Source organism: Musa acuminata, chromosome BXJ3-9, assembly GCF_036884655.1.
Source record: "Musa acuminata AAA Group cultivar baxijiao chromosome BXJ3-9, Cavendish_Baxijiao_AAA, whole genome shotgun sequence".
NCBI lineage: Eukaryota > Viridiplantae > Streptophyta > Magnoliopsida > Zingiberales > Musaceae > Musa > Musa acuminata.
The window spans coordinates 10967433-11108969 of record NC_088357.1 but is presented as its reverse complement, the minus strand read 5'-3'; the positions used below and the strand labels follow the sequence as shown (position 1 = coordinate 11108969).

The 141537-nt window shown below is 37.6% G+C and overlaps 14 protein-coding genes and 1 long non-coding RNA gene across 25 annotated transcripts in view; 9 read left to right on the top strand and 6 right to left on the bottom strand.

Annotated features, from left to right (window-relative positions):
* Positions 1-5547: 5547 nt before the first annotated feature.
* On the bottom strand, positions 5548-9788 carry LOC135649307 (beta-glucosidase 22-like). The gene is made up of 13 exons (XM_065167542.1): positions 9552-9788; positions 9114-9177; positions 8805-8863; positions 8378-8453; positions 8226-8297; positions 7414-7501; positions 7056-7314; positions 6852-6967; positions 6565-6785; positions 6451-6479; positions 6256-6358; positions 6071-6161; positions 5548-5991 (listed from the first exon to the last, which is right to left on the bottom strand). Exons 1-13 carry the CDS (start codon positions 9684-9686, stop codon positions 5760-5762), a joined length of 1545 nt encoding a protein of 514 aa, XP_065023614.1. The 5' UTR covers positions 9687-9788; the 3' UTR covers positions 5548-5759.
* Positions 9789-15560: 5772 nt separating this feature from the next.
* Positions 15561-19223, top strand: LOC103998073 (uncharacterized). Of its 2 annotated transcripts, none has more exons than XM_009419453.3 (3): positions 15561-16645; positions 18382-18493; positions 18837-19223. In XM_009419453.3, exons 1-3 carry the CDS (start codon positions 15931-15933, stop codon positions 18847-18849), a joined length of 840 nt encoding a protein of 279 aa, XP_009417728.1. In that variant the 5' UTR covers positions 15561-15930; the 3' UTR covers positions 18850-19223. The 2 variants fall into 2 exon arrangements, with proteins under 2 accessions (XP_009417728.1, XP_009417730.1); XM_009419455.3 differs by having other exon boundaries at positions 15562-16645; positions 18388-18493.
* A 4303-nt stretch (positions 19224-23526) lies between these two features.
* On the top strand, positions 23527-25747 carry LOC135649493 (UDP-glucuronic acid decarboxylase 2-like). Its single transcript, XM_065167894.1, has 6 exons — positions 23527-24222; positions 24408-24554; positions 24647-24726; positions 24873-24956; positions 25039-25113; positions 25202-25747. The coding sequence occupies exons 1-6, from the start codon at positions 23616-23618 to the stop codon at positions 25526-25528; spliced, it is 1320 nt and encodes a 439-aa protein (XP_065023966.1). The 5' UTR covers positions 23527-23615; the 3' UTR covers positions 25529-25747.
* A 270-nt stretch (positions 25748-26017) lies between these two features.
* Positions 26018-33586, bottom strand: LOC135649492 (uncharacterized protein C57A7.06-like). 3 transcript variants are annotated; one of them, XM_065167891.1, is made up of 12 exons: positions 33236-33586; positions 32614-33086; positions 32411-32534; positions 31876-32321; positions 31011-31232; positions 30551-30883; positions 29875-30222; positions 29705-29785; positions 29551-29622; positions 29104-29484; positions 27748-27879; positions 26018-26514 (listed from the first exon to the last, which is right to left on the bottom strand). In XM_065167891.1, exons 2-12 carry the CDS (start codon positions 32950-32952, stop codon positions 26335-26337), a joined length of 2658 nt encoding a protein of 885 aa, XP_065023963.1. In that variant the 5' UTR covers positions 32953-33086; positions 33236-33586; the 3' UTR covers positions 26018-26334. The 3 variants fall into 3 exon arrangements, with proteins under 3 accessions (XP_065023963.1, XP_065023964.1, XP_065023965.1); XM_065167892.1 differs by having other exon boundaries at positions 33245-33586; XM_065167893.1 differs by lacking the exon at positions 33236-33586 and having other exon boundaries at positions 32411-32515; positions 32614-32752.
* A 434-nt stretch (positions 33587-34020) lies between these two features.
* Positions 34021-34915, top strand: LOC135648753 (late embryogenesis abundant protein Lea5-like). The gene is made up of 2 exons (XM_065166681.1): positions 34021-34372; positions 34451-34915. Exons 1-2 carry the CDS (start codon positions 34302-34304, stop codon positions 34692-34694), a joined length of 315 nt encoding a protein of 104 aa, XP_065022753.1. The 5' UTR covers positions 34021-34301; the 3' UTR covers positions 34695-34915.
* A 9019-nt stretch (positions 34916-43934) lies between these two features.
* Positions 43935-44688, bottom strand: LOC103998070 (uncharacterized). The gene has a single exon (XM_009419450.3). It carries the CDS (start codon positions 44635-44637, stop codon positions 44101-44103), a length of 537 nt encoding a protein of 178 aa, XP_009417725.2. The 5' UTR covers positions 44638-44688; the 3' UTR covers positions 43935-44100.
* Positions 44689-63330: 18642 nt separating this feature from the next.
* Positions 63331-69614, top strand: LOC135649608 (uncharacterized). Its single transcript, XM_065168145.1, has 13 exons — positions 63331-64359; positions 64456-64537; positions 64637-64828; positions 65096-65160; positions 65256-65415; positions 65495-65740; positions 65836-65952; positions 66163-66354; positions 66434-66515; positions 66603-67549; positions 68151-68661; positions 68745-68935; positions 69048-69614. Exons 1-13 carry the CDS (start codon positions 63410-63412, stop codon positions 69486-69488), a joined length of 4176 nt encoding a protein of 1391 aa, XP_065024217.1. The 5' UTR covers positions 63331-63409; the 3' UTR covers positions 69489-69614.
* A 1597-nt stretch (positions 69615-71211) lies between these two features.
* On the top strand, positions 71212-73657 carry LOC135649208 (large ribosomal subunit protein eL18y). The gene is made up of 5 exons (XM_065167391.1): positions 71212-71278; positions 71380-71469; positions 71579-71707; positions 71801-71983; positions 73337-73657. Exons 1-5 carry the CDS (start codon positions 71276-71278, stop codon positions 73493-73495), a joined length of 564 nt encoding a protein of 187 aa, XP_065023463.1. The 5' UTR covers positions 71212-71275; the 3' UTR covers positions 73496-73657.
* Positions 73658-74574: 917 nt separating this feature from the next.
* LOC103998068 (E3 ubiquitin-protein ligase KEG) lies at positions 74575-98299 on the bottom strand. The gene is made up of 16 exons (XM_009419448.3): positions 97041-98299; positions 95770-96138; positions 95461-95691; positions 94589-94714; positions 94160-94493; positions 93917-94074; positions 92103-92260; positions 85859-85980; positions 85569-85703; positions 84341-84465; positions 83871-83975; positions 83481-83714; positions 76997-77330; positions 76686-76874; positions 76289-76594; positions 74575-76189 (listed from the first exon to the last, which is right to left on the bottom strand). The coding sequence occupies exons 1-16, from the start codon at positions 97838-97840 to the stop codon at positions 74969-74971; spliced, it is 4947 nt and encodes a 1648-aa protein (XP_009417723.2). The 5' UTR covers positions 97841-98299; the 3' UTR covers positions 74575-74968.
* Positions 98300-101086: 2787 nt separating this feature from the next.
* On the top strand, positions 101087-112805 carry LOC135649949 (nuclear poly(A) polymerase 4-like). 6 transcript variants are annotated; one of them, XM_065168943.1, is made up of 14 exons: positions 101087-101353; positions 101744-102032; positions 102145-102222; positions 105560-105667; positions 107984-108046; positions 108143-108304; positions 109877-109990; positions 110075-110137; positions 110217-110546; positions 110634-110798; positions 110949-111576; positions 111666-112021; positions 112131-112207; positions 112308-112805. In XM_065168943.1, exons 2-14 carry the CDS (start codon positions 101907-101909, stop codon positions 112330-112332), a joined length of 2295 nt encoding a protein of 764 aa, XP_065025015.1. In that variant the 5' UTR covers positions 101087-101353; positions 101744-101906; the 3' UTR covers positions 112333-112805. The 6 variants fall into 6 exon arrangements, 4 of the variants coding, with proteins under 4 accessions (XP_065025015.1, XP_065025011.1, XP_065025016.1 ...); XR_010501435.1 differs by having other exon boundaries at positions 101088-102032; positions 112308-112420; positions 112543-112805; XR_010501434.1 differs by having other exon boundaries at positions 101087-102032; positions 112131-112420; positions 112543-112805.
* Positions 112806-114952: 2147 nt separating this feature from the next.
* LOC103998169 (pseudo histidine-containing phosphotransfer protein 2-like) lies at positions 114953-118615 on the top strand. Of its 2 annotated transcripts, XM_009419562.3 has the most exons (6): positions 114953-115686; positions 117701-117831; positions 117906-117974; positions 118055-118126; positions 118219-118291; positions 118381-118615. In XM_009419562.3, the coding sequence occupies exons 1-6, from the start codon at positions 115540-115542 to the stop codon at positions 118429-118431; spliced, it is 543 nt and encodes a 180-aa protein (XP_009417837.3). In that variant the 5' UTR covers positions 114953-115539; the 3' UTR covers positions 118432-118615. The 2 variants fall into 2 exon arrangements, with proteins under 2 accessions (XP_009417837.3, XP_065025017.1); XM_065168945.1 differs by having other exon boundaries at positions 118219-118615.
* Positions 118616-121085: 2470 nt separating this feature from the next.
* Positions 121086-128758, top strand: LOC103998064 (ABC transporter G family member 42). Its single transcript, XM_009419440.3, has 22 exons — positions 121086-121615; positions 122163-122372; positions 122450-122534; positions 122607-122766; positions 122935-123065; positions 123532-123622; positions 123720-124021; positions 124106-124387; positions 124477-124793; positions 124873-125033; positions 125122-125231; positions 125425-125575; positions 125656-125811; positions 125882-126051; positions 126133-126465; positions 126544-126834; positions 126923-127006; positions 127092-127225; positions 127319-127546; positions 127627-127798; positions 127887-128141; positions 128227-128758. The coding sequence occupies exons 1-22, from the start codon at positions 121209-121211 to the stop codon at positions 128497-128499; spliced, it is 4503 nt and encodes a 1500-aa protein (XP_009417715.2). The 5' UTR covers positions 121086-121208; the 3' UTR covers positions 128500-128758.
* Positions 128759-128807: 49 nt separating this feature from the next.
* Positions 128808-130610, bottom strand: LOC135649950 (uncharacterized). The gene is made up of 2 exons (XR_010501436.1): positions 130151-130610; positions 128808-130046 (listed from the first exon to the last, which is right to left on the bottom strand). It is a non-coding gene; the product is annotated as an uncharacterized LOC135649950 (long non-coding RNA).
* Positions 130611-133168: 2558 nt separating this feature from the next.
* Positions 133169-138884, top strand: LOC135648318 (SWI/SNF complex subunit SWI3A homolog). 2 transcript variants are annotated; one of them, XM_065165874.1, is made up of 7 exons: positions 133169-133410; positions 133524-134038; positions 136484-136984; positions 137090-137250; positions 137328-137383; positions 137806-137957; positions 138600-138884. In XM_065165874.1, the coding sequence occupies exons 1-7, from the start codon at positions 133344-133346 to the stop codon at positions 138789-138791; spliced, it is 1644 nt and encodes a 547-aa protein (XP_065021946.1). In that variant the 5' UTR covers positions 133169-133343; the 3' UTR covers positions 138792-138884. The 2 variants fall into 2 exon arrangements, with proteins under 2 accessions (XP_065021946.1, XP_065021947.1); XM_065165875.1 differs by having other exon boundaries at positions 133172-133410; positions 137337-137383.
* A 1192-nt stretch (positions 138885-140076) lies between these two features.
* Positions 140077-141537, bottom strand: part of LOC135649641 (fibrillin protein 5 homolog) — a 3134-nt gene continuing 1673 nt past the window's right edge. The window contains exons 4-7 of the mRNA XM_065168217.1: positions 140699-140797; positions 140552-140596; positions 140385-140458; positions 140077-140313 (exon numbers count right to left, since the gene is read on the bottom strand). Of these exons, the coding sequence (XP_065024289.1) occupies positions 140229-140313; positions 140385-140458; positions 140552-140596; positions 140699-140797 (303 nt within the window). The 3' untranslated portion in view covers positions 140077-140228. The remainder of the gene's footprint in view (positions 140314-140384; positions 140459-140551; positions 140597-140698; positions 140798-141537) is intronic.

Sequence of the window (141537 nt, the reverse complement as noted above, 5' to 3'; positions counted from 1 at the left end):
TTTTATTTTTATTTTTTACTATATTTAACTGATTTGAAATTAAATTAATCGAAACTGATTTTTCATAATTAGGAATTGGAACCAAATCATTCAGGGTCGATTGTGATTTTATTTGAAACTAGTGAATGTTGAAAACATATAACAAAGAAGAGGATTAAAATATTATAGAAATAAATAATCAAGAATTTTATAGAAAATATAGTTAGGCTTGAAATGTGTATAAAAACTTTCTTAAAAATGATATTTACATCATCTTCTCAACAAGATTGCTATAGGTTTGATGCAAATAGTTTTAGTGGATATTTAGTGGATATAATAATCCTTTAAAATCTGTATTAAGCAAACAATAATGAATCTTCACATAGCAATTAGAAAATGTCTAGTTCAATTATGAAAGAGATATTTTTTAATTTAATCTCAAATACTTATTTATAGATATTTTCACAAAAGACTGAAAAATAATTACACAAGAAATCACTTATCAAATAAATATTTTGAAAAGAAATCTCTTTTTTTATTTGAATAATTTATAATAATCCCTCACTTATTCAAATTTAAAATTTTTTTCAAGTGATTAAATAATATTTAGAAATAAAATAATATATCTTTTGATTTGAATATTATCGTATCACAAAGTGAAATAGAAATCTCAAATAGTATAAAAGTTTTGAATTTGTTATTCCTAACGATTACACCGGTCATACCAAACACATAAATATAGTATCATTGCATTCTTCATAAATTCTCACTCAATCCTAATATGACCTTAGGTGCATCCAAGTTCATGAACTTTTATGAGAGAAACTTCAACTCTCAATCGAAGCAGCACTACTTCTAAATTCATGTAGGTGAAGTTCTTATAGTATCAGTCACTCTTTGAGATATTGATTGAACTTCATTAAGAGTATAATTAACTTAACATTCATTCGGTGACAACCAGCACTTTAACATCTTTAGATGAGACTCATAAAATATTTCAAAGTACTGAACCATTTCATATGTTAATGACTTGTTCTTACAATTTAAACTCTTCATTACTCATTTCATAATGCTGAGTATGATTGCTATCATTAGTGGATCTTTTATTCAAAGAGTTTTAGCCCCAACCATTTTGATTTTAATCTTACAACTTATCTGGTAAATGGTTTGGTGATCAGATTAGCTAAATTCTCACTTGTTTTCATAAATATGAGTGAAATAATCCTACTCTTGATTAATTTTCTCACATAATCATGCCTAAGAGTTATGTGTCTTGACTTTCCATTATATATTTCACTATACGCACGAGATAAAGAGGCTTGATTATCACGAAGTATAGAAATTGAATTCAGAAGTTAATGGAATTTCTAATAGAAAGTCACTCAAGCATTCAGCCTCATTTCCTACTTTTAACCTAAAGCAAAAAATTCTGATTTTATAATTGAGTGAGTTATATACGTTTGTTTCTTACTATTTTAGGAAACAGCGTCACCTCCCAAGGTGAATACCCAACCAATAGTGGATTTATTATTTTCAAAACTTAATATCCAACTTACGTCAGTATATCCTTCTAAAATAGTAAGAAATTTTGAGTATTATATGTCATAATCTTTAATTTGTTTAAGGTATCCAAGAACTCTTTCAATAACCTTCCAATGCTTTACATTTGGATTGCTAGTAAATCTACTTAATTTACTAAATGCAAATGTTATATGAGGTCTTGTGCATTATATTACATATATAAGATTTCTTAAAGCACTAAATATTCTAATTGAGTAATTGTTCTTTCAATATTCTTGACTAATTTGATACTTTGCGGACATAGTACTGGGCTGCTAGATTTTTATGAACATTGCATTTTTGGAAAGTAGAAAAGAGTCAGCTTCAATTCTCCGACAGTTCACAAAATGAAAGGTACTCTTAACTATATTCATTCAGACCTTTTGGGTCCAACTCATGTTCAGTCTAAGGGTGGTGCCAGGTATATATTGACTTTCATTGACGATTATTTCAGAAAAGTTTGGGTTTATTTTCTTAAGCATAAAAATGATGTTTTTCTAACCTTTAAATAATGGAAGGCTTTGATTGAGAAGCAAACAGGTAAACAGATTAAGTGGCTTCGAACAGATAATGACATAAAATTTTGTGAATGTGACTTTTATGAATTCTGCAAAAATGAAGGAATCGTTCGGCATCGTACTGTTAGGATGACGCCTCAACAAAATGGTGTGTCCGAACATATGAACATAACACTCTTGGAGAGGGCAAGGTGTATGATCTCAAATGCAGGGTTGACAAATGACTTTTGGGCGAGGCAATTAATATGGTCTGTTACATTGTCAACCGCGCTCCGTCTGCAGCACTTAACTTTAAAACTCCAGAGGAAGTTGGGTCAGGTACTCCTGCTAATTACTCTAATTTAAAATTTTTTGGGTGTCCAACATACATACATATAAATGAAGGAAAATTAGAGCCTCGAGCTAAAAAATACATTTTCCTTGGGTATGCTTCTAGGGTGAAAGAATACAGATTATGGTGTTCTGATCTCAAATCCCCAAAATTTGTAATCAGTACATATATTACTTTTGATGAATTATCTATATTATCTTCTAAAGAGGAATCTACTAGTTGTACAAATGATAGTGCGCAGAAGTAGGTGGAGCTTGAAATTGGTAGTTTAGATTCTTTTCAGTCGAACTGTTCCACTCAAAGAATGCCAATAGATGGTCCCAAGTCTACTGACACAGATGATCCAAAGGAAGAGCAATATTTCATAGCCAAGGATAGACCACGGAGAAATATTCGACCACCACAAAGATACGTAAATTTGGTTGCATGTGCTTTGTCTGTTGCAGAAGAAACAAGTGAAGTTGGTGAGCCTACTTCCTACTCAGATACAGTTTCTTGTGATAATTCCACTAAGTGGTTGATTGCGATGAATGAAGAAATAAAATCTCTCCATCAGAATAGAACTTGGGATCTTGTGAAGCCATCTTCGGGTAAGAAAATTGTTGGATGCAAATGAGATACCATTGCTGAGGGAAAGGTCATTATTCAGAAAATTCATACGAAGGACAATCCAACTGATATGCTTACGAAGCCTCTTCTGGTTTACAAGTTTAAGTAGTGCTTGGACTTGGTTGGTGTTCATTATTGGTGATTGCCCGTTGGGGCTTTTATAAAGAAGGTGGAGCAAGTTTTGTTGAGACATGCCAAGGTGGAGATTTGTTAGTTTGGCAAGTCTCATAGTCCCACATCGGGAAAACCAGGCTTGTTATCTCCTATTGGAACTATAAATAAGGGCTTGGGCTTTGAAGTCAGATGCACCACAAGAAAAACCTAAGTGTTTGCTTTGGGTTTAAGTTCATACTCAGTTAAATAGTTTGGGCTTATAGTTTAGGTTTTTTCTTGTTTAGTATTTTCGGGTGTTTTATGGCCTAGGAACATCTTCTTAAGGCATTTGTAATAGTCTCTTTTATAGTAGTGATTTGCTCCTTTTTGTCTGTGGATGTGGATGTAGGTCAAGGTTAATTGATCGAACCACGTAAATCTGGTGTTCTTGTCGCTTTTATCTTTTCTCTTTATTGTCTTTGTTGGGTTGCCAAAATTACCCTTTGGTAAATTTCCTGGGGCTAGCTCTAACAGTATTAACTTGCCCAAGATCTTTTATCTTAAATATTAAAGATAAAAACCTTTTTGATTCTACAATGCCTTTTATGTTGTTACTCACTATTAGTATATTATCAACATAAAGATAAACTATCATCGTATAGTCATCACAAGTTTTGAGATAAACATATTTATCTATAATATTATGAATAAATACATTAGAAAGAATTATTGTATCAAATTTTTCATGTCAGGAGCCTGCTTTAAATCATACAATAACTTAATAAGTTTATACATTTTATGTTCATTTCCCGGTAGAACAAAACCTTTGGGTTGTTCCATATATACCTCGTCATCGAGGTCGTCATTTAGAAATATCATTGTAATATCAATTTGATATACATAAAGATCAAAATTTGATGCTAAAGCAAAAAATAATTATAATAGATGTGATCATAGCCATTAGAGCATATGTGTCAAAATAATTTATTCCTTTCTTTTGTCGAAATCCTTTAGTAACTAACCTTAGTTTAAATGTTTAGAGTGCACTATTTATATGATACTTCATACAAAATATCTATTTACAACTAATAAATTTAGAGGCAAAAGATAAATCGATAAGTTCTCGGTTTAACATAATAGAATCCATCTCATTATTAATAACATCTTTTCAAAAAGTAGCATCATGAAACGCCATAGCTTCTTTAAATATTTTATGATCATCTTCCACTTATAAAATAAGAGAAATTATTTTTAAGACTCTCTCGTTAGTTTCTTCAATAAGGTAAAATGAAACACTTTGAAAATCAATCTCATCCTATCTTAAATATTTTTACTTTTACGAGTGCTTCTCCTTAATTCATGAGATTGCTCTCCAACCTCTTGTGAACTTGATTGATATCCAATCAAATGAATATTAGGTTACTCACCAACCCTTTGAGATATCTTCATTGGTAACTCTTCACTAGTTGGAGAATGAATATTATTACTTGAAGTCATTAAGTGTTCAAATAACTCCACATCTCAAGATTCTATTATGATATTAAACTTCAAATTAAGAAGTTTATAAGCTTTGCTATTTGAGACAAAGCCTATAAATGTATATTTGATTCCTCTAAGTCCCAACTATATCCTTTGAGGATCATTATTTTTACAATATGCAAAACACCCCCACACTTTAAAATAACCAATATTAAGTTATCTTCCTTTCTATAAGAGTTACGGAGAGATCTTATTCTTTTTAGAGGAAATTCTATTTAAAATATGACATATAGCCAATAAAGTTTATCCCCATAAATTATTAGATAATTTAGTATGCAACAATAAAGCATTAATCATCTCTACATAAGTTTTATTTTTTTCTTTTTGCTAATCCATTTACTCAAGGTGTTCTAGGTGTTGAACATTCATGAATTATGTCATGTTGTTCATAAAATAAGTTAAATTCATTAGGAAAATATTCTCATCCTCTATCACTTCTTAAAATTTTAATATTCTTCCCGATTTTCAACTTCTGCTTTTTAATACCTTAAAAATATTAAAAATATCATTTTTATATTTCAATAAGTAAAAATATGTGAACCTAGACATATCATCTATAAAAGTAATGAAATATATATTGTCTCATCTTATTAATATATTATTTAATATATATATATATAAGAATATATTAAATCTAACAAATTAGCATACCTTTCAATACTTTTGAATATTTCTTCATCATATTTGATTTAACATAAATTTCATATTTATTATGATCATCAAAATGATAATATGGTAGTGGGGCGAGCGTGAGGGAAAGGAGGTCACTAAGGCGCCACCCCCACCCCTCTCCGTCCCATCGTCCCCATCATCAACCTCTACAAAGGGGCAACGGTGAAGGTAGGGTCAGAGGTGGACGCACCAACGTTGACGAACCATTGTGATCACATTTATTTGAGCCAATCTTATACATCCACCTAAGCACGATAACGTTGACCCACCCAGGATCAACCTCCTTTATTATAGCATCACATCTTAATGCCATGGATGCAGCTCATCCTAGTAGTAACAGCTCAAATAGCAGAAAACTAGTGAAGACCGAAGGAAACATGATGCATCTTCACTCTCATTGGCTCGACTTAAACGTATGTCTTTGTCTTTATCTAAAGCAACATGATAACAGTCTCGAGTCACTGTTGAGAACGAGATCTTTCATGCAGTCCCATCCTGTTTATATTCGTGCCAGTCTTCTTCTTCTTCAGGAAGTCGGAGTACCAAAGTGCAGAAAGCTTAGGTTGTCTTCTAAGGTTTTCGTCTTTGAAATCGACATAGTATAGCCCAAATCGTGATTGAAACCCAGCCAAGAACTCGAAGACATCTAAAAATGACCACACGTAGTATCCCTTCACATTGGCTCCCTCCCTACATGACGAGAGAGATTTATGAAGATGTCTCACTTTCTTACTCTTACGTACATGAAGTGGATGATCGGGCTAAATACCTAATACCATCGAGCATGCTGCTAATGAAGGCACTCAAGTAGTTCACCCTCTCGACGTCGTAGATTGTGTCATTTGTTCCATATCCATAACCTGCATGCATCAACATTCAAACGAGACGATCAAACATTTCACACCGTGTAATGCGGTTCTGAGTGTGGAGTCATTATGGTGAAGCAGCACTGACCATTTTCTTCGATATAAACTGGAGGATTTCCATAGGCATCTCTGATATACTCCAACATATGTTGCAGGCCATCAGGATCGATGGGTACGTCAGCAGGGATTAACTGGCTCAGATATACACCACACATATAGGTTAGCCAACTCAAGCTGTATTCAGAAACTGATCATATTAAAAGAACTGGTCTTATTAGTTTACCTGACCGCTCGGTGTGTCGTTCTTTGAAACTGCAAGCATGAAGATGGCAACAATCCATTAGGAGGGCAATCAATGAACTGCTTTCATGTGAACTAAAGGAAGAAGAGGACTAACATGAGAATTTGGCAAAGAGATCTGCGTTGAAATCACGAGGTGCAGTCTTGGAAGCGTTGGAGTTGTCCTTGACCCAGATTGATTGATAATGATTTAGGCCAATGAAGTCGAACGAACCCTTTACTTGCTCGGATTGCTCCTCGGTGAAGGAAGGGAGCCTCGAGCGGACAATCTTCTTCATGATCTTTGGGTAGTCTCCGAAAACCAGGGGGCTAATGATCCTAAAATCAAACAGAGATTAGCATATGATTCTTGTGAACATGCAGTTGACTGCGAGCTGCACTTACCAGCCTATGAGGAAGTCCAATGATCTTTGGGTTGCTTGGAAATCTAATCTGGAGTTTGTCGATGGATAACACCAAAAAGAATACACATTCAATCCTATCCTCCCATTTTGTATGGCCTATAAGAAAAGATAGACTAAGTCTGCATTTCTGTGAGTGCATTGCTAGGTGAAAGGACATGATCCTGGAAAAGATGAACTGACTTACTTGATACTTTGTTCTATACAATGAGACGACAGAAGCGTGTGACAGTAAGAGGTTGTGAGTTGCAATGTATGGCTCGGTGGTGGAGTCACCGACGGTGCAATTGAGTAAGCCGAAAGGCTTAGAACATCTGTTTGGTGGAAAGACTCCATTGTCATATGACGCCATCCCTATTATGTTAGGCTCGACGATGGTGGTCCACTGAGACACCCTATCACCGAATTCTCTGAAGCATACGTCTGCAAATGCTGTGAAATCCTCCCTGGGTTGCATCTCCGAAGATCGATTAGTCTCGGATTAATTGAATCAAGCAAGCGGGTTTTGTATCGACGTGAATGAGAGAGAAAGGATGGTGGCTTACACAATTTTCTGGCTCAGCCATCCTCCATACTTGTCTTCAAGTGCTTGTGGAAGATCAAGATGATAGAGTGTCACATGTGGCTTTATTCCTGCGTCATCAAAAAAAGAAAAGGAAACAAAACAAGAAGATAAGCAAGAAATTGGTTTTTTTTTGTTAGCAAATATCAACGTTTGACTGAGAACATGTTGTCCAGCTCATATGTGGGCTTGGACAATTGGACCTTTGGAGCCCAAATTAATAATTAAGAGAGATAGGGTTTGGTAAAGTGTGTGTGCCAAGAGAGTACATAGTAAACATATGCGACGGCGTGCAGAGAAAAGTGGAGAGAGAAATAGAGAGAGAAAGTTAGGTTTTCGAGATTTCTATTTGACGATCGGTGGTTAAACGTTGTCAGTTTTGCCCAAATTTTATGTGGAGAATCCTTGTAGCAAACTCTACAATCCTAACGGTGTTGATCTGCAGTTTACCCTGTACTTTCTTGCTATATCCACTCTGTAAGACCTAGAATTCTCTTTTGAGGAGATTCATCCTATATGATGATATGCTAGAGCCAAGATCTATATTCTTGATGTTATTCTGATCCTCTAGTTATTCTCACGTTGGATTTTTCACGTTAAAAAGATTTGGTCTTACTGTGTGATTGATTATTTGCTCAATTATTTATGCTGTGCTGGTTGATATTTATATTTGGATATCAAGTTGGTATTTTGATGAGGAACCCATTTTGATACACAAAGAGGGAAAAAAATATTCTGCTTTAATAGAACAAACGACACACGCATATCTAATTCAGGAGTGGGAATTGAACTCACCATATTTCAATAGCTCATCAATGAGATTGTTGTAGTAAGCCAGACCTTTTGGATTAATGGCTCCTCTTCCATCTAAGGAACGAGAAATGACACATAAGAATCTAAATCTCGCCTTGGATTTTGGACATCTCAACAAGTTAGATCTGTCATACTTGGTATAAGCCTCGACCAGGAGATGGAGAATCTGTAGGAGTCGAGTCCTGTGTCAGCCATTAGCTTCACGTCTTCCTGCATGGTTAATTTTACAGCTAAGCTTGATTTCCGATGGTAATACTATAGCCATGTCTTATTGTATTGCTAAATAAAAGAAGTCGAAAGGAATTCGGGTGTACGTATATATATACATATGCATGTCCTCATCGATAGTGATGCAAGCCTTCTCTTTCTACTGCTGAACTCTTTTCTATGCCACAATAGGAATGCCAATAATCAAAGCAACACGGAAAACCCAACTAAACAACACTACAAAAGATGAGGACTCAGAAAAGCTGCTTACGATTTGTTTTTTTCTCTTGTTTCTTTTTATTTTTCTGTATGATGAACGAAGCTTTAATGAGAAAGAGAGGCAGACGGACAGACCTTATATTTGTGGTATTGATCGGAAGCCACATCTCCTGTGCTATTGTCCAGCATCCCCCCTGTCACATCCATCACCCAAAATGTAATGCTAGTGTTTCTTTTGTAGGTTAAACTCAGAGGAACTATCTTCTTCCTTTTTTTTTATTGAAAAATCTTGATTGTTTTAGGTGCAAATTACTTCGGCGACATAAACGTGCATAGAACAAAACGAGAAAACGAAAGAAGAAGAAGAAGAAGAAGAGGATTGCATCGTTTAATTAAAGCCAAGTCAAAAATGAGATTGACAGGAAGAATAGCTTGTTCTCTCACCTGCCTGAGTATATGTATCCCATAAACTTGGAGTCCTACCATCCTTAGCAGCGGCACCCTCCACCTGCACATAGATATATGCATCATGTAAGAGCACAAAGAAACTTGCACTAACTGCGAGGATCCCATGAATTCTCTCTTTTGTCTCAGCCAAGTCTAGCTAGTGAACACTGTTGCTAGTGAACACTGTTCCAGAGGAGATCCAGGCGCCGGCCTCGCGTGCCACCGATGCCGCCGCTGGTCTGCCGTCCGCAGCGCAGCCGGAGGCGCGCGAGGGTGGCGTTCCAGAGTTTTATATGAAATCCAATGCTAAAAATTAAAATATAGAGATAGGAATACCTCTTGTACTTCTTAATATAGAGATCGAAATATTAATTTAGGTAACTATATAATTACCCCTTGTAATTAAGCAGCAAGGCATCGACGAGAGTGAGTTACCTGGTAAGCCGAAGTTCCTGCTCCAAAGATGAAGCCTGGTGGGAAGTCGTCCCTGCTAAGTTTGGACTCGGTAGTCGGCAGAAGCAGCAGCAGCAGGAGGAGGGTCGTCAACAAGGCCAAGCTCTCCTTCCTCATCGATCTCTCTCTTCCTAGTCAGGGCTCAGCAGGTCTCTGTTGACAAAGCTGGGAATGGGAGGTGGGGGTGTCGCCTGCCACTATAAGGGATCACTGTGTGGGGCAACGGAAAAGAACAAGACGCTTGGTGACAGTCATACATCGATATCGTCACCATCCTTTTTGGATGGACGAACCATACATTCAACCAAGTGCAAGAATCCATTCTTCTACGGCCTTCGTTTGTCTGATTCATCTCTTTTAACTCGGGTTACGTGAATTGCAAAGATTGAGAGACGTGAACGACTTCTTCCCTGTGGAACATTAAAGAAAGTGTGTTTTCTTTTGCTTTCGACTTCTTCCCGACGAAAGATTAAAGAGGTGCAGCCAAAATGGACAGGGTGAGGAAAAAGGCAAGGAATGGACAACTTTGTCTGCTCTTTGAAAAAGCTAATTCGAGTTCTCTTAAGGCATTCTTTTCTTGTGTTTTGTGGACATTTTTTGTGGTTCAAATTCAACAAACCTATAATATATATATAGTTTTATGATTTTTATAATAAAATTAATTTAAATAATTAGAATTATATAATAAAAAATTAGATTAAGATAAATAGATGAGGATGAGGAGATTTATTGGGCTAATATTTGTTAGGCTAAAAAATACTCTGAATTAGAATTACTTCTTGTTCCTTCTACTATCTTATCCCTGAAGTAATATAAAAAGCCAACCAGCATGATATCATATCATCAGTAAAAGTATATCAATTAAAAAAGAAGTGGAGATTAATAGATAAAAAAAAATAGATATTGGAGTAAATATTTTTAATCAACTTTTTATCTTCGAAGGTGAAAATTATCCGTTTTGGACTATTAAAATGAGAACTCTATTTATTTTATAAAAAATATAAAATTTGGTAGAAAATAGTTTTATTAAGAATGATCTATAGAATCTCAATTTTCTTGAATATTAAAAATATCAAATGAATGAAAATATATAGAGAGACTTAAGAGCTTTCTATATGCTACAATAAATAATAGATGTTTTCTTACTCATATCAATATAATATTGAAGTATATTTGGAGATACAACTTATGATTTTTTTTTAAGAAAATCATCCATTTAAATATTTATCTACTAAAAAGTATAAGTTATATATTGTGATTTTGTATAATATAAATAAGAATTTGATAAGATAACATAAACATTGTTCACCTTAATTCGAGTTTAAAATCAAATCACTTGCAGAACTACCAATAGCGTTTAGTTCGGTAATGAAGAAGAGTCAAAAAGCATGGAAGAAATTTTCCCAGCGAGCGCAAGCAGTGAGGGAATCAACGACGGCGTGTTTAGCTCATTGACTTTAGGACGCAGGAGTAGTGTTGTATATACTATGAAAAGACTGTCGTATGGGGTCATATGAAGGGATCAATATAGTGTGTGGGTAAGGAATACTATTATGGATAAAGGAGTGTCTGCTTGGTTTCAGGAAGTTTGGAAGTACATGTAAAACGAGGAGTGGCACTGAGAAGGCTAAGTGGTTTAATGTCTCTATCAAAGAAAGGAAAGGAGTATCTCTTCCCAACCTTTGTAGCTCATTTAAATTAAGGTTTTTATTTGATTTTTAGATGTTGCATTGGGAAACTTTCTAGAATTGGATTGACTTTTTGGTAAGAGAGACTATCTAAAATTGATTGACTTTTTGGTAAGAGACAAAGATATTCATTATTTCCTAGTAAAAATTTAGTTTTTAGTTTTTCTAAAAAGATACTCATTTTTCTCAAACAACACCTCTAATTCGAAAAATATCTAAATTATTTTTCTCTTCTAGTTTTCCCACATCGTCAATGCCTTTATTGACTGTTATCCCTCCCCTCTATTCTTTTTTTATGTTGCTATTGCCTCTATCATCTGTCGCTTCAATTGTCTTCCCTCTTTACTCTCATCACGAGGTATTTTCATCGGTGGAGAGAGGAGGAGAATATTTAGATAGACATTTATACTACGAATCATTCAAATAAGATATTAAAGAGTCTAATTTTTAACAAAAAAAATAATTATAATTAACTTAGAGTTTTATACATAACACTATAATTAAAATAAGATAGATAGGTTAGGTTTTTATCTATGTTTAATAAAATTTAAAGATCAATTAAATTAAATATTTAAATAAGTATTTGTACTTCAAATAATTTAAATATGATACTAAAAGAAAAATCTAAGAATCAATTGAGTTTATAGCTCAATTTTAAAATAAGATAGTTACTTCAGGATTCTCATAAATTTTAAAATATTAAGTTTATAGCTCAATTGAGTTTGATGCTATTAGAAAAAGCAAAGTTATACTAATTTCTTATAAATAAGAAAATATATTGCAGGATCAGATAGAATATTTATCTTAATAGCTATATTCCTAAAAATGTTAAATTAGTCCAAAATCCCCAACCAAAGTAAGAAGGCTTTACTTCTTCTCATTCAATTTTTCTTTTCTTTAATTCCTCTTCTCTTCTCTAGTCTAACATAGATGACAATAAGGTTCTAATTTGATAATTAGTTTTACGCTTATGTTCTATAATTAGTTAGGTTTAGATAACACAAAGTGTTGCAATGTGACAAGTATACAAAAAAAAGAAAAAACAAACAAAGTGATTGATACATGTTAACCATTTTCTCTCTCCTTTTTTAATATTTTTCTCCTCTATTGACTTAATATAAAAACATTCATAAATCATGTATAGATTTTAGGATTTACAGTTAGGTCAATATCAATTAAGCTTCTAATATAAAATTATGTAATATAAAAATTATTAAATAATTTTTATTTAAAATAATTAAAAATATATATATGGATATCATAAATAATTTAAAAATAAAGGATATTGCCCCCTCCTATCGCTAAAAAAAGAAATCTAATTATCTAATTATCATACTTCAATCAATGAAAAGATGTGGGATAAAGTTTTATCATTTCGGGATAAAATTTTTAATAGAATGATATTTTAAAACCACTTCAACCAAAGGAATAGCTAAATAGTAAGCAAAATATTATAAAACAAATGATATGTTAGAACTAAGATCAAACAAAATATTTATATTTTTATTAGAAACATGAACAACCACTAATTTGAAAGTTCTAGAATTCTATTTAGTGATAACATATATTCTAACATAAGCTATAAGCTTAGGAGGTAATGGCTTTTCTTTTTGTCAAAAGGGCAATCTTTCATTTGATAACCCAACTTATTATGAGCAAAAGAAACTCTAATCATTCAAAAACAATAACTTATTTTATGATTTTTATAATATTTTACATATGAGAAAGTCTTTTCTCATCGCTTCTCACTTTTAAACTAAACTCAAATGTCTTTAACCTTTTATTACAAATTTCTGATTCATTTTTTTTCTTTTATTCTTATGGTTGATGAGTTTGGCATTAGCTTTTTTGTTCATGATATTCTAAATCTTCTTAATATTTTTTTCGATTATCCTAGCTTTATCAACCACATGAATATATACTTTGAGTTTTAAAATTAAAATTCGATTTCTTATAGTTGGCCTTATGTCATATTTGTCATTTCATTTGATTCATTGATATTGAGGGAACATATGACGACATATGAGTAGATGAAGATTAAAATACAAGATATGATTTCAAGAGTTATGTTTGACATTTCATTTGATTCATCGATAACCAAATAACAAACTCAAGAATCATATTTGTCATTTTATCTGATTCATTGATATCAAAGAAACATACAACAACACATGAATAGATGAAAGTCAAAATGCACAACATGATTTCAATAGTCATATTTGATATTTTATTTAATTCATTGATATTAAAGGAGTATATAAAAATATATAAGCATATTAAGGTCAAAATGCAAGAATTATTCAACATTCCATTCGATTCATTAATAACGAATGAGTAAATAGTAACTTATAGTGAATCAATGTCAGAACAATAAGCTTAAAAGTTGTGTTTGATAACAAAAGAATAAAAATAAACATACAAGTGGATCAATATTAGAATGCAAAACAATAAACTCAAGAGTAAAGTTATATTTATCATGTATCATGGGAGCATATCATGAACAAATACAAGACATAAGCTTAAGTATCATATTTGATATTTTATTCAATTTATTCATATCAAAAGAGCATATAACAATATATAAGCATATCCTTTGGAATCATATCAAACGAACATAGATAGTGTCGTAAGATTATAATATAATATAAATTTATCCGTTTCTAGATGGTCACATAACACAAGTATTCCACGTATAGATAAAGTTTTTGGGGTCGACAAGAGCAACACAAGCTGTACATATAACATTGTCCTCTTTTTATTTCTAGCAAAGGATCCATAATATCTCATAAATATTAGAATAAGGATATTCTTGATAAAAAAAAAAAAAGTAAGAATGTATCAAAAGCATATATGAGATAATAAAACTATACATACGTATATATAAAACAATATCAAGTTAACATAAACATATCAATTATAACGAGAATCAATGAATAAGAGATAAAAAGATATTTTAAAACAGTAATATGAGACTCATTTGACGAAGGATTTTAACTAAAAATATATTTCAATTATATCAAAAGAACATAAATGTTGTAATCGGATCATAACATAGCATGATTTCACCTATTTTTGGACAAACATAACATCAGTTTAGAGTTCAACATGGCTCCTTAAGCATAATATATTTCCTTTTTATTTTTGAAAAAAGATCAAAATATCTTACAAACATCAAAAGTACACATAAGGTTATTCTGATCAAAGAGATAGATATATATTGAAAAATCATGTGAAACAACAAAAAGCATGTATATGCAAGTATAGAGCAATATTAAAGCTAACTTGAATATATACACAACTCATTCAATTATAGTAAAAATCAATGACTAAGAGATAAAATGGTTCAATATGCAACATGAGCCTCATTTGAGGATGGATTTTAACTAAAATTAAGTTTCAAAAGGTAAAAGCAAGAATTGATAATTTTGAGAATCGATTTATTTTGACAAAATATGTAAGGTAAGTTGCACTAGATATTTGGACAATTATGCTTCAATTTATTTAATTAAGATATTATTACTTTAAATTATTTACATAAGATATTAAAGTAAGATGCAAGAGTTTAGTATCCATCAAAAGAGATTTGGTCTGATTCAAAATTTTATAAAGAAAATTATTATATTATTTTGTCTCAATTTGAAAGGAGGAGGAGGAGAGAAAGAGAGAAGTAAAGTAGAGGGATAACTTGGATTTATTTTGAATTAGAACTATTTTAGACAAACTAAAATAGGAGCATTTAAAAAAGAAAAAACTGAAGATTATGATTTATTATTACTATTATTATTATTATTATTACCTTTCTCATCATCATCATAAAATCAATGACCCTGAATGGTTTATGACAAAGCACTTGGATAGTATACATTATACAATAATAGTGGAAGTATATGTTATAATTTTTTTTCTTTAAATTATCATATATGCGGATTGGAAGTGCTTCTATTTGTGTATTCAGTTTTGACAAGCTTTATATTGGAAACTTTATCTTTGTTGCTGTAAATTGCTGTCTTCAAAAAGTTGTTTGTGCAGTGAACTTTTATCCATCTACAGTTCTATAAATTTTTACCTATTTTTGAAGTATTATTTTTAACCATGGTTGTTAATAAGTAAGAAAATTGAGATTGAGGTCGATCTTATCTCTCGACCAATGACGGATTGCGACGTAGGTCCCCGACTCTTAACGCCACTGCACGTCACAAGCTGTCAAATTAGCGTCCAAATTACAAAACTACCCCTTCCTACGTCAGCTAACCCAAAGGTTGTAGTCTTGGGAATATCTTCATATCCATCGGCTATCCATTCATACAACGAACGGTTGTGATGAGCTTCACCAACGTCGATGTGCGTTCTTCAACTCTTCCCCCGCTGGCCGGAGAACGCCCACCGGCCTAAGTTGCTTCCCTTTTGTCCTCCGATTCGATCGATCGATCGATCGATCGATCGAAGACTTGATAACTGTGAGCTTCAAGAATCCTAGATCGACTCGTCGCTTCCGCGGTCGGCAGAGGAAATGAGTTCGTGATCCCTCGGGGCGGAGAAAGCTGCTTCCCTTTTGTCCTCCGATTCGATGGATCGATCGAAGACTTGATAACTCTGATCTTCAAGAACCCTAGATCGACTCGTCTCCTCCGAGGTCGGCAGAGGAAATGAGTTCGTGATCCCTCGGGGCGGCGATGAAACCGAGAACCGCGAACTCACGCCACGCAATCGATTCGTGTACGCTGCTGCTCCACGCGTGGAAGCCCTTCCAATTGCAAACGCTCGTTGCCGCGGATCCACCCAGGTCGTATCCCTTCCGCGCCAAGAAGCCCTGCCTCGCCGATCGGTCCACCGCCCCCTCCCCCGCCAACGCAGTTGGCCTCGACATATCGCGGCTCAGCCTGAAAGACGACCCCCCGCCGCCTCGGCCGCCAAGACGGGAGGAGGGGCTGCGGTGGTTCGCGGGGAAGCGGCGGCGGCGGCATGGATCGCGGTCGATCTCCGGTCGCAGCTCCGATCGCAGCGGGACCCGACCCCGGGGCGGCGTCTCGGCGACGTACGCTACCTGCTCTGACTTCCCGCTGGCTGCTGGTGGAACGGATTCGAGCGGGGAGTTCTTCGTGATCGGGGACTGGAGCTGGGGATCGGATGCCAGCGAGGCAGCCCGGGTGACGAGGAGAGAGGGGAGGGAGGTCGCAGTAGGAGTGAGGTTGGAAAGGGAAACCTCCGGGTTTGGGGGAATTCCAGGCGTTGGAGGTGCAGGGATGCTGGAATCACAGGCGAACGAATCCGGCTATGGAAGCGAGGCTGGATACAGGGGTGATGGCGAGCTCGGCTACGACGACGAAATTGAGGATGAGGATGAAGATGATGATGGGAAACAGTTGTTCTGGGGTGAAGAACTCGGAGGTATGAACCCTAAAACCACATTTGACCCTGCTCTTGGATGAATGATCTCTAGAATTATCAAACTCAGTATTATCATCTTTTTGTACGTCTATATGGTTTTAAACTGCTGACCGTAGCTTGCCTTTGTTATCTTTCTCAGCTTACTGATTTATTGCATTTGTTGATTGGATCCAAGACTTGCTCGCATGTGTGGAAAAATCGGTGCATTGTTAATCTCATGTCATGTGAGCTATAACAGATGAACATTTATATATATATAGAAGAAAGGAAGCGATGAATTAACTGAGACTTAGAAAACTTTTCAATTATGTTATTTTTCATACCTATCGGTGTAGTAGTGTGTATAATATTCAGTGACAGACATGTTGGCTTTAGCGAGAAAAGCATAAATCTTCGTTGCTTAAAAACTTGATACCCAGACAATTTGAGTGATGAGAACTGTAGTTGATGAATGATTCTAATTGAACAAATGTATCTCAGGAGATTAACAAGCACAATGTCAGATCTTCTATTTCTAGCTTCACTTAGCTACAAACTTCTTTTAAATACTTAAGAATCTCACAATGTAACGAGAAACGGAATAAGGAAAAGTAGCCAAGATTATGGACAGGTTGCTCTATGTGATTAAAATATTTCTTGTCAGAAATATTCCTGAGATACTATAGTTTTTTGTGCATCAATAATTCAAAAGAGATGGTACTAGTATTAATTGGAATTTTTTGTTTGGTTTGGTTTTTGTTGATATAGATAGTTGAATTCTTTGGTCACAATTATCCTGACAGCTTTGTTGAGATAGTTGCCTAGTGTTCTAATAGTTACTATGGTGGTGGATGATGAGACAGAAGCAGACCAATGGGAGGATTAATGAAAAGCATGATAGTAAATCAAAAGGGAAGGAAAAACGAATAACAAAATGATAGATAAAAGGACACCTGTGAAGAATAGGGATGACTTTAAACAAGTAATAACTAAGATGTACAGATATGTTTTGGTATCCTTATCTTTTTTATATCTATTTACATGCCAAGAAACACAATTCAAATATAGTATATTTTCTTAAATTATTAAAAAAATTGTGGTTATCAATTATATTTACAATTGTCAGTAGCTTAATTTATTCTTTGCCATCCATATGGAATGTAGAGATTCACCATGCATGTCTCGATGTGGCAGGTAGACATCATTCCTTTATTGGTAAAAGAAACTGATAAATCCAAACCAAAATTGTACTGAGCACGCATAGGTTACCCGAGGGGTATCTCCTCCCTCTTTTTGCATAAAGTGGTTCGACATTTTGATGGCTTGTAGGGGTTGTATTTGGTTCAGTCTGTCTGGATTAGTATTAATATTTCTTTTTTAAGTGGTTGGATATTTGGTCTCTGGTAAGGTGTGTACTTGGTTCGGTTCATATGTTAAGCTACCGAAACAAAAGAATGTTGGATTTACCTATATGACTGTTTGACGATTGCTTGACCACAAATCAAACACAATCCTTTATGCTGCAGTCTGTGATGAGGGATGCTTCCTTCAATCACTGCTTGAAATAGTTGGGAGGAATTTTAGGTTATCCGTATGCTGCATAAACTAAATACTCTGAACCTTACATGCAACTGCTGAGTCGGCCCTATTAAACGCAAGTATATTGCATGCCTGTTCTTGCTTTGTGTCCTTGATATTATCATGAAAGAGGGAAATTGAATAGAATTGTGCTACAACTTCACTGATGATTTTATCAGCCACAGATGCTGATCAGATGGAAATTGTCAGCGAGAACAAGTTTGCAGAGCAGAAGGCCCACCACCGAGGCAGGCACAGGAAGCATGACTGGAGAATAATGGCCTCCTTGAGGTAACAATTAAGTGTTCTATGAATATTTTGCTGTATGATATTTTGTAAGTATTTTCATGTCGATAGCCACAGTATACAGTGCCCAATGGCTAAGGCAATTGTGTATAGCTGTAGGAAAGTACATAGTGTCAGTATCACACTTGGGCCTATGAGAAGAGTCAGTAGTCGTTCTTGTGTTGCAATTGGCTTCGACATATGCATGGAGTGCGGTTGATACGGCATCATCCATGGAACAACATAATGTTGCATGTAGAACTCCTTTTGGGTCCAATTGTTATCGTCTTAAGCGATGTTGTAGATGGCTGAATCTGACTCTGCCTGACACGAATAAATTCAATTTCAGCAAGCCATGTTAAAGCCAGAGCTTCTGCTGCCATCATATCCATCTCAAGCCTTCTGCGTGAACAACCAACCAATCTGCACAACTGCTACACTACTTGCAATCATAATTTTTGGACTGAGATGATAGCATCAGATACTATTGCCGTCTGAGATGACCACATAATCCACTATCGAAAAGTAAGAGCGTTTGGACTGTTGGCAATTTTATGTGAACGAAAAATTCAATTTTGAATAGCATTATTGAGAATAACATATGCATGTTTCCGAGCAAAGACATCATTGGTGTTAGTTGCACCAAAATACTGCAGGTGATGGCTATTTTTGATTTTTAGTGCTATATACTGATGAAAAAGATTGGCATTGAGCAATACAACCAACACTTGTCGTCCTTCCTAATGTTCTCTATCATGTCATTTCATGTGTCAATGATATTGTAGCATGCACATATCAACTTTGCCTTCAGATGATGCACATACCAGAAACTATCCAACATTTTACATGGCTAATCTCGATGATGATAAACAACTACAGGGCAGCCATGGAACAACACCTTCACCTACGCCCCTCGTCTCATTCGAGGAAATCTGCTAAGCACACGGCTGCTAGGAGAACCGACTTCTCAGCATACCATGCAGCTCAAGAACACTCCAGGAAGCTTGTTCTTTGAGTAAGACACAGGTTGTCCCATGTTCTCGACACAAGCCACCTAATAAGGTTAAGTCTGATATCCCATCTGATATATATTAACTCGATCGATTTGATTTAGACATAATCTTGGTTTTAACATAGTACAAAAATAAAAATATTCGATCATAGCCAGGCAGAAAAAAATATAAATATATTTACGAAAATAATAGTTAAAGACTTTACCTGCTAAAATCTTTAAAAACACATGGTAAGTAGATTTGACACATTAAGTATACAAATTATTCGATAAAGTTTTAAACACTCAATCTTTATTAAACAGATATGATACATCACTGCTAGACAAATCCATCAATTAGTGCATTACGTCTTACACCGAAATGAGAAATAATACTCTTTAAGATAAAAAAATATAACATTATTTCAATTTCTTTCCTAACTCTCTTTTTTTAGTTTTATAATTAAATTATCAGTTTTTATTTTTTATTTTAAATCTGATTTACTTTAAATTTCATGCTTGCAAGTGTTTTATCCTCTTTTTTCACTTTAAATCTCATCATGCTGTCAGACAAATTGTCGAGGGTTTATATCTAAACCTACATCGTCATAAATTTAGTAGATTAAATGGAGCCAAACAAACAAGCAAAGTCATGAAAAAGGCTTAATGTGTCTTTGGTTGGTTGTGGGCAGCACAAGAAGCTCGTTGTGCAAAAGAAACGACAGTTGACATATACTTTAACACACTACAAGAAAAAACCAAGTGATTTCTATCGACTAAACTAACTAATATTTTAAATTATCAAAGCATAATATTAAACATAAAACCAAATTGAATTAGATGATCCAACAAAAACAAAAAAAAAAAAGTAACTAAAGCTACGATGGATCGGTACACATCACTTAGTAAATCATTTAATTTTTTTTTAAAATATAATTTTTCTTCGGTTCGATTCGGTTTTGATAGTTATGATTACGAGAATTTAATTAAGAAGGAATAAAATTAGAAGGAAAAAAAAAGAAAAAGCAGAACAAATGTGTAGGCCACCCTCCCAACCTAATACTACTTACTACATGGTAGACCAGCGGTCGTCGTTGGTTGCCCTGCGCAACAGGCAATCTTTGTTAGGAGCAACGTGTGTTGGAGATGAAGCTAAGCAGTCGTTGTTGCATACTTTCGCTGAATCGTTGACATGTCCGTTTCACCATAAGAATCCGAGTGTTCGTCTCCGAAAGCTTCGTCTCGTGACTACTGTTGGAGAGTTGGCGAGAAGAAGACACAAGAGAACCACATAGATCGGTCGTCAATTCGACGGATGAGGGATTTTAATGTGTGTGACACTTATCTTAACATGGAATGAATTCTTCTTCGCCCACGAATATGAATATGAAGTAAATAAATAGCAAAAAAAAACAAAAAGCTTCATAAACTTAGAAATGAAGATAAATGATGTTCATTAATAGCTAAATTATCATCGATAGGTAATTATCGATAAATTATCATCGATAGCTAAAACAAAAAGCTTTAGGAGACTAAGTGTAAAATAAAGATAAATGATGTTCGTTAATAGCTAAATTATCTTCAATTAAGAAAAAAAAGAAGAAGACTTAAGCCTATATTTTTATAACATAACTTATAAAAAAAAATAAAAATAATAATTAACGTCGATAGGTAAGATGTCACGATCCAGATTTAATAGGGTAACTATTAATTTCTTTGAATCCAAAGCATTGACTAAAATATTAAAATTAAAATTAATAATTATACATTCATCAAATCAAATTTTATTTTACATATTTTCGATACGAGACTAATTATGTTATATTCATTCAGATCATAAAACTTTTATATAATTAATTAGTTAAAAATTTCAGACTGAATGAATTAAATATTTTATTTTTCTGAAGAATTTTCCCTACTTATAATGCAAAATAGCAATGACACGCAATTAATTACCTCTCTGGTACGAAGTAAATATCCGAAAACTGTTGGAAAATGTGATCATAGTTTGTCCTGATATTTGGCATCGATGCCACAACGCCAAGCATATCATTCTTCTTATTTGATAATATCACAATAATTATAGGAGACCAACGTGAAGTTGTCCCTCTCAATAGCTGGATCGCATGAAGCTTACGTAAACCTAATTCTCGTACAAAAGATGACCTCATTAAACTCTTGCATCAATTGTTTCCGCTACAACTTATTCTCTCTCTCTCTCTCTCTCTCTCTAAGCAGAAGTTGTACGACATAAGAGACAATGGTTAACCATTTGTTATAGATATTAAACTGCCTTTGTACGACGCTATTTAAGAGTACTACGAGCTTATTCGACTTTATTAATCATTAGGTCACTTATTGGCTCAACATGTTTTGCCATCACACATTTAATAAACTAAGACGTACATATGATAACTTCTTTTACTACCTCAGTCTTAGATTAAATTCTAAATTGTATATCTCTTTTTTTTTGCTTGATAAATAATTAGTACGGGATTTAATCTATTAGACCTTATTATTAAGATCAAAACCTCAATCACTTAACTGATATATCGGACAAGGTTTTAAATACTGATCACATCACCAATAAATTAATTTTTTTAATGTATAAAATATAAAAACATATCTCTTAGAGATGATATAATGATAAGATTTTCACCCATCCAAAATTTTGAAATTATTGATTTTTTTTTTAAAAAATAGGAAATTATATTAGTCAACAGAAACTATAAAACGGAAGACTATGGAAGCCTCCAAATTAAAATAAGAACAATCTTAAACTCTACAAAAATTTACATACTCACAAGTTAAGATGTTACAAGATATATCAAAATGACGAAGACTAATGATACTAATTCGATCGAGAGGTAAGAGATTAGGACATTAACTTGACTAGTTGGGAACCCAAGCCACCTTACATACATTCCTTGAGATCAACAAAATATATCGACAGGCTTGCAAATCTATGTATAATATACGTTTGAATTTGATTGTGGTTGCCCAACATGCATGTGAATAACTCGATATAACCTTCATGCCTCCATAAGTAATATATTATACAAAAACTATATAAGAGACATGTATGCTTAAATTACTAAGAAATTAAGAGAATATATAAATAATAATATTTTTTTTTACCTATGATCAAGGGTATATTTTATACGCTTTTTATAGTGTGTCGAAGTGATCATCGAATAGGAATAGAGATTAGTTCTAAGAATAATTACACAATAGTTTTAATCATCATTAAGTCGTGAAATCATGCATTACATTATGAATGTTACAGTGAAATGTGTCAGTCCAAAACATATATTGATTACTAAAAATATGAAAAAAAATTAAATATTTTATTTATATATATATATATATATGCACATTTGAAGTTAAATAAATTATATATATATATATATATATTTATTTAAAGCGTTGGTGATCACTTATTGAATATATTAGCCAATTAACATCAAGTCATCAAAATATGAAGTAGGTACATATTAAAATATAAAATAATAAATATATAGTTTTGAGACCCACAATAAAACCATTTTAGGATCCTATGAGATCGAAGATAAAGTGGAATTTGATGCTTTAATAATTGTCAAATGTTTTAAATGTGTCTTCTATTAATAAGTGTCACTACATACCAACTCATCTTGAGCAACATCAAGCAAAGTCGCCAACAACAAAGAACATGTGGCCAACCCATCACCACCTTCCCTTTCACTATTACATAAATAAATAAATAAATATATATATACTAATTTTTTTTACTTCGAATGTATATATATAACATAAAATATGTGAAAAAGGTCTTCCACATTTTTAGTAATGGATATAAATTTACAGAAAACAATTGTTTGAGGTCTTACCACTGCGCCGAATTATTCTTCATAATTAAAATTTCTTTTTTTTTTAATACCAAGCAGATCAACCTCATAAAAATAAATAATTGTAGATTTATATGGAGAAAACACAAGCAAAATGACATCCTTGTCCGGTCCCGCGAGGCGGTGCCATGAACAGGGGAATCACGAGTTCCCCCCTCCCTCCTCCCTCCTCTTGGGCCCTACTTAATTCCTCTCCCCTTCCCTTCGTCGCAGGCGCCACTTCGACCACAGACCGGCTGTGATCCGCGACATGAGCTCGGAGCTCATCTACCGCGGCCACGACGCGCAGCCCCCGACGAGCGGCGCGGGGTACTCTGCGAAGCCCGAGAAGCGGATGCTCTCGCTGTCGCGCGCGCTCCGCTACCTCCTCCGCGAGCAGCGCCTCCTCTTCCTGCTCGTCGGCATGGCCCTCGCGGTCCTCGTCCTGGCCTCCGCCCGCACCTCCCCCGCCGCGACCGGCGGCGCCCGCCCGATGATGGCGGACCCGTGGTCGACGGCTGTGCACCACCACGGCCACAGCCACAGGGCTGAGTTCGAGGTGACGAGGGGGTTCGTGGGGGGGAAGGTGCCGTTGGGGCTGAAGCGGAAGGGCCTGCGCATCGTGGTGACGGGCGGGGCGGGGTTCGTGGGGAGCCACCTGGTGGACCGGCTGATGGCCCGGGGGGACAGCGTGATCGTGGTGGACAACTTCTTCACGGGGCGGAAGCAGAACGTGATGCACCACTTCGGCAACCCCAACTTCGAGCTCATCCGCCACGACGTCGTCGAGCCGCTGCTCCTGGAGGTCGACCAGATCTACCACCTCGCCTGCCCCGCCTCCCCCGTCCACTACAAGTTCAACCCCGTCAAGACCATCATATCCTTCCTCTCGTCGTTGCTATTTCCCCTCGGTTCATCCAAGTTTTCTTGCAGAGTACGACTGCTGTTTGTGCAAATTCCGTTCCTTCAGATCTTTTTGTATCAAACAGATTGGATTCTGCTCTGTTTCGAGGATCTTTCGTTAGATTCCTTCTTGGATGCCTCCTTAACCCACCTGCGCACAAGACCAACGTGGTGGGAACTCTCAACATGCTCGGCCTGGCCAAGCGTGTAGGTGCCAGATTCCTCCTCACCAGCACCAGCGAGGTCTACGGCGACCCCTTGCAGCACCCTCAAGTCGAGACCTACTGGGGCAACGTTAACCCCATCGGTTCTCTCTCTCTCTCTCTCTCTCTCTCTCTTTGGAGGCGGGATGGCTTTATGATGATGATTCCTTCTGATCTCTGCATGTGGCGGTGACAGGCGTTAGGAGCTGCTACGACGAAGGCAAGCGAACAGCCGAGACGTTGACCATGGACTACCACCGTGGTGCCCAAGTAGAGGTCATCGATCCCCCACTATATGTATATATTTACTTACGTATACGGAGAGACGTGGCTTTGACGTGCATCCGACGTTTCGATTGATGCATTTTGCTGCAGTCTACGGCTGCGCTTTCTCTCTGACTGATTCATTTGGTTGACTGCAGGTGAGGATTGCTCGGATCTTCAACACCTACGGGCCTCGCATGTGCATCGACGACGGCCGTGTTGTCAGCAACTTCGTGGCGCAGGTTTGCTGCTGCAATTTTTCTTAGTAGGAGACTCTCTGTCGTGGTTCACTAAAACTGAGATGGTACGTTTCGATCGGCCCAGGCATTGAGGAAGGAACCCATGACTGTTTATGGGGATGGGAAGCAAACCAGGAGCTTCCAATACGTCTCTGATTTGGTAGGGAGGGTCTTCTTCCTAGAGCATTTTTGGCAGGATCAGCTGATGCATAGTTTGACGCTGAACGCTCCATTCCAACGGGATGCAGGTGGAAGGGCTGATACGACTGATGGAAGGGGAGCACGTGGGCCCGTTCAACCTGGGAAACCCAGGGGAGTTCACCATGCTGGAGCTGGCCAAGGTGGTGCAGGAGACCATCGATCCCAACGCAAGCATCGAGTTCCGACCCAACACGGAGGACGACCCGCACAAGCGCAAGCCCGACATCACCCGCGCCAAGGAGCTGCTCAACTGGGAGCCCAAGATCTCGCTCCGCCAGGGACTCCCTCTCATGGTCTCCGACTTCCGCAACCGCATCTTTGGCGACCACTCCGACGCCAACCCCACCAGCGCCACTGCCACCGGATCCTCCTAAGACTCCCTTTCACGTATATATATTTATATATATACAGAGAGACGAGATGGTAGAAGTCAGAGAACATAGTCGTGAGAGATGTTTTACGAGTATTCTTGTCGAGTGTTCCTGTCATTGTAGCGTATGTTAATTACTGGTGCTACAGGCTTAGCTGCAGTAACTGCGTTGCAGTGGCAGAATATGGTTCTGTTCTCTTATGAATTTTCTTTTGTATATTGAGGAAGCCAAGCTGGCTCTTTCCCACCATGAAGAACCCAAGACAAATCCAAGTACGCTCATGTTGCAGGATTCAATGGTTCTCTGTCTTGATGAGGACGAAAGGGTACGACTCGAGGTAGAATGTCAATCTTGATAGACCATCACTAGCCTTTTGGTCCCTGTCGATATAATTGAAGAATGAAGAAAGACAAACCCTTCCGTGCCAGTAATGCCGATGATTTGTTTGGGATGGCAACAATAACTCGTATGTTACACTTCAACCAGTTAGGATGCTGACAAATGGGGTTGGGAAGCCACCTACTGGTAAAAGTATACAGAGGTATGTCATGATCCTTTCCAGTCATCATCCATACACACAGGAAGAATTTGCTACGACTGTTTTAGGATATCCTCGAGCCAAAAAGTATCTTAGAAATGAAGCAAAAAAGAATACATTAGAGCAGTTTTCACCAATGTGTAGTCTTTTACGTCAAAACCATCAGCCAACCGGTGGAACATAGAGACATCCTCGGTTGGCAAATATGAGCAGCTTACTCGTTATCCTTGCATGGTTTTCAATGTGTAATGTCTGGAGCAAAGATGAAAGTTCAACTACTTTTGCCCGTCGATGTCTTTTTCGTAGGTCTGCCTCCTGCAGATTTTGCTTTCTTCGCCTTTGGTCTAGTGTTTGGCTTCTGTACGATGCGCTTGGGTTGCTCCGGTTTCTCATGGGGATCCACCTCCTCATACTGAATTGGTTTTATGATAACCCCAGCCTTCTTGACAACCTGTGTGGCAAGCAATTACTATCAGATTGGAAGGAGTTCAAAACCAACACAACACAAACATTGAGCATGCTCCGGTCACAATGGTACATCAATCGCAAATTCATACATATTAAATCAAAAAAGTAGAAAAGCATGCAGTGGTCTACAAACAAGGAGACCAACAAAAGATCAATTCGACTGGCTGAGTAGCAGAAGTAAAAGAGAAAACTCGAGAAACCCGACTCTTAACTATCCCCGAGGGTGACTATAAAGATCACCAAACTGAATTCAAGTCTAGCATCATAATCATTTTGGCTTTTAGTTGGCCTATTACTAACTAAAAGATTTTACAATCAACCGTTAAATAATTAAATAAGAATAACACATGCCAGCTAGGCATGAAACCAGATGTCCATTACGCTTCAATTGTAATTAAATGTCATATATTTACAGAAAAAAAAACAACATTGGCTGGAAAACCCTTTTCTTTATCAACTTCTGATCATGGATGCAAATATAGAGACATCATAAGAATTCATTGTTAATAACCATACGTACTAGTTATTAGCCAAAACCATATTTGTTAATGCCAATACTGATTTAGATGCCATATCAGCTCAAATCACAGATGGTCACTGCTATAATCTTTCACAGAACTAACAATAATGATTGTTACAAAAAATTTGAAACAAACTATTGATATATCCAAACGTTAACTTACATTAGTACTCAATATTAAAGACAATAAAAGCAATTATCGCTATCTCAAAAGATCATTTGATAAAAGCAGTTTTGCAACCCTACAAAATTAATTATTTCACCTTACACAACGGATCAGTTGGAACATTTAATTATTAAGTAATATCTTCATTGTATGAATGCCTGGATCCAGATACAGCTCAACCTTGTACCCATACAGTTTCTACCCATATGCAATTCATATTTGTAAAAAACAGTTCTTAGGGTAAGATTTAACCCACTCCAACCCCTAATTATTGGAGATGCTAGTAGCATTAAATTGTCTACTCAAAAAACTTTAATTAATGCAGAGATAAGCAACATCCCTCCCTCTCTCTCTTTTCTTTTCCTGTTTTCTTCCATCATCCTATATTTCCACATCCGATAGGATCACTAAGCTATTTGTTCCAATTATGCCACCAAAAAAAAGACTCCGAATCATTGACAACTGATAGGATCACTAAGCTATTTGCTCCAATTATGAAAAAGAAATTTTGAAGCATTAAAAAAACTCACCACAGGTCGATTAAGTGCTCCAGCAGTAATTGCTGGATTGTACTCGGGTCCAATTGGCATCCGGATGCTCTGCTCGTAAACTTCCTTAGATGTGTAAGGGAAAGGCAAAGTCTTTGTAAGTAGTTTCTCAGCCTTCACAGAAGTAACAATATCATCAGAAGATAACAAGTGGCATCCCAAAACAAATTTAAAGTACAATGGGTTTCCTACTTAAAGCAACTTCACAATATCAGTATGAAAATCATAGGACAACAATTAGCTATAAACGACATGAACCAGGTTTCATAAGATGTACTCTCTACAAGGTTTTAGTTCTCAGTCCAGTATCTGTTTCTGCAACTATTTGGACAGGTACGGTAGTTGTATACTGAGCAATACTAACCTATACCAACCCAGTGGAAAAAACAAGAAAAAAAATTAAACACCAACCAACACTAATGATCCAATGCTGATCCTTGGTCAAACCAATAAACACCAAATGACATATCGATCCATCAGCATCTGAAACCTTGTTTCTAACAACATTGTCAATATGCACAGGTATGTATGAGGTTCGGCATGGATACGTGTTGCAATACTGCAAGCAAGCAGATATCAGAAGGCCTTGTATCTATAAAAGAGAGAAAAATAAACTGACTCAAAAATAAGCAAAAAAATCATTTAATCTCATTTTACACAACATACAAAAAGCATGACTTAAAAGCTCAAAACAAATTACTAGTGGATATCATGTAAGCAACTTATTATGTTGTCTTCTAGTTAGCATGTGAACATTTTCCTCTGAAGTACTCAATTTATCCACTAAAAAGAATTTGGTTCAACTTATTAAAGTTAATTTCTTCGAGTTGCTTTCCCACTTTGTCCTCTACACTTAATAACTAAAGCTATGTTGCAATTTAAGTTACATGATTTAGACCATGGTTCTAAATTCTGTTCAGATCGAGTCCATATTGAGTGGTATTTATTGCTCCAACAGCAAACCATCAAATGGACCAAACCTTCTCGAGTGGTCCAGTCTTATTCAGCATTTTTTTTTGTTTAGGGTCAAACCATCACTAAGTTTAAATTTCTCTCTTCAAAACCTAAAAACTTACACATATACTAATGCAGCAGCAACTATAAATTAACTAATGATTATTCCCTTCATTCTTTAAATAAATTGAAAGTTGAATTATCCTAAATGACTGACTGAATCTTGAATTTGAAGTACTAATTAACATCCTTTGTTTTGTAACACCACAGTACATGCCTTGTGCAGAAACATCTCATCTAATAAGATGTCAAAAAACTATAAAGCAAAAAGTGTCCAACAAAAGCTCACAAAACAGTAACATTAAATGACTAGAGCAACTTTACCTTCTTATCAACTTTCTCCGAAATTATTACATGTTTGAGATTGGCATCTTTCCTCTTTTTAAGGGCATCATCCCTCTTCCTCTTGGCATTTTCATGTTCTTTTAGCATCCAAGAAGGCATGCCTTTCTTCTGCTGGATGTCTGTCCATTGGCCCCATCCAGGAAGTAAAACTGGTTTTTCTGGTTCAGGGTTCTCTTCATTAAGAATGTCCAATTTATGCATCTCAAATTCTGCCTCCACATCATCACCAGCAAAGGCACGATGTATAAGGTCAGTTTGTGATGGAAGTTTGTAATCGTACTTTAGGCTGGAAGGCAAAAATCCGTCGACCATCTCTTCCTCGGAATCATCATCATCATTATCTTGATCAATACTGTTGGACTAAAAGAAAAAAAAAACAACTGAGTAACTTTAAATAGCTAATCAAATTATAAATAGTGCACATACATTAGGTTCCTGAGGATTTTGAACTGCTTCATCTCTAGTGGTACTGTCATCTCCCACATTTTCACCTTTCATCTACTCAAAACATTGGCAGAATGATTAAAACATGAAAACAGAAATATAACTTTAAACAAATAGATTCTGCACAATATAAAACCTTTTTCCAGGAATCTGAAGCAAAGATTGCAACTTCATATGTTGTCTTTGTACCAGGGTGTTTCATGATGTCATCAAAACTCTGCATAGAACCATATGAAGATTAGATTAAGAGAAACTGTTAAAAACATAAAAGTTGAAGAAATTGCAGCAAATCAAAGTAGTCATTACCTTGAATATTGAGTCATGTGTCTTTTCTGGATCATCATGCAAAGCAGCTCCGAGATGGAGCTCCTGTGAATGATTTTTAACTTCATGTCCAACATCCACACAATCGACAGCCTCAAAATCATCTTCACTGTCACTACTCTTGTCTGCATTATATGATTCCTTCCTACTGCTGGATTCTTGAGTTTTGTTTATAGGAGGCCCAAAGACTTTCCTACCACTAACTTTAGTTGATTTTGGACTTTCTACATCATTCTCATTTTCAAGTTGTCTCAATGATGCATCATATTCATGAAGAGCAATTCGAGCTTCTTCCTCCGCTGCCTCCTGTCGCTTCTTCAAGCCACGTTCCTGTAAATAAAAGAAGGTTTAAGATGGAAAAGTTATTTCAATATATATGCAGAATGAAGACACTAAAATATGCAAAATTATAGCCGGGTACAAAAATATCCTTAAGAATCATTTAATCGATATACAAACAAAAAATGCTTTTAAGTTTGTTAATCTACAAACCTACCAAAAAATGAAAAGAATTGCTATCACTTACAATATTAAAGAAGCTCCAAGGTAATAAATGGCAAAAGAAATCAAACATGTTAATTTACTATATACCCGACACAAGTAATAGAATTGATCAACAAACAAAGAAATCTTTAAATATAAGTTAGTAAGTGTTTACCATGAAAGGCAATGCAAAGACTCCTGACTTAGGTAGCTCATCTTCATCCTCAATGGCCTTGAGTGTATTTTCTTTTGCTTTATTTAGAAGCCTGAAAGTGTCTTCCCTTTCTGATCCAGGTGAAAATTCTTCATCAGCATCATCATTGTCATCACTAAATTCATCACTACTGCTAGTGTCTTTCAATGAATTCATTTTTCTAGTCAGAAGTGCATGTTGGTTAAGTTGTTCTGTTATGGCAGCTCGAGTTCCTTCATCTTGAACTGTCAATCCACGCTTTAAGATTCGCTTTGCCCATTTTGAACGGTTTTTGTGTTTCAGCGTCATTCTTTCCTGCAACATACATAAATAGATATAAAAAATGCTATAGAAAGTAGAGATCTTCACGAAAAGAGCATCAATGATTAATCATCCAAAAATAAAAAAAATTAACAAATTAAATATTAGAAGCCTTGGTTACCTCTGCCCGTTTAAATTCCTGCTTCCTAGCATTATCTTTCATGGTCTCAGGATCCATTTCCACATCAGCAGAAACTTCTTTCAATCTCTCTTTTTTAAGAATACGGTGATATGTCTTGGATTTGATCTTCTTAATATGCTTTGACTTCACCTCATGACGGAAAAGAAGACTTCGCATTTTCGCAAGACGATTCTGGTGATCCCTCACATCCTCAACAGAAATCTGCAGAAGAAACAATGAGTTTGCTAATGATTAGAAATATCAACAAGTATAATCATGAAATATCATAAATCACATCTCCATTGCTATAACCAATGATCCCTGGTATAACATAACAATTAAAACTGATACAAAACATACTGGAATATTTGTGAATTCAATAAAACGAATTTAGCTTACAAAAATTTCATCTTCATAGGATGTCATCTACCAGACTGCCACTTAATTTCAAGGGAAGGTAGCAAAATGAAAGAGAGGATTTTTGTGGAAGAAAGAGAAAAGAGAGACAATAGAAAGAAAGAGAGAAGAGAGACTTAAGAGATCTGAAATACTTCATTTTGTTCTCACAATATATTTCAAGGCTCACATGCTCATAAACATGTGAGCTGCAGGCCGACTAATCTGTCAAGCCACTCTGAGCAATGACAATAAAACTATCAAAATACATGTTTACAAAGGAAACATCTACATAATTAATACAATGCAGTTATTAGGGCTTTCGGACACCAATTAAGCTCTAGATTAAACTCTAAATTCCATTGCAGTTGCCTCTTAAAATGATGATGAAAATACATTAGTCATCCTAAACACTCCCATACCTTAACAGATGTAGAAGAACATCAAGGACAACTTTGAAAGAGCATACCTTGTTGAGCTCCAGGAGTCTTGCCCCATCTTTATTATGAGCTTCAACAACCTCCGGGTTATGAACTAACAAAGACATCTTTTTCTCAAACTCCGTTCTTGGTGTAAATTCAGAAGCAATTGCTCCTACAGTTGAATAGCCCAGGTTCACATCTTCATCGAAATACAGGGTAGGTGCCTCTCTGTTCCTCTTAACCAGTGGCTCCCACTTGGTTACGTCCTTTTTTGCACGCTCATATGCGATCTTCCTCTCCAACTTCTCCCTCTCCACCTTTGGCAATGGAGCCTGAACAGCCAGTGGCTTCCTCTCTAGTTGGTGCAATCTCTTCCTAAGGTTGCTATACCCAGGCTTCCCATGGAGAGGATCCAAAAGATCATGAATATTGATCCGCCCATCAACCGAATCCCCTTGAAAATCTGATAAAACAAACTTCTTTCTTTCCTTGCCTACAATAAAATCTCAATTATAGTTAAAAAAAAGGAAAATTCATATCATCATGTAGGAATCATCAAAATTTTAATTTTTAGAACTTTACCTTCAAAGGCCTGGCTTGGTAAGCCAGTAATACCTTCGAGCATCCTCAAATGTTTGTCACCATCTTGGCCATCCTCCGAAGGTATTTCATCATCCATTTCATCATCTGAAGGCACGTCCTCATCCTTAAAGGAGTGCGAATCCAGATTTAACGAAACAAATACCAAATTTCAACACGAATTACGGAGAATAGAACTAACTGACCTCGAAATCTTCCGGGAGCTCGTACTCGTAGTTCTCCACAGAATCGAAGCGACGGTTTTTCCGTGCCTCCTCTTCAGCGACTGCCTCCTCGTACTCATATGCATTTTCCTCCATCATCTCCTGACTTTCCCAATCTGATTCGTCGTGGCTAGGTTCGGGATTCAGACGTTTGAGATCCTTGTGAAGGGCTGTGGGGATGCGAGGCCCGTGTCTCCTCCGCTGCTCCTTCTTATTGTTTATCTTCATGATCTTTCTGTTGTTGGGGGCTAGGGATTTGGAGAGGGCGACGTTTCGCCGCTTCTTATTGGCCTTCGCTGCCTTATTTTTCTTCTCCATCATGGCCGCGCGAGGCTTAGCGGCCCGTGGTGCTGTGCGAAGGCCAATCGAGGGTTTGGAATTCCTGGGGGCTTGCGCTGCGGTACGTTTGTGTTCCTTGAATTCCTTTGTCCCTCAATGATAAACCTTTAGAAACTCTAGAAAAGAAAAACAAGAAGAAGAAATAAAGGTTAAGTACTTCTTTTCTTTTTACGAGGGTGAGGAGAGGAGAGAATGGGATAGAACAGGCGAGGGAAGGATAAGAGAGAACAGGAGCCGGAAGGAAGTGGAGAGGAGAAGAGTGTACCGGTCGGACCAAGGTAGCGTGGCCTGCGATAGCGGAAGAGAGGAGGTGGCAGCCTGCGGCGACAAAGAGACGAGACGGCGAAGTCGGCGGCGGCGACGGCAGCAGTAACAAAAGGTGGCAGCCTAGGGCTCCGCTTCATCTTCGCATCTCACGTCACGGAACGTGTTTAATGAAGCTCATTGAGTCGGGTAAGCCCGAGTCGACTCGCGAGTCTCGTTGATTTACGCTTAGATTTAGGACGCAGGTGAGCCCAGGGCTCGGGATTCGGCTTCCCGTCCCACGTCAACGAACGCGTTTAGTGGAGCTCACTGAGTCGGGTAAGCCCGACTCGACTCGCGAGTCCGATCCCATTAGATTTAGGGTTCCAACGACAGCCCTAAAAATAATGTCTGGTTGATTCCACCGTCTCGAGACCTTATAATTACATGTACTGATCATTTTTATCATATTTTGATAATAATTATAATCTTATTTATAAAAAATATACATCTAGGAGAATTATTAATTCCGTCATATCTTAATTGAGATTACACCCGACTTATGTATATATATATATATATATGTTACAAACTTATTTTATAGCTGACATATTTAACAAAAATCTCAATTACATGAAACAAAAGTGCAATAGTACTTCTGCGACATTCTTTCAACATGGTCTGCCCTTGCATCCCATACCTTGAAAAGACCTTTCCGCTCGACCTTACATGTGACGCTAACGGAATACCCGTCTTCCGATCGGATATAGTCGGTAGCCCCCACTGGAGTTGACGGCTACGCGAAAGGTTTTGTTGCTCTCGTCCCATCGTCTCCGGCCATAAAAACGCAAGCGTAAACCGACGGCTGTTGTTTCCCATGCATACGTGTCGTGTAAGGACTGGTTGCCTGAACCGGCCCCGATTCAAGCGTTTCACATGCTCGACCCCGACGCCGCTCCCGTTTCACTCGAGCATCGTCGCACTATAAATAACCGCTTCGCTTCCAACCCTAAGACTCAAAAGAGACCACGGGTGAGAGAAAGTGAGCGCGGAGTTGGCGGAAGCGCAGCCGCTTAATCTCCGATCCGATGGCTCGCGCTCTCTCTAACTCCAACCTGGTTGCGGCTCTTTCCGACGGCGTCGCCCTCCTCACCACCAGGTACCGTGCTCCTCTTCTCCTACGCTTCTGGTATAACGGTGGATCGCGGTGCTGATTTGCTTCCGGCCTTTGGTGTAGGAGGGGTTACGCTACGGCAGCGGCGGGGACGACGACGACGACGGGGACGGGGAGCAGGGAGCGGCTTGCGGTGGCGGAACAGATGGTGAGGAGCGCGCCGCCGGCAGAGGCTGAGGAGGAGGCGACGTGTTCCTGGGTGCCGGATCCGGCTACCGGGTACTACCGGCCGGCGAACAGGATGGGCGAGATCGACCCGGCCGAGCTCCGCGAGATGATGCTGAGCCACAACAAGTCGCGAGACTGAGGACCGCGTCGCACTTACGGACCGAGGCTAATTTGAGCTGTTACTGGTTCGGTTCATCCAACAACATGAACGAGCGATGCTGTCAGAGGAGTTCAGTACTGCGTCGAATCAGTTTTGTCTGTTTTGGTTTTTTGGCGTCGTATCAGTTTTATTCTCACTCATCTTAGGAGATTCGAATCTTTTTTAATCTAAATATATGGAGTTATTATTTGTTTATAGGACACCATGGATGGCTTTTAAGTTCTGCAATACCCACGGCAATCAAGAAACGCCTTCGAGTTGCAGTCGGTCGTCGCCTCACTCTTACGGTGAAGGCTTGTTATCGTGGGAGACATGGACTGACTCTTAAGCTTTAGGATCGTTCGGGATCCACAACTCGGGGCTCGAGAGCACTTGACAGCTAAACTGTATAGAGGCCCTAAATTTCGTCTCCGGTACAAAATGTGTTTGGCCCTACCAATGTGTTAAATAGGGAAAAAAAAAAGCATCAGAATTATCAGATCTGATTTAAGAAAAAAAAGCTTGCAGTGGCTGAACACCTAAAAATATGGAAGATAGATTGAGGGAGGGACAAAAACAATTTAAAGACAAAAAAAAAGGTATGATCGGAGTAAGAGAAGGTTAAGAAAAAGCCGTATGAATAACATAAATCCTAAGACTATTTGTATTATTTTTTAGAAATAAGAAAATGTGATTTTGAGCGAGATGGACTTGTTCATCTTTCATATTCGAAACTAAAAAAATAACATAATCATGTATTATTGCCTAAGGATATGAGCGTGTCAATCTTGTAAAAAAAAAATTTATTATATAATTTTTTTTTATATAATAAGTATCATAAATCAAAAAAGTTATATTCCTCATAATCAATAGGATGATGTCTCGGAGGTTACACCGCACCATGAATCTACATACAAAATCTATACAGAGCCACCAACAATATGCATAGGAAAGAGGTTAGATTTTCATTTTTTTTTATTTCTTCGTATTTTCAAGAATTTGATAATTAATAAAATATCAACCTATCATAGAGAAAACTAATCTACCATGATAATGCTCCCAATCCTACTAAGCAAGAGTAGAGCCTCTAAAAAGTAGAGTCCATCAAATTTATCTCCTGGAGTATTATAAATAAATTTTTTTTATTGATCGATAATCTTAATCATAATATAATTATAATCTCAATATATCTAAGTATGTCTTAGGGATATAAATTATAAATAATATTCACTAAGTTTTTTAATCTAATTATATAAAATTTATTCAATAAAAATAATCATAATAATTATTGAACGTAAACTTTAATCAACACAATAAAACTAAAACTTATATAATGACAATAATCACGATAAAATAAAATTTATGTTTTTGTGAAAATACATATTATTTAATAATTTTCAAATATATACATATAAATAACTACACAGATGTCCAAAAATAATAATTAAAATTTAAGAATCACAAGTAATAAAAATTTTACTTATATATCATACCAGAAAACTATAAAATAAATTTATAATTTATATATATTTTAAACTTATGTAAAATACCAAATGAGCTAATCAATCCTATTTAATGAGACATCCCAAAATTGAGTCAAAATAAATTAAGACGTTCATAATTAAATTACCCAAATTTGGCCAAATAATCAACCCAATGAATCAATCAAATTAATTAACTAACCAAAGTTCACCAAGTCAAAATTAGCCAATTCAATTTGAACTTTGACCTAAAAGTAGAAATTAGGCCAAAATGGAGCTTCTAATAAAAAACTTGATTTAGATTGATCAAATTTGATTTTGACCTAATCGTAAGCTGAGATTTCGTGTTGCTCAACCAGCCAATTCCTCATCGCGGTACCTTCACCTCCACCTTGCATGACCCTCGCCCAACAACATTGTCCAGTCGATACCCAACCAACATAACAACCATCAATCACTATAGACCCTCATCCATTCGGCGTCGTTTCCCCCGTTATCCACGCGCGCCACCATTCGTTGGGACATCATTGTCGTAGCCACCTATCTTTACCACGACACCATTAGTTGTCGTTCATCGTCGCCTACAACTAATCACGAGTCGCAATTCCTTTCTATAACCAGCAATCCCTGCACGCTAGGCACTCTTTTTTCGCAACCATCATCGATACTGCCCGTCGTCTGCCCAACATAGTCGCGACTACCTTCCTAGTGTACGCCAATGGACAAAGACCGTGCTAAAGGACTCAGTACCACGAGCCATGCAGCCTCTGGCTAAACTAACTATCCCAATAGCGGGCGACAAAGCGACGATGCACCGTCCACTGTGACCTTCCTAATGCAATACTTTCCTCTCATGCCACAACAACCAGCAGCCACTAGTGATGCTTCCATCGTCGTGACACCGTCCATAGCAATCCTTCCTGTCACGACGTGGTACGACGACCTGCGACCTCCTGCAACCATTGCCCTCTATAGGACCGCCACACCCTCCGCTAAGCTGCTCTGCACCTAACAACTCCCACACAACAGCATTGCTAATGATACGGGCAATAATCACAACCCCTAGTAGGTTAGCAACCACACCAGGTTGTTACTTTCAATTGTGCTGCCAACGACAACGTGGCCAACCAATGCTAAGCAACACCTTTCCAATGCCCGAACACAATAACTCCGCCTCTTGCAGATTCCTCACGAGTGAGTGTGAGATCTCCATCGCCCATAGGCAGGCAAACAAACATGAACGATACAGAATCACATGGCACAACCATCATACAATCTAAATAAAAATAATAATTTAATATAATCAAAGAAGATATAATGCATAAATAGATAAAAAAATATCTAATACACAAATTAGTTTCTTTAACGATCTATGATAACTTAAATATCAATGATATGACTCTGATATCATTTTTAAAAAATAAAATTATTATACAAAAATTTATACCAAAATTAAAATTAAGTATTGTAGATCAAAGAAATTATGTACGTATAGGAAAGAAATTAAACTTTCCTTTTCTTTTTATATTTTCAGGTTCACAGTAATTAATAGAAGAGAGATCTATATGAAGAAATCTATGATGATAATAATAATCTCCTAAGGTGAATGAAAAAAATCCCTCGATCATCTCTTGAGGTATTATAATCAGAATCTATTTATAATCTAAATATATCTTAACCAATTAATTAAAATCATAAAATATAAAAAGCTTCTTTAATCAGTAACAAATAACTAATCTGTTATTATAGATGAGAAGCATTCAATAAATCTTTGGAACTCTTCACAGGCGTTTGGATGATAAATCTTGCTCTTAGGTTTGGATGACTGTCACTTTACTTCAGACAACAATTGATTTTGCCACTCATGTTTTCATTAGTTTGGAACTCATGAACGGTCAACTAAATCCTCAAGACACAGATAACCTTTCACAAGCTTCCTATTGATAACAACTCTATTAACTTTAGTCCAAAAGATAAGTCAACTCCTTTTGTTCAATGTCATGCAAAAGAAAATGCTGTGAGCAAATTAGCAAGAACAGATTGAAAGATTTATCATAGGCATACTAAAAAAATGCTACTAACGAAACAGTAATAAGAACTAAAATAAAAGTCATGGACAGCTGCCCTCTGTGAGGAAATCCAAATAAAGAATTGAACTTTATGATCAGTTCAGATTTCAATTCCATGGAGTCCACAACAGAGACTCCAGTCTACCTGCGACGTGAACATTTGCTAGTGAAATTGCATCTGCGGTGCCATCCTCACTAGACAATCGCACCCAACGAGCCTTTTTTAAGTGCACATTTTTCAGAAATTAAACAAAAGCAACAAATCACTGCTTCTGAAAAACTAACTTAAAGCAATTGATACTAATGACGATTTTCCCTATCCAAAGAAAACTTCATGTTATCAAAAAACTAGAGCTAATGCAAGACACCGTACCTAATGATAACGAAAGAATAGGGATGGGTGTTGGGTGGAGAAAAGATTCATCATAAGCTCCCGCAAAACAAGTTTGTATGAGGCGATTGTGACCAAATATAGTGACTAATTAGAAATTCCCACAATTAAGTCATTAAGCCCTCTTCTCCTCTTGTTTCTTAACATAAACAACAGAAATTTGTAATTGTCCTAAGTCACAAACAGATTGCTGCATAACATTACATTTAACAGTTATAGTAAATCTGAACGACCAAATTTCAGGGTGAAACTAAGCAGAAGTCACTATAAGTTGCTACATAAGATTACATTTAACACTGACAACAGTCATAGTCAATCTGACCAACCAATTTGGGGTCTAGAAAAGAAACACTATCCACTGTTACAGCATTTCTACGAGTTTTTGGGATATCAAAGAAATCCTGAGGTGTTTGACGTTTGGGGGTTCAGGTTTAGAAGGAAAATAAAAGAAAGAAAAGAAAGAAGAAGAAGAAAGAGCATTCGGAGTGAGATAATTCAAAATGACAACAATGCACACATGCAGGAAAGAAGATAACATTCAACTTTGAAATTTTACTAATCTGTCCACCAAAAATAAAGAGAAATAATCCTAGGGCCTTTCTAATGACCAGGAAATCCTAATTACACCTAACAATTTTAATTCAACAACTTTAACCACTTAAAATCCTAAGGCTGAAAATTAGCTGAAAACATTATCACACTGATCATGATTAACCATCTACATTGGTCATTTAGCATCTCAAATCAAGTCATTGATAAATTAGATATGTCTTATACCATTCATGTAATCACTAATAATTTCTCCCTTAACATAAATTAATTACTATAAATGATGTATTGCTTTATTATTAACTTCTATGTTTGTGTACTATAGTTAAAGAAATGATTAAATTTGGTTTCCTTAATCACGTGGATAAGTTAAAAATTCTACTAATCAATTAAATTATTAATTGATTTATTTCCTAATGAGTGATTTGACTTTTAGAAAGTAAATAGTTTACATTCTCATTTTCGTGTGCGAACTATAAGAAATGAATATTATATTTCTCTATTTGTGTGTGAAAAAAATAAAAATAAATTAAAAATAAGAATTAAATTATTACTTATCTTCTGGTAGAATCTCATCTTCTCTGATATAAAGGGGACTACTCCTCCCTCATTCTTCACTGAGCCTAACAATGGAAGGATTGAGGAGAGGACTTCCCAAAAAAATGATATCGAGAAAATGATAGCAAAGAGAGGTAGGATCCTTTCTTTTTAACTAGCTTTGATTTATATCTTGAAATCTTGATTTTGAGATTGTTATAATTTTATGATATGATGTTTTAATTTTAAAATTTCATGATTAGTAAATAATGATAATTATTTTGTGATGTTAGAATGGTTATTTGATTTATATTGATCTCTGAAGCTTAAGTAATTTTAATATTGATTTAATTATTAAAATTTTTATTTTTGGATTAGCATGATAGTTTTAATATATTTAGATATATCTATGTTTTTAAGAAGTATGTGTGAATTTCTATAATGTAATTAGTTTTAAATTTAAGATCATGAATTTAAAGTTTTAATTAATGGATTTGAGTCGTTCTTTAATTATTTTAAGAGGAGTTTAATTTGTGTGTGACTTGAGCCAAGTTGATCTATTAAACCATATCGACTTGTATTTATATACGACCTAGCCCATGTGGTCAAGTACAACTTAGTTCATGTGACTAGGCATGACCCAGCCCATGTGGCCAAGTATGATCCAGTCTATGTGGCTATATATGTCTCAGCTCATGCGGCTAAATACGACCCAGTCCATGTGGTCAGATATAACCCCAACTTATGTGTCTAAGTACGACCAACTCGCGAGTCAAGCATGGGTTAGTTCAATGGTAAGGCTCAGCTTAACTTATGAGTAATACTTAGCCTAGTCCATGAAGTTAAGTCTGACCAGCTATGCGATTTACATTAGACATATTGTTGCTCCTTTATCTAACCCGTTGTACCTCAACTCAACCTATTACTTGGAATAGACATATGCAACGTATGTGACCCATCCAAGACTTAGATGGGTAGGTTCGTTTAGGGTTAGCACTATACGACATAGTTCGATTTCCTCTCTCTCTCTCTATTGGTTTGAGCTCATTAATTGACTAAATCAGACAGGATTGATAGGTTAAAATCAGTTTAGGGTGGTTCCAGACTAACTTGACTAATTCAAACATACTTATCTAATCAAGATCAATCAAATCTAGATTAAACCAGTTTAGGGTGATTCCAGACCGGTTCTATAAGGATTTAATGTTGGTTCTGTTAGATCATAATCGAATTGAGTTTAGTTTAAGTCAATTAAGCTATTCCAATTAAGGTTTTGGTTGATTGAGAACTATTGAGAGATTGTTGTTTCATGCCTTTATGATTTGATTAATTTAAAGTTTTATCTGAAGATGTCATTTGAAAATGATTATTGGTTTTCTATTTTCTTAAGTTTATGATATTGATATGATTATTATCATGTAGTAGATGTGACGAGACTAGTAGTTCACATTGAGTGTGCAACCTATGAAAGGAGCTACGGGCCCATCATAGTGCGGAGCCACCAATGAACATAATCTAGTATATTTACATCAAGTATGGTATCTCATAATGTTTAATCATATTGATTTCTTGATGCATGTGTGAGTGAATGGATAAGTGTAAATGAATGGTTATGAATGTTTATATATCTTTGCCGAGGGCAAGTATGACGATTCCCTTTGAGGATTAGCGGACCGTCAGACATGATAGTTAGACAATTCTTCCATCCGCTGTTGGTCCATCCTTTGATGTACGTCTTTATTATCTAGTTATTATGTATGTATTGTATGTGGCTGATGCATGATTTTGTTTATTATGTAAGAAATTATCATCGTTTTTCTGGTGCATAAATTTTATGATGAATTGATATATTATCATTTCTTATTGAATTATTGATATTTATTTATATTTCATGAATATTGAAGATTATTGATTATTTTTATAATTTTTTTGAGGTTCCTACCAGCATGTGTGGTTGTTGATATATTTTATCTTATATTTATTTTCAGAGTAATCTACTACTTTGTAATAGATTTGAAGTTTAGATAGAATAGATTTGTGATCAAGAAGATGTGATTATTTTTCTAATTAATAGAATATTTACTATTGTAAAGACAAAGATTTAAATTCAAAAAAATAAAAGAGAGAGTTTATTATGTAAATTATGAATAATAAAATACTAATTTATTATTCTTTTTATAAATTTGGAATGTGATAATTCAAGCACATTTTTATCAAGCATTTGAACTTCATAACATTATTGTAGATGTTTTATAGCATATAATATTTGCCTTCAGGGTAACTAAACCCTAAATTCATGGACTTAACAGTCTAAACTTCTAGTTGACATCAGTCATTGATTCAAAACTCTAGCTACAGAAAAGGAAGAGAATCAAGTACCAAAGAGGAAGATTACCTGACAAAACAAAATTTGAAAGATTACCTTCTCCAAAAAAGATATAATTTATTTAATTAGCCTCAATATGATTGTATTTTCTTCCTTTTTTATTTTCTTCTTGTACTTAGGGGCCTATATGAAAAGGCCAGAAAACTATGATAGAATTATCATTTAGCCACAGTGACTCTGATAGTTTTTTTTTAATTATCATATATTTCGTTCTCTACTTCTCTTTCCTTTATAATTACAGAGAAAAGCTTCCTCTGTTCTTTGTGAGCTCGTTAAATAAGATGATGACCATTACAATAACCCACCAAAGGAGCTTCATTATATGCAGTTCACCAATACATATAAACAAGTTTACCAAATAAGATTATAACCATTACAATAGCCCACCAAAGGATCTTCATTGTAGTTCACTAATACATATAAACTATGGCTCGCATTACCGGTCCATACTGGTGTATCGACTAGCTGTCGGCACGGTATGTACCGAGTTGTACAGAGTATAGTGACACACGATACACTAGGGTATACTGATATACCGTCCATACCAATCATCTATCGGATCCATACATACCACCCATATTGAGCGGTACACTTCGATACGTTAAACCTTGATAGCTTGTATAACAGACACAAGATGAGATGGGAACTCCCAGATTTGCCTCACGATATGTAAATCTAGAGCCATTTTCACCAGGATAACCATGGGAGTAAATTTGGCAGCTCACGTCATAACTTCCAACATAGTTTGGATCTCAAGCACAGACTAGGAGATGGAAACTACTATATCTGAATATGGGGGAAAAACAGGGACTCTTTTTAAGCTTGGCAAGTTATAAGAAGAAGGGTTGAAGACAGTCTTAACTACAGAGAGCCCGTTTTAGGAGTGGCAACTCTGTATGGGAAATTGAATACCAATCTTTATAACTAACTCCAAATGCAAACAAATTATCAAGTTCAAGCAATATGATGCTCATTCCTCCTGTAATCTTTTAGCAAAACTTTGAATTCAAGAGACGACTTATTCTATGGCCTGCCCCATCACCTGTTTGATCAATATATATTCTCATCAAATGAAAACAAGGAATCACTGTTTAACCTTTTTTCGTGTGAAGTCCATTACAATCTACAAAAGTTGATTATCAGTCACTAATACATCTAAAAGTACCAAAAGCACACAGGATTGTGACTACCACCAAATGACCAAGAAACCACCTTGAAGGATCACAAGTACAATGATCAGACTACTTTATGATCGAGACAGCAGAAAGAAGGAGAAATTAAAGATTGTCAGAAGACAGAAATTTCACTGATGCTGAAGAAAAATGGAGTATCGGCAAATGAAGTCAAGGCTATGGAATATCACACAAGAAAACAACAATAACTTGTCACAAAAGCTAAAAAAGCAATCAGCACGCGAGTTTGATTATAGATGCAACCTCAGAGGAGGCTAGATCCTAGGCATAAAAAAATATCATTAGTATCTGTGTCAATAATAATGAGGCTCTATAACGCTTATCAGTTATGATGCCATTGTCTTAGTTGCCTTAATTTTTTTGTTGGTCCTGTGATCATCAAAGCAATTTTCATTTTCACCATTATGTGATTTGGTATTTCTTTTACTTTTGTTGCCCAATTTAATGGTTTATCCTGTGATCAACAAACCAATTTTCGCTTTCAAAAAAGAAGTCCCATCAAAGTAGAACACCGATCCACAGTTGTCTAATCTAAATTAAAGCTGAAATTGATACACTACGCCAACGCTAGGAGACTCAACAAGGTACTTAGCAAAATTCACAATCTGCATATGATAATTAGCCAAGAGGTAAATTGATTTATGATGTTTCAATCCACTTGATTAATTTATTTACCAAAGATCTTCGATTTCAGTAGAAAATAACAGATAGTCCGATCCTGATCCGATAGAGATATATGGCTTAAGCGAAAGTAAAAGTACCTTGAAGGGAACTAACAACACCCTAAAATTAGACATACGCTAGTAGTTCTTTACCGCATCCGGATGGAGCCGACGAAGTCGAAGCGGGAAATCGGCAACGTCATCGTCGTCGTCATCGGGGCAGTTCAAGCCGCAGCCGCAGCCGGGGGATACGAAGAAGTTTCTTATGGCGAAATCAGCGGAGGCGATGCCGACGGAGAAGCGGAGGGAATCACTGAGGCGGCGGACCTCGATGATGTTGACCCAGAAGAGGAGGACCTTGACGCTGACGCCGCGGAGTCCGGAGAGGCGGCCGGAGGCGATGTGACCTGAGATTGTGGGGCTGTAGCGGAGCTGGTAGGAGGCCTCCAGGGAGAAGCTGCAGCTGCCATTGAGGTGGGCGGAGAAGGCGCCGGTGGAGCTGTCGAGATCGTAGCCGAGGGCACCCTTAGGGAGCAGCCCAGGCGGGAATCCGTACGATTCCAGCACCTCGTACGCCGTCAGACTCTCAACGTCGGCGGAGAAACAGAAGCCGAAGCAGCTTAGGAGGATGAGGAGGACGATGGAAAGAGAAGACATCGGACGAATCGGAGACATCGCGGCTTGCGGTGAAGGAGATTATGTGGTTTTTCCTCTGCTTTTGAGATCTGCCCAAGTTTTCTCTTATCGTGTTCCGTGAACGAAAGATGACAACAAGGGTCCCTCGGCGCAGATTCGGTGAATGGGCCAAACCGGGCTCCACGGTACCCATAGGACAAAGAAACTTGGTTCGTTGGGGCCCACCATTGCCATAAACATGGTTGGAAGAATCGAGTGGAGCGTGCGTCGAGTCAATTGCCGAATCGAGGGAAGGGAATCAAAGTCGGTGATGTCATTCAAACCGATCTTATCGTGACTTGTGGAACGGAACTCTCAGTGGAAGAGTCGTTGGTGAGGAGATTGGGAATTGGAGAGGGGCGGCGCGGTGCGAGAGATTTCGTCTTAAGAATTTGTATTGTTTTATTGAATGATTTATCAAATAGGGTTTCCATTATTTTTTTTAAATTGGATGACGTCACCACTATTTTATTTTTTATGATTTTTTATCAATTAAATTTATCCTATTTTTATTTTTTTTAATCGATTGAAAGTGATTTAGACTAAGGAATCGATTTAGACCAATAAATCGATTTAGGTAAATAAATAAATAAATTTCATCTCCTTCTCCCCTTCTCCTTCTCAGTCTCCTCAGTTGTATGAAAAATATTAGAGAGATGAGGCAAAAGAGGAGGAGGCTATAAATATAGAGTGAGAGAAGATGGAGATACAGTGAGAGATAACGGAGGAGAAGGAAGAGGAGGAGAAATCAATATAATAATTTAATCAAATTGGGTAGTTAGAATTTAGTTGAATTGATATTATCTAATTAATCTAAAAAAAATTGATTCAGGTCTAACAATTAATTTGATCATTTTTATGATTTCAATAAGAATATTTTGATCAAAATAAAAAAAAATTATTTGGGCGACATATGGCAAAAACTCCATAAGAGAGTTATTTTTTTGGTAAATTGCTCTTTTTTATTTTATAATAAAATATTTTTATTTTGTTGATCAAATGATAAAGAAAACAAAAAAAGATTTCCCATTTAAGAGGTTAGCTTGAGGATGTGTAGAATAAAACGAATAAGAGAAGAGAAGATAAGGTACCGATTTGATAAAAATATAAAATATAAAATTTGATTGAATAATTTGGAAGGTATCTTATTCTTAGACAAGATTTGAATATTTAAAAAATAATAATTATATTCCTATCAATTATTAAATTTTCTTTATCGTATCATATACGAATTATAGGTTGTACATCGGAATCATCCTTTACTTAATATATTTATATCACACTTACTTTATAAAAATTAAGCGATAAGAAGATAAGGTGAAAAAACCATGTAAATTGAAAAAATAGTAACTTCTAATTTTTATTTATTGGATTATTATTGAATTGTAGGTGATATATCTGAGCTTTTGGTCAGATGTAATTGACTATTGGTCAACATCAAACTAATTTTAAGGATATTGTTTTAATTTTTATTTATGAATATCAATTGATTTGAAAATAAAGTCTAAATTTGGAAAAGTGATTTCGAACGTATGAACATCTCAAAATCATATCCTTATGGTGCTTGAATATAATTTTAATCAAGTACTAGGTTAATCTATATTAATTATATTTCTTTCTTTACCAAATGATACATAAATGAGTTATAGTGTATGTTTGAGCCAATCATATTTCAAATTATATTTGGAATATTTATTTCAAATTTTGATTTAATGGGAAAAATACCCTAAAAGGTATTGATATACAAATCTAGACATTTATAATTATTAGATCAGATTTAGAATGAATATTAAAAAATTCTAGTTCAGTGCAAATATGTAAATCTCTATCAATTGTGTGTACATATAAATGAGTTATAGATTGTATCTTTTATTTAAAGTCATTTTTTTCATTTTTAGGTTGTAAAAAATATTAATTTAAAGTAAAATTTAAGTGATTTTTTTACCAATTCTTAGTGAATTTTTGGCATATTCATTTCATATTTTAATATAAAATATCAAATAATAGAATGAATTCCTAAAAAAGCCTTTTAAGCTTTGGAATTTCCTAAATAGTACCATAATTTAAAAAAAAAATCACAAACACCTCTTTTTTAAAATGACTATAATGGACCTATGGGCCACTACCCTTCGCTGAGCCCGTGGTCGTACCATCATAATCTCGTTGATTGCACCCCTCTATTAGACCCACCCAACAATGAAGGCATAGTGACTTTCGTTGCACCTCGCTAGACCAACGAAGAAGCGACATTTGCCACTTCCGCACGAGCAAGGGTGTAAGCAGTGTTGTGAGGTACCTCTGTACCCAACAATGACCCTTGTCTCTCTTGTTGGACTAGTGACAGAGTTGCCATCATCGTCTTCTCGCGAGCAAGGGTGCAAACTATAATGGTAGCAACGACCCTCGTTGCCCTCGTGCGAGCAAGGGTATATGTGTTGCTGCATGACACCTTTCGTGGTTAGCGATGACAATAAGGTCAGGGGTTCAGTTGGGTTCATGCATTCTACTTGTGCCCCTTCTTCGTTGGTGTGGTCTATGCACGGTCCCTCCTTGATATCAACAACAAGCAAGAAAGGAGGGGGATGGCTTGCTTTTGTGGCCAACAATGATGGTGAGAGTTATGGGCAGACAAAAGTTAGCAGACAAGACAACCATGTGTGAGGCAAAGGAGGGGTCGTCGACAAGGTGGAGGTGTGGCCAGGTCTAGCACTTGCAAAGGCACAACTAGGGTAAGACATGAAATTTTCAAATTGACGAAGGTAAAATCATCTTTTCATATAAAATTTTCAAACTTAAGATTCTTTACTAAAAAATTTAAAACTTAAGGTTTTTTTATGAGAATTCTACCAGTAATAGGTGCCTAGCAAGCCAATCACATGAGTGATGACACGTGTGACTTGACACGAAATCTTTTTTTTCTTATTATATTTTGGCATTTATCACTTTATATTAACTATTGCATATATGCATGTATATATTATGATGTCCTTGGATTTGTGCGATGAGAATCAGATCATGATGAGATCACGATAATGAGATCAATTCACCTTTAAACACAGATCATAAATAATCCCGGTCATAGGTTACTCGAGAGAGACATCGTGATAATCGGACAGATTGGTGTGCTGTATACCCGTCTATATGATGGATGCAGTTGGTCTCATAGTTGCTCGTGTGGGGACACTAGGGATACAGTACAGGTGCTCATTGGAGAATGAGTTCACTGATTGATCCGCTTACGGAATGCTAGATAGTTGATGATGACTTATTGTTATACGGCAATTCCGTAGTCCTAGTGGTGTATCTGGTCCTTAGACTTGAGACACTAAGGATGTCCTATATGAGTGCTCCACTCTTTGATACCAGACTTGTAGGTTTGGTTGTCCCAGATCTAGTACAGTTGATCATTGGGAGTGGCAATCGACCTTACGAGGGTTATTGAGTGTCGATAGAGGATCATCCACTCTTTGTGTCATAAGAGAAATATCCCATGTGTTCTTGCTCAGACAAATCCCTGGCAATGGTCATTTGGGTTGAGAGAGAAAGAGTTCTCTGGGAGAATCCGATTAGAGCGAGACTCGAGTAGAAACCGTATGGGCCTGACAGCACCATGCTCGATATACGGTCTTTGGGATATTAAATAGATGAGGGACTATAGGTACACGGTAACTGTGGATAGACAGGTCTAATGGATTGGATTCTACTATATCATCTGGGGACTACGGCGTAGTGGCATAGTATCTCCGTAGTCGATGAGTCGAGTGAATTATTACAGAGATAATAATTCACTAAGTTAGAAGGAGTTCGGATGTGAGATATCCGTCGGAGCCCCTATCTTTTTGGATATCCAATAAGCCCCTGAATTATTGGATCCTATGGACGAGATCCAATAAGAGCCCATGAGAGATTATTGGATAGAGATACACTAATCTAAAAGGCTTGGGTAATTGAATACATATCTAATACCTACTAGGGGAGAATCCATTAGTATTTGATAGGGAACCTCTATAAATAGGAGGGATTCAATGGTTCATAGGCTAGAGCCTTTGCTAGCCTCTCCTATTCTCCTCTCCCTCTCCACCTCATAGCAGGCCTGGAGTTTTGAGGAGCGTCATCGCAACCCTGTTGTGTGGATCGCCGCTAGAGAGGAGGACGCTTGACCTCCTTCACTTTCTCTTAGAAATCTGCAAGGAAATAGGGATATACGATCTCTTTAGGTAATACAATCTATTCTATACTCAGTTTGTTTTGCGAATTTTTGCGTACCAATCTTCGCACGACAACAAACATCTTTTTGGAAAATTGGGGATTTTGTTTTCTTGTTCTTCCGCTGCGCATGTGATGTCGCCCCCAAGATTTCTCAACAGTTACTCCTACTTCATTATCTTTATTGATGATTTCTCAAGGTATGGATATGTGTACTTAATGAAGTATAAGTACGAGGCCTTTGAGAAATTCAGAGAGTATAAGAATGAAGTGAAGAACCAGATGGAAAGAGTATCAAGACTCTTTGATCAGATCGATGAGGTAAGTATTTAAGTACAGAGTTTACTCACTTCCTTAAGGACCATGGGATATTATCCCAATGGACACCTCCTTATACACCTCAACTCAATGGTGTGTTTGAAAGGAGAAATCGTACGCTATTAGATATGGTACGGTCCATGATGAATTTCGCTGACCTACCTATTTCATTCTGGGGATATGCCCTAGAGACCGCAACTTACCTTCTGAATAGAGTTTTAACTAAGTTGGTAGTGTCTATAACATATGAGATATAGAAAGGGAAGAAGCCCAATCTTAAGGTTGTTAAGATTTGGAACTGCCCTGCCCACGTTAAAAGACACAACCCTGATAAGTTGAAATCGAGGACAAAACAGTGCAAGTTTGTGGGATACTCCAAGGAAACTTATGGGTATTATTTCTATCATCTTGAGGACCAAAAGGTCTTTGTAGCCAAGAGAGCAGTGTTCCTTGAGAAGGAATACATTCTTGGAGGTGACAGTGGGAGAATGATAGAGTTGAGCGAGGTTGGAGAACCTAGCTTAAGCACCACTCTACAGTCCGAGTCTATTCAGGTACTTAATACACAAGTTCCAACTTTACGTAAGTCCGGTAGAGTATCACATCCTCCTGAGAGATATGTGGGACATATTAGAGGAGACGATGTTGAGGATATTGATCCTCAAACCTACGAGGAGGATATTATGAGTATAGACTTTGGGAAGTGGTAAGAAGCCATGAATTCTAAGATGGATTCTATGTACTCCAACAAATTTTGGAACCTAGTTGATGCGTCCGAAGGTATTGTACCCATCGGTTGCAAGTGGATCTTTAAGAAAAAGATTGGAGTAGATGGAAAGGTAGAGACATATAAAGCAAGGCTAGTGGCTAGTGACCTATAAAGAAAGGTAGAGACCTATAGTCAAAAGCAAGGTGTTGACTATAACGAAACCTTCTCATCCATAGCAATAGTAAAATCCATCCGAATTCTATTGACTGTTGCAGCACACTATGATTATGAGATCTGGCAGATGGATGTGAAAACCACATTCCTCAATGGGAACCTCGAGGAGAAGGTGTATATGATACAATTCGAGGGACTCGTGTCCAAGAATTACCCAGATAAGGTGTGCAGGTTGCTTAGATCTATTTATGAACTAAAGCAAGCTTCTCGAAGTTGGAACATAAAATTTGATGAGGCAATCAAATCTTATGATTTCGTTAAGAATGAAGATGAGCCTTATGTGTACAGGAAGGTAAGTGGGAGCGCTATCACTTTTTTGGTGTTATATGTGGATGACATCCTGATCATTAGGAATGCTTGCCCTCAAAGGTATATCATCGAATCAGATTCATCATGTAATAATGGTGATGACTTAACTGAACAACATAGTTGGTTGAGTCCCTCGAGGCTATGATGGTTCAGAGATCGAACAAGACAAGAATCACAAAGAGTTGTGATTGGCAAGAGTTGCCCACCTTTATAAGCTTAGTGTGATTAGTCGAGTCCCTCGAGGTTACGTAAGACGTGATTGGATCCTGATCCCCCCTAAAGATCTATCGAGGGTCTTCGATTCACATACTAGAGGGAGTTGTACGTTTCGTAAGAAAATAGTGGGAGTAGATTAAGATAGAAGTCCTTATCTTAATTATTTATTTTTATGAAATCTACATGTTATTTATTTCTACTGCATATTTATTTTAAAAAATATGTCACTTTCAAATCCCTTACATGGCATACTTGATATCAACTACCTCACTGATACAAATTATAAGAATTGGCTCTCCAACCCGAGAATTGTTCTCACGACGAAGAAAATCACATACGTTCATGATACAATAATGTCTACGCTTGAGGAAGAGGCAAGCGAGGATGAGATCGCTCGCTACGTGAAGTACATAGATGACTCCACTCTTGCTCAGTGTTACATGTTGGGCTCCATGACTCTTGAGTTACAGATATAGCATAAAAAAATGGATGCTAGATCCATTCACCTGTATCTCCATAAATTATTTGAGAAATAGGGAAGGACTCAACGGTATGAGATATCAAAGAGTCTCTTCCATGCTAGGATGACTGAGAGGACACCGGTTCAGGGCTATGTTCTATAGATGATTGAGTGGATAGAGAAACTTACAGGTCTAGGAATGGTCCTAGAGGATGACCTGTGTGTGGACCTTGTGCTTTAGTCCCTACCAGATTCCTTTTCTCGGTTCATAGTAAATTTTAATATGAACAAGCTTGAAGTGAATTGCTAGTCATAGGCGCCCAACAAGTCAATCACGTGAGTGATGGCACGTGTGACTTGACACATAATCTTTTTGCTTATTATATTTTGGCATTTATCACTTTATATTGACTGTTGCATATATGCATGTATATATTGTGACGTCCTTGAATCTGTGCAATAGGAATCGGATCATGATGAGATCACGATAATGAGATCGATTCACCTTTAAACATAGATCCTAAATAATCCCGGTCATAGGTTACTCGAGAGGGCCATCGAGATAATCGGACAGACTCGTGTGCTGTATACCCGTCCATATAATGGATGCAGCTGGTCTCATAACTGCTCGTGTGGGGACACTAGAGCTACAGTACAAGTGCTCATTGGAGAATGAGTTTACTGATTGATCCGCTTACGGAATGCTGGATGGTCGATGATGTCTTATTATCCGATAATGATTCTATAGTCCTAGTGGTGTATCTGGTCCTTATACTTGAGACACCAAGGATGTCCTGTATGAGTGCTCCACTCTTTGATATCAGACTTATAATTTTGGATGTCCCAAATCTAGTACAGTTGAACATTAGGAGTGACAATCGACCTTACGAGGGCTATTGAGTGTCGATAAAGGATCATCTACTCTCGATGTCATGAGAGGAATATCCCATGTGTTCTTGCTCAGACAAATCCCTGGCCAGGGTCATTTGGATTGAGAGAGAAAGAGTTCTCCGGGAGAATCCGATTAGAACGAAACTCGAGTAGAAACCGTATGGGTCTGACAGCAACGTGCCCGTTATACGGTCTTTGGGATATTAGATGGATGAGGGACTATAGGTACACGGTAACTGAGGATAGACAGGTCCAATGGATTGGATTCCCCTGTATCGTCTGGAGACTACGGTGTAGTGGCCTAATACGTCCGTAGTTGATGAGTCGAGTGAAATATTACAGAGATAATAATTCACTGAGTCAGAAGGAGTTCTGACAAGTATGACTCACAGCTAGCTCGATAGAGGGTCACACACATATGGTAGGCGTTGCGATGAGTAGAGGTTCGAATATAAGATATCCGTCGGAGCTCCTATTTTGTTGAATATCTAATAAGCCCTTGAATTATTGGATCCTATGGATGAGATCCAATAAGAGTTCATAAGAGATTATTGGATAGAGATCCACTAATCAAAGAGGCTTAGGTAGTTGGATGCAGATCCAATAACCAATAGGGGAGGATCCATTAAGGTTTGACAGGGGACCTCTATAAATAGGAGGGATTAAGTGGTTCATAGGCTAGAGCTTTTGGTTGCCTCTCCTATTCTCCTCTCCATGTCCACCTCAAAGTAGGCCTGAAGTCTTGAGAAGCGTCGTCGCAGCCCTACTGTGTGGATCACCGCTAGAGAGGAGGACGCTTGACCTTCTTCACCATCTTCTAGAGATCTGTAAAGAAACAAGGATATACAATCTCCCTAGGTAACATAATTTATTTTATATGCAGTTTGTTTCACGGAATTTTATGCACCAATCTTCGCACGACGACGAACATCTTTTTGGAAAATTAGAGATTTTATTTTTTTGTTCTTCCGCTACGCATGTGATATTGTCCCCAAGATTTCTTAACAAAATATACTACAAAAGTTAACTTTGTTAGAATTTTAAGGGTCACACATGTACAATTAAATTTATTAAGCCATTATCTTGATTAGCCAAAATTAAAGTGATCTAATTAAAGTAAAGTTATTTGGCTAAAGGACATAATTATTATAAAATTAATTATGTGGATACCATCAGTCATATTTATAACTTAATGACGAGACAAGTTAGGAATATGAAACTCTTGATGCATAATTATAGATTCATCGGTTATGATAATAAATAAAGTTGTGGTCCCCGGTTGTAATATCGAATGAAGTTTCTCTTCAACCGTCAAGGAGAAATATAAAGTTTTTAAGGATACTCTGCAATTGGAAGACCAAATCATCGATTAATTCAGAAAATATTCTAATAGATTCATCGGCTTCTGTATTAATATATTTCTTAATTATTGTAGGATTTCATGCATATTATAGTATATTTAATTAGTTTTATGGAAACATTCTGAAATCTTGTTTTGGATCTATGAAGTATGTTTGAACCAAAATTTGGTTTAATTCTATAAAATAATTATTTGATCCATATTTAATATATTAAAAGAATCAACAATTGGTATTAGAGCCATCTTACAATGATTACTGAATATCTAAGCTTATTTTTTATATATTTTAATGATATTTTCATCAATATTTTGGAGTGATTTTATAATCACCGATAATTTCTCCTTTAACATAAATTAATTACTATAAATGATGTATTATTTTATTACTAACTTCTATGTACTATAGTTAAGGAAATAATTAAATTTAGTTTTCTTAATCACATAGATAAGTTAAGAATTTTACTAATCAATTAAATTATTAATTGATTTATTTTCTAATGAGTGATTTGATATTTAGGAAATAAATAGATTACATTCCATTTTTGTGTGTGAACAATAAAAGATGAATATTATATTACTTTCTTTATGTGTGAAAGCAAATAAAAAATAAATTAAAAATAAAAATTAAATTATTACTTACCCTTCGGCGAAATTTCATCTTCTCCTATATAAAGGGGTTACTTCTCCCTCATTTTTTACTAAGCCTAACAATGGGAGGATTGAGGAGATGACTTCCCGAGAAAATAATGATATTTTATTTTTAAAATTTTATGAGTAGTAAATAATGATAATTGATTTGTGATGTTATAATGATTTTTTGATTTATCTTGATATCTTAAGCTTAAGTGAATTTTAATATTGATTTAATTATTAAAATTCTTATTTTTAGATTAACATAGTGTGTCTAATTTATTTAATTAGATATATCTATATTTCAAGAATTATGTATGAATTTCTATAATATAATTAGTTTTAAATTTGAGATTATGAATTTAAAGTTTTAATTAATGAATTTGAGTCATTCATTAATAATTTTAAATACTGAAATCTAATTTGATAAGAGGAGTCTAATTGGGTCTGACTTGAGTCAAGTTGATCGATTAGATTGAATCGACTCAACCCATGTGGTCATGTACGACCTAGCTCATATGACCAAGTACAACCTAGCCCATGACCCAACCTATATGGCCGGGTAGAAGCCAACTCATATAGCAAGGTACGACCCAACCCATGTGGCTAAGTATGATCTAGTCCATGTGGTCATGTATAACCCAGCCCATGTGTTAAGATACGACCCAACTATGTGACTAGGCATGGGCCAGCTCATGTGGCTAGGTACGATCCAATTCATGTGGCTATATATGACCCAACTCATATGGTAAGGTATGATCCAACCATGTGATTAGGTATCGGCCAGCTTATATGATAGGTACGACCCAATCCATTTGGTTAGATACGACCCAAACTCATGTGTCTAGGACCAACTCGCGAGCTAAGCAAGGCCTAGTTTAATGGCAAGGCCCAGCCTAACTTATAAGTGAGGCTTAGCTTAGTTCATGAAGTTAAGCCTACCTAGCTATACAATTGACATTAGACATATAGTCGCTCCTTTTATATAACTCGTCGTACCTCAACTCAACTTAGTACTTGGAACAAGTATATGCAGTGTATGTGGAATAGGTATATATAGTGTATGTGACTCGTCTAAGACTTAGGTGGGTTGGTTCGGTTTGAGTTAGCACTATATGACATAGTCCAATTTCCTCCCTCTCTATTGGTTCAAGCTCATTAATTGATTAAATCAAACGGGTTTAATCAGTTAAAGCCGGTTTAAGGTGATTCCACACTAACTTGACTAGTTCAAACCTATTTGACCTAATCGAGATCAATCAAATCTAAATTAAACCAGTCTAGCATGATTTCAGACCGGTTCTATAAGGATTTGATGTTGGTTCTGTTAGATCATAATCGAATTGAGTTTGGTTTAAGTCAATTGAGCTATTTCAATTAGAGTTTTGGTTGATTGAGGACTATTGAGATATTGATATTTCATGCTTTAATGATTTGATGAATTTAAAGGTTTTATCTGAAGATGTTATTTGAAAATAATTATTGGTTTTCTATTTTCTTATGTTTATGATATTGATATGATGAGTATCATGTAGTATATGTAATTAGACTAGTAGTTCACATTGGGAGTGTAACTTGTGAAAGGAGCTACGGGCTCATCACAGTACAAAGCCACCAATGAATATAGTCTAGCAGATTTACATCAAGTATGACCTCTCATAATATTTAATCATCTTCATGTATGCATGAGTGATTGGATGAGTATAAATGAATGATCATGGATGTTTATGTATCCCTGTCGAGGGTAGGTATGGTGATTCCCTTCGGAGATTAGCAGGCCGTTAGACATGATGGTTAGACGGTTCCTCCATTTTCTGTTGGGAGGAACGTGTCCCCACTTGGGCGGGTGAGAGATACCACTCAATCCGCTGTTGGGAGTGCGATATGGATTATCTTCATCTGCTGTTGGGAGAGTGCACCATCAGGTGATGTACGCCTTTGTTATTATACATGTGTTGCATGTGGTTGATGCATGATTTTATTTATTATATAAGAAATTATCATCATTTTTCTGATGCATAAGTTTTATGATGAATAGATATATATTTTTATTGAATTATTGATACTTGTTTATATTTCATGAATATTGAAGATTAACTTTATGATTTTTCTGAGGTTTCTACCAGCATATGTGGTTGCTGTTATGTTTTTATTTTATATTTATTTTCAGAGTAATTTACTACTGTGTAATAGATCTGAAGCTTGTTTGAAAGAGACTTGTGACCCTAAAGATGTTGTCATTTTTTCTGGTTAATAAAATATTTACTACTGTAAAAATAAGGATTTGAATTTAAAGACAAATGAAAAGAAAAGGAGAGAGTTTATTATATAAATTATGGATAATAAAATATTAATTTATTATTATTTTTATAAATTTGGGATGTGACAGATTTGATTCTATCATCATTGGGAAAGATGATGGTTTTATGTAATCATGCTATAGCATGCTTCACATTCAGTTCAGTGCCTTTTTCTAATGTTATATCACTTTAATTTTAAGATGTCTTTTCCTTTTCATCGGTATGCAAATTCATTTTTGCATTATAAGGCATAAATTTTCTAAATTTCCTTTAAATTTTATCTAAAGTTTCATATTATGTTGGTTTAATTATGTTGTTGCAATAAGTAAATTTAATATTATTACATTATTATGTTGGTTTAATTATGATGTTGTAATATATAAATTTAATTAATAATAATATTTTTATAATATTATATTGGTTTAAACATAATATTGGTTCTATAAAGTTGTTTGTTGACATAAATTGAATGGTTTACCTACATTAAATATCTTAGTCAACAAATTAAGGTCAAGCCAATTTGACTAATATGGTTCAAATTCAATTAGTGAAAGTTAAATATTAGATCGAGTAATTTAATGTATGAAATCGTCATGACCTCTTATATATAATATTTCTCATGAAAATATTAAATGTAGTATGTATTTACATCCATGCGGTAATTATCTAGCCCAAATGAAGGTTAATGACTGACAGAATTTTATACATACCTTATTATTAATATTTGATCATTACAACAAGACTACCACTATTAATTAATATTGAAGTTCAAAGATAAGATATTAATGTTGCATTTAGTATCTTGAGATGGGTTATATAATTATTTAAATTTACTAAAATTTATGGTAATAATATGAGCATAATTTTTGGTTGTTTATTGTTCTCTTATTTAGGTTCTCTTGCAACAAAATCTGCTAACCTCAATTCAGTACCGATTCTAAACAAAACTAACTTTAAGGGCAAGAAAAGAAAATACAAATCTAGAAAGAATGGGGCTGATAAGGGTCCGGTATAGAAGAAACAAAATAAGGATGATACTTGATTCTTCTGTAAGAAATCTGGGCATTTAAAGAAAGATTGTGTCAAATATTACGCTTGGCATGCTAAAAAGGGAATATTCCTTACTTTGATTTGTTTCGAAGTCAATTTAACTTCAGTACCTAAAAACACTTGGTGGTTAGACTCCGGTACAACTACTAACATTAGTGTTTCAAAGCAGGGTTGCCTGAGCTACCGAAGGCCCAATGATGTTGAGAGATGCATTTATGTGGGGGACGAAAAATCGGTAGATGTGGAAGCTATAGGAACATTTAGATTGTTATTGTGTATCTGATATTATTTGGATTTGAAAGACACTTTTGTTGTACCATCATTTAGACGGAACTTAATTTCTGTTTCTTATTTGGACAAATCTGGTTGTTCTTGTTTATTTGGAAATAATCAGTTTACTTTGTCTTTAAATTCAAATGTGATTGGAACCGGTTCACTTATAGCTTATGACAATCTATATTTACTTGATACTATAGCATCCTATCATGAATTCCTGAATGTGGAATTGTAAGGTAAACATAAAATTGAAAATTCTGGTGTATTATGACATAAACGTTTGGGTCACATCTCTTGAAATAGAGTTGAAAAACTTATGTCAGAAGGGATTCTTGATCCCATTGACTTATCAGGTTTAGATGTTTGTGTTGAATACATTAAAGGTAAACAAACCAAACCTAAGAGATCAGGTGCATATAGAGTTACAAACATCTTAGAATTGATACATACAGACATTTGTGGGTCATTTCCTACATCTTCATAGAATGGTCAATGATACTTCATATCATTCATAGACAATTACCTAGATATGGATACATGTATCTAATATATAAAAAATCTCAGTCTTTAGATGTATTCAAAGTATTTAAAGCTGAAGTTGAAAATCAACTCAGCAAAAGGATAAAAAACGTCAGATCCGATCGTGAAGGGGAATATTATGGCAGAAATGATGGCTCAAGTGAACAACATCTAAGACTATTTGCTTTACACTTAGAAGAGTGTGGAATTGTCCCTCAGTATACAATGTCAGGGTCACCTAGCATGAATGATGTAGCTGAAAGACGAAACCACACACTTAAGGACATGATAAGAAGTATGATTTCTCAATCTACTTTGTTAGAGTCACTATCGGGAGAAACAATAAAAACTGCAGCTTACATTCTTAATAGAAACTAAAGCAACTGCAAAAATACCTTATGAGCTTTGGACCAGGAGAAAACCTAGTCTAAAACACTTTCATATATGGGGTTGTCCAGTTAAGGCAAGGCCTTATAGGCCTAATGAAAAGAAATTGGAACCCCAAACAGTGAGTAGTTACTTTATTGGTTATTCTGAGCGATTGAAGGGGTATAAATTTTATGATCCCAAATAAAAAAATATTTTTGAGACGGGTAATGCTACATTCTTCAAGGATGTTGAGTTTGGGAGGAGAAATAAGGTTAAAGACTTTACCTTTGAGGAAGAATTAGTTCAGTCTGATCCAATTCATATAGTTGCCACTAATGTGGCAAAATCAGTACCTCAAAAAGATATAGTCATTTTAACTCCCATACAGTATGAGGAAATTGTTCACGAAGAACAAACTCAACATCCTCAAGAATACGTGCTACAAGAGCCAACACCTTTAAGACGATCCCCTAAGGAAAGGAGGAGTGTCATTTCGGATGATTATATGATATTTCTCCAAGAACATGAAGAAAGTAGTGGTATAATGGAAGATGATCTAATCAACTTCCATCAGGCCATGAAGGATTTCAATTTGGATAAGTTGATTGAAGTAATGAATCAAGAGTATAAGTCTATGCGAGACAATAAAGTTTGGGAACTTATCCCGTTACAAGAAAGTGTGAAACCCATTGGTTGTAAATGAATTTTTAAAACCAAAAGGGATTCTAATGGTAATATGAAGAGGTATAAGACACGTCTTATGGTAAAGGGCTACACTCAAAAGGAATGAATTGACTTTAAAGAGACATTCTTTCTAGTTTCAACGAATGACTCTTTTAGGACAATTATGACTCTAGCCACACATTTTGTTTTGGAGCTTCATCAGATGGATGTTAAAATAGCATTTCTCAATGAAAATATTGATGAAATAATTTATATGGTACAATCAGAATACTTTATGTTAGGAGACCCAAAGAAAATGGTTTGTAAATTGATAAAATTCATTTATGGGCTCAAACAGGTATCCCGTTAGTGGTATCACAAATTTCATTAAGTAATTATCTCATTTGGCTTTGAGGTGAACTCTGTTGATGATAGCGTGTATCATAAATTCAGTGAGATCAAATTCATTTTCTTGATATTGTATGTGGATGATATTCTGCTTGCCACAAATGATATAAGCTTATTGTACGAAACTAAGATATTTCTATCTAGAAATTTTGAGATGAAAGATCTTGGTGACGCCTTTTGTATTAGGAATCCATATATACCGAGATAGATCTCGGGGTATTATAAGATTATCACAAAGAAGATATATCGATAAAGTACTCAAAAGGTTTATCATGAAGGATTACAAATCAAGAGACACCCATATCGCAATGGGAGACAAGTTCAATCTCAGTAAGTGCCCTAATGGAAATCTGGAAAGTCAAGAAATGCAGAAGATTCCCTATACATTAGTTGTAGGGAGTCTAATGTATGCATAGGTTTGTACGCGTTCGGATATAGCGTACATTGTTAGACATATACTTAAGCAATCTTAGAATGGATCATTGGAAGACAGCTAAAAGATGTTGAATCTCAGATTTTGATGATGAAACCAATCGACAAGTGTTTATGTTTTAATCTGCGTTTTGAGTGATGCTTCAATCAGGATGAGACAATTAAAGCAGGAAAAATCATGTTGTGCCGGGGGAAATCATGTCAAAAAATTGGACGTCGGGTCGGAGGAACAGTCGACGTATCAACAGAAGCATTCGAGCCGTGGATTCGGGCATCGGGCCAAGAAGAGTGGATATTGCGCCAAGGATATCAGAGTTGCAGAGTCAACTGACCGATTGGGCAATAGGCCGCAAGAGAGGACGATGTACCGAAGAATCAGACGAAGTGTCGAGGGACCAATGACATGCTGGCTAACTTGATTATTGCTTAGTATTAATTGTCTAGATCGAAATATGTTTTATATGTGCAGGATTAACTACGATAGCAAGACACGAAGCAAAATGAAGTCCCGGAGTCAAGATCGAGATCACGTTGGGAGTTCGAGAGCTCGTCGGAAGTCCGGATGTTTGTCGGCAATTCTGGAGGAACCAACTGAGAAGTCTCGGAGCTTGTCAGAGAAGCACGTTGGAACTTGCCAAGAAGATCGTCATGAAGTCCAGGAGCTTGCCGGGAGTCCACCGGAACATTGCCGAGAGATCGCCGGAACCTCGTCGAAAGAATAGACTTACGGACTTTGTTTAACTTAGAATATGTTTTAGTAATCGTAGTTAGCATGTAATTGGGATTAGATTTGGGCCAATCAAATTAGAGGTCAACTAGGCCTATGTAAGAACTGTGTTGAGCCCAATAGGAAGCCCAAATAGTGCCCCAAGAAGTCTCACCGTCGTGGCACAATCTTCGAGACTATATCAAGCGGTGGTATCGCCAGTCTGGGCAGTTGTACCGCCCCTGGCAGGGTGCCAGGCGGTGGTATCGCTAGTCTGGGTGGTGGTACTGCCCAGCACTGGCCCCCAGGCGGTGCTACCGCTAGACCTCGGCGGTGGTACCTCCCATGCCCGGGGAACCCGGGATGAGAAAGTTTTAGGCTCCAAGTTTGAATCAACTTGAAACCTATAAATACCCCTCTCATCTCAGGTTAAAGAACACACGTTTTGAGAGTAAAAAAGTATAGAAACACTACTGTAATCTTGTGTGAGCTCCTCTCAAAGTTCTATGTGTTAGAATAGATTGAGAGAGGAGTGAGTGAGGGTGTAAGGGTTATCTCCTAAACCCGATAAAAGGAGAATTGAGTTGTAAAAGGTGATTGGCCTTCGCCTATTGAAGGAAGACCTCTATTGGACGCCGGTGACCTTGTTGGAGGAGGAAGCCGAAAGTGGATGTAGGTCACATTGACCGAACCACTCTAAAAATCTGGTTTGCATTTCCTTTATGCTATTTATCTTAATTGCAAACTGCCTTCCTTTTTTTACATCAACTACACTTCGTATGCTTTCAATATAAAGATCTTTCCGAAATGGTTTTTGTTGAAACCCGGTTTTATCGTACGAAGGTTTTTTTCGAATCGACGTAGTTTTTACCGCTGCACTAATTCACCCCCCTCTTAGTGCCGACTCTTGATCCTAACAAAAGAGTCATGAGATATTTAAAGGGGACAAAAGATCATATGCTCATATATAGGAGATCAAACCATTTAGAGATCATTGGGTATTCTGACTCCGATTTTGCTGGATGCCAAGATAGTAGGAAATCAACTTCGAGCTACATATATGTGTTGGCTAGTGGGGCAATTTCTTGGCGTAGTGCCAAGCAATCTCTTATTATTTCTTCCACCATGGGAGTACAATTTGTAGCATGTTTTGAGACGTCTAATCATGAAATTTGGCTGAGGAATTTTGCCTACAGGATTGCAAATAGTACAAGGGATTAAAAGACCACTAAAGATATACTATGATAATAAATCAACTGTTTTATACTCCAATAACAATAGGAGCTCAACTAAGTCAAAGCACATTGACATCAAGTTCCTAGTTACGAAAGAACGGGTACAAAATAAATAAATTTCTATAAAACACCTAGGAATAAACTTTATGTTGGCAGATCCTCTTACAAAAGGTGTACCACCCAAGGTTTTTCATGAGCATACTGCTCATATGGGTATATCAGAATTTGAGAAAACTTCAGTTTAGTGGGAGTCATATGTTTGTTATATATTCTATACCAGATTTTATATTTTTACATATATTTTCTGATCAGAAATAAAGATTTAGTTTATTATATTTTATATATTATGGTTATTAAAGTTATTAATGATCTTATAAAGATAAAGTTGGACTAGTTGAAAATTAACATGTACATATCACATTCGTATAATTTTAATGCTACACATTTCATAATTGATCTATATCATTTGGTTATGTTAATATTAGTGATCATTGATGGGTTTAACTATGATTGATATAGTAAAGACCGCTTTTGTCTTATACTAATATGGCCAATGGACAAAATTGTTTTATATATCATATTTAATAATGGTAATAGTTTTGAGCTAATAAAGTATAGTACATTTATAAGGATACATATGTGACCCAGTGGGAAATTGTTAGAATTTTAAGGGTCACACATGTATAATTAAATATGTTAAGTCATTATCTTGATTAGCCAAAATTAAAGTGATCTAATTAAAATAAAATTATTTTGCTAAGGGACATAATTATTATGAAAATTAATTGTGTGAATATCATCAGTCATATTTATAACTTAATGACGAGCGAGATAAGATAAGAATATGAAACTCTTGAGGCATAATTATAGATTCATTAGTTATGACTATAAATATGGTTATAATCCCTGGTTGCAATATCAAATGAAGTTTCTCTTCATCAGTTAAGGAGAAATCTAAAGTTCTTAAGGATACTCTGTAATTGGAAGACCAAATCATCGATTAATTCAGAAAATACTCTAATTGATTCATTAGGTATAATTTCATGTTAATATGTTTCATGCCTATTATAGTAAATTTAATAAGTTTTATGAAAATATTTTGAAATCTTATTTTGGATCTATATAAAGTAGGTTTGAATCAAAATTCGATTTTAATTCTATAAAATAATTGTTCGATCGAACGTGATAAAAGAACCAACAAACTTTAGTGTTATTAAAAAAATATAATTGAATGATTAGTTCTCCATTTGAATATGCAAGGAACATGTAAATTATCTGTAAATTGTATATATACTTAAAGGCGATATTTAAATTAATTTTTGAGAAAGAGTTACAAGAGTCAACTACATATTTAACGTCCTAAAACATGATCATATTAGTTGAATTGCCCTATTCATTTTCCCGCGCGAAGTCCAATTCCCTTCCCGGGATAGGAGAAATCAGAGGAACGGCGAAAGGTAAATCGAGACGAGGCTGCGACGATGACGGAGCTCAACCATTGCCAAACAGTCACCGCCGAATCCATCGTCCTCCTCGCCCAGGACCCCTCCGCCACCCTTCCTCCGGCCGTCGATCCCGCCGCTCTCGTGGCCCTTCTCGGCTGCCCCTCCTCCACCGTCCCCACCGCTGCCTACCTCAACGCCCTCCTCTCCCTCCTCTCCCGCTCCCCTCCCTCCCCCTCCCTCCTCTCCTCCCTCCTGCTTTCCTTCCTCCGCCTTTTCCTCTCCCGTCGCCTCCCCCGCGGCGATGCCGCCCCCGTATTCCGCCTCTTCGCCCCCCACCTCCCCTTCCTCGAACGCACCCACCTCCCCTCGCTCCTCGACCTCGTCGTTTCCGATCTCTCCGCGGTCGCCGAACCCGACGACGCCCTGCCCCTGGACCTCCTCCCTCGCCTCCTCGACCTCGCCGAAGGCGATGAACTCGTTGATAAGATGCTGGACAGGCTCCTGGCTGGTGAGTGGTCGAAATCTTTGTTGCTGAAGATAGTCGCTCTCCTCCGCGAGCTCCCGCGCATCGGCAAAGCTAGGGTTTCCGATTTTCTCGAGAAGATCTTTTCGGGGATGAAGGTGGTCGACCTCCAGGATTTGCCGTCTCTTATATACCAACTTCTTCTGCTGGCTTCGAAGGGAATCAATAGAAGGGAGGTGATCAGTGGAATTCTAGGGTTCTTTGGAGGGTTCTCGAAGGGGCAGCCTTCGATCCTGAGGCAGGTGGAAGGCACGGTTTTGATGCACGTCAACTTCGCCGTGAAGCAGGACCCCTCATTGGGACGGGAGGTGTTGACCATCATCCGATCTGATCTCCGGCTTATCAACCACTTTGTGGTTGCGGTGCTGTTCTCTATGGCCAGGGTGCGAAGATTCAACGAGAGCTGCATTGGTGTTCTCAAGATGGTGGTTGTCACTTCTCACCGGGACTATAAGACCTCACGGTGAGAACTTATTTTAGCCTGCTTCGAAAACCTTCGTCTTATTAAGTTGTGATCTTGAATTATGTCTGTTGCTTATATTCCGACTATAACTTGTAGGGATTGCAAGTGGTTGCCAGATAATCTGAAAGAAGAATGCCTGGAAACTGCTAAACGTGTAGAAAAATCATTTTTGAAAGCTGTTAGTTTAATTTTGATGTTTTGGTTTTCCTTTTCTTAATGTTGACACAAACACTCGAATGGATTCATGATAACATAATGAAGCAATTCTATGTTGTAGGTCAATGAGAGCAACAGTGGAAGGGAACATATTGTGCCTAGCATTGTTCAATTTGGATTTGTTTTGCTAGAATCAGTGGATTGTGACGATGGCAAACAAAGGGGTGATTCTGCAGGTTTGATGAGCATTGAAGAGCTCAGTATAATGATCTTGATGACACTGTTTGAGGTCCATGACATATCAAGAAATGAGGTATGTTTATTAGGAATTTTCTTTTTGAGGATATTGTTTGCTGGACACTTGGTAACTTGACTTCCTGAAATATTTGGAATTGCTTGATGCAACTTCTTTTCTTCAACAGCTTTCATCCTGAATTGCTTAATTGCATAGTTTCCAGTTAAATCAATGCAAGTAGGAAGAATAACAACATTTAGGGATGGTTGTTTTTAAATTAATTTTTCATGTTGATCGTGTCTCTAGAATTCTGATGTAGTGCCTTCTGTCCTTTCCTACACGCAGATAATTGAGCAGTGCAAATTTCGACTTCTTTCTTTGAAGCCTCAGAAAGGCATGCCGATCATTAAGTGAGAAAGCATTTTAATTAAATAAACTATTGTTGTTTTTGTCTATGTTCCGGCAATCTAATACGTAGTTCTTCTTTAATGCATCTCTTTGAAAGGTTGCTTGGTAATTTGGTCCAGAGCTACCCTTATCCCATGCTAGAATATATTGCACATCTGAAGGAACTGCTGGACTACTTCACATTTTTGCAAGAAAGAATGGCAATAGCTATTATTGATGCCTTACTGCCACTTATCAGATTCAGTCACGATCTCCAGGTATTTGTTTTTGAAATATCCTGGACAGAGTGAAATGGTGAAAATAAACTATTAAAAGGCTTTCCTAATGCCTATGCAGGATTATATTATTTTGGTTGTTCGAAAGGCCATGTTCAAACGAGAAGAGACTGCCCGAGTAGCAGCTACTGATGCTGTAATTAATATAATTTCAATGGAAAATAGCTCTAAGAAAAATGGCCTAAAGAGCTTTGAGGAATCATCTAGCCAGGCAAGCTGTAGCCAGCAAGGTGACATACCCAGCAGGGTGGAGGGTTGTCTTTTTCAGGAGCTTAGTGGATTGCTTAGGAGATGTCTCTCCCAACAGGTTTTTTTCCATAGAGAAATTTATATGGACCAGCTTTTTTTTTCCTACATACAATCTTATACATTAGTTATAATACGTTAGCTTGTTTTAGACAGGCTAGAGTTAAAGAGATATTGTATGAGGGTCTCGTAAAACTTGTCATGCTGGAACCAACCATTACGAGCTCTATCTTTGATGTCCTCTGGCCTCATTTCCTGCGAGTTTACCTAGAGGTACTCCATTCTTCTTGCCTCTCTTAAAGATTTTATTTTCAATTATTTTATCCTTTTTTGCTCCTATTACTCCTTCTTGGTACTGTATACCTTGAACATGTACAACATGCTGCTCTTTGGACCTTTCACTACTTCTCTATCATTGCATGTGGTCATGTGACTGAATCATCTGGGATCCATTTAATAACATTTCTAGCACATCTACTGCAGGACAAAGATTTTCCCCTTCAACTTGATGCTTGTTTTAAGTTGGAGAGTGGAAAAGTTTGTGTAGTAGAACCTTTGGACCACCTATTGTCATGTGTCTCTTGGTTACTTCTTCTTCAATCACATGGTAAGTCTGAACATCAATCAGAAGATTTGTGGCCATGCTTTGGCTTCTCACTTTCACAAGAGAATGAGGTGATGCTGCAATTCGTATGTAAGATATTAATTTACCCGTATGAATATCACAATCATTTTTTTCTGGAAAACACTGTAGGCTGGAAAGGCAACATCCACAGAGTCATTCTCAAATGCATTGTTTAAGATCAGGAGAAACTTAAAGAACTGCAAGTTGCAAGGTTGGATTTCCTCTTATCATTTGATTATGAGTTAAGCTGTTTTATAAAGAGAAGGCTTCTGATTTTTCATCTCCTTTCTGATATTAGGTCCTCAAGGCCAGAGAGAAGACTCTAGTTGTCATTCTTTGCAGAAAGAGAAAAACAGTTGTCATTTGCAAATACTGCTTCGAATTGTTGAGGTATTTGTCAATATTATTGTTATGGAGATTGAGAAAGCAGAAGGGGAAAATAAGCTGCTGCTCGAGAAAGAACTTATGGAATTTGCTGAATTATATAATAATCTTGAAAAGGACTCAAGCATGAACAAACAAAGGACTGACAGTCGGAAAGGGACTTCAAAAGAACTCTCGAATAAGATCAATGGCGAGCTACAAGAGTATGCACAAGTAAACCAATCAAGAACCTTCTTAGCTACCTCAACCATCCACTATCTACTGCTTACAGCCATTGAATCATACAACTTTAATTTTCCCAATAGATCCATCGCTTCTCAGAATAACAGGGAATCATCATCGTCCATAATAGATCAGTGTTTGAAGATGATTCTGTTTGTCTTAAAAGTGTGTCTTCGCCATCTTAAATTTGTTGGTTCAATAAGAAGTGGAACAAGTGGTGATCCTTTCAGAAGACTGTTGTGTGGAGATATCAGACTTCTAGGGAAACCAGTAATGCAGCTCGTATGGCTGCTCAAGTCAGTACTGGAAAAAGACAAGGATCGAAGAAAGAAAGATGCCAATGGGAAGATGAACAGAGAAAACATTGACCCATTATTTTTGTCCTTATTATGCTTGAATGAGTTGTTCAAGATGAATTTTTCTGGGGCTGAGCTGTCTGAACTTGTTAATGACTTGCTTTCTCTGGCTGCACCAGAGTTGGATCTAGAAACTGGAAGGAATGCTGATCCGGGCATTAACGAAGAGAAAAGCTTTCTGGACAACTATCAACATATGAGATTTTTACATTTGTTTTTAGAAAAAAGAATAGAACCATTATATTCCTCACTGATAGATCTTTCACTATTCCGTGAATCTGAGGTAAATCTAAATTGTTTTTTCTGTTTGTTTATAATAGTGATTGACAAAGATAGTATTGCAGTTCTGATACTATGGGATGATATTTGTAATATCATTGTTGTCATTTGTCGATTTTGTAGTCTTTTATGTTGGATGTTTATTTTTTTGTTTACCTGGAATTTCACAACTCTGCCTACTTTGGATGGCTCGGTTTAATATTTTTATTGATTGCCTTTGGAAGATTTCAAACTCGGTTTATGCTGAAGCTACTAACATCGGATGATTGAATCAGCCATTGTTGTTGGTCTGACAGTTTCTTTGTTTTTGCTGGTCTGGAATATAAGTCACTTTTGTAATCATCTAGAACAATTGATCTGTTTAGATAGCCTATTCACTTTGGCTGATACCAAATAAAAAAAAATGAGCTGAATATCATGTAGCTTGTTTTGTCATCCATTGTCCACGGCGCACTTCATTTTCATATCGTGCACCATATTTCCTTGGATTGCAGCTAGAATGTATATTGATCTTTGTAGTTCTTTTTCACATCACAGATCTTCCTGTGTTTCTAGAGAGCATCTATCCTGTCTTGGAGAATAAAGTAAAACTTTCCTCTTCTCAGGTGCTAGCTGAATTATTATTGATTGTTGGGAACAAATTGCCACCTGCACAAAGGAATTCTCATGGAAACTGGGCTGTGAGTGTATGTCAGAGCAAAAAAGTAGAAAATTCTAGTGCAGCACAGAATGTACTGTTACTTGCGATTCATCTGCTACCAGCTCCAACTGACCTAATTGTTGCATGTGACATGGCCTCCGAGCTGCTGAAAGTTATGGGTTCTGAAGATAAAGATCCAGAACATAGATCTGTGAAGTATCCTGTTATTAATCAGTCAACAAGAAATGCAATTGCCACTATAATTCTACGAGTGGCTGAATCTTGTATTGTTGACTTGGAGTGGGCTGTATCAAAAGTGAAGGCAATTTCTGCATGCAATCATGTACAACCCGATCTGAGAAAGAACCTTCAATTTGCTGAAAATTTACATGGACCCTATTTGCAAGAAATGCTCTATTCCAGATCAGAATCACTGGTGTATCTGTTATCTTCATTTGTAGAGATGAAACTTAAGGGTATGTGTCATCACTTAACATCATGAAGCTGCCTTTTTTTCGTTTTTTTAGGGAAAAAGAATTACATATTTGTTAAACTGCAGACTCTCAAGCAGAACAGTTACTGAAGATAACTACAAGGTTTTACAAGCTTTTGGCTCCTATGACAAAGCTTCAGATTGCTTCAAAAGGTTCCAAACAATTTTTACCTAGTTTAAAGTTTCAGAAGCTAGCAGAAGTAACATGTATAAGGCTCACCAGTCCCCTGTACAACTTCGTGGCTCTTGTTCAAAGGGTATTGTATCTGCAACTATTTGCATTGACTCATTCTTTTCTGTTGTCTATAATCCATGTAGGCTTGCTTTTTAACTTAGAAATGCTTCATCTTGTGCTGTTTTGCAACTCAGAACCAGAATGCTCAGCATAAGGGAATCATCAGCAAGATCAAAAGGGAGAATAGATGCATTCCGGATCTGATATTCCAAATTGAAAACTATGAGAAATATCTCATTCAGCTCAGCAAGTCAAGTAATGCTAATTTGTTGAGATATGCCAAGCGCAGTATTGCAAGGGATTTTAAAATTTTGGAGACAAAAAAGGTTGTGGTGGGGGAAGAGACAACAGAGCACGAGCATACTCTGTCCGGTTCTACTTCTGAGAATGGATCTATTGGGGAATCTGAGGGCCCAGATGAGGAGAATATATCTGAGAAGACTGCTTCTGCTGAGCCTAACGGAAATATCACTGATGTGGACTCTGAAAATGATATGAATAATCAAGAGATGTTGATAAGAAAGAAGAGAACCAAACGGAGTAAGGTTGTCGAAGATTCAGATGAGGAAGCATGAGGATTACGTACATAGGCCTACTATGCTTTTCCAAGTCATATATTCTCAATCTTTCAGTCCTCTCGAAGATCCTGAGTTGAGAATCTAACTTGATAAATGGACAACTAAAAGAGCAAGATTGGAACATTCAACTATGGATAAGTATTATGAATTTTTCTGTCAGAAAACAAGTTGTCTCTCTCTAATATTTTGAACTTTTTCCAATGATCGTCTATGACATGTAATCACTCTGCAATATGGTTGTATCACATTCCACTCTGCTTCTGTGTTGTTTCGTGTTGGTACTTCACCATTTACTCTTGGATTCATGGATTCTAGTCCTCGGAGGCATTGGTTGTTTCGAGTTGGAAGAAAAAAAAAATCTTCAGCTGAATTTATAATCAATAACTACCTGCATTTTAGTAATGGCATGTCTTTTGCAGACATTAGTTAATTTTTAAAAAAATATTATTTCATGATTGTAGATATTTGGTATTGCAGGCCAAAAAGAGTCAGTGATATCATGTTATGAATACACGGACTATTGCAGTCCCCTATGATACTTTAATTTTCAACAAATAGAGAACCTGTCTACTAAGTTTGTTTGTATTCCTATGAGTTGTGTACATGGCAATGAATGTAAGAAAGCAAACTGACTCTTATGAATGCAGGGAAGCAATGAATGTAAGAACCTGTCTACTAATTTATCTTTGGACAAGGGTTGGGTGGTTGAATTTTTCTTTTTCATTTTGTTGTTTTAGATATATGTTTGTTCATTTTTTATTGATATTTTAGATTGAATTTGGGTTGTATTCTTATCTTTGAGTTATATTTGATTATCAAAATAGTTGGGTGTGTCCTTGACTCATCAGGAGTCATGTTCTAACCCACAAGGCATAATGGCATTAAAGAGCATTCATATGCTTAAGTGGGCATTTGATGCGAGTTAGAAACTCCATGAGATTATATATACACTGAAGTGGAGGATGTAGAGAAGCACTAAAGCAAATGGGGCATTTGAAGGACTACATTTTTACGAGTCAGTTGGCTGATGAGAAACATCTGCTTTTGGTTGTGCTAAGTCAAGTCAGATCAAATCTTCATTGTCACTATTTCTAAATATGAGAGATCTGATATTTTTTTTAGGACATTGTATGGTGTATGAATACCTAATAAAGTTCTTGAGATCATCAATTTTGATGCAGTTAGCCTTTCTCATTCATGAAAACGCATAAGAGATTTACATGTGAAGAGAGAAAAAACAGTGAAAATTTGTGTTTTTCAAATTTTTAGAAGCACTATAAAATATAAATAAATGTAGCAGTCTCTCTCTCTCTCTCTCTCTCTCTCTCTCTCTCTCTCTCTCACATATATATATATATATATATATATATATACATATATGTATATATATACATATATGTATATATATACATATATGTATATATATACATATATGTATATATATACATATATGTATATATATATATATATGTATATATATACATATATGTATATATATATATATATATATATATATATATATATATATATATATATATATATATATATATATATATATATATATATATATATATATATATATATATATATATATATAATGACGCAGTCATTTTCTTAGACAACGTCTCGTTCTGCTATGGAATCCAACGGTTCAGATCTTATGATTTGCGTACTGATGGCCATTGCGATGAACCGCAGGACACCGAACCGCAACAACCACATAAATATCATGAACGGAAGCTTTTTGTAGGCAGCCTTCCAGGAACCCTAGAAACTACGCCGTCATGGTGATTTCCTCCCTCGAACGCAAATGTCAATCGATGCCAATATGCCTTCCATTGTGTTTGTCGTCTGATCTCTATCTCTTTCACTTTCGTATTTTTTGCAGGGTATCGATATCGTCGCCGGAGGCCGGAGCAAGAAGGCGAGGCGAACGGCGCCAAGGTCGGACGATGTTTACCTTAAGCTCCTCGTCAAGGTTTAGATCAACTCGAATCGATTTTGTTTTGCCTACATGTGAAGTCTGTCTTTGTGCAAGATTGGTTTTTTTATCTCTTGGAATTGATTGTGTTTGCCATTTCTATCAGCTCTACAGGTTTTTGGTGCGAAGGACGGGTAGCAAGTTCAATGCGGTGATTCTAAAAAGGCTCTTCATGAGCAAGATCAACCGGCCTCCGATATCCCTCAAAAGGCTAATTACTTTTATGAATGGAAAGGCTAGACATTTTTTACCCTGTTTTCCTATTGGTTTCTGTCTATGAGAATTATAGATTGGTGATTATGTTACTAAAGTCATTGTTTTGAATCAGGATGACAAAATCGCAGTCATCGTGGGAACGGTGACTGATGACAAGAGGGTTTACGAAGTGCCAGCAATGAAGGTCACGGCTCTGAGGTTCACGGAGACAGCAAGAGCCAGGATTCTGAAGGCAGGTGGGGAGTGCCTGACGTTTGATCAGCTTGCCCTCCGTGCACCTCTTGGACAGAACACTGTATGTATTACACTTGATGCTGCATTTTGAAGTTAATCGCTTAGTTGCATTGTGTATTTGATGAAATTGGTTTCTTCATTTTGATAGTTTAATAAATATTGAGATTAATTTTGTGCTTGTTATTATGTTTAGTATAAATCCATGACTACACTTGTTCAAGTAAACTTTCAACATTTTAACCTCTATTTTGTTTTGAAGAAATGTTGAAATGTAGGATTTTGGGCATTTTAACCCCTAAGAGTGTTTGGAAATTGTTTATCGATATCGTAAGTTTGGAGAATGAAGATTTTTTCGATAGTACGTTTGAATCCTTTGAGATTAGTCAACCACAAGGAGTATAGTCCAATAATATACATTTTCAATAGTAAAGTTATTTTATGATTATGAGAATTTTTCCTCATTTTTTTTATAGTTTCTAAACAAAAATTCTAAACTCTGGCATGTTGATTTATTCATAGTAGCCTTTCTTATCCTGTATGGATTTTTCAATAGTTCACATGAATCCTTTGAGATTAGTTAACCACAAGGAGTATATTCCATTAATATACATTTTCAATAGTAAAGTTATTTTATGATTATGAGAATTTTTCGCCATCTTTTTGATAGTTTCTAAACAAAAATTCTAAACTCTGGCATGTTGTTCTATTCATCGTAACCTTTCTTAACCTAGCCAAATTTTAAGCACCACAAATTCTTATTTGGTTTGAAAACTTGATCCATCATATGCTCCAAGTAATTTATTTTTCTCCATGTTCTCATTTATTGACTTTGTCCATTTCATTCGAACTTAGATTTAACATCTTGATATTGTCCATTTCATTTGAAATAAGAGATGTCATGTACGCATTTTGAAGCGCACATGATAGAAGATCCTAGAGCGGACATATGTCTTTTATCATATGAATCCCGAAGCATCTCTCTCATACAAAGGGGTATGTGTCAATCATCGAAGGGACATCCATCCTTATAAAAACATTGTAAATCCCACTTTTAGCCATAATGAAGAGAATTTGAGAAATTGTAGTAACCATGAAACTAGGTGAGGTACCTAAGTGAGGAGAGTCCACATGGGTTAGAGCAATCTGATTTGTTTTTTCCTCTTTGACGTGTGTTCTGCTCTTACTATCACAGCGAAAACTTCTTTGTCTCGTTTTCTTTAACTTGAGATGCTGAAGCCTGATAATTTAAACTTTAATTTTGTTTTCTTACCTAGAATTATAGTTTCTTAGTAAATGTGATATATCTTTTCTGATTCTGACATGATGGCTCAAAGAGAACATAGGTTTTGAATTAAATAGGAAGCACTTTCTGTGTTTTCCGATAAGTAAATGTAATTATAATTTTTATGTATAGGTACTCCTGAGGGGTCCAAAGAATGCTAGGGAAGCTGTGAAGCACTTTGGTAAGGCACCTGGAGTTCCACATAGCCACACCAAGCCTTACGTCCGATCCAAGGGAAGGAAGTTTGAACGGGCTCGCGGAAGGAGGAACAGTAGGGGTTTCAGAGTTTGATTTGGCCCTTGTTGTTATTGTTACGTAAAAAGTTTTGCACAACTCCTGCTGCAGTGAGAACTCTACTTTCCCAAAAATTGTGGTGTTTTGTTTTCTTTTAAGGATGCTTTGACTTGGAAACATGAATTCAATTTTTCTAACAAAAACATTTTTTATTATGCATCTCTCATCTATTCATCTGGTAAAAAATGGATGAAGTAGAAATGGATCTATGTTGATATGTTCATGAGCAACAATGCATGTTGGAGGACCAGGCTTTGTTTCAAGAGATGATCAAGTGCTGGGGGCAAGTTCATTGCTGAAGGAAACTGCTGGATAATGGATAAATGAAATGAAGGCAGTAGAAGAGGGGATTAATGCTGCTGCATTGGAAGAAGGAATCCAGAAGCTGCATCTGGAAGTGGATGCTGAAGGCTTAGTTCCACTCCGTACCAAGCAGGAGCAGCCACCTTGGCTTTTTGACTTACTATGTTAGTAATGTACTTTTGGCCTTCAAATCTTTTCTATTACTTGGGTTTTTAGAGAAGGTAACGACTGTGCTCACTGGTTGGCTGCCTAAGTTTTTGGTTGAAACCCGGTTTTCCTCCGGAGTTGCTCGAGGCTTTGATGAGCAGATAGCTTATCTTATATAGTTGGCTGCATTTAGGATTTCCATCTTTTATCTTTCAAAAAATTATATTGATATCTATATAATTATAAAAGTAAAATATCTAAATTCATTTATCCTAACTATATTAATTTTATCAACGAAAATAAAAAATAAAAAATAATAATTGACCTTGCGTTGCTTTGTCTTTTCGATTGCAAATCCAAATTAAATGTGACTTCGTGCTCCATGCTTTTGTGTGATAGGTCAACAGAATCTAATAAAGTCAAAAGTAGTCATGAACCAAAGATGAATCCTTTAGCCCAAGACTACTTCCGTGGCAACCTGCATTCACAAAACAGCTCCATCGGACCCCCTTCAATCCACATAAGCAGCCCTTCGTTCAAGTATCGATCAAGCGGCCACACTTGCTTTTTTTTCTTCCTTTTCGGGTAGAAATTATGTATGTGCTCACAGAGCTTCACAGAGAGAATGGTAGAAACTAAAAATCATCGACATTTCAAGAGCAACAACGACGACAACAATTTTCTCAAGCACCTGTCAGATATGAGAATCTGTACACCAGCATCAAAGACTAACACAATGACAGTAGTACGTCCATAGTTTATATGGATACAAACTAGGAGGAGAAACTGACTACTACATTCCTCACCAAGAAAATGCTGCTTTATGTCCTGGTTGCATTAAGAAATTTGTCTCTAGAGCTGACACTTGTTATGCAATCTCATATAACCAGCTTGAGATCCAACTTATAATAGCTTAGATACTTTACCGGCGGCAGGCCAAAAGAAGTGGAATGAGGAAAGAATAAAGAGAAAGAATTGCTGAAACCCCTACTACAAGCAGCAGTTATCAATAGCACAGGACTAGGTTGAGATGTCATCAAGAACAACATCAGCTGGATCCCCTATCCACAATCTTCCATCCCTCCACTTGAACCTGATCCTCAGCTTCCCGTTAGCATCTATGCCCATGATCTCACCCTTGCTAGCAGATGTCTCCATTCCCCATCCCCACCTTGGCATCACCAGACCCGGTTTTATTCTTATCCTGTCACCTACTCTGAATGCTCTCACCTTTTCCACCTCCCACTCTTTGCATACCCATAGTCTCTCTCTGAAACAGAAAGCAATTCTCAACTCCCCATCCTCTGCCCTGTGCACCACTCCTATACTGGCATGTGTCACATCTCCCCACTGGTATGTTGGGGTCAGAATAGCTTCCCTCACTTTGACCCAATCACCAACTTGCACTTTCTCTTCCTCCAATCTGTCCACCTCGGCTGGGTCAATCATCCAAGCTTTAGATCCTGCTGGTGTATATATTCTTAGCTTCCCGTCTGCATCTACAGAAGATATAGTCCCAATGCTAGCATGGCTGTGGGTGGACCAACCAAATCGTGGCTGCTTCACACATTTCTTTATTTTCACCCGGTGCCCCACATCAAGCCTGTCTACCGCCTCAAGGTGCGCAGCAGGTCCCACCCACCTCTCCTGCTCACCGCAAAACGCAACATGAACGGTTCCATCCCACATATCTTGTTCATACCCTATTCCATGCACTACACCGATGCTTCCAGGTTTCAGGGACTTCCAACAACCTGATACATCTTTAAGCCTGACCCAATCACCAACCTCATACACTTCCTCCTTCTCAAGGTCTGCAGGGTCTCCTTTCCACAGCCCTGGAATGCCAAAAAAGGACACCCTGACTTCTCCATCTGCATGCACACCAGTTATGATGCCTCTAGAATCAGGCCGAGCATCTCTCCAGCCCCATCTTGGTTCAACAATTACAGCACGAAACCGGACGTAGTTCCCTATTTTCAGACATGGGACTTTCTCAACGTCCATGCAATGAGTAATCCATTTCCCCTTCCTGAAACACCCAGCCAACTCCAAGTATCCAGAGTCTTGTATGCTATGAACAACAGCTACACTTTCTTTCCCAATGCTGTTCCAGTCATAGGTGGGTCTAGAACCAAGACTTGGCTTCAAACGCACCCAATCTCCTACTGCAAAGCCTGTAAGTCTCTCGGCATCTCCTGGGGCAACTTTCCACAAGCTACTTCTACCAGCAACCTTAATCTGCATTAAACAATAATTTGTGGAGGAAATAGAGAAAAAAATAATTATGCTGAATCTAACACAAGAACACTATTGTTAGCAGATAGATAAATGTCTCACGTTCAAAGTTCCATCCATATCTATTCTTGTTATTGCCCCAACAGTTGCTGCAGTTTCATTTGACCATCCTAGTCGTGGCTGAGATATGGATGGCATCAAATGAATCTTTTCTCCTACTTCAAAGGGCTGCACCTTCTCCATATCCGCCACTGAGCAGCTGAAAGGTTTACTTCTGAAGCACAAGGCAACACCCATATCGCCATCATCTTCTAGACTATGGATTATCCCAATACTGTTTCGTGTGACATCTTCCCATCCATACTTGGGAGATGGTACTGAAGCTTTAACTCTGACCCAGTCACCAACCTGCACACCACATTTGTTTCAAGGATTTGGAATTTCAGATATGATATTTGCCAATGCCTTTTTTGAGGATCAAATTTATAGAGAAAAGTACCTTAAAGTTCTCGACCCTTTCCATATCAGAAGGATCAGCTTGCCAATGGGTTGATCGATTTGGAATATCAATTATGAGCAGACCATCAGTCTCTATCTCAATTATTTTTCCCACACTATGATGTGTCTCACCACCCCAAGCATATCTAGGCTCTGCAACAGATCTCTTTACGCATACTTGGTCACCAATCTGAAAACGTTAAAGTAGAGAATGTGAATAAAATATATTTCAAAAAAGGACAAAAAAAGTGTAGTAACAAAGAAAAAAAACTGAAAATCATATATTATCTAACAACCATGTATCTCACTTACCCTGAAAGGTTCAACAGGTTCAACTTCCTCAGGTTCACAGTGCCATGGAGTAGCCAAATAGCAAAGACCTAGCAAAAGGCTACTATCAGGTCTGATGGAATACACAATCCCAATGCTTCCAGGAGTTACAGCTTCCATGCCATGAATAGAAGCTGTTAATGAGGGGCGAACGCGGACCCAGTCACCAACCTTAAATTCTTCAACTCTTTCCATTTCAGCAGGATCAGCTCTCCATCCCCTGGATGCTCCAGGAAAACCAACCCTTAAGATACCATCATCATCAACACACAGTACAGTCCCAATGCTATCTCGTGATTGACCACGCCATCCAAATCTGTAGAAGGAACAATAAATAGCAACTATTAATGAACTCAGCTTGAGAGAAAAACCAACATCATGAAGAAAAAGGATTTCTCGTCCTAGATCCATATCGGCCCATGCCCGGACCAATACAGGTTTGGTCCATACTGGCATACCAACACGGTATGCCAGTACATCCTAAAAACAAAAAAAAACCTAATATAGGGAAATACAATCAATATTGATGGCAACAAAGTGATTCTACACCAAATTAAAACACATTGAATAAGGACTGAAAGCAGTATCTAAAGAATTATGGCCAATTACCAGAATATAACCAACACAGAAAACAGGGTTGCATTAGTTAGCTAATAACCAACAAAATTGTCTGATTATGAAAATATAAAACTCTACGAATTCTACTATGGGGTTTGTACAGTCTTTTATTAACTTAGAAAACAGTATGATAAAGGTCCCAGAAATATCGTGTGTTGGATTTTTCAAAAGAAAGGGGTGTCTAGTAGTTATACTGAGGTGACAAAAGATAGATATAAAGTTGAGCATCTCAGTAAGTTCTATATCACTGCAGGTTTTACCAAAAGCTTTAGTTCTATCACTTTATTTTTTCACAATGAACTAACTAGGCATACTCAGAATAAACTTTCATCGAGGAAAATGTTTGTTAATGATATTCTTTTAATTAAAGAGATTAATAGGGATTAATCCAAAACTTCTATGGTAGCAAACATGAGAAAATAAGGATATTAGACTAGACAAGAGTAAGACTACCATATCAAGTGAAACTATAGCAATATCAAAAGATGAAATAGGCAGAGAACATTTTAGAAGTATTGATTATCTTCAATCATTCAATAGAAAATTTTTTTTTATGAAGATATCATTTATTGCAATCAAGTGAGATAACAAAAGTGGTGCAAGACATCCAAAGTGCTATATAATTGTTGTGTGACCCTTTCTATAGCTGAAAGCCAATTATTTTCTATAGCCCATGGATCATCTCATACTGAGAGATGACCCAATTTAAGCTCTAGACTATCCAGTTCTTTTTAAGTTTATAGTCGGCCTGGCTAGGTTTGATTTCTGAAGACTAGAACAGGTTATTAATAAAAAGTGCCTTTTGGGCTCAGTTAGATAATCGCAGTGTCACTGCTGCCTTCATCTGAAGTTAAAGAACAAGAGAGGAAGATAACATAAAGAACAAGAATTCTAGCTCTTGCCTCTTATCTCCAATACAACTTATGTCCTCAAGTGAAGATTAAAGACTTCAATTGATTGCAAGTCACCAAGGTTATATTTCTCTAGTATTTCTGCTCCCATTAATATCAAAAAATACAGGGCGATACAATGGTCTGTACCACGAGACCATATTTGTCCAACTACTGGCAGGTGGATCACGATTGGATCCACAACACAAAAACCATAAAAACTAACACAATTTGAGAAGTGTAAACAATAAAATGCCAAATGATGCCTTCAATCTGTTCCAATTTATAATAAAATAGGACACAAATTAAATATTTATTACATTATGTGTTTTGGTTTAGAATATGGAGTTGGTAAGAAGAGGAACGATTCATATAACATTGAATTGTCATGTTCCATAACTAGAGTTTGTGTTGGAAGTCCAGACACTAGCGGAAGTTTTTGGTTTTCTCCAATCTTTTCTTCTATCATCTCTCTCCTTGTGTTGTTACTTTTTATAAAACCTGTGTTCTAACAAAATATGAGACATGGTCAAGAGCCAGCTTGCGCCAAAAGCAACAGACAAAAATATGGTGCTTCTAAGAGGTGATCGTGGACATATAGGTCAATATAGGTCACCACCATGGCTTTTAGGAATAACATGATCCAGTTGCACATCCTTCAAACCGTGTATTGGCAGGAGCGATGGGCAGTAATCACCCTTTTTCTTAGCTAATTTTGGAGACATAAAAGCCCAAATACTTAAATTCAATAAAATGAAAAAATGATGGGAAACGAGAAATATAAAGATTTGCACAAAGCACAAGTAAAACTAAAAAATAAATATACAATCACATTCCACTAAAATATCATCATGAGCATAAAGACTAATTTAGTAGCATGTCCTATTACATATAGAATTTTACTTAAAAATTAAAATAACATGGGTAGTATTACATAATTAAACTGTTGTTGATTTAAATGTGTGACTGGATGTGTCACCTCCTATCAAGCATAATCATATTCTGAGGGAAAATAATACAACCTCCAAAAGAAAATTTAGAGGAGGAGAAAAGGGAGGGAGACAAATATAAAAGAGATAAAAAAAATAAAAAGATTAAGGAAATAGAAAGATTTATTATCACTTCAATGAATTGCCCAAGGGACCGAAGTAATGTATTTTACAAATCAAGAAAGCTTTGACTTGATCTAACCTAATAAAGACTTGAAATTATAACTATGGTGTGCTCCCTCATTATTTGTTTAGTATTCTGCCTACCCCTGGCAATCCCTTACTGAATTCATGAACTGGTCAGGTACCCATGAGGCATGTGGTACCTGCCTTAGGGATGATGGCCCTAGCTTTTTTTGTCCTATGGATGGCCAGCCCCTAATGGGATTCAAAAAGAGGTAAAAAACATGGTCCACTTCCCTTCCTCCTCCCTCTTGGATGATTAGGGGTGTTCTTAGGTGTCTTTGGTTCGAATTAAGACTGACATGAACAAGGAAACTCAAGATGGATCAGTCATTCTTGTTGACCAGGACAAATTCCAATCCAAGTAAATTTGCCTAGTTGACAAGCTAGACCTTGAAAAAACTGATCAAATTCATGCATAAGCTATGCATTCATAGCATTCATGTGGGATTTAAGGAATTTTACATAACCCAGTTGCTCAAAAAGTTAATCCAAATTATCTACATGCACCCTTATAAATAACTGCACCACCATAAGAATGATAATCTGGCATTGCCGCTCCCTCACCTCAAAGTAAAAATCAGCTGTGCCAATGAAAATCAACAACACATTAACACTAAAGAGTTAGAATGCTGTTGGGCTAATTGACCAAATAGCAACATCTAGAAATATCAACTAATTCAAGAACATTGATGCTTGGTTTACATGTCCGCTAATGCTATTTTATATACATTAATTGAAGCAAGGATTACAATTTCAGTTCATACCGGTGTATCAAGCCCTTTTTGGTATGGTACATACCGAGGCATACCGATGGTACACTCAAAATCATAAAAAAAAACCCTCCAAAAATACTTAGAAAATAGAGAAAAATTATATTAGGATTTTTAAGTTAGACATAAGTATAAATTTAATACAATTTTAGCAAAAATAATGTAAATTAGGAAAGAATAATGCCACATATTTTCGGGCTTTGAAAAGTAACTTTGTGATACACTCTAAATCATCCTTTCATTAATATTAAATTATCTATAAAAAATTATTTGAATTAATATATTATTTTTTATACAACTTAAATTTTAAGATTCAAATGAATTCAATAATCAATCAATGGATGAACCTAGTTCTACAAAAAAAAACGAGACTCCATAGGTGGTGGATCGAGATCCTTCATCCTATGTATCAGTATATCAATGTGATATGTTTGTCGGACCCAATCCTGAAATTGGTCCCACGACAGTGTATTGATACATCGTATGTCATTGGTGTATCAATGTAGTGATGGTCATAGTCTGATCTTCATGAACTATATGTGTCCGAGGCGGGTCTTAAGGCAACGATGAATGTGACATGTATTAGTGTGGAGCATAGAGAATGTCATAACTTTTACTCTCGCTAGTGATATGTTGCTCCGTATCGTCAGATCGATCATCATACTGTTGCTCGAAAAAGTATGACCAATGATTTCAATAGGCGCTCGGGCGAGGCGAGGCCCGAGGGCCTCGCATCACTTCCAGGCGACGCGCTTCAAAGAGGCGCCGCCTGGGCGCTCGCCTGAGCCCAGGCGTCGGGCGCTTCGGGCGAGCGCCTGGGTTAAACCACGTGACCGAACCAGCATTTTAGGTTTGGTTCGGTCTCCGGTGCTTTAGTTGGTTCAATCGAACCAACTAAAGCACTGATATCAGCTATCGCTGCCCAACCCTAACCCTGCTCGCGTTCACGCTACCGCCGCTGCAACTGTTGCCGCTCCTGCTCCCGCTGCTCACCGCTGTCACTGCTCACACTCCTGCTGCTCGTCGCTGCTCGCTGCCACTGCCGCTGTCGTCGCTCCCACTGCTGCTATCGCCGCTCCCGCTCCCGTTGCCGCTGTCGCCGCTGCTGCTCACTTTTACCGCTGTCGCTGCACCCTCGATCTTCCCTTACACTCCTCTTCCTTCTCTTTCGAAAGTATACTGTTAATAGTATACTGTATACTGTTAACAGTATACTGAATACTGTTAGCAATATACTGTATACTAGTAACAGTAATGTATTTGTATTTATTAGATTAATGATATATTATTTTGATTTTAATACTATTAAATAATTATATTTATTAATTATATTATATATTTTAATATTTTAACGTCTCGTTTCGCTCAGGCGAGCGCCTAACGCCTCGGGCGTTTTTGGACCTTGGCGCCTAGTGCTTTTTAAATCACTGAGTATGACCAACTATCACCATATTATTATTGGCCGTAAAGATTCTCCATAATACGACGACTGTGAATATGATGAGCTTCGCTCTATATCTACGTCATGAAGGCTCTAGCGTATCTATTAAAAATCATCCACTGGCCTCTCCTTTCCCTTTCAAGCATAAACTTGATCAGTACCTCGTCGAGTTCCATGATCTGAATCTTGAGTGGCATGTGTAAAATTCTGCTCCTCGGTCCATGCACCACCCTCAAATTAGCCTCTTGATTAGAGTATTTTTCCTCTTAATCCTCCCAAATTAGCCTCCTAAATTTGATCCAATCTACAAATTGTAGCTTTGATGAGTTTAGAAGAGTAAAAATATAAGAATAAAAGAGAGATATGAGTGAAAGAGTTTGAGTATAAGAGATTGAAAGAATGAAATGAGTCGAAATAGTGAGGAAAGGGTTTAAAAAACCCTTTTCTAAGTCTCAAACGATCAAATTAACCGTTTGAAATAGGACAATCTCAACCCTTGATCGGTAACGATCGAAATCCGACCATTACCGATTGGTACAGATTGGTAACGATCAGATTTCGATCGTCATCACCTGGTACAGACCCTGTATCGCCCGATACGAGGTTAAGTGACCGATACAGCCCGGTAGATGGTGGTCTGTGTATCAGTATCCTATCGAACCAATATGTACCACCCCTATTGGACGGTATGCATAAGTACAGCAAACCCTGAATTGAAGCATTCATTTCTGCTATGTATTTCATCAGTTAGCTGATAAAAAAAGAAGATGAACTCATTAAACTTGATTGTGTTTGTAACATCAAACATATACAACTACAGTCCTTGACCTTGTTTGGCTGACTCAACATTAGCAAAGTTTTACTGAATCACCTGACCCAGAATAGTTAAAGTTAACAAAGTTAATGTGGATAAAAAGAATTAAAAAAGAGTTGAAATCTCAAGAGTAAACCATGGTTAAAATACTTCCCAAACTGATTGGTAGAAGCCAGTATTTAACGGTCTAGCAACCAACCAAGATATGAGCCGAAAGATTTTGCCTACTTTGGTCCGGGAAGGACTAAGCCACCTGGTAAACTCACCATGTTGGACTTGCATGCAGTAAGCAGACCTATGGCGAACAATAAGTCTACCACATGGTACAAATACCCATCTTAATTTTTTTTTTTTTACAAATATCACGACTGTCTTGCTTTTCTTCTTCTCTTTGTTAGTCTGTCTTGCTTTACGTGGTACCAATACCCATCTTCATTCTCTTTGTTAGTCTCTCATCTTCTCCTTCTTGCTGCAACATAAACACTTCCTCCTATGGGTATGCCTCCTCTTCCTCTTCCTCTTCCTCTTCCTCCTCCACCGCCTCCAGTTCCTCATCTTGCTTTGTGCCTGATCTGGACCATACCAGCAGGTACCGACTCATACCAAGTATCAATAGGACACCCCAAACCGAACTAATATTGGTATTGAAACCGAGAATTTTAATCCATAAAGTCAACTCAGTTCAAATTCTCATGCAGAATTATATGGCAACATCGATAAGTCAAGTCAAAATTGATGCCTAGAATATTCAGATGTACCTTGGTTCTTTAACATCAGGCTTTAGCTTCACATGCTGTCCTCTGTCTAACGGAATCACCTTAATAACCTCGTTTGTCAAAACATGTGCTTCTCCAGTGCAGAAGGATACAACCAAACTGTCACTATTCAGGAGAGTCTGGACAAAACCAATGCTTTTGTGATTTGCACCCTGCCAACCATATGTTGGATTCTCAACACTTCTTTTGAATTTCACCCAGTCCCCAACTTGATATCTGTTAAAATGGTATCAGATATCAATTAAACATTACAGGTACAATTAAATAAAGCATTCAATTATGATTGTTAGAATATATACAAATAATTTATTCTGACATACATGGAAATATATCTAGTCACAGAATTTAAAAGACCAAGAACTTTCACCATACATGGTTGGAGAGAGATGAACTCCTTTGTCCAGGAGTGCTTCCACCAATGCTTCAGAGATCCATTCTCGAGGCAGGCCCTCAAGAAAATCACGCAATGTCCAGCCCCTGTATCAACAGTACAAACCAGAATGTTCTTTTTGGTTTGGACCTTTCCACTCAAAATAAGAAAGTACTTATTTGCTGAAAATTAAAGCTAAAATGATATTGTATCAACCTTTACGCCAAGATAATGGAAGCATAATTACTTAAAAGATTATTGATTTATGAGGATCGAACAACGACTAAGGGCCCTAAAGTAAGATAATAACAAACTGATCATATAATCAAGTAGGCAATGCAGAAAACAAGTGAGTCAACAAGTTCTATGCTTCTTTTGCTGAAACAATTTATACGAGAACCACAAGAACAAGGCATTAATCTGACCATAAAACAGCAAGAGGATTCAACTAAGTTACAGGGTCAGCCCTTGCCTGTGGTTTCGCACATCAACATCGGGAGATGGGTACTGCAGCATTACAACAATCCAGTTGAGATTTTCACGTATCATTTTTGCTGCATCAGCTGCAATATGGAAGGCATTGTCACCATCATCATCCTGATGAATTTCAGCCAGATTAGTATATTAGTACAAACAAATTTCAACGATAGATGCCACAAAATGTAACTATGATAATTCTAAAGCATGTAAGGGTAGGTCCAACCCAAATTACAGACATCTCGAACAACTTTTTGCATTGCAGTTTATCCTTCTCACCCACAAATATATTAGATGACACAATCAAAACTAAATACTTGCGCAAAATTGTAAAGTAACCTATTACTGAAGAATTTGATTATGGACAAGATGAATAGAAAGAAAATTCCATTCCCATGGATCCAGAGTTGCCTTGGTCAATTTTATTCTCTCCACCATTTTCTCAAATGTCTGATGAAAGAAGGATTCTATGTTATGCATGTTTTAGAAAGACAAGTAATCTACTCATAAGGGAGGGTACTTAAATTCTTGAAACTTGAAACCTTAATTGTATACTCTAAAACATAAACCATAATTTATTTGAATTCAATCTAAAAGAGTTGTGACTTCAACATTGCTCCCCTTGGGAGACAATGGTGGCAAAAGTTTGTCTGGCATCAATATTCACTATTTTTTTAACCCAGACCATTTGCCACGGCTGGGAAGAGCAACCTAATTGGTGAAAGCAGTTTCTCTTATATATTTCAGAATATGATACTCAATTCACTTGTATCCAGATCACTTGTCTGATGAGCCATTTCACAAATACCTTACCTTTATCTCATCTTTGCCATTTTTCTGTTCTTTTTCAACCGAAGCACTAAAAAACAATTGAAACCATCAAACTTGGTGAACTGAGACTCCTTAAACTGTTCATTTCTGAACTTTTGACTCATCAAAATTGTCTAAAGATGAAAAGGAAATAGAAGAACATCATCTAGTCAGAATCATTGTAACATATGCAAAAGACAATTTTTGAGATGCTGAACAGTGTCAAAATTATGCTGTCAAAGAAATTTATTAACTATAGGAAAACTTGTCCACAAAGCTTCTACGAAGATGTTGAGATATTGGAAGTAAATCTTTTACTTGCAAAATGAAGTGCTCAGATATAAACAGCATATTTGAAAACTTATACAGGAAGTAACTTCATTATAAACTAAACTAGGAAGTAGTCATAATACCTGCAAATTACAGTTTGCTCCAGCAGCTAGAAGCAAACCAACACATGAATTTGCACCTCTATTTAGTGCAACATGGAGGGGTATTGTATTTTGGGCATTTCTTATGTTCACATCAATCCCAGCTTCCAGAATTATCTAGCCATAAGTAATAACAGGGCACTAAATATTAGTATTGATCCAAGAAACCTTTTTTTTTATCCAAGAAACACTAAAAGCAACAAATGTAAAATGTGTAACTATTATTTAGTTAACATTAATCAAATTTAAAACTATGGATAGGCCTATGTTACCTTCACTAACTCTGCATCATTTATCATCGCTGCTGTATGCAAAGCTGTCCGGAAGTGCATTTCATCTTGGGCTGTGGGATCTGCACCGGCAGTGAGCAATATTCTAACCAGTTCCCGACCCTCTGTCAAAAGGTTCCCAACCAGTTAATTAATGTTAATATGACACAAGCATCTCAAAGCTCACACTAATTCTTATATAAAAAAAAGTTTTAGTGCATTCCTAACATGAAACAAAGCTGATCAGTACGAAGAGCATCTAAGAGAAAGAATGCAAACGAAAAATATTTATGGTTCTCTTACATTTCCAGAAGAAACACAACATTCTAAATAGGACAATTAAATGCGTTTAAAGAGAAATAAGAATTAAGTTCATACAAGAACATACATAAACATATTGTTTTAGAAAAAAGAACACAGATAAGAAAAGCAGTGTGTCAAATATAATGGATAAAATATCTATCAAGTCTTGACAAGGGAAGAAAACTCAAACTTTTTCCTGTGCATTTGGTGTTCCATAGGGCCAAACTTCCACAGACAGACGGATCATAGCCTCAGCCACATGATGTTAGAGGCTGCCAAAGCTAGAGTGAGAGACTAAGAAACCAAATTATTAGTGTCATAAAATTAAGTCAAAAACTTTCTAGCATACAGAAGTTGACAATAGAAAGGACTGTCATACTAATCGATAGCTTACCCTGCCTACTCCTGAAAGGAAAAACTATGATCTCCTTTCTTTGTACTAGAATATCCACCACAACCTTTCATTCAAATTAAGCCTTGTGCATCATTGATTATTAAGGCCTTAGACTTGACCTTCTTCACCTCTATGTCAGAAAGCTAGGAAACGTCGACGAAAAAAAGGTGATGCAGTCCAAGCTGTCTTGAATGATTAAAACTCCAATTTAAGCCATAAAATAATTTATTTCTTTTCAAAGGAGATGATAGAACTAGAATTTGAATTAATTAGAGACTCTAGTTTAACTGAGACACCTATGTAAAAGTTATATAAAAGCTGACAGAACCTATTCAGAGATCAATAGTTCTGCTGAATACTTGTTTTAGTAATTAGTTTGGAGCAAGGAAACTAGGATCCATATCGGGATAAACACTAAAATTTGATGCTGAGACAAGGCTAAATAAGTTAGATCAATCACATTGGATGAACAGAATGGGAGTTTTTCTAAATATATTAAAAGCAGGACGTTACAAAAGAAAAGAAGGAAAATAGAGAAGATAGAAAACTGATTAAGTGTGAACGCTATTAGCAAATTCTCCATTCAATTAATATCACTTTCTATTTATCATAACCAATTGACAAACTTAAAGTAGATTTCAGTAAAGCTTAAGGGCATACAGACAAAAAAGAATTGCCCACATTTGGTTTTCCCTTAAGGATTTCCACTGATTAAAGATCTTATCTCGCATTATAAATTAGACTTCCTAAAAGCCTTCTTAGGATAAGAATGGTGCGCTAGGCGCCAAGGTCCAAAAACGTCTCAGGCGCTAGGCGATCGCTTGAGCGAAACAAGATGCTAAAATATAAATATATATAATATAATTAATAAACATAAGTTTTTAAATAAAAATATGATATTAAATTAAGAAAATCTTGCAAAATCATAATATCACATTAGCAAAAAGTCTCAAAATTCAAAACAATAACAATAATTTTAAATAAATAAAAATTAACAGTATTAAAATCAAAATAATATATTATTAATCTAATGCTGGTATACAGGCAAGGAGCCAAGTATCAAGTGCATCCAATTTATGGTGACTATTACAAATTTTGAAGATGTACGACATTTAAATACTGTTAGTAGTGAAACTATAAATAGTTCAGGGTGTATTTCATTTATAAAGAGGTGAAACAAAAATTACTATTAGTAGTAATAGTGGTACAAGGAGACGAGAGGAAGGAAACTTCAAAAGACTTTACTATAAACTATAAATAAAAATTTAAATATGTTTAACTTAACAATTGATATGATTTTTTTTCATAGCACAATGACAACAATAGATCCATAGCCGATCCCAAGTAGTTGGGATTTTGTGGCTTTGTTGTCATTGCACTCCATTTTATAAAAAAGAGGATCTAGCACTCTTTTTTTAAAATGTTGTGCATGCCTCAGCCTTGGTTTGTCGTCTTCTACCATCACAGACAATTGCTCATCCTGCAAAATCACACAGCCAAACTTCTTGGATAGTACATTATTTATTGGTTAATGGGAAACAAGCTCAATTGACCACCAGAAGATGATTATATTTTTCAGAAAATTTAGTATGGCTTCCACAAGGACAAGGGCAACATTAATGCAATAGCAGCAGTAAAAACGACAATGAAAAACACAAAACTGATTGCAACTTGTTCAAGTCAACCAAGTGGATCATTTCTATCCATTTAGCTTATTAAGGGCAACAACCTCAGACCAACCAAGGTCTACATTTCCTCTCTTTTCCATATCAAGTTGTCTTTAGTCTTACTTCCCCTCTATGTCTTTTTTGAATATAATCGTGTTACCTTCTAATACATAGTAATAAGGTCTTCCGCAATCAAACATGCCAAGAATATCAATAATGCATTTCATCTTCAACGAATGCTATCTCCAAGTTACCACCAAAGCAATCATTTTTTTTATCTTCAAATTCCTCATTATAACTCCAGAAATTTTTAATGTGCTCCTTTTTTAAAAAATTCTAGTAAATCTGGATCCTATTCCAAATTACCAAAAGGGTATGATTATCAAATAGCATAAACCATACACTTAAACCTGAATATGCTGTACATGTTCATGGCAGAATGCAAGTAGATAATGGCTTATTCTTCATGTAAATTTTTCATGACTCAGAAATCCATCTTAATTCAAATCTACAACACTAAGTCCCTAAGGCCACAATCATGTATTTACAAGTAATTAAAATAAAATAATGAATCCCACTACTAGAGCAAATTTGTATTTATATAAAGACTCCGACAATATTTTAGCCAAAAATAATAACCTGCAGAAAGCCTCTTGATCCACAATATGCTAGTCATTAGAAAAATATTTTTGTTTCATAATTTATATAGTCCAAGAATATCTTCCTTCTAGAAACCTAATAAAACTGAAGCACATTATCTAATAAAACTAACCAATAAAAAAATTGTACCCAATAATTTGCCTGAAAATCTTGTGCAGCAGAAGGCCTAAGCTTTGTTGATTGGTTGAGTGGCTGCTGAAGATGGCAGATAGAAAATCTAATAATCTGATGGTTTCCTTGGCAACAAGCTAGAAGGAGAAGAAGAACGGGAAAATACAAAGAGAAGAAAGTAAAGACAAATTTGGAAATGGGAAGGTGTAAGATGAGAGAATGTAGATGCTAGCAGCAAAAGGCACTCACCAAGCTTAAAAAATATGTAATTTTATTGCACATCTAGGGTTCAAAAAACCAAGCAGACATGTACATATCACTAGGCTTTCACTGGTCTGCCCCTGAACCTGCACATGAACTAGGCCAACACCGGTCCTTCACCTGGTTCTTTCACTATTACCAGACCGTAACCTCACGTGTGGTTCTTGGATCCAAAAGAGATCCATGGCTTCTTTTTAGCCCTGCCACTTTCCCCTTCATTCTCATTTCCTCTCATTTCCTCTTTCAATCCCTTTCAAATGTCACCCATTTTCTCCCCCAAACTCCAATCACCAAGGGGTGGCTTAATTTCAACAAGTAGAAGGTTCAATCCCAAGTTCTGAACCATATTTTCACAAAAAATTGGACAAATTTGAGTATAATCTTTTAAGTTTTAATATAATCACTCTCTATATGGTTGCAATTAGTTTAGGATTTATTGCTATCAGTTATTTTATGAAACTAGGTTAGTATTTAGACACTTTACCTTAACCGATTTGTGGCTGATCCACAAATATCAAGCCTGGAACCTTACAAATCTAGGCTAGGTCTGTGGGGATCGAAGCTTCATTCTTGTGGATCTAGCCTAGATCCACAAAAAAATAAAGCCAAGATCTGGCTATATTCACAAGAACAAAATCTTCATCCTCACGGATCTATCTTCACAAATCTAGACTAGATCCACATTATATTCGCAAATTTAAGGCTTTATCCATGAGGATCTAGAATAGATCCATATAGATCAAGCCTGGATTTTCAAGATTTTAGGCTAGATCCATCCAGATCTATCCTAAATCTACAAGTTTCAAGGCTTGATCTATGCAGATCTAGCATAGATGTGCATATACCTAGCTTTAATTTTAACGGATCTAACCTTCACTTTTGAAAATCAAATTTGTATCTTATGGTCTGTGGATCTGAATAAGATTGACATCATTTTATAGTAAAATGGTCACAGATCAGCAATGCTCCGATAACATGGCAACACGCTCGATGTTTGGAGCATTACCATCATTGATAATGCATTCATCGTGACCAAGTAGGTCGAGGTGAAAGAATAACCCATTTGAAGCAGTAACTAGAAAGTGGCTTTTTGGATGCAGCCAAATGCATAAAGGCATCATAAGAGATCAAGACTTCTAGAACATAATAGGACCACTTGGTTGGTTCTGGTTGGCGAATGGAACCTAGCCTTATACTTACTGAACAGGTGTTCTTGGTCTGCAGCTGACCGCCCAGTTTCATAAAAACTGCACAAAACTGTAGTAATGGCATGTCTTGTTCAATTCATCACCAAATCAGACCAAAACCTCTTCAACTATTACACTGAATCCTTCAATTGTTTCAAAATCATAATAATTGCCTCTATTATGGGTTGCAAGCAGTCCTAAATTCTTTGATTACTTTTGGTTGATCACCAATCAATGTGATGCAAGGGAAAAAAAAGAGATAAGATACGAAGCAAGGAAGACGATGAATGAGGAAGGATTCTATTTCAGGGGAAAGAGATCTGGTCTGCATCCTTGTTTCTATTTCCATTAATATATGTTATTGCTTGTCCCATTGATACGCCCAGTATACTTCCTTTTACCAATCAGTATCACATATTATACTGGCTGCCCATCAGCCAAGGTGTGAACTAGCATCAAAAGCCTTGCTCCATCCACTCTCACTCTAACTATAATTGCACTGTCCAGTTCCTTCTAAAGAAATATAGACCTCTAAATCCATGTAGGAGTTCCATCTGGCTGAGACACTCATAAACCTAACTGGACCAGGCTCACACCAACTTAGATCAAGCTCCTTTGGGCCCAATTCTACAGAATGGATGCCTTGTACAATAACAAGCCACAGAAGACTAACCCAGTTTATGTATGCCCTTATTTGAGCCTTTCTGACAGTTGGGAAGTCTGATTTGAGGCCAAAAAAGCCCTGACTATGCCCAGGGAATAGGCCACACCATAACAGATTATAACATTTGATTCTCATTTGCCATATCTTTCTTTTTTCTCCATATAATGGATGGTATCTAATTTCTTCTGGTAGTGATATAATAAAATGATGGGAGACTACAGTATGAATGTGTGATATTTTAATATTATTATTAAAATATGTGATTTAACATTGTTGGTGACAATCATGTTTCATTTTGATACATTGATATTGTATGCATCCACTTTTACATAAAACATATGTATTAGACTCTATGAACATTTAGAATTTGGATCTCTGTTTTAATAAATTATATGATTCATTTTGATAGTATAAAAAATCCTTTTATATTTAGTTGTGTGGTCTATAGCACCCATTACTCGCTGTCAGCCACAAAGACCATTGACTATGTTGTGCCACCAAATGGCATATATAAACAAGCTGACCTAGAAGAACCACTGGCATGTGTAGCAACTTACTGACTTCATTGTTGTCTGGCATGCGCCACGCCAACCAGTTGCAACAAGTCACAGCATGTGCTAGTGCTCAATTTCTTTTCATAACTGATGTACAAGTGAAATTCGATGCCTAACTTTATGAAAGAAGTCCAGTTCCGTAGAAGATTATGCCCGTGAAACCAGTAAGCAAATATACAACTTTAAGACATCTGACCCCTGCTTGTCCTCAGCAATGGACAACATTGCTGTGTTTAAATTCCTATATACCCCAAGAAGCAATCTAGTTTAAATTCCTATAGTTCAAAAACAAAGATCATCCATCCTTTACTGGCACCATTTGTTACAGTGTTCCATTCTGTTGACCAAGAAGCTTTTCTAAATTATTAAGATTCCAATAGAGAAGATTCAATTATAGTAGAAAAGCTAGAAAAGCAGCATAATATAGTTTATAAAATGGAAATTACCATTTTCACGAGTTTTCTTAAGAGCTGCAGCCATGCACAATGCTGTTCCATTGGGACTTGATATGTCTATGGCTTCATCTATGTCCTCTTGTGATGCCACCTCAACCCATTTCTTCACCACCTCCACATTCCATGTCTCGATGCACATATGCAAAGGTCTATTCATAAAAAAGATGAGCAACAATAAAAAAGCTATGACTCCCATTATGGATAATATATACAAAACCCCATCAGGAAGTCCTAAATTATGTTTATCATGAAATTTTAAGAACCAATTTATAACAAGAGCATCTCATGTCAAAAAGTATAATATTGCTAATACAGAACAAAACTTTATATTGCTTTTAAAAACTTGCAAAATATTGAATGGTTTAAAATTTTTATGTAGAAACAGAAAACAACAAAAACAAAGAAAGCTTAATAAAAACTCAGCAAGAAATTGACCACAATATGACTCAAAACAAGGCAACAGCCTATGTTGATGAAATAGTTCGACTTCTACTACCACATCTCTACAGAAAGTAAAAGTGAAAGGCCAACAAAAGAAAGAATCTATTTCAAGGCAACAACAATTGATATATAAGAAACTCATGATAAACCATGATATGCGTTAGATGACTTTCGATTAAAACAGGCTCTGAGACAAGTGTTTTTTAGTATTTTTTAAATGAATTTTAGGTCTGAATTTCAATTGCTATTTAGAAAATGTCTGTCATATTTTGAGTTGATATCTCAGTTTTGAGTCCTATTTTAGGTGCATATGGGGTTGCAAAAACCCTTAAGCTAGTACGTAAAAAATTACTGAAAGTTCTAGAAGTCTCTATTCATGAGACTTCAAATAGATGAATTTTATTAAAGCATATTTGTAACCCTATATAAAGACCAATTCTCCACGAACTAGGAACGATATTGAGGTTTACAATAAAATTATAAAAAGGAAGTATCTCCCCTATTGGTGTGATTCATCATCCATGTGAGAGGGGCAACTAGTGTTAAAACCAAGAACTATATTAGGAACCAAAAAAGGACCGAGTACTATCTTTTCCCAACAACCCCAAATTCTCTCCTATTCACTTCTAATCCTCCAAAACCCCAACTCACAATTAAAAAATCCCTAAAACCCTGAACCCTAGCAGAAAATTGAAGCTCAGAACCTACAGATCCAAAATCAGCCAAAGCTGAAGTGATACATGCTACTAGTTGTCACATATTGTTCCATATCAAACAGTTAATGGAGCACTCTTCTGTTCTTAGTCCTACAACTATATGTTACATGTTCCCTTAAATAAATGCATGCTACTAGTACTAGGAAGGGCTTCTATAATGACAACTTGCATAAAGAAGTGTGCAGCTCCATTTAGGTGAAATTTTAATGTGGTGCACTACCATCAATTAGCCAAAGCACTCTTTCCATTTCTAGTCCTACATCAACTATGAGTTGCATGTTCCATTAAATAATACGCACCAGCAGGGAAGGCTTCTATATGACCACTCAGATAAAGAAATGTACAACACCATTTATGATTCATAATCTGGTGCACAGTGCACTATCATCAATCTGCAAAGGACACAAACCACTGATATGTTTTTCAGGCTGGATTTATGGAAATCATATTAGCATGTAAACATCAGCTTAGCAACAATTTTACCAAGACATAATCAGTATTGAAAAAACAAATTAAACATATAAACCTGAACATAATGCATGAGTCATTATAAGAAAAGTAGTTGTGCATGTCCAGAAAATACAGGTAAGTGCTTTCAGCCTTAAAAAATAGAACATTTCAAAAAATAAGGCAGTTGGAAATTCTTACGTTTTCCTCTGCGCATTCAGAATACTCATTGATCTACAGCCTCCATTCTCCAAAATGACAATAGCACAATCAGTAAATCTTTTTGCAATGGCCCTATGCAAAACCGATTCACCCTCATCATCCACTGCATTTGGATCAGCTCCTGCCAAAAGTAATTCCTGCAAAAGTTTAAAGGAGTTTTTTAATTGAGGAAATGTCCACGAAACAAAAAGACCATGCCCTGAAGTATGACATATGACCTACCCGCATGCATTCGGGTTGGCCATGAAAAGCACAAACATGGGTTAAAGATGGACCAAGACCCTCTTTCAGCCTACAACTAACATTTGCAGATCTACTAATCAGAGCACGGACACATTCTGGAGAACCAGCAGCCAAAGCAAACACGATCGGAGGGTCACCATCTCTATCTAAGATGTCCACGTCAGCTTCTTTGAATGCCAAAATGGTTTTCACAAGCTCAACAGAACCCCGCTTACATGCTAAATGCAGGGCAGTATGTCCATCTGCATTCTGTGCTTCTAAAAGAGAACCAACTGAGTTGTTCTTTTCTGATGCAGCCTTGGCAAGCAGATCACTATCACAAAAGAAAGAAAAATGTAAATCCTCACAACAGAGGAACATATTAAATTGATAATCACTATAGGAAGAATCTCAAGACCTTTGACATACCTAACACCAGAAAAGTTTCCCTCGGATATAAGTTGATGCAAATCATTTGGATTACCCTGGAAAACCTCCAAAACAGATGTCGGGGAAGGTTCCATGGTATTTGTTGAAGTAGCCTTTGCAAAATCACTGTGGGAAGCAGATAGGATATGAAAAACTTTGATAAATATAAATGAACTTGTATTACTTTTTGAGAATAAATTCGCCTGACATGGGAATTGAAGAAAAAAAAAACATAAAAGATCCTCACGTAGGACTGGGGAAGTCACAGGGAATCAGTTGCATGGCATTGGACAAGTGATTCATAAATGTATTCTGTAGCCTAAGTTCATTGTCATCAGCATAACCAAGCCTTTTTGTTTGAAAATATTTGGTAGCTAAAAAGAAAGGTCATCACAATAGAAAGAATGCAGAAAAAGGCTGTGATAAAATTGACTATCCAGTTGTCTGTTACCAGTATTAATGAAGTTGAGCAAATTCTGGCCAAGATAATTTTGTAAAGAGAAGAATCTGCATGAATATATGCGAATTAAACCGTTGTAGTTAAAAACATGCAATGAGGGACCAAAACAATTATTCCTATTCAGCAGAGGAGAGTCAAGGAGGGAAATGTTAAGCTTCAGTCCGTAATTAATAGTCACCTTTCAGAACCAAACTGTCATATGTTATGCTCTAAATTGTTTACTATTTTCTAATATAAGGTCCATTCTTATTTCTTCAATTTATAGTGGACTTCAGCATCACAAGAGGGAAATTACTAGAGATAATTTAATATGCAACGATAACAACAAAACTGTAAGACTAGAGATAATTTATTATATGTACACGGTTATATTTAACTGTTACTATTGAACATCAGCAGTTTTAATATTTACTTATCCGGACTAGCAGGAGGACTCCGAGGAACTTCTTGCAAATGCCTAAGAAATATTGCTAGCATTGCATGGAAAGTTGGTCTCTTTGAAGGCTTGAACTGCAGACAGTCTCCAATCATCTTCCAAAGCTCTCTAGGAATTCCGACACCCACTATGCTGGCATACTGAGGAGGCAACTTCCGTGCCTTTACAACAGCCCGATAGATCTCTTCTGCGCTTAGGCCAGCCCATCTGCATAAAAACACCTTAATGCACCATTTAATGGGAAATATGCAATGAGGAACAAAGGAAATGGTTTAGACCACCTACGGGACAGAGCCAGTACACATTTCAACAAGCGTACATCCAAAACTCCAAGCATCTGACTCTGGAGATATACCAATTGCGTCGTCCCAAAATATATTTAGTGATTTCTTCAATGGCTCCCATGCCTCTGGTGCTGTGTAATGCGGACTTAGCATTGTGCAGTCCATGCATGAATGCAAACTTGAAGGGCAATCCTCAGGAACAGATCGAGCTTTCCGGCATGTAGGTCTTTTTAGAATAGCCGGAAGCCCATAATCTGAGACCACCGCACGGCAGCTTGCATCCAAAAGAAGGTTTGATGGCTTTAAATTCATACAAACAATACCTGCTGCATGGAGCTCAGCCACACCACGGGCAATATCTGCCCCATACCTGCAATTAATAAAAGGCATAAGCATGAGAGACCACAACCTCTAAACAATTGGATGTCACAACTAGGGAGATCGAAAACGAACAACTCATCAATGTGATACGAGAGACTTCAAACTAAGTATTATAGCAAATGATCAAAATAAATATGTGTTGGTTTACAGGGAAGATATGGAAAAACATATGATTAATTGTGGTGCTTCCATTTGTTGATCAAAGTTTAGCGTATTACTAAATGACTGTCAACTAGGCTGCATGTGCATTGCATTCATACTGATCTGTTAAATTTATAAGAATCTTCAAGGATGAAAATTCATGTTCATAATACATGGTTCCTTTTACATGAAAATGTTATGGTGTTATCAGAGCTCATAACCTCCATCAGTCCAGAGCATAGCCAAGGTCTGGTCACCCTTAGACAGCAATATGGGCTATCAAAAAGGACAAAATATAGGACCGTTCACCTTGGTTCGGACTGGGACAATTGGTTGCAACGTTCAATATGTTGCTTAGAAGGATTCAGCCAATATGAATCCAGTTTGGTTGGATCTGGGTCTACTCCAGCATGGTACAGAAAACTACTAATCAAAGTGAGAGGCCTACATAGTGAAAATAGGAAACGGCAGTCCAATCATAGTAAAAATAGGAACATAAAATGACCTTCTGAATACATTCCTGATTTGAATTAGGAAAGCAAAAGGCTTTCAAAGCCTTCTCACCAATCCCTAGTGATGATAGGTTTCGTTTTTTTTTTATTTTCCATATCTTAGTTAAGTACAGATATCAACATTATTCGTAGCTGATGTATAAGAGCCCTAAATCCACACATCAAAGAAACTTCTATGCGTGCTTGGTTAATGTGCATTTTTATTAGTTCACTCAAAGCATAATAAGAAGATAAGAACCTGAGTATCTGCTCCAACGTAAGACGGCCTTTGTTCTGCTGCATCTCTGACTGGATGGAGCTGTTGAACTTGTCCATAACGAGGCAAAGGTGTCCATCCATCCGTTTCACACCATGAAATGCGCACACGTTCCTGCACCACATGGAGGCTTGGCGCAGGCTCTCCAGCCGGCTCTGCAACCACACCACATCCATGTCCTCCGTGATTGCCACCCGCTTCACCGCCACCTGGTGCCGGCACCTCCGACCATTTTGACCCGAGGAGAAAGAGGAACCCATAGACAGCAAGGCCGACCACACTTCGTACCCCACCCTCCGGCCCTCTCCGAGCCTCCTGAGCAGCTTGAGGTCATGGTGAGACCCAAGATCGATGGCGGAGGTGGAGGCAGCCCTGCTGCCGGAGGCAGAGCAGCAACCCGACACCGAGGGATGGGAAGAGAAGCCGGTCCTCCTGCACCGACCGCCGGAACCAAAGTAGTCCTCCTCGTTGTCCTCCTCGCCGTCGCCTCCTCCTCCGCCATCATCTTCATCGTCATCGGTGAAGTCGTAATCGAAGGACGGGGAGGAAGGGGAGGAGGCGAGCAGGGAGAGTATAGGAAAGTTCTTGCGTAGGGCCTGGACGCTGTTGCCGACGACGGTCGGGTGGCGGCAGCGGGGGCAGCAGATGGAGGTGTCGGCGGACGCAGCGAACATCTTGGACAGGCAGGCCTTGCAGAAGCCGTGGCCGCAGTGGAGGAGGAGGGGGGCTCTCTCCTCCTCGTCATACCGCGAGTGGCACACGGAACAGCACGGCACCCTCATAATTAATGCACCCCACCCACCTTCCCTCTCCTCCCCACCCCTCTATTCCTCCTCCTCCTCCTCAATTTGGCCGATCACTCCACCCAATCTAGGGTTTCAAAGAGGCGGATTCAGCGAACACACGCGGTGCTGTAGGCAGAAGGGACGAACTATGGCGACGGATCCAGAGACGCAAGAGGCGGAGGCGCACCGAACGACACTGGAATCGCTGCTGCAGCTTTGAGTCGAAAGGGGGCGAGCTTCTTAGTCAGTTGTGCTGATCACTTCAACAGAGGCCGATAGAGGGACAGAGACACCGAGAGAGGGGGAAATAATTGGGAGGATTCGGGAAAGTAAAGGGGCTACTGCAACACCGCTCCTTTACATCTGATCTATCTATCTATCTATCTTCTTATTGTTTTTCTTTTTTTGTCCTCGGAAACACGTCTTCTTCCTCTGCTGCCCACCTTCCCGTGGTGGGTGTGTCTATATTTCGCTCCCCTTTCTTTTTCCCTTTTGCTAGTTTTCCAGCTTCCGTACTCCTTCGCCCCCCCCCCCCCCCCCCCAAAGACGCTTTTACATATATACCCTTTTAATTTAGGAATTTTATAAGTTATTTCTTACTAAATAAATCAGATTCAAAGCTAAAATTATGTCAAATATTTCGATTGGTTATGAAATTATAATTTTTATAAATATAAAATTACTCACATATTTAGGGAAGATAATATGATTGTTCATTGACTTTATCATGCATGAGAACTAATAGAAATGCAAGTCCTCCGTTCACTGCATACAATTTTAGCCTCTTAGGAAAATACAACAAATTTAGTTCCTCCAACTTTATATGCAAATTTAATCACTAGCAATTTTCTTTCGAGGAGGACTTATTAATTTGGTGAGGTCTGTTGGGTCATTGCACCAAAATTTAGTCACTCCAATGTGTAACTAAGGTTGTTGAATAGACAAACTATATTAGTCCGAACTACAATATAACTATTAACAAGATCATGTTCACTATTTTTAGTGATAATATAAGAAAGTGTCGATAGTGGTTAATTCCATATTTATTCCCTCTACCTTTAATATTACGATCCTGACACTTTAAATTATATCGACATCTCTATAGTTACGTACCTAAAATATTTAGGTTTATTTATTTTAATAATATTAATTTTATCAAAAAAAATATAAAAATATAGAATAAAATAAATAATTTAAATATTTTAGTTTGTGATGACGGATGGCGTTGGTGGTGCCGAATAGTAGCGTCACTGACATCGACGCCAACACAATTGCTAAGCGATCTTTTCGTTGTTCTACATTTATGTCGGCGCTCCGTCATTGCAGAATCGAAGTCCACTTCCAAAACCATCATAGAGATCCGTCGCCTATCGAAGCAAGACATAAAGATGAGTGCTCTTCCTTGCCACCCGCCTCCTCTATGGCCACCACCACCACTCATCCGTGACGGAGGCCCAAGAGAACATTGTCATTACTCTCCTCGATCTCTTTATCTCCGCTTATGTGCATCCTGGGCATCCTCAACGTCTTTGTCATTGTCCTTTGCCTCTTATCCCCCATAGCCACCCATCATGTTATTGTAACCTTTTACGATCTCTGCTCTATTGAAGCATACCGCTCTATCATTGGATCAAAAAAAGCCCTATATCATTGCTCTCGTGGACCTCCTTAACGCTCTCGATGCACCGACTAAGTCCATCAAAGTGCAATCAAGGCCCTCTACTTGCTCAATCGTATTACTCTCATCGAGTTGGGCACCGTGCCACCCCTATTCATGCTGATGGTGAAGGATGGGTGGAGAGGAGTGGTAGAGGATACAATGGTTGTAATCGCCTAAGTGGTCGGATATGACAAGAGTGTTGAGGCATTTCAAAGGGTGGACGATGTCAATGCCGTGATAGATCCAATGGTTATGGAGAGCAGTAAGGTGAGGAAAAAAGTTGTGACTATGCTGCTAAACCTAGTAAAGAGTGGTAGAGACAAAACAATGGGGGACGTTGGGGGGGTGGATGGGGTAGAGGCGACCATGAGAGCTCTGGCTAGTAGCAACAGTAGGGTGAGCGCAAGGGAGAAGAGCAAGGCGGAGGCATTGTTAAGGGTTATGAAGAGCAGGTGGGGGAACCAATCATAGGATCTTGATGATTTTGAGACTAATACTGATGACTCTATGCCACAAACGTTGGAGAGCATTTCATTGTTGCTTTACACATATCACAACTAACGTCGTTTGTCACCATTAATTAATCAACTATAATTAACCTATTTACGTTAAGTTTATATATATATATATATATATATATATATATATATATATATATATATATATATATATATATATATATATATATATATATATATATATATATATAGTAAGATATCTGAGTTGTTTACTATATTATGACATCATATTGGAAGATAGTACATCTATCAGCTTTAGTTATCATATAATAAAGTCTTCTTTTATCTCGATGCTTCCTTCTCGGTGTTAATGTTCCTCTGTTACCCTTTTTTCTTTTGTCAACTACACGTGGTTGAATTTTTCGAGAATAAGGAATGTCCAAAGTTCTCAAAGAATATATAATATTCTTATCCTTTTCCCATCTTGGGATCTATTGACTTACTCCTTAACGAATAAGACAGTTTTAACATTAATTCGTATAGCTTATTACTTATATCTTGCTATGTATAGGGCACTTCATTTTGTTCCTCAAAGAGACATCGGCCGAGGGCACAATAAAACATGTAATTGAATAAAGTAATGATGTTTATGAATAATACATATGATAAAATCATTTTTGTAAAAAAGAATGCCTCTAGTTTTTCGATAAAAGGTTAATTTTAAATTATTTTTTTGGTAAAATACCTTTCAAAGAATTTGAGGAAGTTTAACAACTTAATATTAATTAATACCGAACAAAAATATGATACCTTTAGGGGGTTATTGTGGGGGTTGGTGAGTCCTCCATAATAAATGCTTCAATTACTCGACAAATAATTTACTTTATTATAGCACGACGGAAGAATAATTACTGGATATATAACACAAACTATAGTATCAATATTTTTAAATGAATATTTTTATTAGTATAAATAAATATCTTACTGTTAAATTACGTACTTATGTTTTGTAAGAGGACTTACGAAATCTGATTACGTAATTAGGTTGGAGAAATCGGGCACCGGAAATAAAATACCCCGTCAGTTACGTAATTAGGTTCCTATAAATTGCATCCACCCATCATCGCCCCGCTTCTCTTCGCCCCGATTGGCGACCGCTCGACGACACCGTTTGAGATCGCCGCTGGATAAGGGCGCGTGCCGGATCCGCCGCCTCTTCTTCCTTGCCCCTTCCGGTTCCCCCGTTCCCTTGTGTGGGGTTGCCGCCGCCGCCGCCGCCGCCGGCTGCCCCAAGAAGCGGCGCAGGGCTCCGCTTATAGGGTTTCGCCGCCTCGGCCCTCCCGTGCGGATCCGGTGCAGGAGCCTCCCGCTCTGGTTTTGTCCCTTTTTTAGGTCGTCTTTCTTGGCCTCTCTTTTTTTTTTTTCTTGGATTCCGGTGTCGGTGTTCCTGTCCTCCACGGTTCTAGGATTGGCGGTGAGGTAGATTGATAGTCGCTCCTGATTTAGGCCAAAAAAATAATAATGAAGATTCATCTTTACTCTGTATTAATCTTGGCGGATCCATCCATCCTTATTGAAGAGCGCTTATAAGAATATGTTGGATTTCGTCGTTAGGACATCGCGTCTTTGACGTTCCTATTATGTCTGAATTGTTTCATCAAGAAGTCATCTTGGTTTGTGTCTCTAGGGTTTTGTCTTTGGTTCGGTCGCAGTTGATTTCGCTTCCTTAGTGATTCGACTGAAGAGTGATTTTTTCCTTTTCCTTTCTAATTCTGATATCAGGTACGATCCGTCGTGTATTAGGGTGGTTGTTCGCCTGTTCTTGTATTCAAGATCTTTAACTATTATCTTCTCTTGGAAGCGGTTCTTGTTAAATATGCGCTTCAAGTTATTCTAGAACCGCTTCGTGGAAGAGGAAAATTTTATCCCTTTGCCTCATTTTGGAATGAATAGTTCTGATAAAATGGTTCGCAAACCGCCACCTGCTCCAAGACAATATGGTCCGACAAAGCCAATCTCGACTGCTGGGCCTACCGCAGCAGATCTCAAGAGGACAATTGAACTAGAGAAGGTATGCTCTATTGCTCCTCTTCATCAGTGGAATGCGTTTCTCTTCTTAACCGTCTCCTGTTGCTTATGATTGGAACGTTTTTTTGTTATTGGATTTGTGTATGATGTGAAAGTTCTTGCTCGATGCTGGACTTTATGAGAGCAAGGAAGAAGCTATCAAGAGAGAGGAGGTTTTAGGAGAAATAAATGAGGTAATTATCTCATCTTTGACTATTTTTGTTCTTTGTGTGTGAGTTAACCAAATAGCTCTCATGCAATTTTTTTAACTTGAAGTGCTCGCCTTTCAAGACAGTGTGCTGTCTATTTTCAATATATTTTATAGTGTTTTTTAAGTGCTTGATGTGTAATACTGTATGAGTTATTAAGATTGGTTGGCGCTCTTGTTGGTGTCTTTGTTTAGGTTTATAGTAAGGAAGTATCATTGATGACATTGTTAGAGATTGTTGTGTAATAATGTTTGTGTACTGTTGTTCCCATTATTTGCTGATATGGTACATCACTATACCTAAACTTATCTTGGCTGGTAATGTGCCACCAACCTGTAACTGGTTGATTTTGGTACTCAACTTGTCAAAGGATAAAATTTACGTAAATATTTAGATCATAGAAAATAAAGGAAATTTTCAAATATGATTTTCAGTTTGTCAGTGTACTTGTTGTCATTGGATGCTTGAATAGGGAAAAGGACATCAAGGGAACTTGAAATGTAAAATATGGATTAAATTTATTATCATCAACTTTGGTGGTTAGGTAACTTGAACACGGTGTCCCTTTAACTTAAAAGGATTTTTTCTAGGAACCAACCTACGTCACTTATCAAAATGCAGTATGGACTCTTAAATCACTTTGGGTAGTTGCCCCAAAGGAACAAGCTTCTGTAAGTGATGATGGATGGAACACGTTAGAGTGTCAAAGAATGAATAATATGTATATTCAGAGTTCTTTGAGAAGGAAATGATCACTTTCTTGTGATACCTGGGAATCTATGGGATAGAGGTTTGATATCTGAGAAATTTAGTTTTAGTTACCTCAATACTAGGTATAATAGAAGCTTAATTTAGTGAAAAGACATCAGTGAGAGGGAGACTCATAGGCATATAGCTGACTGCATACATGTCGTCACACAAGCATGTTCCCCAATCTACTTAAGACTTTTGTCAATATTTGATTGCTTTTAACCAGTAGTACTGTCACATCTTTGAGAAGCTAAGAAAAGCAAAGCATGTTTCCCAAAAGAAGAGGAAGGAAATCAAAGCTTTTGCTGACTTTCATGAGAAAAGCTTGTTTTCAAAATTGGTTTTGCTTGTTCTCTTAGTACATAACAAGATTGTTAAAATTATGATATGGACCGCAGGATCCCACGATCCTATGGCCTAGATAAAAGCTGGTGAGTCGGCTTGGATGTCAGATCAGAATTAAGCTGGGCTCAGGTTAACTTGTGCGTCGAGTCGGTAAGCTCAACACAAAAGAGAAGAGAGAGAGAGAGATAGAGAGAGAGAGAGACACACACACACGGCTCTACCTTTTCCCAATAGCATGACTGCTGTTGGTGGTGAATTTTAGAAAGCCGGTTGTTGCCTGCTGCCTTCCGGCTCTCTCAAATGACAAATCATCCTTCAATGATGAGCTGTCTCTCTCTGGTTCTCAAGCCTTAGTTGCTATTGTTGTCGTTTTCTTTTTGAGTAAAATATGGAGCAACAAAATTGAAATATAATGGGACCCAATTTGGTTTTTTCCTTAGGAGGTACTGGGAAGGAATTGGAATGTAATAATGTGGATTCTTACAGTAGAAAAAGAGTCTCTGTTGTCTCAAACATTGTGCCTATGGGGTACGGACAAAGGTAGAGGAAAAAGCCAAAGATTTTACATAATGTTACTTTTGTTTTTGATTGGAAAATCAATCTGAATCTTTTTTGGTACCCTTCGCTCGATGAGAAAGTGGGTCAGATATTACAAGATCAACAGACCTATGGGAACTTGAGGAATGATGGAAGGGAACAAAGAGGGGAAAGGAAAAAGAAAAGATTAAAAATAAGGGAGCTATAAAAAGAGAAAAAGATTAGAATAATACTTTGCAACTTTAGCAAAGAACTGCTACTTGTAGGTCACTCCTTAATCCTCACTGAACGAATAACTACTTGTCTCTCCTCAGTTCCCAGTCCTCACCGAACATTACTTTGCCCTCTCCCTTTCCCCAACTACTTTAGTGCAGTCTTTTGTATGGTGTGTTTAGCTGCTATACCTAGATGCATTGGGTCATGTTTGATGTGATTTAGTAGTTTGTTGAATATTATGAAATATATGGTTTACATATTGGTGCAATCTTTCATATGTTGTTTTTAGCTACTACTTCGTCATAAACAATATGGTGCTAGCCACTTGCATTTATTTTTCTTCTATTGGACCATCATAGTATACCAAATTGTGATGCAAAGTGTGATTGAAGGCAGCTTGTTCTTGTAGGATGATTTAACCTTTTGCCAATAAAGTTGTGTGGCAGAATGTGTTCCAATGTGGATAGTTTATTTTAGTTAGTTTCATGGTATAACTTCATTTCCTGTATGATTTCACATCTTAGGCTTGACTGATCATGGGAGAGGATTTTGTCATAGATGAAATAAATTCATTTCATAACCTGAACTGAAAGGCCATGAAGACTAGGTTGTTTTTGTCTCGTAAGGATCCAGTGGAAGAAATTCCATGTTCTATGCTGGTGCATCTAAATAAAATAATTTTCAAATGCAAGTTGGTAAAGAACAAATTTTATATGCATCTTTACTGTTGCTTGTTCACAAGTTCAAAGAAACCAAAATATGACATTGGTAACACAAAGTTTCCATCACTAATATACAAAGTTCTTTAAATATTTCAAACCCTTGAAATATTTAAAGAACTAATACAATCATTCTTTTTGTAAGCGGGTATCTTTCTTGAATTGAGATGAGCATATTCTTGAATTGTATAATCGAACCCTTGAAACCTGAAAAAAAATAAAACATAAAATAAAAAATTATTATTCATCAAATATTAAACACTTATGAAATTATGAATTTACTTTAATTAAAATGCAATTATAAGCATAAGAACATATGAGAGACTAAAATTTAATAAAAAATCATTTATAAAGATTTTTGATATTTAATTTTGTCTAAATTGTATAATCATACAATTCTATCGTCTGAGTTTATGATCCCTTTTGCAGTCCTAGGTAGGAAAAAAAGGTTTGCAACCTTGGTAAAGTCAACAAAATTTCTCTTTCTGATTAGCTTCTCAAGTTGCATTTGAATTTTGTCGTATTTATGTTCTTTTTGGGTATCTTGGAGCATTATTATGTACCAATTGATTGAATGTGTTATTATGCTGAATATATGTTTTTATGTTCCAATCTGCTTTCAGACTCGTAACTGTGGCACTTTGCTTTATTTTATCATGCTGACTCATCTGTATCTTTTCATTATTTAGTTTGTATGACCCAATATTTCTATATAACATGATATGATTTCTCTTAATATGAACTTGGGTCTCTAGATTGTTAAAAGCTGGGTGAAGCAGTTAACTCGTCAAAGGGGTTACTCTGATCAAATGGTTGAAGAGGCCAATGCTGTCATTTTTACATTTGGATCTTATCGTTTGGGGGTAAGAGATCAACAAGCTTGATTTTACATGATGCTTAATTTTTTTTTCATCTTTGATCTTTATTTCTTATGGAGTTTCCTTTGTTAAGCCTTCGTTAATTGTGTGTATGAATAAGGACATGCAATGTTGTCAAACTTGCATATTTACCTAGGAACAGGGGAGGGTCCATAAACTTGGATTGTGGAATCAGATCATAGGAAACTACAAATCTAATAAACATTACTTTTAGAAACCATACATCATAATGTCATAAATAATTATTCTTTTCAAATAACCAAGTAATAATAATGGTTGGACTGATATGTACCAATTGGTATTTCACGTGTCGAACTAAAAATTGATATTGGACCGTATAGCTTTGTACCAATCAATATTCAATTTCTATTATTTTCAATGATACTGGACAATGCAGGTCGGTATCATGCCTGGTATCACCGATAACTTATTCAACAACGTGCCAAAACTTGTATAGATTGAGACGAGAAACCTTGCTTATTAAAATTTTAAACCAAATGTGACTCATTTCTAGGATCAAAACGTCATAATAATTTACTATTTGTCAAGAAACATGTTGCTATCAGCAGCATTTTGTGAATATTAATATATTATAAGACCAAAATGACAAGAAGTATATCATAAATATAGGCATGAAATGATGATTTAGACACACACTTGAATATTAAGTCCATTGCATGAGTTGTGGTTGCAGTTGCTAGCCATGGAAGGAGGGAAGGAGAGAGGGGGAGAAGATAGGTTGCAGCTGTAGTTGCTGCCATGGAGGGAAGGGAGAGAAGTGGCACAGTGGTAGTAACTGTTGTCCATGGAGAGAGGGGAGGAGAGGGGGAAGAGATGACAAGATAGAGTGGAGAGGATGGAAGACAGAGGGGAGGGTGACAACAGTTTTTGGCTGCAGATAGAGTTAAGAATAAAGATGGGAGAGGAAGAGGAAAGAGAAGAAGAGGAGGGGAGGGAAGAGAGTCTATGCCTTTATTTGGAGAAAGGAGGCAGTGACAACGATAGTGACTAGGTGGAATTGGAGGGCTTCAAGTCAAAAACCAACTTGGCTGACTTGAGTCTACTCGTTTAAGTTGACAGAGTTATGAATTCAAATGCTAGTCATTATGGTGCATACCGATCAGTCGAACCAAGGATTGGTATTTAAATCCTTGTACTGAGTCAACTCAATAGTTGACTTGGAATCACTGGTAGCTCTGGTTTATTATACGGTCTGGCTTGTACAATTGGATATGGGCCGTAGGATGTGTGATCTTATGCCCCAAATGAGTTTAACAGCTATAAGAACATGTATGATTTAGAACGGAATTTTCGACTATTGACTTCAACGGGGAACATAGTTTTACTTCTAGCTGCCTACAAATACAACATCATGTTGTTTTATCTTCTGTCCTTAAAATTGCACAAGTAGTTGGTTCATCACCATTTCAGTCTACATTTATTGCCATTTCAGTCTGGTTTTATAAGCTACCTGGATTGTAGGTGAGCATGACATTCTTTTGTCATGTATAATGTCTATGTGGAAGCTCCATGCCTAAAGGAGATATCACTTCTGATACATATATTGTATTTATCATGCATCTGGGAGTTGCAAATATTGATAATTCTGTTGCTTCTTTTTGTTGTTGCTTTATTGAGCTATCATAGTTTCAAACTGAAGACATGAGAAAGCTTGAAAGCAAGGCTGTCCATATTGTAGAAACTTATTGAAATATTGTAGAAACTTATTTGTTCAATTCTAAGAACTTTTGTCAACTTGAAAAGTTTTGGTGTGTTTTAGCCTGTTCACTGGTGTTGGCTGAACTCAAATAATTTCTTGAGTTCAGCCATGATGTTGGCTCATGATTCACTCTCCACATATGGTAACTGTTTGAATGAAGTAGCATGTTTTGGCTGAATGTCTCAAGCCAGGATTTAGTTCAGTAATGGACTTTGGGTTTGGAAACTTGTGGACTAGAAGATTAGATTGATTAGCAATTTGACTAAAAAGAATTATTGATTATCCAAAAGATTAGTGTCTAATAAAGGTCAATATTAAAACATTACCAGTTCAACTGATCATGGGACTGCTTTTTTGTAGTCTTTTTCATGTGTAGCTTGTCTTGTTTAGTGTTTATCTAACAAGTTGCTTTCCTTTGGCTTATATTTCTTTCCTTTTGTTTTGATTTCCCATTCACAATTTGCTGTTCCTGTAAGTTTCTCATGATTTTCTATTTCTTATTTCTAAGGTTGTTCAGATGAGTAGTACTTTGAACCAAGGAGCTCTTACAAATACTTTAAAAAATTGTTGTCTTATGGCAGGTTCACGGACCAGGGTCTGACATTGATACGCTGTGTGTTGGGCCTTCCTATGTTAATCGAGAGGTTTAAACCTTTTCTTTTCAGAACTTTATCTGACTTCTGATTTGAGAAATATATCTCATATACTTTGATACCTAACTTTCTGGGAACCTTTTGCAGGAAGACTTCTTCATTGTTTTGCATGACATTTTGGCTGAAATGGAGGAAGTTTCTGAACTGCAACCAGTGCCTGATGCTCATGTTCCTGTTATGAGATTTAAATTTCACGGGATATCCATCGATCTTCTTTATGCCAGTATATCACAGTTAGTTGTTCCAGAGGTAGGTTCATAATGTGAAACCCAGTTTGTTAGGTCTTGAAGTGGGATGTCTCTTACTCACTGGTCAACTTGTCTAGCTTCCCTTATCTATTTACTTCACAAGTTCAATTGCCTTTTACTGTATTCTGTCATTCGGCTTGTCTAATTCTCTGACTTTCCAATAGATGGCTTCCATTGGTATCTCAGTTAAGCATAAGAGAAGTTTTTTTTCTTTGCATTTCATTTTATTTATTGTTACAGAAGTCTGTTGCGCTAATTTGGGGAATTCATGCATGTCCTATTGCATGATTGTGTATAGAGTTCCCTGTTCTCCTAAAATTCCTTTCTAAACTTTATTCCTAGGTGTTGTTCTTCGACTGCCTTTTCTGCATTGCATTATGGCTCGTAATACTTTTTGAAGCTGTATACGTGACAAATACTGTAGAATGGCAGTCACCAGTGAATACTGTATACTGATTTTACATTAGGTGAGATTGTTAGCTTAATATAATAAACCTTTGATTCTTTTCACCATCCTACTTTTGTCCTCCGGATTCTTGATGAATGAGTGTCACTATCTTTCTCGTATTCCTCTTCTACTGTTGCTTATATTCTTGGATGTTTCCACAATAGTGAATTGTTGGGAGCTTCACATCTCTCTCTCTCTCTCTCTTGGCATATCCACTGGAAGGATCTCCTTCAGTTACTTACAACTTCCCAGTCTTTACCATTTCTGAACTATTGGCCTGTTAAGGGATCAATATCTGTTGACTGGCCCAGCAGCAAGTAATTCCTATCATGTGAATTACTTAATAGGCTTTTGGATCTCAAGCCAAGTGGCTCACATCTTGTTCCACATTCCCTAACTTGAACATGACATATTCTTTCCATCTTTACGTAACTTGTGTTTAACATGTATTTTACTTTATGCCTATCCCATCTGAATATGCAGGCATACATATTCAGTACAAGCTATATGTACTATGTAATCAATATTTTTAGTATTCCTTGATTCCTGTAAACTTTTTCTCTAATGTTTCCGCTATTATATCACTGAGAATCTCTGTTTATTTCTAGGTGTCTTGTTCTCTGGAGAAACATGTCTTTATATTTTCGTGCAGAAGTTTCAATTTTCATAATTGAAGTTATTTTGACATTATATATGTGGGCTAATTTTTGTTAAAAGATGCCTATAAGGTTGGAGAACTTAAGTTAGATTGTTTATGTATTTAATATTTTAATGTTTCTTCCGATTTCTGTCTTGTTCATTTACTTTATACCTGTTCTTTTGTTTCTCTTGTTTGTGAATTTGTACACAACTAATTTGCTCAAGCTGATTGGAAGAGTCTCCAAATGTTATCTGGTTGGTAATTTGAATTCACCCAAATGGTGTGGCTACTGTATAATGTGGTCACATTGAAACTATGGTATCATAATGTGGTCTTCCTTTTACGAACTTTTATGTAGGATTTGGACACCCATGTTATCTGGTTGGTAATTTGAATTCACCCAAATGGTGTGGCGGCTGTATAATGTGGTCACATTGAAACTATGGTATCATAATGTGGTCTTCCTTTTACTAACTTTTATGTAGGATTTGGACATCTCCCATGGATCTGTGCTTTACGATGTTGACGAGGCAACAGTTAGAAGTCTTAATGGTTGTAGGGTAGCAGACCAAATTCTTCGGTTGGTGCCAAAAATCGAGGTTATTATACTTGATTTTGCATTTTCTTTTCATATTTTTGCAGTCCTTTGGCTTTAATCCTGAGAGTCAATATTTTTTTTGTAGAATTTTCGAACAACTCTCAGATGCTTGAAGTTCTGGGCTAAGAAGCGGGGAGTTTATTCAAATGTAAGCTATCATTGTTTTGTAATTTTTACAACTGATTAACTATTTTAATATGACTCATTTATTACATTTCTCTGTTCAGGTGACTGGATTTCTTGGGGGTGTAAATTGGGCTCTGTTGGTTGCTCGTGTCTGTCAGCTTTATCCTAATGCTGTCCCAAGTATGCTAGTATCACGATTCTTCAGAGTTTATACTCAGTGGCGCTGGCCAAATCCAGTAATGTTGTGTGCTACTGAGGAAGATGAACTTGGTCTCCCTGTGTGGGATCCGCGTAAGAACCCACGAGATCGAACTCACCATATGCCTATTATTACTCCGGCATATCCATGCATGAACTCTAGTTATAACGTATCAACAAGCACATTAAGAGTTATGATGGAACAATTTCAAATTGGCAACATGACCTGTGAGGTCTATACTTAATTACTTAATGACTTCCTCTGAGGTATTGTTGAGAAACTGAATTTTGCTTTAATACCTTTATATTCATTCTTGCAGGATATTGAGTTGAATAAGGCAGGTTGGAGTGCTTTGTTTGAGTCTTACCTTTTCTTTGAGACATACAGAAACTATCTCCAGATTGATATTGTAGCTGCTGATTCTGAGGATCTAAGGTTATGGAAGGGGTGGGTTGAATCACGTCTGAGGCAGTTGACTCTGAAGGTACTTCCAGTTGTTTTTGGATTCCGTGTGCCTTGTGATCTTGCTTGTCCCAGGTTTATCTGATATGATTCTGCATTCAAAGGATCGAGAAATTAATCATTTTGCTTGTTCTCTCTCTGAAAAACTTCTTCCTCTTTTCTTCTCAAACAGATTGAGCGGGACACCTATGGCATGCTGCAGTGCCATCCATACCCCAATGAGTATGTAGATCACTCCAGACAGTGGTCACATTGTGCCTTCTTTATGGGCTTGCAAAGGAAACAAGGGGTGAAGATCCAAGAAGGCCAACAGTTTGATATACGTGGAACCGTTGATGAGTTTAGGCATGAAGTGAACATGTATATGTTCTGGAAACCTAGGATGGAAATATATGTTTCTCATGTTCGTAGAAAGCAGCTACCTTCTTATGTTTTTCCAGTAGGACATAAGAGACCTCGTCCATCCAGACCCATAGGCCAGCAACTGATTGATAAAACTTCTGGTGAAGATTCATGTGATGAATGTCAAGGAGGACCATCGGTGCTTCCACGTAAGAGAAGAATGAATGCTGATTACTTGGATGATAGAGCAAACAAACTTGAGAAGCAGGCATCGATTAATTCAAGCTGGGAGAAATTTCCAAACTCTGACCAACACAATCATGTAGATGTAGATGAGAATTGGAGCAAGAGGAAAAAGGATGAACCACATGAAGTTGTCTTTAAGCAAGTTAGCTATGGTTCTGTTTGCCTGAGCTGGCAGCTGCAAGCATTTGCTTCTAACATCGATAACATATCAGGTATGTTTTTCCAATGATCTCGGGGAATAGTTGTTAATTTGAAGCAGAATTTGCTTCTTGTTGATGTCAATACGTGTTTTTATTGACAGAGCGGATACCTAATGACATAGTTTGTTTCAAAGCTCATAGTTTGGAGAACTTGGCTGTAGTTGGCAGCAGTGGTGTGGATGATGGCACGGAAGGACCTTTTGGAGATGACCAAGATGGCAATGGAGTGAAGCTGGTAAATGGAATTTCACATTTTGGAAGTGGCAAGGCTTCAGCGGGAAAGCTGTTCTGCAATTCAGAGACATTTGAGGCGGTGGTTATGCAACAGCTTGCTGGCAGTGATAGCACCAGTTTGGATGACGGAAAAGATCTACTGCACTATGGTAGGCAGGGAGCCAACGTAGAGATGGATAACTTGAATGGATCAGCACGAGATGGTGTGGGAGATACCTTAAAGGTCTTGCTTGTGTTGTATGCTTCCCTTGTTCACATATGCATTGTCGATATTACATATTGTTGACTGATTATGTTTGCTTTATCTTCTGTTTGTACTTAATTTTGTAAAGCCAAACTTTGCATTTGGAGTGGCCCTTCAAAAAGCTCATGGAGTGACTGCTAATGCTGCACAGAAACCATCACTAAGGCATGCCTCGATGAACCCTATATTCTACTTTGTGATCACTAATGCTGTGTTTTCTTTATGCTATTCTGCTTGTTGTATTGTTTTTCCATCTTTGTGGCAGTCTCAGTCTAATTTCGAAGGCATGAAGTTCTGAGGATGGTTGGGACACTGAAAAGGAAGCGACAACCTGAATTGCCATTTTGTAGGAAGGAAAGCCTGATCTGCAATTGGTGGGTAAGTTTTACTGGATTTAACAAAGTTTATGTTATGCATGCAATTGAATTGGTATGAACAAGTGGAAGAACTGATGGGGAGGTGTACTATTCTAAGCAAGCTGTTCTAACAATCTGCGACAGAAAGTTTATATATACAATCATCTTGAAGATGATCTAGCAGATGTTTTGAGATTGGAGACTCATTCTGCATGTCTGGTCAACCGGTCGTGGTACAAAGACTGCCAACGTGCCTCATGACAGATCACTGAGGCGTTATTTTTGTTTCTATTTTATTAGGACTGTACACTTGTATTGCCTTGTAAAATATTACTTCCATGTTGGAGTTCATTTTGTATCGCTACTGAGTTAACTGAATCAATAGAAGCCAGACAGTTGCTTGCATATATGTTGATGTGTGCCTGGGTTACCTAACTGTTCTATGCCCCTGGGGTGATGGGTAATGTCCAAATATACTCCTGTTGTGAGCTTAAATGTCCAAATTTGCGTATCTCCTATGCCCCTAGCATATCTTAAATGTCCCCTGATGTGTGTGTGTCTATATATATATATATATATATATATATATATATATATATATATATATATATATATATATATATATATATATATATTATACACACACACACACACTGAAAACGTCTTTGACATTTTTAGTACTCAATATATGTTCTTTTACCTTAAAGGGACAAAGGGTGGATCCACTTTTGTGAAAGAAAGGGTGGACTGAATGATTATTTCGGACGTGTTAAAAAAGTGAAATAAATCGATTATTGTATATATAATAATTATATATATATATATAATTATTATTTCGGACGTGTTAAAAAAGTGAAATAAATCGATTGACTTGGTGGGCTTTTGGTATAATCCGTATGAATTATATAAAAAAATAATCTAATTTTGTAATACAATGAATGATTACTTAAAATACTTTTATCAATTATTATTATTATTATTATTATTATTATTATTATTATTATTATTATTATTATTATTATTATTATTATCAAATTTGTACTTCCTTTCAAGTATCAGAATTGAACGATATTCCATCGGTTTGCCACTAGTTTTACCTTTTTGTAAGTAGTAGATAGATGCCTCAAAAATATCAAGATTCTATTATGGAACCATGCAATTCCGACATGTAAAATTATGGATCAGATAACTAAATCATAGTGAAATGATGAGAAAGTGATTTTCACTTTTGACCAAATGCTTTAATCAATTTCTATAGTTCTACCAAATTAGAAATAATTTTATGGTCTTTGTTAATTGACAACATAAATAGCATACCTGAAGAGCATGGTGTCCCACAATATGGCAAACCTTCGCTTATACGATTCACCAAATCTAGCATACCTGAAGAGCATGACAACTTTATTCGAAGACACAATCATTTACGAGGGAAATTTGATTATGTTACTAAACAAACTTGGAATGCAGGGGCTCAATCAAGCTTAGGAAGCCGTGTTGTGCTATCGATATGCACGTATTTGCGTTATTATTCTTATCGCTGGTAGCTATTCAGTACTGTTCTTCGTCAAAGGGAAGCCATACTTGAAGAAGAAAGTGTGGGGCTATTTGTTTATCCTTTGTTTTCTTCTGTCTATTCTTCTTTGCCTTTTCTACAAGCATTACTCTCATTCAGTGATTCCCTCCTTCTCATCATTTGGATGCCCGATGAGCGGGCGGGGGGAAAACAAGATTCTGAAAGAGCCCAAGATGCATGGGTTGCTACTATCCTATGCTTTCAGTGATGCTCCAGACATACGTGGCCTCGAGAAGAATCAGTAATATCGGATGATTCTTTTGGAAAGTAAAGTTAACCTTTGGATGTCATAAAGATTAGTTTGTCGCATACGAAGCATGAACATGTCGATAAGGATGTTAGGCGAGAATCATAATGATCGGACCAATCATGCATTGCATCCTGCTACTTTTGCTCCTTTAGCAAAGTAGCGGAAGGGAAAAGCCAACACTGGAAGCCATCCGAGAGAGCTACCGGAAGTGTTACTCCATCCTACTCCTATTGGATCGGAATAAAGATAGCATTTCGAAAATGTCTTGTTCTCATTCTCATCTTTTCTTTTCCATGTGCTGCAGGAGATAGAGAGGCAAGACAATGGCTACTACTTCACGGACTTCTTTTATACTTGGGTTCTTCAAATTTAATGGACAGTTTCTTCTTGTTGGCAATTTTTCAGGAGTATTAAGGAGAAGAGTATTTTCCTTGTCAGATCTTATGAACCTACTCCGATGACCGGGAATGATGTGATCTGGTTGGCCTCTGTTTATGTCACTGACACTGGCTGTAATCAGCCTCCAAATGCTGAAGGAGAAGGAAGATTATTTTTGATGAAAATGGTGGACAGGAGTGGTAACTCCTCGACAAGCGATGTTGATCACAAGAACATACATACCGCTATACATTTGATGATCTTTGGCATGTGGTAGAATATCTGATGGCATTCGTATTAGATATGCTTTACATATTGTGATCCTTTCTGGAAATAAACATATTAATTGGTCAGAAGCTCATGAAGCGGCGCCTTCGATATCTGCTTACGGTTTGATCTGAGAGTTACATCCTGTGGGGTGCCATATGTCTTACTCTTTATGTGCATGGGAGTAATCTAATGCTGAAGTGATATCGGTGCCAAGAAGGTGGTGGATATTTTGCAGATGCAAAGAACACTTATTTAGTTGATCAGCTGCTGAAGGAGGTCAATTGTTGATGTCACTGGGAAAAACCATTCCATGCTCTCTCTCTAAAAGCTTCTTCTTGACCTGCAATGTTTAGCTGCTCTATCTAAGATATCATCAAGTAAAGCTCAAGAATTGCATATAAAAATGTCACAGGATGATTGGATTAAGCCAAGGAATACATAGCTGTAGTAGAATTATACTTGTTGTAGATACAGTAGTTGTCTTTTCTTCATGAACTCAGATGAGATTGTAGCAGTGACTTCAGCCAAGTTAATTGGACTATGGATTGGGTTACTGTCCATCTCTTGGATTTGCAACTGAACCTGTCCCACCAGAGTGCTGCCGGTGGATTATGTGCAGTGGTGATAGACATCAAAAGTCGATTTCCTGGTCTATAAATATCAGTCCACCATGGTTCTTCATATCTCATCAGCACTTACTGCCTCTGCACTCCGCCCCTTGCTCTGTTTCTGCTTTCACAACACTTATCCAGAGATGGAGAATGCTTCTGGCTTGCAGCGCCAGCTTGCTAGCATGAAGAAGGACCTCTTTGATCAGGTTGGGTTTCACCTCTCCATCTTGCTATTTTCTTTGTGCTTATCAGGTGCTCTCAGTCCAGGCAAAGCCTTCAATGGTTGTGGTGACTGCAAGAAATGGACTCGATTGCCGCACACGATCATCATCAGTATGGTTTTCATCTGGCCAACTTTATTGTGGTGGCCTTAAGTGAATACACTAAATGATCAGGTGGAAACCATGAAATATCAATCATTGCTAAAGTAATAGATTCATATCTCTCTCTCTCTCTCTCTCTCTCTCTCTCTCTCTCTCTCTCTCTCTCTCTCTCTCTATATATATATATATATATATGTATATATATATATATATGTATATATATATATATATGTATATATATATATAGGTATATATATGTATATGTATATATATATGTATATGTATATATATATGTATATATGTATATATATATATATATGCATATATATGTATATATATGTATGCATATATATATGTATATATATATATGTATGTATATATATATATATGTATATATATACATATATACATGTGTATATTTATATGTATATATATATATGTGTAGGTATATATACATATATACATATATACATATATATATATATATATTTATATATATACACATATATATACATATGTATATATACATATATATATATGTATATATACCATGTCAAGTGAGTTAAGTAGTTGCCACTAGAGAAATCTATGTGATTTGTCTGTGTTTGGTGTCCAGATGCATTGAGAACCTTGTAGCCTTATCTAGAATATGATTAAGTCACTTGTCACGAAGCTTCTTGACTGGTCTCAAATTGTTCCATTTATTCACTTATCATTATAACAAGGTATATATATATATATATATATATATATATATATATATATATATATATATATATATATATATATATATATATATATATATATATATAATAATGATAATAATAAATAAGAATAATAATATTATTATTAAAGTATAAGTTTCAATTATTTGAGATCGATATATTGATTTTTTGTTGTTATTGAGATATATAAAAAAATATAAGTTTATTTAAGTTCAGAGCATTTAAATTTGTATTTATAATTTCTATTAGAATATTTTTTACATCATCTTCTATATGTTTTTAAGTCACTAATATTGATCATTTTATGTCACTAATATTAATCATTTTACCTCTTTTGACTATTATTTACAGGTATCCATATCATTTTAAATAATTTTTATTTTATTTTTTATCAAAATAATATATAATTATTCACAAATAAAAATATTTCTTTCCCTATCTTTTTTAATAACTCTACATATTCATCTTAATATTATTATACAACACAACTTTTTTGTATATGTTATTTCTTAACTAATCAATACTCAGATCCATAAAATTATTTTAGTGGTCTCACAACTATCTTATAAAAAAATTAATTTTAAAATTACTCAATGATTATTCCTGACTTGTAACGTCTCTCACTATTTTAATCTTCTTGTTTTTATTCTATGAATAATATATTTATCGATATCTCTATCATGTTAAATAATTAATCTAAGATATCTAAAACTTTTTACTTAAAGTCTTTTTGTCTATCTAATATAAAATTAAAATTATATTTTATTCTTTCACTTAAAATTAACTACACTATTCTTCAGTTTATTCTTAAAATTCTTAAAATTATAATTTATACATTCAGTCTTAATCCTATTTAATTTAAGACCTCTAGTTTTTAAATCTTACTTATATATCTCGGGTTTAAAATTAATTTCACTAATTTTTTTAAAAATATGTATAAATTTATTGTTGTGTTCAATATAACTACAATTAATCTAAATTGAAGTTCTATACCAAGTCACAAGTTAACAAAACCAAGGCTTCAGAGTTCACTACACATCACCCCATCAATATTTTGATTGCATCCTTTTGGCAGTATCTTTGTACATGCAACTGTATTTTTCTTCTTATACAAATACGTGGTCATGTTTACTTACACAACATCAGTTTATAGATTTAGTCTCGTATTGCAGGGGTACTTGGATGAACAATTTGATCAGCTAGAGGAGTTGCAGGATGAATCCAGCCCTAATTTTGTGGAAGAAGTTGTCACATTGTTCTTCAGGGATTCATCCAGATTGATGGCCAACATTGACGACGCCCTGTACGCACATCTCTCACCACAGTAATCTGCACGTAGAGAGTTCACTTATGCTAATACCATCAACTTCTGTGCAGCCAGCGGTGCCCTCGAGATTTCCATAGGCTGGACAACTTCTTGCACCGATTGAAGGGCAGTGCTTCCAGGTAAACACTCGGTGCCCATATATATACACACGCATACGACATCCAAGGTTGACTAATGTAGGCTTAGGGAATTGGTGTAGCATCGGTGCTGCAAAGATGAAGAACGAGTGCACCAGTTTCAGAGAATTCTGCAGTGAAGAAAACCTTGACGGGTGCTTCTCTTTCCTCGACCACGCTCGTTCACTCAGTTACTTCCATGACTGTCTGTTCATGCATCACTAACCATACATCCACGCTCGTTCAGATGCCTGAGATCGTTTCAGAAGGTGAAGAATGACCACACCATCTTGAGGCAGAAGCTGGAAAACTACTTGCAGGTTGCATTCGAGCCAAACCCTTTACCTTTACGTGTCCTGAGTTCCGTCTCCTCAAACTCGTTGAGTAGCTCTCACTTGTGTTGTGGCAGTTGCTGAGGCAAGTTGGCCCCGTCGACAAAGCATCTCGCTCTGGTAGCTGAGAAGACCGGAGAGGACGTCGCCCACCAACCCTTGCGCCAATGTGAGCGAGCGTTCCCATTGAAGTGACTATATATATATATATATATATATATCCTCTCAAGTCAAGTCTCTATTACTTATATGAAGTGACTTTTTACACCTTTTCGAATAACAAGCAAAGAAAAAAAAAAAGATTTTCTTCGATTTTGTTCGAAGTAGGAATGAGAATGAGTAGGAAAACTTACATTGTCTCTTCCCAAACCCAATTTATGATTTACTTAAACTCATACCAAAATTAAACTTTATTTTTTTCTGAAAAATGTGATTTATGGAATCTTTATATAGGCATGAATATTGGAAAAAATCAACTCGTTGTCATTATTAAATTAATAATGATATGACCTTTGTGAATCTCACTTTACTCATCCTCACATAATTTTGAATATCTAATTGTTTAATTTTAATTACTTCTAAACTAGATTAAGAAGTAATCATCAAAAAATATTTATTTTTGTTTATCTTTGTAAACCCTTTTGTGAGTGGTGTCGCCCCAAATATTTTTCAACAGCAAGAACACATGGGATATTTCTCTCATGACACCGAGAGTGGATGATCCTCTATCGATACTCAATGGTCCTCGTAAGGTTGGCTATCACTCTCGATAACCGGCCGTGCTAGATCTGAAACATCGAAACATATAATTTTGGTATCAAAGAGTGTAGCATTCATACAGAATATCCTTGATTTCTTAAGTCTAAGGACCAGGTACACCATTGAGACTATGAAATCATTGTTTGATAATAATCCATCATCAATCATCTAGTATTCCATAAACGAATCAATCAGTGAACTCATTCCCTAATGAGCACCTGTATTGTATATTTAATCAAATTGAAGCCCGACTCAAATCGAATGATATAGTCTCGATTTCCTTTTGTTTGAAACTATCAAACCGTCAATCTGATTTAATTCTCTGATTAGCTTAAGTTCCAAACCAATGCTAAAACACACAGATTTAATTTTAGTTATTAGTGATACGGATGTATTTCCTTTTTATGCTCTCTCTTTTCGTGTTGTACGAGTGAATATTTCCAAACGCCAAACGATTAGGGCTGACTTATTGGCGTTTAGTAGTTGGAATCGGATTCCATTTCTTATTCAACTAAAGAACCGACTCCAAAGTTGGTAGGTGTGACGTGTGGTTTGACTCATTGGAAGGAACACAGAAAAGACTCACAGCCACATATCTCATACTGCTATACCAAACGTGGTCTAAAAGCACCCTCGATTTAAAGCATGCAGGCGAAGAAGTCAATCGGGTTTGGTGGCGTTGACTAATTAACCCATCTCGGTCAAAATATATGACTCGTTTATTATTATTATTATTATTATTATTATTATTATTATTATTATTATTATTATTATTATTATTATTATTATATGAATCGGCCGGTCGAGTTCACGTGTGTTGGAAATGAACAAGTATCATAAGTATTTGGATGTTGGCTAAACATGCATCATCTCACTTATATATATATATATATATATATATATATATATATATATATATAAAAGGTTTCATTTTACACACCTTTAAGAATCAAAAGTCCAACACCACACCTCGGCGAGAAGAATTTAAGAGAGATGTGCACCTCTAGTCCACTCTGCTTTGGCTGATGCCAGGTAGAGTCTTGTGTCTTCTAGTATTCTACAGATGACAGCAACGCCGTGAAGTAAACTGTTCCTTCTTCCCTTTGTTCGTCCACATGCTGACACACCTGATCTCATTCATCCACCACAAGGCGGCAAGAAGAAACCTCGGAATCAATGCATCAATTCTGGGTGGGATCGTCTCCATGCATCTCCATGGAAGATTTGTCCTGCCTACCGCAAGCAGACTCGGTCAAGAATATTTAGGTCTTAAAGTATGCATACAATTGATTACATCCCATGCACGTTTGTGCATTGAATTCTAGGCAATTAATTTAAGACTCTACATATTATGTTATTCATGACGCACAAAAAGTAACGATGCACCAAATATCACGCCCTTTAAATTATCCATCTCGATCAAACCGGTTTAACCAGACCGGACGTTCGATTTCAAATCATCGTCCCTGTTCGAGTGTCGTATCATTGCGGGAAAGAAAGGACGCAACGTTCTCCATCTCCCCGGAACAACGAGGCTCGAAGTCACCACGACCAGGTGAACGAAGAGTGCAGCACCAGGGAAAGTGGCGTGTGATGATGGTATGTGACCAGGAAGCCAACGGTTGGCTTCGCTTCCGCTTTTAAGCTCTGGCAGCGACAACGACGACGACCACGGCGCACTAGAACGACAATCCAGTGATCCACGTGTACGGATAGAGTTGCCAAAGCTTGATGTTTAAATCAAATTAACAACGAGCCGACCCGACCGGGTCGAGTCAATACAAGAATAGAACCGGGTCGGGCCGGTGGGTTCGCTAGCTAATTGGGCGAAGTTACATTAAAGTATCGGTGAATCGGTGAATTGTACCTAAAATCGCTGCCGATTGACTGCGACCAAGTAAGCGGTCGAAGCTTGTAAGAAACGATGAGCTCCATACCAACCGCGCTGCTTCGTTGGTCAATAGTGTCGGCCTCGTCGCCTCGTGTGTGTGCGTATATAGAAAAGGGCTTTCCCACTACCACGCCCCAACTCCTCCTCCCAATCCTTTCTTGCTGGCCTCCTCCTTAGCTTCTTCTGTACGCTCCTCTACTGTACATAGTACGCGACGGAGGTGTGGGACACGGAAGGGAGAGGAGAGGTAAAGAGATGGAGGGCATGGAGAGGGCGTGGGACTCCGGGCGGCGGGCGAGCAGGAGCCTGAGCCGGAGCATCAGCAGGGGGATGGGCATGGGGAACTGGGGGATGGAGGACGTGTTCGCGCGGTCGAGCACGCGGGGGAGGTCGTGGGGTAGCCGGAGCGGGGTGGACGACGACGAGGAGGCGCTGCGGTGGGCCGCGCTGGAGAAGCTCCCCACCTACAGCCGCCTGCGCACCGGGATCCTCCGGTCGGTGGTGGCGGAAGGGGAGCAGGGGCGGCGGCAGTACCAGCACAAGGAGGTGGACGTGCGCAAGCTGGGCGTCAACGAGCGCCAGGAGTTCATCGAGCGCGTCTTCAAGGTCGCCGAGGAGGACAACGAGCGCTTCCTCAAGAAGCTCCGCAACCGAATCGACAAGTCAGTCAGTTCTCCCTCCTCCTCCTCCTCCTCCTCCTCCTCCTCCTCTGGTGTTGCACGTTACAACCCACCAAGCAAGCCATTAACCGTGACAAACAGTACCTGCCAATAATTTCTTTTTCCTTTCCCTTCTTTATGACAAGGATTACTCCATAAATGGATCACCCAAAGCATACTAAGCTGCCGTAAGGAATCTAGAGGCCATGAGAGAGACAGAGAGGTTAGAAGTTGGAGATGCCATCTTCTAAGCTATTATCGTGTCCTTTTCCCTAATTTAACTTATTCAACACCTTAAATTACAAGTGCATCGGTCATCCAGAAGATAAACAATAGTTCGCAGGAAGTTTCTTAGCAATTGGTTGATTTCCAATCACTACAGTACAAATGCTTCTCTCTCCATAATCTAATGCTTATGGACTTGAAAGCAATGGGCGGCTGTCATGATGGTGATCGCACAAGTTCTCCGACAATTTGAGACTTGTTTAGCTACATATCACCATCGAAATGATGCAGCTTCTCTTTGACTGATTCCATGTTTGTGATGCAGGGTTGGCATCCAATTACCAACGGTGGAGGTGAGGTTCGAGCATCTGAACGTGGAAGCCAAATGCCATGTGGGGAACAGGGCTCTGCCGTCGCTGGCGAACACGGCCAGGGACATCGCCGAGTCGGCCGTCGGCCTCTTGGGAATCAACCTCACCAAGAGAACCTCTCTCACCATCCTCAAAGATATCTCGGGAATCATACAACCCTCGAGGTGAACACACTCCAACAAGTTGCAGACATATGAATCGACTCCACTAAAATGGCTAGCTAACAATGGTGATATTTCAGGATGACACTTCTATTAGGCCCTCCGTCATCTGGGAAGACCACCCTTTTGTTAGCTTTAGCTGGAAAACTAGACCCAACTTTGAAGGTTGGTGCCCGACCTCTTTCTTCCTGGGTTTAGTTCGAGCAACCTGAAATAACGCAAATCCTCGACTTGCAGACCAGAGGAGAGATATCATACAATGGATACAGGTTGGAGGAGTTCGTGCCTCAGAAAACTGCAGCTTACATTAGCCAGAATGATGTTCATGTGGGCGAGATGACAGTCAAAGAAACATTCGACTTCTCTGCGAGGTGTCAAGGCGTAGGATCTCGATACGGTACTGATTCAACCCCGTCCCTTTCTCGCCTACAAACGTTGAAAAGCTAGTAGTGTAGAATTTGAGGTTGTGATTCGTGCTGCCGCCGTCGTCATTGTGGATAAGGTTTCCGCCGAGTCCACAGAGTAGCTTGTACTGGAACCGAATGATGAAATGGCATGTTGTCAGATCTTCTGACGGAGCTGGCGAGGAGGGAGAAGGAAGGAGGAATTCTGCCAGAAGCTGAAGTGGATCTGTTCATGAAGGCCACGGCAATCGAAGGAGTGAAGAGCAGTCTGCAAACGGACTACACGCTCAGGGTACGTTCTTCTCACTCCTTTTGTGAACGCTTTCAAGGGGCGTCAATTTGGGTGGGTGGATTCTTGAGCTGGACGCCTCGGGAATCGAAGGAAAATGCTTCTAGATGCGGTGCTACTGTGGGCAAGAGCGGTGGTCGTCTGTGTTTGGCTTAGTCAACGATTTCGATCCGGCGGGTGGGGTCCACGGAAAGTGGATCCCATGGTGTGAATATTTAATAGATTTTTTTGAATAATAGAAAAAGAAGAAATTATATAAGATAATTTTCTTTCATATTTCAATATGAGAGTAATTAATTTGGGACTTTTTTTATTAAAAAATATCTTTTTCAATCATTATTATTATTATTATTATTATTATTATTCGTTCCAGTATAGTTTCATATTTGAGCTACAAGAGTTTTGTGGTGGAGTCACAGAGGATAAAGAAGAGGCTAAGCATGGCGTTGACTGTCGTTAAATGCTGCAGATACTTGGGCTGGACATTTGCGCCGATACAATTGTGGGCGATGAGATGCAGAGAGGGATCTCCGGAGGTCAAAGGAAGCGCGTCACCACAGGTTCTTACCTTGCAAATTAATCTTGGAACAGTGCTCGAACAGTTTCCTTCCTTGAATGCGGAACTCAAAGACTTGCATGGGGCATGGCGCGATGCAGGTGAGATGATCGTCGGGCCGACCAAAGTGCTGTTCATGGACGAAATATCGACCGGCCTCGACAGCTCCACCACCTTCCAGATCGTGAAATGCCTGCAGCAGATCGTCCACCTGGGTGAGGCCACCATCCTCATGTCCCTCCTTCAGCCGGCGCCCGAGACCTTCGAGCTCTTCGACGACATCATCCTCCTCTCCGAGGGCCAGATCGTGTACCAGGGCCCCCGCGAGTTTGTCCTCGAGTTCTTCGAGGCCTGCGGCTTCCGCTGCCCCGAGCGCAAAGGCACCGCCGACTTCTTGCAGGAGGTAAGTGAACAGAGCACCGGCTGCACTTCTCCCCGACCAGAAGCGTGCGCGCTCGACCCTCGATGATCTCGATCTTGGTCGCAGGTCACGTCGAGGAAGGACCAGGAGCAGTACTGGGCGGACAAGGAAAGGCCGTACCGCTACATCTCCGTCTCCGAGTTCGCGCAGTGCTTCAAGCGATTCCACGTCGGTCTTCGTCTGGAGAACGAGCTCTCCGTCCCCTTCGACAAGTCGCAGAGCCACAAGGCCGCCTTGGTCTTCTCCAAGAAGTCTGTTTCCACCTCCGAGCTCCTCAAGGCCTCGTTTGCCAAGGAATGGCTCCTCATCAAGCGCAACTCCTTCGTCTACATCTTCAAGACCGTTCAGGTAACGCCACAAACCCGTCGTCTTTGCTCGTTGCTCATCATCTCGATGTCCCACGATTGACATCGTCTTCCGGTTCGATCCGCGTGAAGATTGTCATGGTGGCGCTCATAGCGTCAACCGTGTTTCTGAGGACTCGCATGCACACGAGGAACGAGGACGACGGCGTCATCTACATTGGAGCGCTCCTCTTCGGGTTGATCGTCAACGTCTTCAATGGTTTCGCGGAGCTGTCCATCGCCATCTCGCGGCTCCCGGTGTTCTACAAGCACAGGGACCTGCTCTTCTATCCGGCATGGATATTCACCTTGCCCAACTTTCTCCTCCGGATTCCCATATCGATCCTGGAAACCGTGGTTTGGACTGTCATGACCTACTACACCATAGGCTATGCTCCGGAGGCCAGCAGGTAAACTTCGAGCTCAGCTCCAAAAGACTTGCTGATATGCTTTTCTGAGCCGTGGCGCTCACTGTTCTCTGCGTCACAGGTTCTTCAAGCAGCTGGTGCTGGTGTTCCTGATCCAGCAGATGGCGGCAGGGCTGTTCAGAACTGTCGCGGGTCTTTGTAGGTCCATGATCATCTCCAACACCGGTGGGGCTCTGTCCGTGCTCATCATCTTTGTTCTTGGAGGCTTCATTCTACCCAAAGGTACTCATTCAGGACACAAAACAGTGCAAGTCCATCTTACTGACAAGATCTTCACTGCTCACCGAACCTTCTCTTTCTTCGCCGACAGATGTGATTCCGAAATGGTGGATATGGGGCTTCTGGATTTCGCCACTTACCTACGGATACAATGCTTTAGCGGTGAACGAGTTTTTGGCTCCGAGGTGGATGAACAAACCGGTAAGTTCCTCGTTACCCATGAAACGTGATATCTTTTTGATAAGCCATCCTTTGTCGTCGTCGGCACAAACATAAAACCATACGAGCTCATCTAATGCGGATAATTCGACGCGACAAACGATAACCTATCACTCGTGCAGCTCCTATAAGTCTTATACTGTTTTGATGGAGAGATTTGTGCGTTCGGTGACAGTCATCAGATGATCGACCATTAGGAAGGGCAATCCTCGAAAACGCTAATGTCTTTCCGGAGGCTAGATGGTATTGGATTGGTGCCGGTGCGCTTCTGGGATTCAGCATCCTCTTCAATTTGCTTTTCACCTTCTTCCTCATGTATCTGAATCGTAAGGCCTCAACCTGTCTCTCTCCGTACATTTCACCTTCCCGTTCTTCTCGGTTGAGCTCAGATTGTTCTTCGACGCAGCTATCGGAAAACCGCAAGCTGTTATATCTGAAGAAACAGCAGCAGAGATGGAGGAAAACCGAGACGAGACAAGAGAGTCGCCGAGAATCAGGAGGGCGGGCTCCGAGAACGATTCTTTACCTCGGGAACTGTCGAAGAGGGACGGAAACAATGCCAGTACGTGGCGGAATCAGAACACCAACGATCGCCTTTGTTGCTGTGTTCTAACTTGAGCTCATTCTCGCAGGAGAAATGATGGTGCTGCGGATGAGCCCCAGCGGGACGAACAGGCTCAACCGTGACATGTCCATCGATGAGGCCGCCACCGGCGTTGCTCCCAAAAGAGGAATGGTTCTTCCGTTCACGCCTCTGGCCATGTCCTTTGATGAAGTCAGTTACTATGTGGACATGCCTGCGGTGAGCTCTCTCAGTCATTTTTCGAGCTTTGAATCAAGTAGCATGAATCAGTAACGATGGATGCACCGATTTGCTCACCAGGAAATGAAAGATCAAGGAGTCACAGAAGATAGGCTGCAGCTCCTAAGGAACGTAACAGGGGCGTTCCGGCCGGGCGTCCTCACAGCCCTCATGGGCGTGAGTGGGGCTGGGAAAACCACCCTCATGGATGTTTTGGCTGGCAGAAAGACCGGTGGCTACGTCGAGGGAGATATCCGCATCTCCGGCTATCCCAAGAACCAAGAGACTTTCGCAAGGATTTCCGGGTATTGTGAGCAGAACGATATCCACTCACCTCAGGTCACCGTCCGGGAGTCCTTGATATACTCTGCTTTCCTCCGTCTCCCCAAGGAAGTCAGCGACGGAGAAAAGCTGGTGAGTCCAATTGGTCTTGGCATTCGTGCAGGGGAAGTGATATATGTGATGTACTAAAGGTAATCCCTGTGATCTCAGAAATTTGTCGATGAGGTGATGGAGCTGGTGGAGCTCGACAACCTGAGAGACGCCATAGTGGGACTGCCGGGCATCACAGGGCTGTCCACGGAACAAAGGAAGAGACTGACGATTGCCGTGGAACTCGTTGCTAATCCCTCGATCATCTTCATGGACGAACCAACCTCAGGCCTCGATGCAAGAGCAGCCGCCATCGTCATGAGAACCGTGAGGAACACAGTCGATACCGGAAGAACTGTTGTTTGTACGATCCACCAGCCAAGCATCGACATATTCGAGGCCTTCGATGAGGTCTGTCCATCTCGAAACGCTTCTCCGTGAGATCATACAATAATGCATGCATGCTTGCTTAATGCTTATGTTTCTGATCATGCAACAGCTGCTGCTCATGAAAAGAGGCGGCCAAGTGATCTACTCTGGACCATTGGGAAGAAACTCTCACAAGATAATCGAATACTTCGAGGTAAATTTGAAGTCATCATTAGCTGCATTGTTGATTACGGCATGGTGAGAACGAGAAACGACAGCTCTTGCTTTCCATGTTTCAGGCGATTCCTGGAGTTCCAAAGATCAAGGACAAGTACAATCCTGCGACATGGATGCTGGAAGTCAGTTCGGTTGCAGCTGAAGTACGTCTACAGATGGACTTCGCCGAGTACTACAAATCATCAGCTCTCTACCAGTAAGTAGTGAAACTGAGAGATCAGTGGCCATGCAGATACGAACTGATTACTGATAAGCTTTGTTTTGCTTGCAACGAAACTATGGCTACCAGGCGCAACAAAGCATTGGTTGGTGAGCTCAGTAATCCGGCATCAGGAACAAATGATCTCTACTTCCCCACGCAGTTCTCCGAGTCTTCTTGGGGGCAGTTCAAGGCCTGCCTCTGGAAGCAATGGTGGACCTACTGGAGGAGCCCTGATTACAACCTGGTCAGATTTTTCTTCACCTTGGTCACTGCTCTGTTGCTAGGCTCCATATTTTGGAGAATTGGCCATAAGAGGTATGTAGACGCAGGACATGCTGTTCTCTCATCTCTTGGGATGCACAGAGATTCACCGGTGGTTTTCCTCTGTGCTGCAGTGGAAGTGCAAACAATCTTAGGATCGTCATCGGGGCGATGTATGCGGCGGTCTTGTTCGTCGGCGTCAACAACTGCTCGACGGTGCAACCACTGGTAGCGATCGAGAGGACGGTGTTCTACCGAGAAAGGGCTGCTGGAATGTACTCCGCTTTACCGTATGCCATGGCTCAGGTAAGGGGGAGCGTTGCTGATTCAAGCGTTAATGCGACGGTGTTATTATCATCGAATGCTTGGATCCAATGGCGTTGAATCGCTGCAGGTGCTCGTGGAAATCCCGTACGTGGTGATTCAGGCAGCGTACTACTCGCTCATCGTCTACTCCATGATGAGCTTCCAGTGGACAGCGGCAAAATTCTTTTGGTTCTACTTCATCTCCCTCTTCTCCTTCCTTTACTTCACTTACTATGGCATGATGACCGTGTCACTGTCACCGAACCATCAAGTTGCTGCGATCTTTGCCTCCACCTTCTACTCCGTCTTTAACCTCTTCTCAGGCTTCTTCATCCCCAGACCAGTAAGTTTCTCCTGTTCGATCTTGCCATTTACTTTTGTCGTGTGGAGTTCCTATCAGTAACCCAAGGTTCTGTGATGGATTGCAGAGGATTCCCAAATGGTGGGTGTGGTACTACTGGATTTGCCCATTGCAATGGACGGTGTACGGTCTCATAGTAACACAGTACGGGGATTTAGAGAGCTTCATCAGTGTGCCTGGCTCGGAAACCCCAATAAGGACCAAGGACTACGTGAAGGACCATTTTGGATACCACACTGACTTCATGCCTGTGGTTGCCATCGTGCTGGTCGGCTTTGCTCTCTTCTTTGCTTTCATGTTTGCTTACTGCATCAAGAAGCTCAACTTCCAGCAGAGGTAGGCGGAGAGAGGGGTGGTGATGATGAGTCCCCATCGCTTCAGCACAGAGAGAGAGAGAGAGAGAGAGAGAGAGAGAGAGAGAGAGAGAGAGAGAGAGGTCCAAAGCGGCTTCTCGGATTTTGTAGGTTAAGGTTTCCTTGCGCTATTCATACGTGTTCTAATATTCGACTGGGAGGACGATTGATTTAGTTGTAAATATAGTGATGATTGTATGAAGCAAGTTGTATTGATTTAATGAGCGAAAGTATGACTTCAGATCACTTGTTCTAAAGTAAATTTGAGACAACACTCCAAAGCAAAGATGAAAAGTCAATCCCTAATCACTCCTCGATCGGCCAGACAAGTTTATATAATGAATGAAGAGACAAATCCTGATGAACCCTCATTGTTCGAGCTGAGATTTCTCGGTCTCCCTAACAATGGCGGAATAGGACATTAAAAGTTCTTGATCCTTCTTCTACTGGAAGAAGGAAGGAGTCGCAAGGCGAGAGAAACAACAAAAGACACCACACGGCAGCGGAGAGGAAGCTTCCGCCGATGGAAGCAGAGTAAGCAGGGCGGAGGGGGCGGGAATCTATTGACGGCAACAGGGGGGAGAGGACGGGAATCCGCTGACGGCAGCGGAGAGGAAACTTTCGCCGACGGAAGAAGCAGGGAGAGGGAGGCTGGAATCCGCCGACGGCAGCGGAGAGGAAGCTTCCGCCGGCGGAAGCAGTTGAAGCAGGGGGGGAGGGGAGGGGCCAGGAATCCACCAACAGCAGCGGAGAGGAAGTTTTCACCCGTGGAAGCAGAGGAAGCAGTGGGGTGGGGAGGGAGGGGCCAGGAATCCACCAACGGCAGCGGAGAGGAAGCTTTCGCCCGTGGAAGCAGGGGGGAGGGGGGCGGGAATCCGCCGACGGCAGCGGAGAGGAAAGCTTCCGCCGACGGTTTCTAACCCTAAAACAGAAGTCGAGAGAAAGAAAATAAAGAGCCGTGAAGCGCAGGTTAGAAGCCAAAATGAAGCGTGAGCAAAATATTATACGTCTATTTTTTCTTATGATTTTTAATAATCATAATTTATAAGATATTTATAAATATAATTTTTAAGAATTATAATAAAAAGATTAAAGTTAATATAACACATATAAAAACTATTTCAATAGTATTTATTTAAATCACGATAAAAAAAATTACGGCTAATTTGTTTTAATGAGAGATCGATTAGAGGGCTAATCCCCTATGCAAAAGCATTTCTCTCTCTCTCTCCCCCAACTCTTTACCTCGGATCTCCACCAACTTGTATTAGAATGACAATCTTAAAATACGACACCTATCTTTTTTTGTAGGTCTCCGAGGAGTTCCACCCAGACAGTAGACGAACATTTTCGGCGCGTCGAGTTGACCGTTGACCAAATCCATATCAGGTTTCGATCGGATCGAGTCGTTCCTGTCATCTCCGTGAGCGATCGATCAACTTTGGAGATGACACTTTCCGCACGGACGAAGAGAAGGGGCGAAAGCAACGATGAGATTTGCATTGGCTGTGCATAACCAGACGCGTAAATGGAACTGCAAAACATCCCGTCAAAAAACTGATCAGCAGAAAATGTTTAGAATTGGAGGAGATTAATCGGAAAGTGTTGGCGGATGGTTTCCGTCTCGGGCATTTCTACCGCTGTCTTCCGGCACAACCGTGGTCGGCGTGCAGGTGCAGCAGATGGCGCGTGGAGGATTCCGGCGAGCCGTGTCCCTTGTTGCTCGGCCCAGAAGGCGGCACGCGCTTCCTGCTGGCACCCGCCTCCGACTCCTTCTCCGCTAATGTTGAGCTGATCCTTGGAGCCTTCGGAGCTTCGCCGGCGGAAGCCGGGGGAGGGTGTGGCCTCGCCGAGGACGCTCCATTGGTCACGAGAAGGAGAAGAAGAAGGGCTGACACCAGTAGCTGGACGAGGATGGCAGCCATGTCATGACGGGTGGTGACAAACCATCGAGTGGGTGTATGTATATATGGCCTCTTCTGGTCATAACAATCGGCGGTACCTAAGCACTCAAATAGGTGGGCTTTTGACTTGAGATCACTTGCTGCCATTAACCAACGAGTAATCTCGACCCAAAAAGATCGGTACGGAGAGAAAAAGGAGGAGGTTGGAGAACGCCTGGCTTTCTTTCAATAGGTGCCTTCAAAAGCTTGGCTTGTTCTCAGTGAATCATATCGAGTTCTGCTCTCGGTGAATCGATTCCTAGTGTGTTTTAGGACGGATCTCCATCCCTGTAAAGATCCGATGTTGCTTCGCTGGATGATGGAATCGCCATTAGTGCTCATCTCTAGCTGTATCGATCGGTGGATGAGTAGATCTCGATCGAAGAAAGGACAGAGGAAATAAAGTGGAACGATCATCGATCGTCATCCACCCACAACACAGTTCGGACGTCGACGTCCGATGCTTTTTGGATCAATTTGTAGTAGAAATTGAAGTAGAAAAACTTGAATTTTCTTTACGGCAGACACACTTTCTGATTTAATCAAATAAATTCAACCGGTCTTATGATTACACGACTGGTTGAAGAAGATAATGAGAAGAACATAGTTGCATTATGCAGGAAAAGGACTTTGGTGTGACGACTACCTCCTCAAAGTTGCATGGAATAATGGAGTTGGTGTGTTGCAGCTGCTGTCAATCATACTACTTTGAGCTCGAGTGCCGCCGCAATGTGTTGGATAAGAGCCGTGGCATACTTGGACTAAAATAATTGAGTTGAGGAAGAAAAAGCCATGGATAAACTCTATACTTGGACAAACATTCATATCTATAAGTTTCTAATCTTATCCCTTTTCCCTGCTTTTGCCATATTATAATTATAATCTTATCCCTTTTCCCTGCTTTTGCCATACTTGGAAACAACTTTGAGCCGTGGCCTCGGGGCCGACGCGGCTCGGTTCGGGTCCGGACGACGGGGACCTCCCTGGGGCGTTCCTCGAGCCCGCTGAGGCGATCGAGTGCGGTGTCCGATCGGGACGGTGTAGCCGTCTCCTCTGGGCAGAAACTCCTCGCCTGCGCGTCCGGAGGGGTCCTTCGGCTTTGCACCTGCACAAAGGTCGGGCCGAGGCGCTCGGCCCGACCCCTCTGACGATCAAGTTAGTAGATGTGGAGGGGGTTTCAGATGAAGAAGTGTTTTCGTGTGTCTGTTTCTCCTCCCCTCTCTCTCTCTGATGAACGAGAGGGTATTTATAGGGAAGCTTACTGCTTCCTGAGCTGCCCGCTTGCAGGGGGTAGGCTGGTAGCGTCTGACTTTGTGTTGGCGTGGCGTGAAGAATTGAGCTTTGGCAGGATGTTAATGCATCTCGGTCGGCGTTCCAATCTGCATTGATCAGGTGCTGTTGCGTGAGGGGTCATTTGACGTCAGCCGAATCTTATCATAATTACTATCCTCGTCAAGTCTTTTATTTAATAAAGGTAGTATCACTTTGTTTTATAGCCTGAATTATTTGTTATGGTACTAATAAGCATAAAAGCCTATGTTTATAGCCTGAATGTGCTTTTATGTGCTTTTCATGATCATCGTATCATCATGTGAATCATACATCATCAAATTAATCATGTCTCCAAGTTGACTGTATGTATCTTCACATCAACCAAGTTGATCATATATTCAAGCTTGTCACACCATAAAAGTAAGCATGCCGTCGAGATAACTTTATCTCTAAGTCGAATATTTCTTCGAGTCAATTGTATCATCGAGGTAGGCATAACTCTAAGTCGATTATGTCTTTGCATAGATCATAAGTTGATTGCACCCTTAAGACAGTCAAACGATCAAGACAATAGCATCTTGAAGAGATTTGTAGCTACAGTACATGAATAGCAAACACCCAGCAATTTGTGGACATCTCTAATTATCATGACATCGAGCAAAACGGGTAAAGATGCAGTTAACACATACATATATGATATCTCAAAATTCAGCCTCAACTGAAGCATCGAAATTAGGAAGAGTTAAATAAGAAATCATTTACTACTATCCAATATATAATAAAGATGATATAATAATCAATCTAAAACAAATGATCCTATAATTCATGATACAAATAATGAATATGATAGATCAACCATCTTATTTTTTATATTTTTATATTATAATCAAGTATATATTTTTTTTTATAATTACGTTTATATAATTTAATTAATTAATTTGAATCGATCTAATCTAGGATTAAGTTTGATACGTCAAATAGATGGTTTGGTTTAATGGAAGGAAGGATCAAAATAAGGATTAATTATATATTATCATATATAATTATTAGTATTTTATCCTTATATTCTTAAAAATTAAATTAAAATATTTATAATTATGAAAGTGAAATATTTAACCTCGTTTCTACTCGTGTTGTCAGCTCTAAGATTTACCAGTAATGATTTTGTTTAACTTCGATTTATCACGGTATTTCTTTTAGCAGAATTAATGACGTGATAAGAAATAAGATTAAATATTTTATTTTTATAAATATAAAATTTTAATATATTTTTTTAAATATAAAAATTAAAAAATTAAAAAAATAAAAATAAAAATTGTAATTAGTCCACAAAATAAACCCGACAAGCGAGGGCGGTTTTGTCGGACGCTATACCGAGAGAAGAGAATGGGGCGGCGGTCCAAACCGTCATATGAGTCATTTTCCAGTGAATTCCCACCAAATAAAAACCCCTTCGAGACGAGACGATTTCTTTCCGAGCCGCCTTCTCCATCGCCTCTTTTTCGTTGTCTCTCTCCCTCGTTCGAATCGCTCCTCGACCGTCCGATCCACCTTATCTATCCCCATCGCCGTCTGCCTCGGCCTCCCCTTCCCTTCCCGCGCGCGAACCATAAGGAATGCCGCCGAGCTCCGAAGGCAGCGACCTCGCCGACCGCGAGCTCTACTCCATCCCCTCCTCTGCGAGTACCGTAACCATTCCCCTCTCCTTCGTCGATCGGCGTTCCTTTTTTCTTTGGGGCTAGGGTTAGGGTTTTGTCTCTCGGCCTTTCATCGCTCTTTCTTTGGTCTTTGATCAGGTTGGTTCCGGTGGGATGACATCGACGACACGGAGCGGCGGTGTCTGCCGGAGTTCTTCGACGGCTCCTCTACCTCAAGGAACCCTAGAGTCTACAAGGAGTACCGCGATTTCATCATCAGCAAGTACCGGGAGGACCCCACCAAGTGCATTACCTTCACCGAGATCCGAAAGTCTATGATCGGCGATGTCGGGTATCTCCACAAGGTGTTCTTGTTCCTGGAGAAGTGGGGATTGATCAATTTTGGGGTGAAGGTGCCGAAGACATCAGTGGAGGATGCTGGGCCGAAGGTTGTGGTGGAGGAAGGGCCGCCGGCGGATGTGCAGGTGGTGCCAGCATGCATACCGCAGAGGAAGCTGGTGGGAATGGCGTCGTCTGTGGGTGGAGAGAATGGATTCAAGTTGCCCCCATTGACGTCGTACTCAGATGTATTTGGAGATTGGTTGCCAAAGAGGGGACTGGTGTGTGGAATATGTGGGGATCAGTCCGCTGCTGGAGGATATGAGTCGTTACAGGTATCTTTAAACTTTCCTTTCTTGCGTCCGATCTAGAATTGCCATGTTTTTTTTTAATTTTGTGTTGAATGTTAATAAAAGGTATGCATATATTATCTATTCAAACTTTGTTGCTCAAGGAATTCAACTACAATTTTTGCTTAGAACTCTCACAGTATTGTGGTTACCATTTGACCAAGTTTAGGTGTCTGAATCAGAGTTGGTAGCCTGTTGAATTTTCAATATACAATTAGGAGATATGTTACTTCGATACCAGAAATAGCTCAAGAACATTCATTAGTTTCATTGGGGAAAAGATTCATGGATTTGTGAGATCACAGGAAGAAAGGATAATGGGTATGCATGTCATTCTGACCAAACTATGTTAGAGGTCATGGGTGTCATAGTCTGACCTGTTGGAAATTCTTTTTCCATGTTAACTTGCTAGTACAAATGTAACTTTTTCCCTTTGTTTAAGAATGACAAGTTATATGTCCCTATGGGAATGCAATTAATTGGAGCTTTTCATTGCATTATTTTTTAACAGTGCAGCAGCATCAAATTATGTGAATGCTAAGACTTAGAACTAGGTCAATAAAAGAAAATCAAAGTTTGGTTTGTTAGCCAAACACTTCCAAGAAGTTTGGAAGGTCCTTGACGCAGATGACTTAAGACATTGTTTTGTTATCCTTTGCTTCTACAACCATTTTATGACATATATATATATATATACATATATATACATATATATATATATATATACATATATATACATATATATATATATATACATATATATATATATACATATACATATATATATATATATATATATATACATACATACATATATATATATATACATACATACATATATATATATATATACATACATACATATATATATATATATACATACATACATACATACATACATACATACATACATATATATATATATATATATATATATATATATATATATATATATATATATATATATATATATATATATTCTTAAGAGTGAGAATAAGAAAAATGGACATGTACATGACACTTTAATGGTTTCCTACTAATAACATCGACTTTAGCATTTTGGACCAGTTATCTTTGGTAAAATGGAGTAGGACCGTGAAGGTTATAATGTGTGCTTTAGTGGAAGTCATCTAGGATCAATCTTATATAGAACCTTAGGGGAAGATTCTACCTATATGTGGAGCTTAGTGAGGATGTCAAGACTTGGGGTGAGATTTTTTTATACCTAAATAATCAAGGTTCGTAATTTCATACTGTACCGGAATATCGAGTTTAGCTCGGTACGGTGCGGTATGAGTATATTGAGCCGTACGCTCTGGCGTACCGCTCGATATATATATATATATATATATATATATATATAATAATAATAATAATAATAATAATAATAATAATAATAATAATAATAATAATAATAATAATAATAATAATAATAAGTTAAAAAATAAAAAAAGGGCGACATCGCTTTGTTTCTTCTCCCTATGTGGGGAGAAGAAACCTCGTTTTCTTCTCCCTATGTGGGGAGAAGAAACCTCGTTTTCTTCTCCCTGCCGAGGCTTCTTCTCTTGGTGCGGATGAGGAGAAGTCATCGACGATGTCGAGGTCTCGTCGCCTCAGACGAGGAGGAGGCGACATCTCATCTGCAGTGTGGTGAGGGAGGGCTGTGACGGATTGGGATCGTCGAGGGAGAGTGGCGTTGGATCTCTAGGTTCTTCCTTTTCTTCTCCCTCTTCTTCCTTCTCCCTCGAGTAATGCCGTCCCGTAGCGGGCGGCGACAGTCGAAATCAATTATCACCAATCGATTTCACATGGTAATGGGACGAAAACAGCCCCAATCGATGGTACCGCTTAGTAGCGAGCGGTCCGTGTACCGGTCTACTGGTGGACTGGTACGTATCGTCCGGTATAGACGGTATCATTGGAAATTAAAAACCCAGCAAATAATCATACATTTATAGAACTGGAAACAAAAAGACATTTATGTAAGTCTTGATGGCTTACCATTAGTAATGTAGTTTAAGCATTTCAAGCCATATGATCAGATCCAATTCAGACAAGCTTTTGGGCTAATAAACTGCTTGGATTGCTACATGGGCCCCTTGATGCCAGTGTTCAGTCTGTTTGCATTTATGGACGACAAAAGAACAAGAATTGATGGCCTTATTATCTGCTGCATATGCTGGACATGTTATTTCAACATGAGCTGATGTGATGATGCAACTTAACAAGCCATCTACAGTTTATGTATTTGAGGGTTTTCAGTGTTAGGAATTATGGGGCTGCTTGAAAGGTTTTTATGGTTTAATCAGAACTAAATTATATCAATATTTTGGCTTTTTTTACGCCTTCCATATATATCATGATACTAGAAAGATTGTTATGTCTTGATATATGGTAAACTCCACATTGTCTCCTATCATAATTTTTCAGGATGGAGTGATGGTATGTTCAAAATGTTCTAAAAATAATAGTCAGGCTGATGGTAGAACAACAGAGGACTCAAATCATCAGGTGGATGATGATGCTAAGGCAGAAGGTAGCGCTAACAATGTAATTAGTGCATGGACAGATGCAGAGACACTACTCCTTCTAGAAGCTGTCCTAAAGCATGGAGATGACTGGGCTCTTATTGCTCAGCATGTACGAACCAAGAGTAAGCTTGATTGTATTGCAAGGCTTATACAACTGCCTTTTGGTGAGCATATTCTGGGCTCAATTAATGGTACATGTGCTAATAGTAACTTGATAACTCAAGCGACTGATGTCAAAAAGCAATCCTTAATAAATGAGCCACCACAAGAGCTCATCAAAACAGATTTGCACATCCAAACTGATGAGAAAGATCTTGTGGAAGAACCTATTGCAGAACGTCCTCTAAAGAGAAGATGCTTGCCGTCCTTTGTACATATTGCAGATTCACTAATAAAGCAGGTATAAGTTGGCTTTACATTGATTTTATCGGTGTAATTTGCAAAACCCTTGATGGGAACTTTATTCATGTGCATATTACAGAACAACTAATATCTTCTTTGGTAGGTAGCTGGCTTTTCTACTGTTGCTGGCGCACAGATTGCTACTGCAGCAGCAGATGCAGCTATTGTGGCACTGTGCAGCGAAAATATATCTGCAAGGAAGCACTTTTCGATCAATAAGTATGGGGAAAATGATTTACTTTATACTAACAATGATCATAACAGGTTGGTTTTCCCCCTTTTTTGTTTAGCTATATCTAAAAGAGAGAAAAATTGCCCATTCTCTGCATATTATGTTATAGTCATTTCAGTGGATTGAAGATTGAAGATCGGGATATGGAGTTGCATAAACAGACAGGTATGCTATCTATATTATTGACCTGGCATGAAATCTGTACTTATCGGCTAGTTCACTAGTTAGATGCTTTATGAAATCATAGTTCTGCACTGATCTTTGTATTCCTTTTGCTGTTTTAAACTGCCGACCTTTATTCTGGGATGAAGTGTCTTGCACTCTCTGCTTGATATGAAGATATAAATTAATGAACAAGCCAATGGAATATTGTGTTTGAGAAAGTAGCTTTATTTATATAATGCCAGGCGCAATTTATTTCTATCGGTGATATAGATTAGTATATTGGCCACATCATACATAATGTAGATATATTACTACAATGCAGAAGGGAAGGCAGCTCAGTTGCTCTGTAATGATTTCTTCGGATTGTTTTCACTGTATCTAGAGCTATATCGTAATCCATCGATCTCCTTTTGATATATCAGTTGTCTCAGAGAAGAGCTTAAGTGCTACAGCATTTCAAGTAAGGGCTGCCATTGCAACTGCACTGGGGGCAGTTGCTGCTCGTGCCAAGCTACTAGCTGATCAAGAAGAGAGGGAAATAGAACTTCTGATGGCATCCATTATTGAAGTGCAGGTCTTCTCCTCTACCTTATTTTAAATTTGCAATAAAAAAAACTTGTTACTTTGGAGCATAGGTCTTCTTTCTTTTTTATTCTTTTCTCCTGGAGTGTGAATATTTTGTGAATTTGCTTAGGTTCGGTAATTGTTAGTTAATTGGTCAGATGTAGCCACTACCAGTGCAAAAGGCATATGCAGATCTTATCATTTAGTCACAGCCTAAATTATATTTTGAAGATGAAAAGTGCATAAAAAATATTTGGGTTTTGTGACGTTCCTTTTCTACGACCAAACATCTTCTGTGGAAAGGAAAAGCAATGAATATTGAAATGACATTGATGTTTTAGTAAGAGTTTTCCTATTATTTATAAGATTTATTAAAGTTATTAATTGGCATTGAAAAAACTGTCTTTAATAAGTTCGGTTAATGATCAGTCAAAATGATTCTTAATTCATTTCGAAAAAGTGAATTCATGTTAATGTATATGTATTTTTTTTTATTTTATCTCAATGTCATGATAGATTTTGATGTGATAAAATTTACTATTTATTTGTTCTTTGATTGCTTTTTTTAATTTATTAATTTAGCATTTTTTATAGTATACATAAGCAGTTCATGCATAAACAGTTCTTATGTGTATTGATTGTTGTTTGACAGCTGAGAAAGATACAATGCAAGATCAAACATTTTGAAGAGATGGAGTCCATGATGGAGCATGAGTACACACTATTGCAAAAGGTGAAGGAATCTACTCTTGAGGAGTGGGTGACGGTGCTCCAGCAGGCGTTTCAGGCAGGGATCCCAAGATGGAGCGATGATGAATTGCCCAAACCTTTCACCACCATGTAATATCATCGTCCTATGCCTTACACTTGATAGGTAATTTATATGTTGTGGATAAACCAGTGATGCTAGTGTGATGAAAGTGTTCCTCTTCTTCTAGCTTTTCTGTGTGGCAGGATATGTTGAATTCATTTTATTTGTTTTCGAAAGAAAAATGCACTGTGTTACTGATAGAAAAGTTGCAATCAAAAGTTGGACATGCAACGGGAGTCGCCTCGACAAAAAAAATTGCCTCGTGTGAGGCATACAAACAACGCTTCTGTTATGGTAGTCTAACAAGTCACGAAGCCCATTTCATCCTAAAAACAGACATATCTTCTTCTCGTTGGCTGATGAACTCCCATCATGTAGGAGGAATTCAGGATTTGTGATAGATAGATTTTTTAAGGATGTCTTGGTCTCAAAATTTCTCCAAATGATTTGCTTCTTAAGCAATAGACTTGTCCAATATTGCATTATTTTTTTAATTATAATTTTGACAGAAAGGGTAAGATTTCAATAAATTATATATATATATATATATATATATATATATATATATATATATATATATATATATATATATATATATATATATATATATATATATATATATATATATATATATATATATATATATATAGCGAGAGAGAGAGAGAGAGAGAGAGAGAGAGAGAGAGAGGAAAGCAGAAGAATCAATATTGCCCAGGTAGGATTACAAACACATAAATTAGCCATGATCAGGACAAGCCAGCCAATCATAAAGGAAAGCTTGTGGAATCAATTTGATGTTATAATATCAAACTATCAGATACTTTGAAGTCTTTTGACCAAATTTATTCGTCTTTGATAAGAGATGGAAGGATGGGCTTCCTGTAACACTATATTTGAACTTAGAATCTTACACTAAAATTATCAAAATTTTTACTAACTAGACTAATTAATATTTCAAAAATATATCAAATAATATTTCGAATCTTTAATCTTTGATCAGTGGATTGATATATAATCACCAAATTTATATTTATACGTTTATTAAAAAAAATTTATCTAATAAAACCTCAACATGATGAGTTTGATAATCTTAAAGATTAATCATAATTTTTTTTAATTTAATTCAACATCAAAGTGAACTAAGATTAAGATTGGCTTAAGCTAACAGAATAATATATTCAGATTGTTATAAGTATTTTGTACTAATAATTCAAGCTCAATGAAACTACATGTACAATTAGTATCAAGGTCGATCTAGTATCACATCATATTGTGACAATAGGTCGATCTAGTATTGAAACATAACGAGAAACTCAAATAAGAAAAGATTCCTAATATTAAAACACTATTAGTTTTAACTTAACTCTTTATTCCAAAAAGATTTCTCAATGGGAGACATCTCTTCCGATTCTTGATGTAGAACAAAACAGCATTATAGATGTAGAACAGATAAGGATTAACGTGCTCACATTACAATTCTATATCATCATTTCTTTCCAAGACAAAAATGTTGCCTTTATCATCCCTTCCTATCCGCATTGACTCATCCACATATCTAAGAAATGCTAAGGTTCAACTTTTTCATCAGATTTAATTCTTTTGGAAGAATATATATATAAAGGATACGTTATTTCAAGCCAACCTTGTGGATTGAAAATGGCAAGGAGGAGGTCCAAATTCTTCTCGAAGATCTTCATCAACTGCCCAATTCCAGTGAATTAACTCAGAGAAAAAAAAAATTTATTACCTGAGAGAAAGCCTTAAAATTAACATACACACACTACACTCTTTACCTGATCCGGAGTGATGTTTGATCTGTCAAGTTTGATGTCTACTCTCTGCAATAGAAGATCGGATATGTCGATGAGTTTGACAAAGTAATTTGATGTTCAAAAAAGATTGACTCGTGTATAGCTCCAGAGGGTAGCAAGAACTCTTACAGTTTTGGATGCAATCCTATAGGAAGCCTCGATCGTCAGCTGCCCTGATAGTAGTTGTAGTCCCCTCAAGTTGAACTTAATCACATTTGTTGCCTTCTCCTTTTGAAGATAATGCAGATTTAAAACTCCATTCTTTTTTCTTGAAAATAATTGAGCATGATTTAACATATCGACCAAAGAATATTTTCTTTACAACAATAGACATAAAAGAAGATCAGATATCCTACATGCTGCAACATGTTCCATACTTCACCTTTTCTTCTTTTGCTTTATACTGTATGAAATCAATTGTGAAGATGCTAAGAACCTCATTTCACTTAACCAACATGGAGTTGCATTGATAAGATTTGGTACTTGTGATTAATGAACCCAAGAAGAAATAGAGTGAGAAGAAAACCTGGAAAGTTATAACTACTATCATTGTTCCTTAGATGTAGGTGAGATAAAACTCAGAGAACAAATATCTCAAAGTTCAAGTTAAACTTTCTTTAACTTTACCTTATAATCTATTTAGATTGACTAAAATGGTAAATAATCTTTTTCTTTTTTCTAAAGGGTGTGAAGAGGGGAATTGATCATAAAATTATTGATAATAACTTATTGGCTAAACCAATTGACAATTTAAAGGATCTATTTGCTAAGGCTTAGAATCCTCAACCATGAGTAAGTAAATCTGGTAATGCCACAACTAAATCAATGTTTTAGGTGTATTAAAATTGTCAGTTGAATCTTTGGCAACTCTAATACATTACCATGAGATCAACATTTTGTGTAAAACTTGTTGGCTGAGATTTCAAAGGTACATTAATAGAATTCATGGGATGAGGCTTTGAACTCTT

Excerpts from the sequence above, each read along its gene's own strand:
- LOC103998169 (XM_065168945.1), top strand. The coding sequence starts at position 115,540 with ATGGTTCTTCATATCTCATCAGCACTTACTGCCTCTGCACTCCGCCCC. Across the intron at positions 117,975-118,054 it reads TTGAAGGGCAGTGCTTCCAG|CATCGGTGCTGCAAAGATGA; the intron begins GTAAACACTCGG and ends GAATTGGTGTAG. Across the intron at positions 118,127-118,218 it reads AGTGAAGAAAACCTTGACGG|ATGCCTGAGATCGTTTCAGA; the intron begins GTGCTTCTCTTT and ends ACGCTCGTTCAG.
- LOC135649608 (XM_065168145.1), top strand. The coding sequence starts at position 63,410 with ATGACGGAGCTCAACCATTGCCAAACAGTCACCGCCGAATCCATCGTC. Across the intron at positions 64,538-64,636 it reads AAAAATCATTTTTGAAAGCT|GTCAATGAGAGCAACAGTGG; the intron begins GTTAGTTTAATT and ends TCTATGTTGTAG. Across the intron at positions 66,355-66,433 it reads CACTTTCACAAGAGAATGAG|GCTGGAAAGGCAACATCCAC; the intron begins GTGATGCTGCAA and ends AAAACACTGTAG.
- LOC103998068 (XM_009419448.3), bottom strand. The coding sequence starts at position 97,840 with ATGAGGGTGCCGTGCTGTTCCGTGTGCCACTCGCGGTATGACGAGGAG. Across the intron at positions 85,704-85,858 it reads ATGATGCAGAGTTAGTGAAG|ATAATTCTGGAAGCTGGGAT; the intron begins GTAACATAGGCC and ends ACTTATGGCTAG. Across the intron at positions 84,466-85,568 it reads GAGCAAACTGTAATTTGCAG|GATGATGATGGTGACAATGC; the intron begins GTATTATGACTA and ends GAAATTCATCAG.
- LOC103998064 (XM_009419440.3), top strand. The coding sequence starts at position 121,209 with ATGGAGGGCATGGAGAGGGCGTGGGACTCCGGGCGGCGGGCGAGCAGG. Across the intron at positions 125,034-125,121 it reads AGGCTTCATTCTACCCAAAG|ATGTGATTCCGAAATGGTGG; the intron begins GTACTCATTCAG and ends CTTCGCCGACAG. Across the intron at positions 125,576-125,655 it reads CTTCCTCATGTATCTGAATC|CTATCGGAAAACCGCAAGCT; the intron begins GTAAGGCCTCAA and ends TCTTCGACGCAG.
- LOC135649307 (XM_065167542.1), bottom strand. The coding sequence starts at position 9,686 with ATGAGGAAGGAGAGCTTGGCCTTGTTGACGACCCTCCTCCTGCTGCTG. Across the intron at positions 9,178-9,551 it reads CAGGAACTTCGGCTTACCAG|GTGGAGGGTGCCGCTGCTAA; the intron begins GTAACTCACTCT and ends ATCTATGTGCAG. Across the intron at positions 6,480-6,564 it reads TCTCTTTGCCAAATTCTCAT|TTTCAAAGAACGACACACCG; the intron begins GTTAGTCCTCTT and ends TCATGCTTGCAG.
- LOC135649208 (XM_065167391.1), top strand. Across the intron at positions 71,470-71,578 it reads ACCTTAAGCTCCTCGTCAAG|CTCTACAGGTTTTTGGTGCG; the intron begins GTTTAGATCAAC and ends CATTTCTATCAG. Across the intron at positions 71,708-71,800 it reads TTACTTTTATGAATGGAAAG|GATGACAAAATCGCAGTCAT; the intron begins GCTAGACATTTT and ends GTTTTGAATCAG.
- LOC135649493 (XM_065167894.1), top strand. The coding sequence starts at position 23,616 with ATGAGCTCGGAGCTCATCTACCGCGGCCACGACGCGCAGCCCCCGACG. Across the intron at positions 24,555-24,646 it reads GGGCAACGTTAACCCCATCG|GCGTTAGGAGCTGCTACGAC; the intron begins GTTCTCTCTCTC and ends TGGCGGTGACAG. Across the intron at positions 24,957-25,038 it reads TCAGCAACTTCGTGGCGCAG|GCATTGAGGAAGGAACCCAT; the intron begins GTTTGCTGCTGC and ends CGATCGGCCCAG.
- LOC135648318 (XM_065165874.1), top strand. The coding sequence starts at position 133,344 with ATGCCGCCGAGCTCCGAAGGCAGCGACCTCGCCGACCGCGAGCTCTAC. Across the intron at positions 134,039-136,483 it reads GAGGATATGAGTCGTTACAG|GATGGAGTGATGGTATGTTC; the intron begins GTATCTTTAAAC and ends ATAATTTTTCAG. Across the intron at positions 137,384-137,805 it reads GGAGTTGCATAAACAGACAG|TTGTCTCAGAGAAGAGCTTA; the intron begins GTATGCTATCTA and ends TTGATATATCAG.
- LOC103998070 (XM_009419450.3), bottom strand. The coding sequence starts at position 44,637 with ATGTCTCCGATTCGTCCGATGTCTTCTCTTTCCATCGTCCTCCTCATC.
- LOC135649949 (XM_065168939.1), top strand. The coding sequence starts at position 101,907 with ATGAATAGTTCTGATAAAATGGTTCGCAAACCGCCACCTGCTCCAAGA. Across the intron at positions 105,668-107,983 it reads TTGGATCTTATCGTTTGGGG|GTTCACGGACCAGGGTCTGA; the intron begins GTAAGAGATCAA and ends GTCTTATGGCAG. Across the intron at positions 110,799-110,948 it reads TGAGGCAGTTGACTCTGAAG|ATTGAGCGGGACACCTATGG; the intron begins GTACTTCCAGTT and ends CTTCTCAAACAG.
- LOC135648753 (XM_065166681.1), top strand. The coding sequence starts at position 34,302 with ATGGCTCGCGCTCTCTCTAACTCCAACCTGGTTGCGGCTCTTTCCGAC. Across the intron at positions 34,373-34,450 it reads GTCGCCCTCCTCACCACCAG|GAGGGGTTACGCTACGGCAG; the intron begins GTACCGTGCTCC and ends CCTTTGGTGTAG.
- LOC103998073 (XM_009419453.3), top strand. The coding sequence starts at position 15,931 with ATGAAACCGAGAACCGCGAACTCACGCCACGCAATCGATTCGTGTACG. Across the intron at positions 16,646-18,381 it reads CTGGGGTGAAGAACTCGGAG|CCACAGATGCTGATCAGATG; the intron begins GTATGAACCCTA and ends TGATTTTATCAG.
- LOC135649492 (XM_065167891.1), bottom strand. The coding sequence starts at position 32,952 with ATGATGGAGAAGAAAAATAAGGCAGCGAAGGCCAATAAGAAGCGGCGA. Across the intron at positions 32,322-32,410 it reads ACCAAGCCAGGCCTTTGAAG|GCAAGGAAAGAAAGAAGTTT; the intron begins GTAAAGTTCTAA and ends ATTTTATTGTAG. Across the intron at positions 30,223-30,550 it reads TCTTTGCATTGCCTTTCATG|GAACGTGGCTTGAAGAAGCG; the intron begins GTAAACACTTAC and ends TTTTATTTACAG.